This window comes from Staurois parvus, unplaced genomic scaffold (genome assembly GCF_062004578.1).
Source record: "Staurois parvus isolate SC_StPar_1 unplaced genomic scaffold, SC_StPar_1.0 ptg000602l, whole genome shotgun sequence".
In the NCBI taxonomy this organism is placed as follows: domain Eukaryota; kingdom Metazoa; phylum Chordata; class Amphibia; order Anura; family Ranidae; genus Staurois; species Staurois parvus.
This window is the reverse complement of record NW_028318398.1, coordinates 1,815,967-1,960,145: the sequence shown is the minus strand read 5'-3', so window position 1 is coordinate 1,960,145 and position 144,179 is coordinate 1,815,967. Positions and strand designations below refer to the sequence as shown.

The window sequence follows — 144,179 nt, the reverse complement described above, 5'->3', positions numbered from 1 at the left end:
AATTTTTTTTTTTAATTTTAATTTTATTTTTATATTAATTTTATTTTTTTTTAATTTTAATTTAATTTTTATTTTATTTTTATTTTTATCCAGACTGAATAATAATACCATCTCATTTATACAGAAGGAACTGTCATTCCCACTGCAAATATTTTTTATTTATTTTAATTTTAATTTAATTTTTATTTTATTTTATTTTTCATTTTATTTTTATTTTAATTTTAATTTTTAATTTTATTTTTATTTTAATTTTATTTTATTTTTTTATTTTAATTTTCATTTTATTTTATTTTTATCCAGACTGAATAATAACACCATCTCATTTATACAGAAGGAACTGTCATTCCCACTGCAAATATTTTTTATTTTTTATTTATATTTTTCATTCATAGTTTTTGTTTTTTCACATTGATAAATTAATTTATTTTATATATTTACACAAATCATATATTTAAGTATAATTAATTGATGTAATTATTTGATTATCGGTGGTACACTTATGAATTCATTATATCACATAAGGTAGAATATATTGGAGTGCGGTACACTACTGGCATTCGTGAACATTTTTAGTGACAGCAGGGTTAGCTGAACGTTTTGATACAAGATATGTGTAGGTGGGCTTGAAAATGGCAGAGTGATGGCAGTTTACAAATCATGTTCTGATTTTTCTGATTTTTCCTTTGCACACTCTAGCTGTGCTGTGCTGCTCAATGCGTTCCTATGGGAAAATTTCGCCGCAAAAACCGCGATATTTCTTGAACGATTTGGCGAAACGTTCTACAAAGTAATAGCAATCCGATCGGGATCAATGCGCACGTTTTGATATATTACTTGTCTTTGTAGTGTAAAAACTGTGGGAGGAGTTAGCGTGGCAAATATGGCTATAATAAGAATAAGAATTAGATTTCAAATATGGCAGAGAAGAGCGGTTAAAAACAAACTGCTTCAAATTGCTTACTTCACTGGCGTCTTCACAATTTCTGTGGAAATTGTGTGGTGTTCTGGCCTCCACACAACTGGAGTGGGCAGGTTAGCTTTTGTCTCTCTGCTTCCTGCTCACACAGCTGGGTTCCTATGGTAACTCCCTCCACACCAAGGGCAGAGTCATGGTTATAAACAAACTGCTCCAAGTTGCTGACATCACTGGCGATTGCCATCTTCAAACGGTTGTAGTTTTAAAAGTATAAATGCTACCGTGAAAAGGCTTATATTGTGACAATCACAAGAAACAGACCTAAATTTTGATATATAGTATGTCTCTGCAATATTAAAAATGAAGGCACAGTCGCAGTTTAAAAACGTCCCTTAAAATTTCTTGTGTCTAAAGTGGAGTTTCAATGAAAGTCAATGGGAGGAGTGAGGTGCAAACAAATGGTCATATTCTGAAAACTATCAGGAGTATGTCCTAGCCGTGAACATTTTTAGTGACAGCAGGGTTAGCTGAACGTTTTGATATAAGATATGTGTAGGTGGGCTTGAAAATGGCAGAGTGATGGCAGTTTACAAATCATGTTCTGATTTTTCCTTCCACATTGCAGCTTTCTCACTCTAATGTGACTCAGCTGCCCCCTGAGTGACCTTTGCTTGCACCTGTTACCTCAGTCAGTCACAGGTGTGTGAGGAGCTGTGCTCTAAACAGGCTATTTAAACTTGCCAAATTCACTGGCGATTGCCATCTTCAAACGCTTGTAGTTTTAAAAGTATAAATGCTACCGTGAAAAGGTTTATATTGTGACAATCACAAGAAAAAGACCTACAGTTTGATGTATAGTATGTCTCTGAAAGATAACAAATGAAGGCACAGTCGCAGTTTAAAAACGTCCCTTAAAATGTCTGGTGTCTAGAGTGGAGTTTCAATGAAAGTCAATGGGAGGGGTGATGTGCAAACAAATGGTCATATTCTGAAAACTATCAGGAGTATGTCCTAGCCGTGAACATTTTTAGTGACAGCAGGGTTAGCTGAACGTTTTGATATAAGATATGTGTAGGTGGGCTTGAAAATGGCAGAGTGATGGCAGTTTACAAATCATGTTCTGATTTTTCCTTTGCACACTCTAGCTGTGCTCTGCTGCCACTCTAGATGCACCATTCATTCCTATGGGAAAATTTCGCCGCAAAAACCGCGATATTTCTTGAACGATTTGGTGAAACGTTCCACAAAGTAATAGCAATCCGATCGGGAACAATCCGCACGTTTTGATATATTACTTGTCTTTGTAGTGTAAAAACTGTGGGAGGAGTTAGCGTGGCAAATTTGGCTATAATAATAAGAATAAAAATAAGAATAAGAATAAGAATATATTTGTGAGATAACAATAAGTGTTCCTTGCTATGCAAGAACACTTAATAAGAATAAGAATATACTTGTGAGATAACAATAAGTGTTCCTTGCTATGCAAGAACACTTAATAAGAATATACTTGTGAGATAACAATAAGTGTTCCTTGCTATGCAAGAACACTTAATAAGAACTAGACAATCTACAATTTCTGGGGAAATTGTGTAAAGTGTTCTTGCCGCAACCTTTACCAAATGATTGATGAAATGTAAGCAGTGCACATTGCAAGCCTGATAGTGAGAAATGCATTTCAGCTTGTATTTTGAAGCTCACAGTCCAGCCTCGTGAGTCATCTGCCTCTTGAGTGACCTTTGGTTGCTGCACCTGGAGAGGGCGGAGTAGGCTCACTGTGCTGAGACAGCTGGGTTGCTATGACAACTCACTCTGAGAGGAATGTCAGCATGCCTGTTCTAAACAGGCTTTTTAAACTTGCCAAGTTCAATTGCGTGCTAAAATTAGTATTAATTAAATATTAAAGAAAAGAAACATAGTGTCTTATCCGGGATATCAATTATTTATTTTTATTTTAATTTAATTTTAATTCTTATTTTTATTAAGTGTTCTTGCATAGCAAGGAACACTTATTGTTATCTCACATATATATTCTTATTCTTATTAAGTGTTCTTGCATAGCAAGGAACACTTATTGTTATCTCACAAGTATATTCTTATTCTTATTATTATAGCATATTTGCCACGCTAACTCCTCCCACAGTTTTTACACTACAAAGACAAGTAATATATCAAAACGTGCGGATTGTTCCCGATCGGATTGCTATTACTTTGTGGAACGTTTCGCCGAATCGTTCAAGAAATATCACGGTTTTTGCGGCAAAATTTTCCCATAGGAATGCATTGAGCAGCAGAGCACAGCTAGAGTGTGCAAAGGAAAAATCAGAAAAATCAGAACATGATTTGTAAACTGCCATCACTCTGCCATTTTCAAGCCCACCTACACATATCTTATATCAAAACGTTCAGCTAACCCTGCTGTCACTAAAAATGTTCACGGCTAGGACATACTCCTGATAGTTTTCACAATATGACCATTTGTTTGGACCTCACCCCTCCCATTGACTTTCATTGAAACTCCACTTTAGACACAAGAAATTTTAAGGGACGTTTTTAAACTGCGACTGTGCCTTCATTTTTTATGTTTCAGAGACATACTATACATCAAACTGTAGATATTTTTCTTGTGATTGTCACAATATAAACCTTTTCACGGTAGCTTTTATACTTTTAAAACTACAAGCGTTTGAAAATGGCAATCGCCAGTGAACTTGGCAAGTTTAAATAGCCTGTTTAGAGCAGAGCTTGTCACACACCTGTGACTGACTGAGGTAACAGGTGCAACCAAAGGTCACTCAGGGGGCAGCTGAGTCACATTAGAGTGAGAAAGCTGCAGTGTGAAAGGAAAAATCAGAACATGATTTGTAAACTGCCATAACTATGTCATTATCAAGCCCACCTACACATATCTTATATCAAAACGTTCAGCTAACCCTGCTGTCACTAAAAATGTTCACGGCTAGGACATACTCCTGATAGTTTTCAGAATATGACCATGTGTTTGCACCTCACCCCTCCCATTGACTTTCATTGAAACTCCACTCTAGATACCTGACATTTTAAGGGACGTTTTTAAACTGCGACTGTGCCTTCATTTTTAATATTGCAGAGACATACTATATATCAAAATTTAGGTCTTTTTCTTGTGATTGTCACAGTATAAACCTTTTCACGGTAGCATTTATACTTTTAAAACTACAAGCGTTTGAAGATGGCAATCGCCAGTGAACTTGGCAAGTTTAAACAGCCTGTTTAGAGCAGAGCTTCTCACACACCTGTGACTGACTGAGTCACAGGTGCAACCAAAGGTCACTCAGGGGGCAGCTGAGTCACATTAGAGTGAGAAAGCTAGAGTGTGAAAGGAAAAATCAGAACATGATTTGTAAACTGCCATAACTATGTCAATATCAAGCCCACCTACACATATCTTATATCAAAACGTTCAGCTAACCCTGCTGTCACTAAAAATGTTCACGAATGCCAGTAGTGTACCGCGCTCCAATATATTCTACCTTATGTGATATAATGAATTCATAAGTGTACCACCGATAATCAAATAATTACATCAATTAATTATACTTAAATATATGATTTGTGTAAATATATAAAATAAATTAATTTATCAATGTGAAAAAACAAAAACTATGAATGAAAAATATAAATAAAAAATAAAAAATATTTACAGTGGGAATGACAGTTCCTTCTGTATAAATGAGATGGTGTTATTATTCAGTCTGGATAAAAATAAAATAAAATTAAAATTATAATAAAAAAATAAAATAAAATTAAAATAAAAATAAAATTAAAAATTAAAATTAAAATAAAAATAAAATGAAAAATAAAAATTAAATCAAAATTAAAATTAAAATAAAAATAAAATGAAAAATAAAAATTAAATCAAAATTAAAATTAAAATAAAAATAAAATGAAAAATAAAAATTAAATCAAAATTAAAATTAAAATAAATAAAAAATATTTGCAGTGGGAATGACAGTTCCTTCTGTATAAATGAGATGGTATTATTATTCAGTCTGGATAAAAATAAAAATAAAATAAAAATTAAATTAAAATAAAATTAAAAATAAAAATAAAAATAAAAATAAAATAAAATTAAAATAAAAAAAAATTAAATTAAAATTAACATAAAATTAAAATAAAAATAAAATTAAAATAAAAATAAAAATAAAATTAAAAATAAAATAAAATAAAATTAAAATAAAAAAAAATTAAATTAAAATTAACATAAAATTAAAATAAAAATAAAATTAAAATAAAAATAAAATTAAAATAAAAATAAAAATAACATTAAAATTAACATAAAATTTAAATTAAATTAAAATAAAAATAAAATTAAAAATAAAATAAAATAAAAATTAAAATTAAAATAAAAAAAAAATAAAAATAAAAATAAATAATTGATATCCCGGATAAGACACTATGTTTCTTTTCTTTAATATTTAATTAATACTAATTTTAGCACGCAATTGAACTTGGCAAGTTTAAAAAGCCTGTTTAGAACAGGCATGCTGACATTCCTCTCAGAGTGAGTTGTCATAGCAACCCAGCTGTCTCAGCACAGTGAGCCTACTCCGCCCTCTCCAGGTGCAGCAACCAAAGGTCACTCAAGAGGCAGATGACTCACGAGGCTGGACTGTGAGCTTCAAAATACAAGCTGAAATGCATTTCTCACTATCAGGCTTGCAATGTGCACTGCTTACATTTCATCAATCATTTGGTAAAGGTTGCGGCAAGAACACTTTACACAATTTCCCCAGAAATTGTAGATTGTCTAGTTATTATTATTATTATAATAACACTACTACTACTAATAATAATACTACTACTAATAATAATGATAACTAGAAAAGGTACAATTTCTGGGGAAATTGTGTGAAGTGTTCTTGCATCCAACACTAACCAAATGATTGATGAAATGTAAGCAGTGCACATGGCAAGCCTGAAGAAATGCATTTCAACTTTTATTTTGCAGCTCACACTGTAGCTTTGGTCACTCTGCTTCCTGGTGACTCACCTTCGGTTGCTATGGCAACTCACTCAGAGCAAGCTGAGAGGAACTTTTATAAACACACTGCTCCAACTTGCCAACTTCACTGGCAATTGCCATCTTCAAACACATGTAGTTTTAAAAGTATAAATGCTACTGCGAAGAGCTTTATATTGTGAGAATCACAAGAGCCAGACCTAAATTTTGATATATAGTATGTCTCTGAAATATTAAAAATGAAGGCACAGTCGCAGTTTAAAAATGGCCCTTGAAATTTCAGGTGTCTAGAGTGAAGATTCAATGAAAGTCAATGGGCGGCATAAGTTGCAAACAAATGGTCATATTGTGAAAACTATCAGGACTATGGCTTAGCCGTGAACATTTTTAGTGACAGCAGGGTTAGCTGAACGTTTTGATATAAGATATGTGTAGGTGGGCTTGAAAATGACAGAGTGATGGCAGTTTACAAATCATGTTCTGATTTTTCCTTCCACCCTGTAGCTTTGCTCTGCTGCCACTCTAGATGCACCATTCATTCCTATGGGAAAATTTCACCACAAAAACCGCGATATTTTGTGAACGATTCAGTGAAACGTTCCACAAAGTAATAGCAATCCGATCGGGAACAATCCGCACGTTTTGATATATTACTTGTCTTTGTAGTGTAAAAACTGTGGGAGGAGTTAGCGTGGCAAATTTAGCTATAATAATAAGAATATATATGTGAGATAACAATAAGTGTTCCTGCTATGCAAGAACACTTAATAAGAACTAGAAAAGGTACAATTTCTGGGGAAATTGTGTAAAGTGTTCTTGCCGGCAACCTTTACCAAGTGATTGATGAAATGTAAACAGTGCACATGGCAAGCCTGATAGACTGAGAACTTTATTTCAACTTGGTGACTCAGCTGCCTGTGAGTCATGTTTGGTTGCTATAGCAACTCACTCAGTCACAGGAATGTGAGAAGCTCTGTTCTAAACACTCTGCTGTAACTTGCCAACTTCACTGGCGATTGCCATCTTCAAACACTTGTAGTTTGAAAAGTATAAATGCTACTGTGAAAAGGTTTATATTGTTAGAATCACAAGAAACGTTCCACAAAGTAATAGCAATCCTATCGGGAACAATCCGCACGTTTTGATATATTACTTGTCTTTGTAGTGTATAAACTGTGGGAGGAGTTAGCGTGGCAAATTTGGCTATAATAAGAATAAGAATATATATGTGAGATAACAATAAGTGTTCTTGCAAGAACACTTAATAATCATATTAACCTCTTCCCGCCCACAATGTACAGCGGCCAGGCGGCAGCTACAGGCAAAGCACCGTACCCGTACGTCGCTCTGGATGTACTAACACAGGGGACGCAGTGCTCCCCCCTCGCGACTGCTGTGTCTGGCGGACACAGCGGAATGAAGATCCCAGTGAATGGGACCCGTCATATGATCGCTATCCGATCACATGATCACAATGTAATCAAAGCTGTTATGAATCAATCTCATTCATAACAGCTCTGCTCCTCTTCCTAGTGAGCTGTGATTGGCCCACAGCTGTCACATGATACATGGGGCCAATCACAGCACCCTGTACCATGTGACCAGCTCCAGCCAGTCACAGACTATACTGAGCTGTCAAAAACCTAACTCATTGATGACAGTTCATGAATGAGTTATGTTCATGACAGCCAGCTTTACATTGCAGGATCTTTATTTCTCCTGCAAAGCAAAGTATAAAAAAATAAAAAAAACATCCCTGATCACCCCCCCGCCCAGCAGTACAGTGTTACTATGGTAATATTGTACTATTCTGATAAAAGTATTACACAAAAAAAATTTAAAAAAATGTTTAAAAAAATAAAATAAAACATACCATATTGAGAATTTTCTTTAAAAAATTATTTTTAAGGGTTTTTTTTTTAATTATTTGCCAACCGCTCACCCACATTTTGCGGGTGAGCAGCAGCTCTTGGCAAAGTGATGTAATCTTGCATCGCTTCCAATTTTGGGGTGTGAACGTGCCTGCATGTCCCGCTGCCCCCCCCCGGTCAGTTCAGGTTCAGAAGAGATAACACGGCATTGAGTAAAAGCACTACATTTTACACAAACATGTTAGATTAGCACATTTAACCCGTTGATTGCCCCGTCACCAAGCCAGTGCCATTAGTACAGTGTCAATATATATAATTTTTCACTGATCACTGTATTCCTGCCACTAGCAACATCAGATAGCATCAGGGTCAGTTAGTGTCCCTCCCAGCCAGGGTCAGTTAGTGTCCCTCCCAGCCAGGGTCAGTTAGTGTCCCTCCCAGCCAGGGTCAGCTAGCATTGCCCGCACACTATCGCACTCACGCTATAGGTCGCTGATCACCCCCATTACTAGTATAGTGTTTGAATGGATCAAGATATTGATCATGAACAGAACTATACTAGTGCCTGCTTAGTATAGTGTCCCCGAAAATTCAGTGTTAGCAGGATCAGCGATGTTCAAAGTAATTTTATAATGAAAAAAAATGTTTTTCATGTAAACAAAAAGTGTCAGAAAAGGCTTGGTCTTCAAGAGTGGGTGATGTGTGGCTTCTAATGTTGGTCCTGAAATGTCAGGATAGTAAAAGAATCCCCCCAAATGACCCCTTTTTGGAAAGTAGACACTCTAAGGTATTTGCTAAGAGGCATGGTGAGTATTTTGCAGATCTCATTTGTTGTCACATGTTTTTGGAAAACGAAGAAAGAAAACAAAAATGTATTTTTTCTTTTCAAAATGCTGTGACAAAAATTATATCTGTAAAATACTCACCATGCCTCTCATCACATTTCTTCGAAAAGGGGTCATTTGTTGGGGGGTGTTTGTACTATCCTGGCATTTTAGTGCCTTTCAAAACTGTGATAGGTAGTGGGGAAGTGATATGAGGAAATATGCCCTTTGAAAGCCTGGAGGTGGTCATTGGATTTTGGGGACCTGTATGTAGTTAGAATGCCAAATTGTCTCTCACATGTGGTATCCCCATATTTGGGAGAAGTATCAGAATGTGTTTTGGGGTGTTATTCCACATATACCCATGGCTTGTGTGCGAAATATATCATTTAAATGACAACTTTGTGTAAAAAAATAAAATTGGATTTTGGGAGCCTGTGTGTAGCTAGGCTGCCAAAATGTCTCTCACATGTGGTATCCCCATACTCACGAGAAGTAGAAAAATGTGTTTTGGGGTGTTATTCCACATATACCCATGGCATGCATGAGCAATATATCATTAAAGTGACAACTTTAAAAAAAAAAATGGTAATTTTAAGAAAAATTGTGGCAAAAAATAAAATGTTCCATGGACTCAACATGCCTCTCTGCAAAATCCTTGAGATGTCTATTTTCAAAACAGGGGTTATTGGGAGGGGGGGGGGGGGGGTTATACTGACCTGTTTTTTTAGCACCTCAAGAAATGTGATAAGCCGTCAGAAAGTACATGAGTGAAAGAAAAACACATATAGTGTTATGGTGGTGCTAAATTAATAGTAATAAAGTGATATAGTGAGTACAACACAATAAATTGTGAATAAATCACAAAATGACATCCATGAATTAATGTGAATACAAAAATATATATAATGATCCAAAGTCCACAGAAATGATTCCTCCTTCTTTGGAATCCATCACGTGCTGTTTACTGAAAGCAAGTGCTTCAAAATATTCCCCACACGGTGTGGACTCACCAAAAGTTGTTGCCTCCCAATTTCGTGTTTGGCAAACAGGCTTCAAGGAATAATCCTCCAAAATATAAACGGACTATAACCAATGCTTATATATCATACAATCATGATATTCCTCTATCTCACAATTATCATGTAAAACAAATAGCAGAGAGGCACTCCAATGGTGTAGTATTAAAACCAAGATTTTTTAATTGTTCAAATGGACATTACTCACAAGCAAACAGATGTAAAAAGCCCGGTATCATATACATGGATAAACCTGAAGTGACAATAGACCGTAGGTGCTCTCACCACCTCTGGATTGTTGTTTTCTGAAACTTCCGGTTCCGGTCAACGCTATATATGTGTTGTTTTTTCACTCATTTATTATGGTTTGTTTAAAGTGGCAGCTTTTAGAATATATTGGATACACTTAGCACAATTTAATAGGAGTTGAGAAATATCACATATAAGTTTATTTAATACACTCATTTTATGTATATATTAGTCAGAAAGTAAACGCCACGTAAATTCCAATATATATACCATAGATTGTAGACGCTACAACTTTCACACAAATCAATTAATTTATAAGTATTGGGATTTTTTTTTTACAAAACACATGCAGCAGAATACAATTTAGCCTAAATTTATGACTAACTTTGAGTTTTTTGGATATTTTTTATAACCAAAAATAAAAAATATAATTTTGTTCCCCAAAATTTTCAGTCTTTTTTTGTTTATAGCGCAAAAAGTAAAAACTGCAGGGGGCGCTGATGGTGGACGTGCTTTGAAAGCAGCACCGTCCACCCGCCAGTAACCGAGCGGCTCACACCGGCCCTGGGACTCCACACAGGCTCCACTGCACTGCTATAAAGTGCCCGCACCTCCTCAGCTATGCCGCGGAGGAAAAAAACCTCCAATCAGCCCGGGAAACTTACGAAATTCTTCCCGGCCGCCGGGCCGAGAATCCAAGATGGCGCCCGCGGCTGCAAGCAGGGGGACATCAGCAGCGCCCAGCAGGAGGACTACATGGCCCAGCAACATGATTTCAGGCTGCAACACTCCCTCTACCCTGGGGACCCTGGTGAGTTGTCACCCCCACTGTCCCCTACATCACTCAGCCCAGCTAAATCCAGGCCACAGCTAGATCAGGACCCCAGTACAGCATATCAGGCCTCAAACCCTTTATTGCAACCTTCTCATAAAGCCATGCCTGACATAGACGCATTCCCTCTGACATACCCTTGACGGAGATATGCATGAAAAGTATGCTTACATCTCTGCGCCAATCTTTACACAACGATATTTTTACGTCACTCAACCAGCTATCAACTATAGTACAACAACAAGAACACAGAATAAGCCACATTGAAAATAACATGGGAGACATAATCACGGTGCACAACAACTTGATTGACGCACATGCAGATCACTCAACCGATATTGAGCAAATCAACCAAAAACTGGCTGACTTGGAAGACAGAACACGCCGCAACAACATTAAGTTCAGAGGCATCCCTGAATCTATCACCAATGGCGACCTATTACCATACATACAGCACTACATCAAAATTCTCCTTCCATCAATCTCTGACATAGAGATCGCAATTGACCGTGCGCACCGCCTACCGAAACCCTCCTTCCTACCAGCAACCATCCCTAGAGATGTATTAGCCCGCATCCATTTCTACCATGTAAAAGACAAAATTATGTCGGAGGCCCGGAATCCACCGCCACTCCCGCCATCTCATGCAAATCTCCGCCTATATGCTGATTTATCTAAAGCTACCCTCCTCAACAGAAAAAGAATGGTATCCATCACCAAGGCCCTCAGAAACCACGGTATAGCCTACCAATGGGGGTTTCCCACCAAATTAACGGTGCGGCAACATGGTAGGATTTTTTCTATTAAAACACTGGAGGCAGGCCTGGATTTACTAAAAACCTGGAATATCCTCCCTGCGGAATCACAAGAACCCGCACATAGCTCTATGGAAGCAACATAATCTTTACAAGACATATTTTCTACTGAAACATGCTCACACACTCTCCCAGGAGCCACTTCTTAATTCGATATTTCTGGCGTTCGGCCCAGACCCATTGAAGTTTGTACGACGTGTTTATAATAGGCTTGACTCCCTCAGGCGGTCAAGTCCATTCGTATCCCCCAATTTTAAAGTAGAAATGTTGGCTACTCAATATATTTGCATTTTTTGCAAATGTTTTTTTCTGTTCTCTATATCCTTCCATTTCCCTTCCCTTGGCACCACTGGACACCCACTCAAGACCCAAGTGTTAATTACCTCGACTCCTCATGGAACACTCCCCTCAATGCTCCGATTGAGCGACCATCCTACCACCCCCACCTGAATACCCATTTTCTTGGAAAACACAACATCATACGCTTCTCTCAAATACCACACCAGATTACGGAAAAGCTGGAAACCACGTTTACCAATGATTAATCTTACATCTTTAAATGTGCGTGGCCTAAACTCACCATATAAACGATCACTACTATCCAAAGAAGCAAGGAAGTTACGAACGGACATACTCTTCATACAGGAAACACACTTCGCTACCCAAAAGACACCCAAATTATACCTTCATCGTTTTTCTCAGCTGTTCATGGCAACTAACCCCAAAAAGAAAAATGGAGTGGTTACGGCCATTAATGACTCTCTCTCATTCCGTATCCTATCACAGACGGCGGACCCACAAGGCCGCTACCATATATTGGTGTGTAAAATAAACGATAAGACCCATACTTTAGTGAATGTCTATGGCCCGAACTGCTAACAGCTACGTTTCTACCGTAAACTCTACAAAGTCATCTCTCCACTTAAACAAGGGAAACTCATTATCGGTGGAGACTTCAACATTGTAGGTAACTCGGACATAGAATCGTCTTCCACCTCGAAATCCACAAAACCGACCCTTAACCAATTTCTTCATGACAATGACTTATATGACATCTGGAGATGTCAGCACGGCTCTGAAAGAGACTATACCTACTACTCTCCCCCACATCTCTCGTACTCACGAATAGACATGTTTGTGATGGACAAATGGACATGTGACGTCATCTAAAATAGAAACTATAACCTGGTCCGATCATGCCCCAATCCAAATATCATTAGATGATGATCAAAATATGGAGATCCCACCGATTTGGAGACTCAACTCCTCACTCCTAACGTCACCGGAAAATCAGAAACATATTCAAGAAGCTCACAAACTCTTTTTTGATACCAATGTCACCCCTGATATATCCATCACCACACTTTGGCCGGCTTACAAGGCCTACATGAGAGGTATCCTCATACAATAAACTCCCGCACTAAGAGACAACGATCTCAACAAGTCGACCAACTCATGACCTCCATTCGCCTAAATGAACGACTCAATAAACAACATCCAACTCCCTCCACAACCGCGACACTAAACGCGGATAGAAATAAATTACGCACCATTTTACTACACACATACGACGCCAATCTGCAAAGATCAAAAGCCAAATTCTATGCACTCGGTAACAAAGCAAACTCGCTTCTTAGCAAGATCATTAAACAAAAACGACTTAAAACCAAAATACCCATAATTCGACACCCTACTTCGCACGTCCCCTTGACAAACCCCCGAGATATAGCCAATGCCTTCGCGACCTACTACCAGACATTATATAACTTAAAAGATGACACTAATACAACCCAACCAACAACGCAATCAATAGAACAATTTTTACATAACACTAATCTCCCACACATAACTCCCTCTCAACTTGAATCTATATCCGTACTGATTTCTCCTTCCTTTAAATAAATCACCAGGGAATGATGGTTTCACAAATGAATACTACAAAACATTCGCCCCCAATCTTAACTCACACTTATCTGTCCTATATAACCATGTCGCATCCTCCGGGGAATTCCCCCAAGAAATGTTACAGTCAATAATTACTACCATTTCGAAACCTGGTAAAGACCCCCAACTAGTACAAAATTACAGACCAATTTCGCTTCTTAACACGGATATAAAAATATACGCTAAGATAATCGCCCTCAGACTACTCCCCCACCTACCGACCTTAATTCACCCAGACCAAGTGGGATTTATTCCTGGTAGACAGGCGCCTGACGCCACTAGACGTATCATATCCCTACTACACCACCTTGAATCAGATACCCAACCTTCGCTTCTACTATCGCTTGATGCAGAAAAAGCATTTGACCGAATCCATTGGCAGTTCATGTCGTATACGCTCCAAAAATTTGGAATATCTGATTGGATGTTATCAGCTATTCTGTCCCTTTACTCTAAACCTTCAGCCAGAGTTCTAACCAATGGCACACTATCTCAACCCTTCTACATCTCCAACGGAACTAGGCAAGGATGCCTGTTATCCCCTATAATTTTTGCCCTACTCATTGAACCACTAGCAACCAACCTTAGAAATGATCCTAATTTCACGGGAATCAAATTTCTAAATTCCGAACACAAGATCAGCCTATTTGCAGATGACATTATCCTAATGGTCACTAATCCATACAAATCCCTCAAGTCGATACGAATGCATATTCAAAATTACGCATTCATATCTTACTACAAGCTCAATGAGCCCAAATCATCTATATTGAACTTACACACGCCTGAGATCACCCAAAGCCTACTCTCTAAACACTTCCCTTTTACTTGGGAAAAACTTAGCATCCCATATTTGGGAATTAAACTTACTGCAAGGACAAACGAACTCTATAATGCTAATTTTAAACCACTACTTGAATCTATTCCGCAAGAGATTAAAGGATTACGCACCACTACCCTCTCGACATTAGGTAGAATGGCGACAGTTAAAATGTCTATACTACCCAAGATACTCTACATCTTTCGCACTCTCCCTATCCCAGCCCCTCACACTTTCTTCACGAAACTCCAGGCAATATTGAACAAATTCCTTTGGAACTTGAAAAAGCCCAGGTGTGCCACAAACCTTCTAATTCGTCCTCCCTCCAGAGGGGGAGCTGGTCTCCCACATGTGAAATCATACTACCATGCCGCTCTACTTGATCAGCTCTTCTTTTGGAGGCAGCCCACAATAAGTAAAACCTGGACTCTGATGGAAACTTCCCTGTTACTACCGCACACCTTATCAGATTTATTATTTGTACCCCGTGGAGCACACCCTACAAATTTACACAACCACCCTTGCAAACAAGCTTCATTAATAGCTTGGTATGACTTTATTGCCCATAGCCACTTACGCAAAGATAACCTTCAAATTCCCACTCCGCTCTCATCCCTACATTTCCTTTCCCCCCATTTAAACCTAACTCTATGGATAAACCATGGAATACTGAATATACAAGACTTATACACTAACAATACATTAGATTCCTTTCAGACTATTCGAGGGAAATACCAAATCCCGGCTACTGAACATTTCACATATATACGTATAGCCCATATCCTGTATAAGGTACATGTACCACTCAACGTAAAAATTCCAGCAACAGCACAACAATTCTTCCAAAGGACAACTTATCCAAAAAAAGGTATATCAACTTTTTACACAGCTCTAGTTGAAGCACAATTTACCACATACACATCATCCCTAGCGAACTGGGAAAAAGTAATCTCCCAGCCCATATCTCCCAATACGTGGGAGGAAACTTTCACCATCACTTTCAAGGCTTCAAAGTGCAGCTCCCATTGGGAAGCATATTTGAAAATAATTCACCAATGGTACTTAACTCCCGTTAAACTGTCCTTATTCTACCCTCAGCATTCCCAAACTTGCTGGAGACATTGTGGTGAAACAGGCTCACTTCTCCATTTAATGTGGGCGTGTAAATCCCTCACCTCCTACTGGAAACAAGTTTTCCAGATAATCTCCTCCATCGCTAAGACATCAGTTACTCCAAACCCTGCTCTAGCGCTCCTACATATCGGCATAGACAAACTACCACTATCTTCACGCATTATTACCATACACATCTTGTCAGCTGCAAAGCTCAATATCACCAGGTTGTGGCGATCTATCACCACTCCCTCTTTACACCGCTTACTAACTGACCTTAACTTTCTATGCGAGATGGAGAGAAGAACAGCCCTCCATAATTCCTCGTATCACAAATTTGAGACTCACTGGACTCGCTGGCTACAGAACCCCAACTGCATAATAAAATGATCTTATAATATCCAAGTTACACGATTTCGATTATTTAGGTGCCATCACTTCCCCCCCCCTTTTCCCCCCTTTGCCCCTTCCAATTTCCCTATATAAATATCTACCAAAATTTCAACAAGGTTCACAAAATTAGAGCATACCTCTCATGTAACCAAGACGAGACTTTAATATCTACCCCGGCCAGTTGGCGGGGTACCTCCACTCCATCCTTTCCTATCCATAATGTCTATATTTATTGTGAACCTTGTATTCCGTTGATCTCTGTTCTCTGTTATGTTGTATGTTTCAAAATATTTCAATAAAAACTAAGTGAAAATAAAAAGTAAAAACTGCAGAGATGATCAAATACCATCAAAAGAAAGCTCAGTTTGTGTGAAAATTAGGACATAAATAGTTTTTATACAGCATGGCACAACCTTGCAGTTACCAGTTGAATTAGGGCAATGCCAAACAGCAAAAAATGGCCTGGTCATGAAGGGGGGGTAAATCTTCTGGAGGGCAAGAGGTTAATCACAATAATAATAATAATAATAATAATAATAATAATATAATTCCAACATTTAAACACCACATTGTTGGAGACTGAAGAACTGAAGTGGTATAATTGTGGCATAAACAATAGATTTGTACATTTTAAAATATATTTTGGTGATAATGTTAAAACAGTTATATATTTGTATCTTTGCTGAGCTTTCCATAAAATGTTTCTTAGTAAAACTTTTTCATTTTTATCAAAGAAAACAACTGAAAGTAGATACAGAAAAAAATAGCATATGCAGAACAATGATAAATCTATTACACTGAAATGTATAAAAAGAGAGAGGAGAGATGATGACATTGTCAGTAACTTACTGAGGGCATGTCACTGATCAATGTTCAGTATCATCTCCACATCCATGATATTGATACCAGAGAACGCTTTATGTTCTATGAAGATCAGAATCTTAGTTTCATGTAATCTCTATAAAGGTCTTCTTTTCTGCATTGTCCTTTGGATGACATTTTTTATAACCAAGACTCACAATTTACCACCATTCTTTAAAGTCCAGTTGGGGTATGAGGAAGATGAGACTGGATATTATCAAGATGGTGACCTTATTATTGGAGGAATATTAACAATATCTGCAGATGTTGTACCAAAGGTGGAAAACAATACCCTAATCCTTTCTACTATTGGGTAAGTAGCATTTTACAGAATTGCTTACATTGTTCTCTTTTTTTTTGTTGAATTCAGTTGAAGAAATGTCCAGGAATTGCCATAACCAGTGATAAAAAATAAAGGGATTCTGTGAAGATAGAAATATAGGAGTTTCATCTGATGACTTGTTTGAAAACCTGTACTGAAGTGTATGAGACTGTCTGTGGTGACCTTCCTAAAAAAATACTAGTTCTTTGGCCAACATGCTGATCGTTCAGGTTCAGTCCTTCCTTGATCACAGACCTAGGGCAAAATGAGGCTCCAGAATTCTGACTTTCCTAATCTGAAGGCTTGTTTTTGTCTCAGGATGTATTGGTCCAGAGGAATACAGTTTTCCTTTAGGGCAGACATTTTTGCATTGTGATATTGATCCTCTATTCATTGGCTAGACGGTCACTGACTTCAAATAATTATGCAGGATGCACATATTAATATTATGCAGCACTTTCTATATCCACTTCAAATTTGGAAGGTTTTACCCCCTTCATGACCAGGCCATTTTTTGATATTCAGCGCTACTTTTATTGGTAATTGTGTGGTCATGCAACACTGTCAGGGGCGTATTTACTGCTAAGCAAAAAAGGCATTTGCCCCATGGAAGACGAGACTAACATGGCAGGGGACAGATGATGGGCTCCGGGTGAGGCACTGCCTGAGCTCCGCCATGGGATCTGAGAGAGGCTGCGGGCTTCCGGAGGGTGTAGGTAAAGGGCGACTCTCATTCCCGCACAAGGGCGACACTGGGGATGGCTGGCTGCTTTCATTCTGGAGAGGTGCAGGTGAGTGCTGGAAGAATGCTTCTCTCTGTCTGTGGCTCCGGGGATGGCTAGCTGCTTTTTCTCTCTCTTTTTTTTTATTTGGGGGGGCACCCGATTTTTCTGTTGCCTAGAGCAGAACAATCACAAAATAGACCACTGAACAATGTACCCAAACTAAATGTATATACATTTTTTCACACAAACATAGCTTTCTTTTGGTGGCATTTGAGTAACACTGGGTTTTTATTTTTTATCATATGTATTAAAAAAGACTAAAAATTTTGAAAAAAAATATATTTTCTACTTTCTGCTATAAAACATATCCAATAAAAAAATATAATTTCTTCATAAATGTAGGCCAAAATGTATTTGCTACATGTCTTTGGAAAAAATCCCAATACATGTATATTGATTGATTTGCGTGAAAGTCACAGTGTCTACAAACTATGGTATATATACTGGATTTTTTTCTTTTTTTTATACTACTAATGGCAGTGATCAACGACATATAGTGGGACTGTGATAGTGCTGTGGGAAATTTGACACTAACTGACACTGACATCTCCAGTGACACTAATACAGTGATCAGTGATAATACTATACACTGTCACTGTACTAATGACACTGGTTGGGAAGGGGTTGACATTTTGGATAATCAAGAGGTAAAATGTGTGCCTAATACATGTTCATTTGTGTAATGTGTTCTGATTTTTACTAAATATCTCTTTGATTCTTCTCCCTGCTTTGTAGGGAGTAGAAGTATAGAGATCATTCCCTCTGTACAGAGCCCTGTGTTGATTGTCAAGCAGGTCCCATCCATGAATAATTGTCTTGGACCTGCTGACAAACTTCCACTGTGTACAATCGGCGGGCGGGGGTGCGCACATTCACCTTGTAGGTGGAAGAGTCCAGCGGTGTACAGGTACGTTGCATTGCCTGTATGGGCCGCCCGTCCGCAGTACATTGCTGGTGGTCCACAAGTGGATATAAATATAATTTGTACCACCACCCAGTTTTATTTTCAAATAATTTTTATTGAAATTTTTATCATCTTAAAACAAGATAACAGCGTATAGAAACATTCAAGTGAGAGGTTCACAAAGGCAAGGTTACAAAACGTAAGATAAAAGAAGAGGTGATAGATCCCCACCATCCGGCTGGGGACCTGTTAAGTGTAATCAAGTTTACGTGAGAGGTATGCTCGTGGTTCATGAACCATGTTGTAGAACGTAAAACAAAAGAAACTAGGTAGGGGTTGAGAGAAGGGGTAGGAAGAATGGGGGAGGGAGGGAAGAGGGCACCAATGAGCTGTGAAAACAGTATCTGCTAGGATTTAGGACTAGTAATCAGGTGAGTGAACAATTGGGGTGTTTTAACCAACGAGACCAGTGTAGTATGAATTTATGATAGGTGGAGTTTCGGAGGGCCGTTCTTCGTTCCATCTCGCATTGTAGATTGATATCAGCAACGAGACGAGACAATAAGGGGGGTGACGTATTTCGCCATAGTTTAGTTATGTTTATCTTAGCTGCTGCCAGAATGTGTACAATAATAGTGTGTGAGCGTTTGGGGAATTTTTCTATCATTATATGTAGGAGGGCTAGACCAGGATTTGGGGTCATTGGTGTATCTATAATTGAAGAAATCATTTGAAACACTTTGTTCCAATACGACTTGATGGATTTGCATGACCATAGCAAATGAAAGAGCGAGCCAGTTTCGCCGCAATGTCTCCAGCAGGTTTGTGGCTGTTGTGGATAGTACAGAGATAATTTGGCAGGGGTTAGATAGCATTGATGGAGAATTTTCAAATATGAATCCCAGTGGGAACTACATTTTGAGGCTTTGTATGTGATGGCGAACGTTGTTTGCCAGGATTGTGGAGTGGTTGGGAGAAGTAAAATCCTCTCCCAGTTAGTCAGGGACGACGTATGGGTTGTAAATTGCGCTTCAATTAGTAATGTATAGAAGGTGGATATTCCCTTCTTCGGGTAAATAGTCTTCTGGAAGAAATGGTGTGCGGTAGCAGGAAAGTCTATTTCAAGTGGTATGTTCGTTTTATGGAGCAAGTGGGTTACGCGCATAAAAGTGAATTGCTCCTTATCAGGAAGATGGAATCTCCTCTGGAGGGTCTGAAAAGAATCTGGTTTTTGAGTAGTGTAGAGATCTTGAATATGATGTATACCGCACGCTTTCCAAGAAGTTAAGTTTAAATGGGGGGACAAGAAGTGCAGTGATGATATGGGGATAGGGATTCGTAGATTAGTCTTATGTGAATGCGTGTATGTCAGAAAATCATGCCAAACCGTCAGAGAGGCCTGAATACATGGATGTGAATGTAGAGGACCAGTCTGAGCTATGTGGGGGGTAAAAAGTAAATCTATTAATAATCCCGGTGAGTACAAAGAGGATTCCATGATAGTCCAGATTTTGTCTTGGGTGGGGTGCCACCAGTAGAAGAGCTGATCTAATAAGACAGCTTGGTAATAGGATTTTAAATGCGGGAGACCGGCTCCCCCTCTGAAGGGTGGGCGTATCAGGAGGTTTGTGGTACATCTAGGCCGTTTGGAATTCCAAATGAATTTATTCAGAATTTTTTGAAGTGTGGAAAAAAAGGAGGAAGGTATAGAAATAGGCAGCGTGCGGAAGATATATAAAATTTTAGGCAGTATGCACATTTTGATAGTCGCTATTCTGCCTAACATAGATAAGGTAGCTGTACGTAGGCTTCTAAGCTCCTGTGGAATTATGTCAAGTAACGGTTTAAAATTAGCTGCATAGAGTTGATTAGTTTTGGCAGTCAGTTTAATCCCCAAGTAGGGAATATTGTGAGTTTCCCACTGAAAAGGGAAATGTTTTATAAGCCGGTTTTGAAGTGGAGCAGGAGTATATAAGTTTAAAATAGAAGACTTGGGTTCATTAAGTTTATAGTATGAGACATCTGCGTAGGTTTGTATGTGAGAGCGTATTGAAGTAAGTGACTTATAAGGGTTTGTAATCATTAGAATAATGTCATCCGCAAAGAGGCTAATTTTGTGTTCGTGCCTAAGAAATTTAATTCCTGAGAAACTGGGGTCATTTCTGAGGTTAGATGCTAGTGGTTCAATGAGTAAAACGAAGATTATGGGGGAAAGAGGGCAGCCTTGTCTAGTTCCGTTGGAAATTTAGAACGGTTGTGAAAGCGTGCCATTGGTGAGAACTCTAGCAGAGGGTTTGGAATATAGAGATAGAATTGCAGACAACAACCAATCCGTAATTCCAAATTTTTGGAGAGTGAGTGTCATAAACTGCCAGTGAATGCGGTCAAATGCTTTCTCTGCATCCAGAGATAGGAGGAGTGAGGGTTGATTTTCTAAATCAAGGTGGTGTAGTAGTGATATGATTCGTCGAGTCGCATCGGGGGCCTGTCTACCTGGTACGAATCCTACTTGGTCAGGGTGGATTAGGGTGGGAAGATAGGGAAGCAGTCGTAGAGCTAATATCTTGGCATATATTTTTAGGTCTGTGTTGAGCAGTGAGATTGGCCTATAGTTCTGAACTAATTGGTGGTCTTTACCTGGTTTTGGGATAGTAGAGATTATTGATTGTAGCATATCAGAGGGAAATTCCCCTTTAGAAGCAACGTAGTTATAAAGATCCGAAAGGTGTGGAGTGAGGGAGGGAGCAAATATTTTGTAATATTCATTAGTGAAACCGTCGTTACCTGGTGATTTGTTCAAAGGGAGTTTATTTATGGTTTTCTCGATCTCTGTGGGTGAAATCGGTACAGAGAGGGAGGCTAACTGGGAAGGCGTAATGTGGGGGAGACTGGTATGACGCAGGAAATTTTCAATCGATGGGGTTGTTGGTTGAGTCGTGTTGGGGTCGTCCTTTATATTGTAGAGAGATTGATAGTAACACGCAAACGCGTCAGCTATGTCTTGTGGGTTGGTCAACGGGGCACGTGAGATTGGGTGTTGGACCGTGGCAATTTTGTTTTTAAGCCGTTTTTGTTTGATGATTTTAGTAAAAAGAGAATTTGATTTGTTGCCTAGTGCATAGAATTGGGACTTTGTTTTTTGGAGGTTCGTATCATAAGTATGTAATAGAATAGTACGTAGTGTGTTCCTATCTCGGTTTAAGACCGCGGTCGTGGTGCGGTTTGGATTTTGTTTGTTAGTGTCTTCATTCTTGCGTATAGAAGCTAGGAGTTGGTCAATTTGCTGTGACCGTTGTTTTTTAATGCGAGAATTTAGTTGGATGAGGATACCTCTCATGTAAGCTTTATATGTTAACCAAAGTGTGGTAATAGAGATATCCGGAGTGATGTTAGTTTCAAAAAAGAGGTGATGAGCATCTAATACAAATTTTTGGTTGTCTGGGTGTTTCAGAAGTGTAGAATTAAGTCTCCAAATAGGAGGAATCGCTGACCGTCGGTGATCATCCAAAGAGACGCTGATCGGAGCATGATCGGACCAAGTTATAGTACCGATGTTGGATGAGGACACGTGTTGTAAAGTCCATTTGTCAGTGACAAACATGTCAATTCTAGAGTACGAGAGATGTGGGGGTGAAAAATAGGTGTAGTCTCTCTCCGAGCCGTGTTGGCATCTCCAAATGTCATATAAGTCATGGTCATGCAAGAAGCGGTTGAAGTCCAGGTTGGTGTGTTTCTTGTTAGAAGAGGAATCTATAAGTGAATTGCCAAGGACATTAAAGTCTCCTCCAATGATGAGTCTACCTCGTTTGTGTCGGGAGATGAGGTTGTAGAGTTTGCGGTAAAATCTGATTTGTTTACTATTCGGGCCATATACGTTCACCAAGGTATACGTAAGCTCCTTAATTTGGCATATCAAAATGAGGTAGCGCCCTTGTGGGTCGATTATGGTGGAGGTGAGTTGGAAAGAGAGAGCGTCATTAACAGCGATAATAACTCCATTCTTTTTTTTATCATTCGTTGCCATGAATTGTTGAGAGAATCGGTGAAGATACAGTTTAGGGGTCTTTTCTGTGGCGAAGTGAGACTCTTGTATAAAGAATAGGTCTGCTTGAGCTTTTCGAATTTCTCTTAATAGCATCGATCTCTTGAAAGGGGAGTTGAGGCCTCGTACATTAAGAGAGGTGATTGTAATCATTTATAAGTTGATTTTCGGGGTAGAGGCATATTTGGGATGTTCTTTGGTAATATTCTGGGTCAGAATACTTCAATCCAGTGTCAGAGATATATAGCTGGTGGTGCCATGGGAAGGGATAGGTGGAAAGGGAGAAAACAGGAGTAAAAAAACACTTACGTAAAACGCAAGTAACCAATGTAGCCAGGAACGCTACTGCAAAAATGGGGGAGCCAAACAGGTTTTCACCACCGGAGGGGTCATACCTATAGAAAACTTTGCAAACGAAAGTCATTAGGTATAGGCCGATCGCCAGAAATAGGAGTGTTCAGAGAGAACCTCCAGGGAAAAACATAAGCATGCGTAAACACGTTTTTGCCACTGGGCCCTTCAAGTCGCTTCCATATTTTGAACGGAACCAGGGTTGTTCTTCTGTGGGTCTGCAGGTAAAATGCTCCAAGCCTTAAGGAAGTCCAATCCAGCCTCCAAATTTTTAATAGTATAAATCCTGCCTTGGTGTCGCACTATTAATTTTGTTGGGAATCCCCACTGATAGGCCATACCATGATTCCTGAGTGCTTTTGTGATTGAAATCATCTTTTTCCTGTTGGAAAGTTTGGCCTTGGACAAATCAGCATAGAGACGCAGATTCGCATGAGAGGGTGGGAGTGGAGGTGGGTTTCTAGCCGCCATCATAATTCTCTCTTTAACGTGGTAGAAGTGTATACGGACGAGCACATCCCTAGGGATGGATGCTGACAGGAATGAAGGCTTAGGAAGTCGATGTGCTCGATCGATCGTGGCCTCTACTTCAGAGAGCGTTGGGATTAAAAGCTTTAGGAAGTGTTGCAAATATGGCAGTAGTGCGTCTGTAGACACTGTTTCTGGGACCCCTCTGAGTTTGATATTATTACTGCATGATCGGTCCTCCATGTCAGCCAACTTTAGGTTAATTTGTTCGATGTCCGATACATGGTCTGTGTGAGCATCAATCAAATCATTGTGTGCCTCTATAATGTCAGCTATATTGGTCTCAATATGGCGGATTCTGCGTTCCTGTCTTTGCACCAAGGCAGTAATTTGGGTTAATGGCGCAGATATATCATTATGTAAAGTTTGACGCAGTGATGTTAGCATGTTCTTCATGCAGATTTCAGTCAGAGGTTGGTCAGATGCTGGGAATGCGTCTATGTCAGGCAAGGAGGAATGTAATGGCTGAGGTGGGACATTTATGGCTTGGCAGGAGTCGTCAGGGTCACTCTCTAGCTGCGGCCGTGATTTAGCTGGGCTGCAGGTCGTGGGTGACAGTGGGGGTGACAACTCACCAGGGTCCCCTGGGTAAAGCTGGTGCTGCAGCCTGGGATCCGCGCTCTGGGACCTGTAGTCCTCCTCCTGACCTTTGCAGCCTCCCCGCATGTCTGTATGGCGGCCGCCATCTTGGTTTCCCGGCATAACAGTCGGGAAGAAGTTTGTTAGTTTCCCTGGCTGCCCCGGGCTCTTTTTCCTGCGGGGCATGTCTAGTGGGCTGCGGGCACACTACGGGAGCTGCCGTCTGCTCTTAGTTTTCCCTGGGGTCTGAGTGAGCCGCTTCAATGCTGGCGGGTGGACGGAGCGGGAACTATCGCGCGTCCATCCTCGAGCCGGCCGCGCATGCGCCCCCCACCACCCAGTTTTAAACAATAAAATCAATCACTTATAAAATGAATTATAAAGTAAAGAATTATTAATGACAAAACAAGCCTGTATCCTAATCCTTCACATACATAATCTGGGAAATAGAGGAATAAAAGTCCTTCTTTCAAGTGTTTTTTCAGGAGCCTGAGATATATCAATAGAGCAAACCTGGAAGCTCGTCTCTCTCTCTTTTAACCACTTCCAGTCCGGACACTTTCACCCCCTTCCTGTCCAGGCCAATTTTCAGCTTTCAGTGCTGTCACACTTTGAATGACAATTGCGCAGTCATGCAACACTGTACCCATATTAATTTTTTAGCATTTTGTTTGAGACAGATAAAGCTTTATTTTGGTGGTATTTATTCACCGCTGGGATTTTTATTTTTTTTTTGCTATATAAATGAAAACGTCCAAAAAGTTTGAAAAAAGTGTTTTTCTTATACAATTTTGCAAATAAATAAACTTTCTTCATAAATCTTGGCCAAATTTTATTCAGTTATCTTTTTAGTAAAAAAAAATAACCCAAATTAGTTTATAACCAAAATTGTAATTTTTAAAACTTTTTTTACATTTTTATGTTTTTTTATATATTATTATTTATTTATTTATTTATTTATTTATTTTACATACTGTCACCCTAGCAGTGCAGGGTCACCATGGTGACACTGTATTACTTGTGGGGGGTGATGAAGATTTCTTTTTTTTTTTTTACACTGATTTCTTTTACACCCATAAAGGCTGTAAAAGCAATCATTTCTCCTTTTCACTTTGGCTGTATTCTTGCAGCCATTGAGAAATAATGTGTGAGCTGTGATTGGTCACAGCTTGTCACATGGTACAGGGCTGTTGTGAATAGCCTTGTTACCATGTGACCTCGGTGATCAATCATAGATTTCACACGTAGTAAGCAATGATGTCAGAAGTGACATCTTGCTTACTACTCTGCATGTGATCACTAATAATATGTAAATATGCAGCGCTGATATGACTAAAAAACACACAATCATTAATAAAAACATTAAATTAAATAAATATCATAAATAAGTGCTGAATCCCAATGTGATGGGATATTTACAGTGACACGTGCAGTAAAGTCATTCAATTTGTAGTGAAGAATGTCTGTGGCTCCTGTGATAGTGGACATGGATACACATTGCACTAGCCAGATAGCGCAACTTAATGCGCATGGAGTATATAAGACCTACTCCCGGTTCTCTGGATGTGGAGTACTGCAGAGGATTGATGTCATCAGCACTGCAACCACCAGGTGTCATCCATCCGAACTGAGCATCCAGCCTCCAGAAATGCCAATAACAGCCACCAGGGGGGTCATACACAATGCAAAGCCACAGCACTCCAGGTGTCACCTTCAAAAAACGGGCTCCCAGGGAAAAAAGAGCCAAAGAGAAAGCCTCCAATAGTGTAGTATGTCTTTATTAATCCAAAATGACAGCATAAGAAGGATGAATCAGACTTACATCAAATTCCAATATGGCTGCCGGCCGTCCCAAAAATGGCCCTGCGGTGTGTACAAAGTGGTTAAGGGCCCTTTGAAAAAGTGTTTGAACATGAAACGCATATCAGCGCTGTATATTTACATATTTTTATTATGTTTTATGGGTTCTTGAGGTTCACCTGCATATGCTAGCAGCTGATTTATTATCTACCCAGCGCTCGATTATTTACATTTATTTATGCATGTGATCACTGATTGGTCAATCATTGATCACATGATCGGGACCTCGCACAGAGTTCCTGTACAACGACACAGCGGACACAGCGGGCACCGGATCGCGGTGCTGCGCGCTCCCAGGGACCGTGCACAAGCAGGGGGTGGGGAGGCCGTTTATAAATGGCCACCAGACCCTGCACTGCCACCGTCCGTCCATTTATATACAACGGCTGGATGGGAAGTGGTTAAACCACTGATGGCACGACCAGGAGCCTAAGAAGAAGAGCTCACCTGAGATATATCTCAGGCTCCTGTTGTATCATCAGTGGTTTCTAAGAGTCAGAGACGGAGGTTCCGGGTATATTGTATCACAAACTGATACCCAGCAAGCCTGGTGAGGAGCATAGTGGTGGAGGATTCCGCACAGACAAGTGGCACTTTTTGGATTAAGCACTAATATTTTTGAACTGTCACATGAAGGACTTTGACTATATTATTGCACGGGCACCTTAACCGTGGCACATTCACAGCCGCGGCTGTCAATCACTGGGTCCCGGCCAGTGATTACTCGCTGGTACCCGGTGATTGCCGAGGATCTCCGGCGGTGGGGGGAACTGTTTGTAAGCAAAACAGTTCTCCTCCACAGCCATGCACAGCAGTGTGCTTACAGTGAAGCGCTAACACACAACCCCACAGTAGAACAGCATACAGTTAACCCTTTGATCACCCTTCCTGCCAGTGCCATTAGTACAGTGTCAGTGCTTTTTATTAGCATTGATCACTGTGTCACTGCGGATGTCAGCAGGGGCGTATTTACCACAAGGCAAACAAGGCATATGCCTAGGGCGGCATTTTTCAGGGGGGCATCAATGCTCCCCCGGAAGAAGGGATAGAAGAAGAGACACATGTGGCATGGGGACCAGGTGAGATCCAAGAGAGGTTGTGAGCTGCTTGATGGTGTATGGAGAACCCGACTCTTGTTCTGGGGGATGTCCAGAGCTGTGAAGGTGAGTGTTGTTGGTCAATGTTAGGCTTTCTCCGTATGGGGGTGCCCGATTTTTGTGTTGCCTAGGGCAGCACAAAACCTAAATACACCATTGGATGTCAGTGACACCAAGTCAGTTCCCCCCAGTGTCAGAATGGCCGCCGCAGTCCCTCTACAAGTCGCTGACCGCTGCCATTACTAGTAAAAATAGAAAAAAAAATTCCTTTATATATACCGCCATTTGTAAATGCTATAACTTTCACATAAACCAATTAATTTACACGTATTGGGATTTTTGTTTAGCAAAGACGTAGCAGAATACATTTTGGCCTAAATTTATGATGAAATTTGATTTTTACATTTTTTTACTGGACATGTTTAATAGCAAAAAGTAAAAAATATAGTTTTTTTTTCAAAATTGTCAGTCTTTCTATTTTATAGTGCAAAAAATAAAAAACGCGATCAAATACCACAGAAAGAAATCTCCATTCATGGGAAAAATGGATGCAAATTCCATTTTGGGTGCAGCGTTGCATGATCGCGCAATTCTTAGTTAAAGTAATGCAGCGCTGTATCTCAAAAAATGGCCTGGTCAGGAAGGGGGGGGGGGATCCACTGGAGGGCAAGTGGTTTATAAGCACTGTTTTATATATACATTGTATATTGATTTATGATAATTGTACATATGTATTTATTTGGGTAGTCATATATATATATATAGCACTGCACCATCTTGATTTATTTGTTCTCTGGGTTTTGTCACTTACCTTTGTTACAAGCAGCTCCAAGACTCTAGCGCTCGCCATTTTTATTTGATTGCTATCAATGACCACTGATTGATCAGATCTCTGTCTTTAGTGAGCAGACAGTAGGTGATGTGATGTGTGGCATAAGCTTCTAATGTTGGTCCTGAAATGTCAGGATAGTAGAAGAACCCCCCCAAATGACCCCTTTTTGGAAAGTAGACACTCTAAGGTATTTGCTAAGAGGCATGGTGAGTATTTTGCAGATCTCATTTGTTGTCACATGTTTTTGGAAAATGAAGAAAGAAAACAAAAATGTATTATTTCTTTTTCAAAATGCTGTGACAAAAATGATATCTGTAAAATACTCACCATGCCTCTCATCACATTTCTTCGAAAAGGGGTCACTTGTTGGGGGGTGTTCGTACTATCCTGGCATTTTAGTGCCTTCCAAAACTGTGATAGGTAGTGGGGAAGTGATATGAGGAAATATGCCCTTTGAAAGCCTGGAGGTGGTCATTGGATTTTGGGGGCCTGTATGTAGTTAGAATGCCAAATTGTCTCTAACATGTGGTATCCCCATATTTGGGAGAAGTAGCAGAATGTGTTTTGGGGTGTTATTCCACATATACCCATGGCTTGTGTGAGAGATATATCATTTAATGACAACTTTGTGTAAAAAAAAAAATTGGATTTTGGGAGCCTGTATGTAGCTAGGCTGCCAAAATGTCTCTCACATGTGGTATCCCCATACTCAGGAGAAGTAGAAGAATGTGTTTTGGGGTGTTATTCCACATATACCCATGGCATGCATGAGCAATATATCATTAAAGTGACAGTGTCAAAAAAATGGTAATTTAAAAAAATTGGTGGCAAAAAATAAAATGTTCCATGGACTCAACATGCCTCTCTGCAAAATCCTTGAGGTGTCTACTTTCCAAAAAGGGGTGATTGGGGGGGGGGGCTTATACTGCCCTGGTATTTTAGCACCTCAAGAAATGTGATAGGCAGTCAGAAAGTACATGAGTGAAAAAACAACACATACAGTGTTATGGTGGTGCTAAATTAATGAATGAAAAAGTGATATAGTGAGTACAACAATAAAATGTGAATAAATAAAAAAAATGACATTTGTGAATTAATTTGAATACAAAAATACAAAAATATATATAATGATCCAAAGTCCACAGAAATGATTCCTCCTTCTTTGGAATCCACCATGTGCTGTTTACTGAAAGCAAGTGCTTCAAAATATTCCCCACACGGATGTGCACTCACCAAAAGTTGTTGCCTCCCATTTTCATGTTTGGCAAACAGGCTTCAAGGAATAATCCTCCAAAATATAGACGGACTATAACCAATGCTTATATATCATACAAGCATGATATTCCTCTATCTCACGATTATCATGCAAAACAAATAGCAGAGAGGCACTCCAATGGTGTAGTATTAAAACCAAGATCCTTTAATTGTTCAAATGGACATTACTCACAAGCAAACAGATGTAAAAAGCCCGGTATCATATACATGGATAAACCTGAAGTGACAATAGACCGTAGGTGCTCTCACCACCTCTGGATTGTTGTTTTCTGAAACGTCCAGTTCCGGTCAACGCTATATATGTGTTGTTTTTTCACTCATTTATTATGGTTTGTTTAAAGTGGCAGCTTTTAGAATATATTGGATACACTTAGCACAATTTAATAGGAGTTGAGAAATATCACATATAAGTTTATTTAATACACTCATTTTATGTATATATTAGTCAGAAAGTAAACGCCACGTAAATTCCAATATATACCATAGATTGTAGACGCTACAACTTTCACACAGACCAATTAATTTATACGTATTGGGATTTTTTTTTTACAAAACACATGCAGCAGAATACATTTTAGCCTAAATTTATGACTAACTTTGAGTTTTTTGGATATTTTTTATAACCAAAAATAAAAAATATTGTTTTGTTCCCCAAACTTTTCAGTCTTTTTTTGTTTATAGCGCAAAAAGTAAAAACTGCAGAGATGATCAAATACCATCAAAAGAAAGCTCAGTTTGTGTGAAAATTAGAACATAAATAGTTTTTATACAGCATGGCACAACTGCAATTACCAGTTGAATTAGGGCAATGCCAAACAGCAAAAAATTGCCTGGTCATGAAGGGGGGTAAATCTTCTGGAGGGCAAGAGGTTAATCACAATAATAATAATAATAATAATAATATAATTCCAACATTTAAACCCCACATTGTTGGAGACTGAAGAACTGAAGTGATATAATTGTGGCATAAATAATAGAATTGTACATTTTAAAATATATTTTGGTGATAATGTTAAAAAGTAATATATTTGTATCTTTGCTGAGCTTTCCATAAAATGTTTCTTAGTAAAACTTTTTCATTTTTATCAAAGAAAACAACTGAAAGTAGATACAGAAAAAAATAGCATATTCAGAACAATGAGAAATCTATTACACTGAAATGTATAAAGAGAGAGGAGAGAGGAGAGATGATGACATTGTCAGTAACTTACTGAGGGCATGTCACTGATCAATGTTCAGTATCATCTCCACATCCATGATATTGATACCAGAGATCGCTTTATGTTCTATGAAGATCAGAATCTTAGTTTCATGTAATCTCTATAAAGGTCTGCTTTTCTGGATTGTCCTGTGGATGACATTATTTATCACCAAGACTCACAATTTACCACCATTCTTTAAAGTCCAGTGGGGGTATGAGGAAGATGAGACTGGATATTATCAAGATGGTGACCTTATTATTGGAGGAATATTAACAATATCTACAGATGTTGTACCAAAGGTGGAAAACAATACCCTAATCATTTACAATACTGGGTAAGTAGCATTTTACAGAATTGTTTTACATTGCTCTCTTTTTTTTTGTTGAATGCAGTTGAAGAAATTTCCAGGAATTTCCATAACCAGTGATATAAAATAAAGGGATTCTGTGAAGATAGAAATATGGAGTTTCATCTGATGACTTGTTTGAAAACCTGTACTGAAGTGTATGAGACTGTCTGTGGTGACCTTCCTAAAAAATATTAGTTCTTTGGCCAACATGCTGATCCTTCAGGTTCAGTCCTTCCTTGATCACAGACCTGGGACAAAATGAGGCTCCAGAATTCTGACTTTCCTAATCTGAAGGCTTGTTTTTGTCTCAGGATGTATTGGTCCAGAGGAATACAGTTTTCCTTTAGGGCAGAAGTTTTGTCATTGTGATATTGATCTTCTATTCATTGGCTAGACGGTCCCTGACTTCAAATAATTATGCAGGATGAACATATTAATATTATGCAGCACTTTCTATATCCACTTCAACTTTGGAAGGTTTTACCCCCTTCATGACCAGGCCATTTTTTAATATTTAGCGCTACTTTTATTGGTAATTGTGCGGTCATGCAACACTGTCAGGGGCGTATTTACCACTAAGCAAAAAATACATTTGCCCCATGGAAGACGAGACTAACATGGCAGGTGACAGATGATGGGCTCCGGGTGAGGCACTGAATGAGCTCCGCCATGGGATCTGAGAGAGGCTGCTGGCTTCTGGAGGGTGTAGGTAAAGGGCGACTTTCATTTCCGCACAAGGGAGCACTGGGGATGACTGGCTGCTTTCATTCTGGAGAGGTGCAGGTGAGTGCTGGAAGAATGCTTCTCTCTGTCTGTGGCTCAGGGGATGGCTAGCTGCTTTTTCTCTCTCTCTTTTTTTTTTATTTGGGGAGCACCCGATTTTTCTGTTGCCTAGAGCAGCACAATCACAAAATAGACCACTGAACAATGTACCGAAAATAAATGTATATACATTTTATCACACAAACATAGCTTTCTTTTGGTGGCATTTGAGTAACACTGGGTTTTTATTTTTTTTTTGTATTAAAAAAGACAAAAAATTTAGAAAAATATATATTTTCTACTTTCTGCTATAAAACATATCCAATAAAAAAATCTAATTCCTTCATAAATGTAGGCCACAATGTATTTGCTACATGTCTTTGGAAAAAATCCCAATACGTGTATATTGATTGATTTGCGTGAAAGTCACAGTGTCTACAAACTATTGTATATATACTGGATTTTTTCTTTTTTTTATACTACTAATGGCGGTGATCACGACATATAGTGGGACTGTGATAGTGCTGCGGGAAATTTGACACTAACTGACACTGACATCTCCAGTGACACTAATACAGTGATCAGTGATAATACTATACTATACACTGTCACTGTACTAATGACACTGGCTGGGAAGGGGTTAACATCTTGGATAATCAAGAGGTAAAGTGTGTGCCTAATACATGTTAATTTGTGTAATGTGTGCAGCTTTTTACTATAAATCTCTTTGATTCTTCTCTCTGCTTTGTGGGGAGTAGAAGCACAGAGATCGTTCCCTCTGTACAGAGCCCTGTGTTGATTGTCAAGCAGGTCCCACCCATGAATCATTGGCTGGGGCCTGCTGACAAACTTCCACTGTGTACAATCGGCGGGCGGGGGTGCGCACATTCACCTTGTAGGTGGAAGAGTCCAGCGGTGTACAGGTACGTTGCATTGCCTGTATGGGCCGCCCGTCCGCAGTACATTGCTGGTGGTCCACAAGTGGATATAAATATAATTAGTACCATCACCCAGTTTTAAACAATAAAATCAATCACTTATAAAATGAATTATAAAGTAAAGAATCATTAATGACAAAACAAGCCTGTATCCTAATCCTTCACATACATAATCTGGGAAATAGAGGAATAAAAGTCCTTCTTTCAAGTGTTCTTTCAGGAGCCTGAGATATATCAATAGAGCAAACCCAGAAGCTCCGTCTCTCTCTCTTTTAACCACTTCCAGTCCGGACACTTTCACCCCCTTCCTGCCCAGGCCAATTTTCAGCTTTCAGCACTATCACACTTTGAATGACAATTGCGCAGTCATGCAACAGTGTACTCATATTAATTTTTTAGCATTTTGTTTGAGACAGATAAAGCTTTATTTTGGTAGTATTTTTATTTTTTAGCTGGGATTTTTATTTTTTTTGCTATATAAATGAAAACGTCCAAACATTTAAAAAAAAAGTGTTTTTCTTATAAAATTTTGCAAATAAATAATCCTTCTTCATAAATCTTGGCCACATTTTATTCAGTTATCTTTTTAGTAACAAAAAAATAACCCAAATTAGTTTATAACCAAAAATTATAATTTTTTAAAACTTTTTTTACATTTTTATGTTTTTTTTTTATATTATTATTTATTTATTTTTTACATACTGTCACCCTAGCAGTACAGTGTCACCATGGTGACACTGTATTACTTGTGGGGGGTGATGAAGATTTTTTTTTTTTTTTTTACACTGATTGCTTTTACACCCATAAAGGCTGTAAAAGCAATACTTTCTCCTTCTCTCTCTGGCTGCATTCTTGCAGCCATTGAGAAATACTGTGTGAGCTGTGATTGGTCACAGCTTGTCACATGGTACAGGGCTGTTGTGAATAGCCTTGTACCATGTGACCTTGGTGATCAAGCACAGATTTCACACGTAGTAAGCGATGATGTCAGAAGTGACATCTTGCTTACTACTCTGCATGTGATCACTAATAATATGTAAATATGCAGCGCTGATATGACTAAAAAACACACAATCATTAATAAAAACTTTAAATTAAATAAATATCATAAATAAGTGCTGAATCCCAATGTGATGGGATATTTACAGTGATACGTGCAGTAAAGTCATTAAATTCGTAGTGAAGAATGTCTGTGGCTCCTGTGATAGTGGACATGGATACACATTGCACTAGCCAGATAGCACAACTTAATGCGCATGGAGTATATAAGACCTACTCCCGGTTCTCTGGATGTGAAGTACTGCAGAGGATTGATGTCATCAGCGCTGCAACCACCAGGTGTCATCCATCCGAATTGAGCATCCAGCCTCCAGAAATGCCAATAACAGCCACCAGGGGGGTCATACACAATGCCAAGCCACAGCACTCCAGGTGTCACCTTCAAAAAACGGGCTCCCAGGGAAAAAAGAGCCCAAGAGAAAGCCTCCAATAGTGTAGTATGTCTTTATTAATCCAAAATGACAGCATAAGAAGGATGAATCAGACTTACATCGTATTCCAATATGGCCGCCGGCCATCCCAAAAATGGCCCTGCGGTGTGTACAAAGCGGTTAGGGGCACCTCCCTAATGCGTTTCGTGTTCAAACACTTCTTCAAAGGGCCCTTTGAAAAAGTGTTTGAACATGAAACACATATCAGCGCTGCATATTTACATATTTGTATTCTGTTTAATGGGTTCTTGAGGTTCACCTGCATATGCTAGCAGCTGATTTATTATCTACCCAGCGCTCGATTATTTACATTTATTTATGCATGTGATCACTGATTGGTCAATCAGTGATCACATGATCGGGACCTCGCACATAGTTCCTGTACAACGATCCGGAGGACACAGCAGACACAGCGGGCACCGGATCGCGGTGCTGCGCGCTCTCAGGGACAGCACACAAGCAGGGGGTGGGGAGGCCGTTTATAAATGGCCACCAGACCCTGCACTGCCACCGTCCTTCCATTTATATACAACGGCTGGATGGGAAGTGGTTAAACCACTGATGGCACGACCAGGAGCCTAAGAAGAAGAGCTCACCTGAGATATATCTCAGGCTCCTGGTTGTATCATCAGTGGTTTCTAAGAGTCAGAGACGGAGGTTCCGGGTATATTGTATCACAAAGTGATACCCAGCAAGCCTGGTGAGGAGCATAGTGGTGGAGGATTCCACACAGACAAGTGGCACTTTTTGGAACTAAGCACTAATATTTTTGAACTGTCACATGAAGGACTTTGACTATATTATTGCACGGGCACCTTAACCGTGGTACATTCACAGCAGCGGCTGTCAAACACTGGGTCCCGGCTGGTGATTACTCGCTGGTACCCGGTGATTGCCGAGGATCTCCGGCGGTGGGGGGAACTGTTTGTAAGCAAAACAGTTCTCCTCCACAGCCATGCACAGCAGTGTGCTTACAGTGAAGCGCTAACACACAGCCCCACAGTAGAACAGCACACAGTTAACCCTTTGATCACCCTTCCTGCCAGTGCCATTAGTACAGTGTCAGTGCTTTTTATTAGCACTGATCACTGTGTTGGTGTCACTGGGGATGTCAGCAGGGGTGTATTTACCACAAGGCAAACAAGGCATTTGCCTAGGGCGGCATTTTTCAGGGGAGCAGCAGTGCTGCCCCGGAAGAAGGGATAGAAGAAGAGACACATGTGGCATGGGGACCAGGTGAGATCCGAGAGAGGTTGTGAGCTGCCTGATGGTGTATGGAGAACCCGACTCTTGTTCCGGGGGATGTCCAGAGCTGTGAAGGTGAGTGTCTTTCTCTCTCTCAATGTGGGGGGGGGGGTGCTATTGGAAGGCTCTCACAGGGGGGTGGGCAGGGGTGTTGTTGGTCAATGTTAGGCTCTCTCCGTATGGAGGTGCCTGATTTTTGTGTTGCCTAGGGCAGCACAAAACCTAAATACACCACTGGATGTCAGTGACACCAAGTCAGTTCCCCCCCAGTGTCAGAATGGCCGTCGCAGTCCCTCTACAAGTCGCTGATCGCCATTACTAGTAAAAATAACAAAAAAAATTCCTTTATATATACCGCCATTTGTAAATGCTATAACTTTCACATAAACCAATTAATTTACATGTATTGTGATTTTTGTTTAGCAAAGACATGGAGCAGAATACATTTTGGTCTAAATTTATGACAACATTTTATTTTTACATTTTTTTACTGGATATGTTTAATAGCAAAAAGTAAAAAATATAGTTTTTTTTTCAAAATTGTCGGACTTTCTTTTTTATAGTGCAAAAAATAAAAAACGCGATCAAATACCACAGAAAGAAATCTCCATTCATGGGAAAAATGGATGCAAATTCCATTTTGGGTGCAGCGTTGCATGATCGCGCAATTCTTAGTTAAAGTAACGCAGCGCTGTATCTCAAAAAATGGCCTGGTCGGGGGGGGGGGGGGGGGATCCACTGGAGGGCAAGTGGTTAATAAGCACTGTTTTATATATATATTGTATATTGATTTATGATAATTGTACATATGTATTTATTTGGGTAGTCATATATATAGAGCACTGCACCATCTTGATTTATTTGTTCTTTGGGTATTGTCACTTACCTTTGTTGCAAGCAGCTCCAAGACTCTAGCGCTCGCCATTTTTATTTGATTGCTATCAATGACCACTGATTGCTCAGATCTCTGTCTTTATTGAGCACACAGTAGGTGACTGTCAGTCACAGGCTCTCTGCTCTTCTCCTCCAGTGCTCACGGGAATGCCAGGCCATGCAGGGGGCTGGAGTAGTTGGCTCAGGATATCAGCAGCATGCTGAGAGTCTGAGCCAACTGTCAATCCAGGCATCTGGGGGGAATCCAGCACTAAAGTGGGGATCTCTCCAGAGTCTGGATCAGCTGAATGATGCCAGCAGATAGCAGACTTTAGCCCTGGGCACAACAAAGTGAACTCCTGTGATCTGTAGGGAAAGAAAGGCCAAAAGAACTTTGGCCCTACTTCTCCTTTAAAGCAGAACTTGTAAAAAAACTCTTTGCTGTTTACTTACTAAGTACTATATGCCCAATAGTCATTTCCATTGGAGGCGGTATATGAGACCACCTTATTGTTGAAGGAATTTCCAAATTTCAATAAGACCCCTTCCTGCAGACCCAGCTGGTGGGAAGAAAGTGGACAGTTTCTGAGGCTGAGGCTGCTCTTTTTGCTGAGAAGACATCCTGGAGTGTGTTGGGGGACATACAGTTGTCAGTGGCTGTGTGAGCGGTGGGGAGGGAACCCTTCCTTCTGTGAGGGGAGATCTTATAGTGTGCAGCCATGAACTAGAGCTGTCACCACTTCCCTCAAAGCATCTCCATGTTGATGTGTTGAATAACAATAACAAAATGTTGCATTTTTGAGAGAGAGCTTTCCTCCACAACATGGATCACTTATATAAACTATTAAGGCCTTTTTTTATGTTAAGGGATGTAATTTTAAAGCACATATTGAAATTACATTAGAAGCTTGGAACAACTCAAAAGGGGAGATAGCAATCAACCAGTCATATACTGTACAGGTAAAACTCGAAAAATTTGAATATCGTGCAAAAGTTCATTTATTTCAGTAATGCAACTTAAAAGGTGAAACTAATATATGAGATAGACTCATTACATGCAAAGCAAGATAGTTCAAGCTGTGATTTGTCATAATTGTGATGATTATGGCTTACAGCTCATGAAAACCCCAAATCCACAATCTCAGAAAATGAGAATATTGTGAAAAGGTGGAATATTCGCGGCTCAAAGTGTCCCACTCTAATCAGCTCATTAAACCATAACACCTGCAAAGGGTTCCTGAGCCTTTAAATGGTCTCTCAGTCGGGTTCAGTAGGAATCACAATCATGGGAAAGACTGCTGACCTGACAGTTGTGCAGAAAACCATCATTGACACCCTCCATAAGGAGGGAAAGCCTCAAAAGCTAATTGCAAAAGAAGTTGGATGTTCCCAAAGTGCTGTATCAAAGCACATTGATAGAAAGTTATGTGGAAGAAAAAGGTGCGCAAGCAGCAGGGATGACCGCAGCCTGGAGAGGATTGTCAGGAAAAGGCCATTCAAAAGTGTTGGGGACTTTCACAAGGAATGGACTGAGGCTGGTGTCAGTGCATCAAGAGCCACCACACACAGACGGATCCTGGACATGGGCTTCAAATGCCGTATTCCTCTTGTCAAGCCGTTCCTGAACAACAAACAACGTCAGAAGTGTCTTTCCTGGGCTAAAGAAAAACAGACCTGGTCTGCTGCTCAGTGGTCCAAAGTCCTCTTTTCTGATGAGAGCAACTTTTGCATCTCATTTGGAAGCCAAGGACCCCGAGTATGGAGGAAGAATGGAGAGGCCCAAGGACCCAGAGTATGGAGGAAGAATGGAGAGGCATACACTGCAAGATGCTTGAAGTCCAGTGTGAAATTTCCACAGTCTGTGTTGATTTGGGGAGCCATGTCATCTGCTAGTGTTGGTCCACTGTCTACCAGGAGATTTTGGAGCACTTCATGCTTCGTTCCGCAGACGAGCTTTATGGGGATGCTGACTTCATTTTCCAGCAGGACTTGGCACCGCCCACACTGCCAAAAGCACCAAAACCTGGTTCAATGACCGTGGGATTACTGTGCTTGATTGGCCAGCAAACTTGCCTGACCTGAACCCCATAGAGAATCTATGGGGCATTGCCAAGAGAAAGATGAGAGACATGAGACCAAACAATGCAGAAGAGCTGAAGGCCGCTATTGAAGCATCCTAGTCTTCCATGACACCTCAGCATTGCCACAGGCTGATGGCTTCCATGCCACGCCGCATTGAGGCAGTAATTGCTGCAAAAGGGGCCCAAACCAAGTACTGAGTACATATGCATGCTTATACCTTTCAGAGGTCCGATATTGTTCTATGTACAATCCTTGTTTTATTGATTGCATGGAATATTCTCATTTTCTGAGATTGTGAATTTGGGGTTTTCATGAGCTGTAAGCCATAATCATCACAATGATGACAAATCACGGCTTGAACTATCTTGCTTTGCATGTAATGAGTCTATCTCATATATTAGTTATACCTTTTAAGTTGCATTACAGAAATAAATGAACTTTTGAACGATATTCTAATTTTTTCGAGTTTCACTTGTATATATACACAATATATTGCCAAAAGTATTGGGACACCTGCCTTTCCACGCACATGATGTTTAATGGCATCCGAGGTCTTATTCCGCAGAGTTCAGTAATAAGTGGGCCCCGCCCTTTGCAACTATAACAGCTTCAACTCTTCTGGGAAGGCTTTCCACAAGGTTTAGGAGGGCGTCTATGGGAATTTTTGACCATTCTTCCAGAAGCACATTTGTGAGGTCAGACACTGATGACCAGGGGCGGACAGACAACTCATGGGGTCCTCGGGCAATAGGGGATCATAGGGCCCCTGTGTCCTTGCCCAAACTCAAAAAAGCCTATGAAAAAGAAACCGGGGCATCTCATGGGGCCCCCTACTGACCCCGGGCCCTTGGGCAGTGTCCGAGTTTCCAAATGGTCAGTCCGCACCTGCTGATGCCAGCCGAGAAGGCCTGGCTCACAGTCTCCGCTCTAATTCATCGTAAAGGTGTTCTATCGGGTTGAGGTCAGGACTCTGAGCAGACCAGTCAAGTTCCTCCATCCCAAACTCGCTCATCTATGTCTTTATGGACTTTTCTTTGTGCACTGGTGTGCAGTCATGTTTTAACAGGAAGGAACCATCCCCAAACTGTTCCCACAAAGTTGAGAGCATGAAATTGTCCAAAATGTCTTGGTATGATAATACCTTAAGAGTTCCCTTCACTGCAACTGAGGGGTTGGGCTTGGCCGACTAGTACCAGTGAAGGGAACTCTTAAGGTGTCAGCACATCAAGATATTTTGGACAATTTCATGCTCTCAACTTTGTGGGAAGAGTTTGGGGATGGCTCCTTCTTGTTCCAACATCACTGCACACCAGTACACAAAGCAAGGTCCATAAAGACATGGATAAGCGAGTTTGGGGAGGAGGAACTTGACTGTCGTGACCTCAACCCCAGAGAACACCTTTGGGATGAATTAGATTGGAGACTGCGAGCCAGGCCTTCTTGGCCGACATTAGTGCTTGACCTCACAAATGTGCCTTTGGAAGAATGGTCAAACATTCCCATAGACACACTCCTAAACTGTGTGGACAGCCTTCCCAGAAGTTTTGAAGTTGTTATGGCTACAAAGGATAGGCCAACTTAACATTGAACCCTACAGACTAAGACTGGGATGTTAATAAAGTTCATGTGTGTATAAAGTTAGGCATCCCACTACTTTTGGTAGTATACAGTAGTATATATTGTGACAGTGTGGCGATCTGTCACCCTGGATTCTCAACAAGGCAGGTTGAGGGGCTCCAGGGTAAGTGTTTGATATGGAGGAAAGTGGCTTTTCACCTTCCTCCTTTGTTTGTAAGGTCTGTTTTGGGATCTGGAGCCTGGAGATTTCGAAGCGATTTGGGAGGGATGAAATCTCCAATCCTGGGACCAGGTTTTGGGAATGGCCAGGAGACTGATTGCACAGGTGTGTGCAGGCCTTTAGAGAGAGTCAGGACCAGGGTTCTGGGCTCCACCCCGGCAGCTAGGAGTCAGCAGGGCTCCACCCCGGCAGATAGGAGTCAGGTGGGCTTCACCTAGGAGAGGTGGAAGCCAAAAAGCAGCAAGGGGCTGCTAGAGACTAGCTGTGTGCTAGTGGCCAGTGGTGTGCAAGAGCCGTGTCTAGAAGAAGTCTGCAGGAGGCAGACATCAAGCTGAGTATAAGCCAGGAGGCTGAATTTTGTTTTGTGTGATGGTGGATACCCCTGCGTGGGAACCTCTTATGTTATTGTTTCATTTAAATAAAAGTGGGCTAAAAAGGCCCTGAAAAAGAAAGCGAGTAGCTGTGTGCGTTTAAAAGCTCTACCACTTTGAAGCGAGTTCCCACATAATATATATATATATATGATCTGTGGTCTAGGAGGCTTAGCTGGATCAAACCCATCTTGTCAGGAAAATCACTAAAGGTCATTGCAGGGATACACTCATCTCTGTTGACATTGTTATTTGCCATATATGTGATCTCACTGGGAAATACCATTCAATACCATAGTCTTAGCTACCATTGCTCAATATATGGCACACAAATAAAACCAGACACAGGTGACCCTGTGATCATGTAATCGTAGAGGTTAGGCCCATGACCAGGTGAAACATGTTATTGGGGTGTGGCTTGGGAGGAGGCAAAACTGAAGGCTAGTTGGTATACTTGGAACCAGGAGGCTTTCTGGTGAGTGCTTCTATTTCATTTATAGATAGTGACACTACTTAACCACCATCATTGCTGCATCACCTCACTTTTTCACTCTCTAAATCTTGTAAGATAAAATCGTTTTTGAAGTGGTTATTCATTCCTTACTGAAAAAATAATCTGAATTTAAATCCAGTCATGTCTACTTAAAAGTGTTAGACAGCGTTTAGTGAACATGTGTGTAGTGGCCTACAATTTCCTGTCCCCACCTTTGACAAGCCAGACACTTAAGCTAGATATAGACAAATAGAATTTTGTTTGAAAAATGTAATTCTAAGAACATTCTTTGATTTTTTTCATCATTAATGGGGTCAAATTAATGTTTGTTTTTAACCACATTGATGCCTATGTGGATTCGTTCGGTTAAGTCTATTTGTTCCCAAATAGAATGCTAAAAGCAAATTACATTTTGAACTACTTTCGAACAACATTCATCAAGTCATTGAATGTTCTGATAATTTTTGAACACATTTTTGTTTTCAAACATTGCTTGAAAATCTACTAGCGTATAGCTTAATGTGTCTCTGTGCCACCAAGACGAGTGTTTGTTTTGTCAGAGATGTAGGAGAGGCCATCAGAGGCCAGTTGGTGTACGTCCATTTTAAAATGTATGCTAATCCACCACAAATATTTTTTCTTTACAGATTTGATAGACATACACTTATAAATGTTTTTGCTTTTCTTTCTGCTATACGCGATGTTAATAAGAATCCAAAAATTTTGCCGAATCTTACGCTTGGATTTCGTATGCTAGACTCATGTTTGCATCCTAGTTTTGTTGTAAGGAATGTTCTAAGGATTTTATCTGGACCACGGAAGACAGTCCCTAATTATTCATGTTCTAAAGAAGCTGAACTGGTGGGTTTCATTGGAGATCTTTGTTCAGTGACAACAATTCCAATGGCAGAGATACTGGGAATCTATGGATATACACAGGTAGATGCTAACTATTGTAATTCCCTCCCCATTGAACTAGCTAATCGCAGGTTATCCCCTCTTCAGTCTTTCATGAATGCTGCTGCCAGACTCATTCACCTCATCAACCATTCCATATCTTCCACCCCTCTCTGACAATCCCTCCACTGGCTTCCCATTGTCCAACAAATACATTTCAAAACATTGGATCCAAGCCACTGACTCCACCTCCCCTGCTGCCCTCTCCTTTGGAGGCCTCGTCTAGACCCATTCACCCAGACCGAGCGGACGCAGAGGCGGAGGGGTCGGTATGCTCCTACCACTGCTGAGCACCTTCCAGGTCCTCCCTAACCCTTCCTCCCTATCCTTCTCCTCCTTCGAGGCCCACTGCATCCGGCTCTTCTCTCCCACCCCCCTAAGGATTGCGGTAATCTATCGGCCTCTTGGCTCCTCATCCCCCTTCCTAGACGACTTTGCCGCCTGGCTTCCCTTCTTCCTCTCCTCCGAGCTACCGACCATCATCCTAGGTGACTTCAATATCCCGATCAACGCCAACAGCCCTGCTACTTCCAACTCCTCCTTCTAACCTCTTCCTTCGCGCTCACACAGCACACTCAGTCCTCCACCCACTCCAATGGAAACACCCTGGACCTCGTTTTCTCCCACCTCTGCACCCCCCACGACTTCACTAACACCCCCTTCCCCCTCTCTGACCACCACCTCCTCACATTTTCCATCTCCCCTCCCTCAACTCCCCCCCCCCAAGCGTCTAACCATCACCCGCAACCTCCGCAATCTGAACCCGACCCATCTCCACCCAGCAGCTGACCGTCTGTATGACAGTATCCTCCCTCTGTCATGCCCTGACCTGGCCACTACTGCATACAATGACTCACTGTCAGCTGCCCTTGACTCCCTGGCACCCCTAACCACACATAGCATTAGACCCCGACCGCTTCTACCCTGGCAAAATGACCACACAAAATGCCTCAAATGACGCAGTCGCGCGCTGGAGCGCTTATGGCGCAAAACTAGATCCCCTCGCGCGTTCTCCCTCTATAAAGCCGCCTACCTCGCCTACACCACCTCCCTCCACGCCGCCAAGCAAGCCTATTTCATAACCCTTATCAACACCCTCTCCACCTGTCCTCGTTGGCTCTTCTCCACTTTCAAATCTCTGCTCTCTCCCCCTCCACCCCCACCCAGCACCTCACTCACCGCCCACGAGATTGCCAATCACTTCCAAAACAAGATTGACGCAATCCGTAAGGACATTGTCAACTCACAATCCACCTCTCCACCCGGCCTCCCGCCCTCCTTCAACCCCTCAACCGTCCTCTCCCCCGACCTCATAGCCGCACTACCCCCCACTATACCTAATGCCCCGCACATCATCACCTCCCCAACACTCCGCTCCTTCAGCCCAACCACCCCCGAGGAGGTCTCTAAGGTCTTCACTGAAGCCTGCCTCACCACCTGCCCCCTGGACCCTATCCCCTCACAGCTCCTCCAGTCACCCCCCCTCCATCATTCGCTCCCTCACCCACATCTTCAATCTCTCCCTCTCCACTGGCACCTTCCCCTCCCCTCTAAAGCACGCACACATCACCCCCATACTCAGAAAACCCTCCCTTGACCCCACCAACCTTAACAACCTTAGACCCATCTCCTTGCTGCCCTTCACTTCCAAGCTCCTTGAGCGCCTGGCCTACAATCGCCTAAGCGCCCACCTCACTGATAACAACCTCCTTGACCCCCTACAGTCTGGCTTCTGTCCCCTGCACTCCACCGAAACCACCATACTTAAAATCACAAACGACCTCCTAACCGCCAGAGCCAATGGCCACTATTCTATCCTCCTGCTCTTCGACCTCTCCGCGGCCTTCGACACTGTTGACCACCCTCTCCTCCTTGCTAAACTGCACTCCCTGGGCATCAAGGATGCTGCTCTCTCCTGGTTCTCCTCCTACCTTTCCCAACGCTCCTTCAGCATCACCTACAACACTGCCACCTCCCCCTCCCTCCCCTTCTCTGTCAGGGTCCCCCAAGGCTCTGTCCTCGGGCCCCTCCTTTTCTCCATCTATACCTCCTCCCTTGGCAAACGTATTCACTGCCACAGCTTCAATTACCACCTCTATGCCGACGACACCCAAATTTACCTCTCCTTCCTACCCCACATCCAACTGCTAACTAGATCTTGTAGGCTCCAGCTCCCCAACATCTCCAAGATTCGCACATTCCACACCCCAGACACCACCAAACAACTCGTACACTCCCTCATCATCTCACGCCTGGACTATTGCAATTCCCTTCTCACTGGCCTACCCAAACGAATGCTATCCCCACTCCAGTCGATCCTAAACTCAGCGGCTAGATTCATCCACCTCACCAACTGCTCCACATCTGCCTCCCCCCTCTGCCAATCCCTTCATTGGCTCCCGATTGCCCAACGCATCAAATTCAACCTGCTAACTCTGACCTACAAAGCCATTCACAATGCCGCCCCAAACTACATAACTGACCTGATACCCAAATACTACCCTACCCGTGACCTCCGCTCCTCACAGGACCTCCTACTCTCTAGCTCCCTGGTCTCCTCCTCCCACGCTCGATTGCAGGACTTCTCCAGGACTTCCCCCATCCTCTGGAACTCCTTACCCCAATCCATCAGACTGTCACCTACCCTCCTCACCTTCAGGCACACTCTGAAAACCCTCCTCTTCAGGGAAGCCTACCCAAACCTCACCTAACACCTGACCTCACCTAACAACTAACCTCCTCCACTCCTCCCGCCACTCCATCCCCCACAGCCATCTCCTCCTCTGCCACCTTTCCCTCCCTCCTAGATTGTAAGCTCAAAAAAGCAGGACCCTCGAACCCCTTGTGTATTGTATTGTTACTATCTTGTCTCATGTTCTGTCCCCCTTGCTACTGTACAGCGCTGAGCATACCCTTTGGCGCTATATAAATACTGTATAATAATAATAATATAAAGCCATTTATAACTCTGCCCAAAATTACATCACCGATCTTGTCTCCAAATATCACCCAAATCATCCTCTCTGCTCCTCGCACAACCCCCTGCTCTCTAGCTCGCTTGTCTCCTTCTCCCACGCTCATCTCCAAGACTTCTCAAGAGCCTCCCCCATCTTCGGGAACTCTCTACCCCAATTTGTCCATCTATAGCCTACACTTTTAGGCGATCTCTGAAAACCTCTCTCTTCAGGGAAGCCTATCCTGCCCTCAGCTAATAATGGAATCTTCTATTCCTCCTACCAGTCCATCCCCCACAGTTATTACCATTTGTACCACCAGCCCCTCCCTCTTAGATTATAAGCTACCAGGATCAGGGTCCTCCGAACCCTCTCGTATTGAACTGTATTGTTGCTGTATTGTCCCCCTTTATACTGTAAAGCTCTGAGTAAACTGTTGGCACCACAAATCCTGTATAATAATAATGATAATAATAATATTCCTTTTATCTTTCCGTCATGTGCAAAATTCTAATAATATAAAGCCAATGAGAAAAATCATGTTATTCAATGCAACTGAAATGATTGTGAAAATAACTGTTTTGTGCACGGAACTCCTGGTATTAAGTTTTAAAGGACAATTATATTTAGTATGTTGTCTTTAATTAAACCCCCATCCCCTGATTGCATCCTGCTTGATAAAATGCTTAGCCTCCCCCTTTTGTTTTCACTGTGAGCCCCTGCCCAGAATAGCAAAGCTTTTGCAAGTGTAGCACCTTCCTAGTTAGTACAGGCTGTTAGGAAAATGTAGTACAGCTCTTCTGTAATCAGTGGAGCCGGGGGTCATTATTCTGGCTTGCTCAGTGTTTCACCAACTGATGCTCTGATTGCTTTCCTCTGGTGGGGGGAGAAGTAGAGTGGGGATCGGTGGTGATGACAGGGGAGCAATGTTAGAGGGAGGGTAATGATGATGGGCTGGTTTCTTGTTGCAGTGTGGTGAGTGTAGGACAGCCATCAGTGGATGCACATGCCGGGCTCCTGTCTGTGTGATGAGTGACATGTGAGGTCAGACCTCGGCTCTAGCAGTGTGTGTGATCCTCCAGTGCTTTGTAATGATCATTCCTCATCCATGAGATCACATGACAGTGTATGTGCGCTTCAAAGTGAATGTAAAAATCTCACAAATGGTCCAGTGTGAACAGTCTGTGGTGGAGGCTGGATGTCCCACCAGAGGCTCTATGCCCCCTCCTCCAGTACCACTGAATGCAGACTGAAGGGGAATAGTTCAGTTGGTTCTCTTCTTCCTCCATTAGCTGCTTCTTTTTTGGAATGCCCCAAATTCCTCTGTCTGGGGGAGCACTAGGAAGGATGATACAGATTTCCTGGCAGAGGACATTTGATCTGATCCAGTAGTGACCACACTTAGGGGTGGGATGGCTGTGAGCTGTATACCGTGAATAGATCCCATAGACTGGAGGAGCTCAGGGTGACCACTCTATATGCTCTTATGTCCAGAATGCTGTGTACTGGGAGGTAAGGCAGACTTCATACACCCCCAGTGCCATCTAGCTGGACGAGATCTGATCACACACTACTATTTAATTCACTGCTCATCCATAGAATACCTAGACTTCCACCTGTCCAGGATTCACCCTGACAGTCTGGGTTTTAAATCATGTGTCCACATTTCAGTCTGCAAGAAAATTGGCACATTAGTCTGATCCGGCTGTGACTCCCCAAGTAAACAAAATACTCACACACAAATGCCATTCCAAGAGCTGTGGGTGGCTGTAGGCAGGACTGGCATTATTGGGGGAATGGGGTGATGATGTCAGCAAGAGAAATTTGGCCACACCCACTGTTCGCCGTGGCACGCTATGTGCCTCGCTTTAGGTGCCTTCGGGCACCTAAAGGTGTCCCAGGTCTTTTATGATCCTATAGTGTATACTTCAGTAAATAAATTTGCCCTGCACCGCTACAGTGTTCAGGTTTGGCTTAAAGAAACGGTGGCAACCCTAGGCCAGGGGGCCATGGTTGCGGCAGTCAGTGGTGGCAGAGTGTGGTGGTGCGGGGGGGGGGGGGTTGGTCACGTGTTGCATAGGGAAGCACAAGGACTAAATACACCACTGAACGCATCATGGAACTCAGCGTGGCATGACTTCATCACACCAGCGCTGCAGTCCTTGGTGCGTTCCAGCTCTCGCTCCAGATGTTGGATTGGTGACCAGTTATGTAGGGCTACACCAATAGGACCAGACTGAAAAGCAGGAAAAGTAATAAGATTTATTAGGAATGCACACTTTTTTTTTTTAAATACAAACACCAACAAAACACAAAACTCCCTATCTAACCTGACAATTAAAATGACATTAAAGTTTCATTTTTTTTTTCAATAAATAACAAACATGTCATACTTACAGTACATGCTCTGTGTAATGGTTTTGCACAGAGAAACCCCAATCCTCCCATCCTGGGGTCCCGTGCCGGCATTCCAGGCTCCTCTCCCCTCCTTATTGCCCACCATAGGAAGCCGCTTCCTATGGTGGTCACTTGTGTGTGCTTGCTTCAAAGCTGAGCTTCATGTGTCTATTCAGACATACATCCCGGCTTGGCCTGGCCCCCACTGTCTACTCACTGGTCTTGAGCCAATGGCTCCCAATGCTGTGGGAGATGGCAGACATGCGCGGTGATGGACCAAGATCGAGCTCAGGTAAGTATATAGGGGGGCTGTGGGGAGAGTTGCTTCTTAAAAGATTTTTTACAGAGAATGTATTAAGGTAAAACACATTTTACCTTTTCTACCACTTTAATTAAATAATCTACAAACCAATGCAAATTTCCTAAGATATGTACAAGTGTAAACTACCTAAACTAAATGCAAAGCAGCAGGAGGAGTCAGGTAACACAGTGTAAGTTAGGAGGAACAAGGAACAGTGGATATGATGGGTCAGGAACAGGGGCGGAATGACAACTCATGGGGCCCCCCAGGCAATAGGGGATCATAGGGCCCCTGTGTTCTAGCCTACACCCAAAAAAGCCTATGAAAAAGCCAATTAAAGGTACCAGGGGCATCTCATGGGGCCCCCTACTGACCCCGGGTCTTCGGACAGTGCCCGAGTGCTCAAATGGTCAGTCCGCCCCTGGTCAGGAACAGGGCCAGAACAGGAATCACATACACAGGAAGCAGGTACAGGCAGTAGGAACAGGAGGATGGGGATAAAGGTTCATAGGAAGCAGGATCAGGATAACTGGCAAGGAGAAGCAAGTAAGACAGGTAAGGAACTGGACCAGGACAAGGTTCAGGATCACAGAAAGCAGCAACAGGATGAAGGGCAGCAGGGGTGAAGTTTGTGATTGGAGAGAGTACCAAGACAAATGTCACATAATGCATTGAAGTGCCGGGGAAATCTGGTCAGGTACAGAGTTTGCATATCCACATTTTTTTTTTTTTATAAATATTTATTAATTTTCCATTTCATATACAAAACATTTCAACATTTCTATTAAAATAATTATCACAAACGTTTTCTTCTTACATAAATTATCCCTGTATATGACTTTCTTTTCTTACCCTCCCCCCCTCCCCTACTCCCCCCCCCCCCTCCACCCCCCTATCTCCTCCACCCCCTCCCACGCTCAACATTCTCTTTACTCTCGTTACCTCCATATTATTCTGTTGTTTCTAAATCCCAGTTCTAAGCCGGCTTCCAGGAATATTATCTCTTCATATATTTCACCTTTTCTCTGTATTCTTCCCAGCCTTTCCATTTTTTTTATATAACTCCAACTTGTCCTCGTGCGTATAATACAATCTTTCTGTCCCAGCGATCTGATTTACTTTAGCCATCCATTCCTCCTCAGTTGGCACCTCTCTTTTCTTCCAGAACCTGGGTATCAGACTCTTTGCTGCGGTCAAGTAATGCCATATCCCCGAACTCTTGTATGTTTTCACAGAGAGTTCTGAGATATGGAGGAGACATAATTCTGGATCTAATCCTATATTGATTTTAGTGATTTTCCCTATCAAATGAACTATCCTCCGCCAGAACACCTGTATTTCTGGACACTCCCACCAGACATGATACCACGTGCCCTCCTCTCCACAACCTCTCCAACACATCCGTGATATTTCCATGTTCATCTTGTGCTCCACGTTGGGTGTAATATGCCATCTATTCAAACACTTAAAATTTATTTCTACTTCCCTCATACTAATATTTTCGTGAATTAATGTGAACATTTCCCTCTGCTCCTCCTCCTCTATTTTTCTCCCCATATCTCTTTCCCATTTCTCTATGTGCGTTAATTTTGTGTCTGTGTCAAGTTCCATTAATATCTTGTGTATTTTTGCCAATCCGTGTCTACCATTTCCCCGTGACTCAAATATTCTCTCAAATGGATTCCAATCTTTTCTAGTTCTTATAGGCTTTGGAAGGCTTTCAAAAAAGTACTTCAGTTGGTAATATCTTAGTCTATCCATCTTATTAAAGACTTCACCCTTTCTTTCCTCCATATCCCTATATGACCCTATTTCCTCTCCTATCATTATATCTCTCAATTGCGCCTCCTGTTTTATAATCCATTTCCCTGCTATACTATCCTTACCCTGGATGAAAAATTTTGTGTTCCTAAGTGGTATTAAATGTGAGTTAAAAACCCACCCCTTTTGTCTGTGTAGTAAATCCCATTCTTTTAAAACATTAAGAGTGTACGTGCTTGTGCTCTCCTCTAATTCCCTATATTGTGCGGGTACCCAAATATTTTTACTTAAACTTATTCCACTCAGTGCTGTCTCTATTTTAACCCAGCTTTTCTCTGGATTATGAATCCAGTCAAAGATTCTCGCAATTATCCCCGCTTTGTAATATCTCCTAAAGTCTAGTATCCCCAATCCTCCTCTTTCTTTACTTCTAGTCAATGTTTCATAACCTATTCTAGGTTTTTTATTCCTCCATATACATTTTATTATCATTTTCCTGAGTTCTTTAAAGTATGCCTCTGGGAGTTTGATTGGGATCATTTGAAATCTGTATAATACTTTGGGGACAATTACCATCTTTATCAAGTTTATACGACCTATCCATGATGGATTTCCATTTCCTACTCTCCTCAGCTCCTCCTTAATCTCATTTAATAATGTTATATAATTTGCTTTATATAGGTTCTTAATTGAGGCTGATAGTTTTATTCCTAGATATTTTAGTTCTTTATCTCTCCAAAGGAAGGGGAATTCCTCTTGTAATTTTTCTTTTTCGCTGTTTTTGAGGTTTATGTTTAAGATTTTAGTCTTTGTCGGGTTAATTTTCAGATTCGATAGGTCTCTGTACTCCCTCAATGCTTTCATTAAATTTGGAAGTGCTGTTCTAGGGTTTCCAACATAAAACATCAAATCGTCCGCATATGCCACTACCTTATGTTCTCTATCTCCTATCTTTATTCCTTTTATGTCTATGTTCTTCCTAATTATGGACAGTAAGGGCTCCAGTGATAACACGTATAACAATGGAGACAATGGACATCCCTGTCTTGTGCCATTTGACATCTTAAAATACTCTGATCTTCCTCCATTTACCATTATGGTAGTGGTAGGCCCTCTATATAATTCTCCAATCCACCCTCTCATTCTATCTCCTATTCCTAACGCTTCCAGAGTGTCCATCATAAAACCCCAACTTACTCTGTCGAATGCCTTCTCAGCATCTATCAACATCAGTATCATTGGAGTTTTCCCTTTTTTACCCTCCTGTATAAGCAACAATGATCTCAAAGCATTGTCTCTGCCCTCTCTTCCCGAGACAAACCCCACCTGGTCTCTATGTATCCACTCCGGCATCAGCTTTTTCAGTCTATTTGACAAAACCTTTGCGTATATTTTAGTGTCAACATTCAGCAGTGCCATTGGTCGATAACTTGCACATTGCGAGGGGTCTTTATCTTCCTTCTGTATCAATACTATATTAGCCTGTAAAGATTCTCCCCTTATCTCCATCCCATTCCCCAAAGCATTCATATAAATCTTCATTTTAGGTATTAACCTCCTTGGCGGTATTCCCGAGTGTAGCTCGGGGTAACATTTCAGTACCAAAAGCGGTAACCCCGAGCTACACTCGGGAATACCATGCGGCACTGCTCCGGCATGTGTTCTTCACTTACCTTACCCTGCGCTCCCACGATGTGTCCCCTGCAGCGTCCCCGGCCATCTCCTCTGGCCGATGCCGGCATCCGGCTTCTGTGTCCTGTCCCTGTGACGTCGGGACATACGGGCGCCGCCGGCGGCGGGAAATTTAAAAATTTTAAAAAATGTCATTTTTTTTTTTTTACATTTTACATAGTAAAACATTGCTGTCTCAACCAATTTCACATACATTTTGTCCCGAGTGCTTTGTCCGGCGCCCTGCCTGCATTTTGTCTGTTCTTTCTGCCTGGAAACTGAGAAACATCCATGGTGTCCAAAAAGTGTCCCTTTAGGTCAAAAGCGGTTTAGATCAGCTAGAGAACAGCGATAGTAAATCAGAACCACTTGCAGAATTGAGTGATAATGATTCGTGGGGGAAATTCCTCATCAGACACTGAAAACGATTCTGCGACTGAGCTCAGCAATGTGCGAACTTGGCGCTATATTTCAAATTTCAGTGTTTTTGGTTTGATTATATTATTGAATTAAATTTTTTATTATTTTTATATTATTTTTATGATTATTTATTAAATTATAATTTATGATTTTGTGTTTCAAATTTTATCATACCCGGGATGTTTACTAGACTCTTGTTCGGACAGATTTCAGTGAGTTTTTCCTAAAAATTACAGGCCTACAATTAAAAAAATACATATTTCCATGCAAAAAATGGTACCGCTTTCAGCACCAAAAATCTGAAATAATCATACCGCCAGGGAGGTTAAAAGCTCATTATATTTTTTATAGTATTTAGCCGTATATCCATCCGGGCCCGGACTTTTCCCTCCCGCCATGATTTTTAACGCTATTTTTATTTCCTCTGAAGTTATTTCTGCCTCTAAAGAGTTCAGTTGTGTTTCTCTTAATTTTGGTAGGCCTGCATCCTCTAGGTATGTCTTTCTTTTCTCCCTATTTACTATTTCCGTTTACTTAAACGTATCCTGAGGTATGATATTATACAGCTCATTATAATACTCTTTAAATATTCTAGCAATATCCTTGGTTGAGTGTACAAATTCCCCCTTAGGATTTCTTATTTTCTCAATATAATTTCTATTTTTCTTCTTTCTTAAAGTTCTCATTAAATACTTTCCCGGCCTATCTCCCCATCTATACCTTTTACATGTTATTTTATTAAAGACTCTTCTTTTTTCCTCCTCCATTACTTTCTCTAATTCTTCTTTCTTTTTTATTATCAGCTGCATTATCTCCTTAGATCTTTCCCTTTTATGCACCTGTTCGTGATCATATATTTCATTTAATAATCTATTTATCTTTTCTCTCCTTTCTTTTTTCTTTTTTGCCCCCATTGCAATGAGTAGACCTCTAATGTAAGCTTTATGTGCTTCCCACACCGTTGCAACCGACACATCTTCTGTTTCATTCTCTTCAAAAAACCATTCAATTTCCCTCTCTATTCTTTGACCAATCTCTTCATCCATGAGCAGTGCCTCATTCAACCGCCACACATATCCTTCTCTCTCCTCTCTACCCCATCTTAACTTCATTGCAACTGGGGCGTGATCCGACAGGGTGCTTCCTCCTATTTTTACTTCTACCACCAACTCTATCAATCGGTGTTCTACTAATATGTAATCTAGTCTAGAATAAGTCTCATGTACATGCGAAAAGAAAGTATAATCTCTCTCCTTCATGTTCCTGATTCTCCAGATGTCCACTAATTGACACTCATGCAAAAGTTTCTTTAACATTCTCAAGGGCTTGCTTTCTTCCCTCCTCACACAGGAAGTGGTATCCATCCGTGGGTCCATACAGATGTTAAAGTCCCCCCGCTATTATCATACATCCCCTTTTAAAATCCATCAATCTCTTCAACACTTCTCTCATAAACCTCTCCGGCTTTTTATTTGGGCTATATATGTTTGCTATTGTGCACTCTATTTCCTGTAATTTACCTCTCAAAAATAAAAACCTTCCCTCCGGATCCGTTAATCTCTCCTCCACCTCAAACCTTACGTTCTTTGCAAAGCCTATAGCAACTCCCTTTGCTCTTTTAGTTGGTGAGTCCGCATAGAACCATGTTGGAAAATATCTAGTCCTCAATCTAACCTTTGAATCTATCTCTAAGTGTGTTTCCTGCAAAAATACCACTGAGTATTTTCTATGTTGGAGTTCTTTAAATAGCCTAAATCTCTTTCCTGGACAGCTTAACCCTTTTACATTGTAGGTTATATATTGGATTTCTTCCATCTTACTCTTTTCCTGCTAACTCCTTCTTCCTCCTTCCCTTCCTCTTTCTTATTCCTATTGAGCGTTTTTATCCCAATACTCTTTTCTCTCCCCCTCCCTCCCCCCCTCTCTCAGTACTCCCCTCAATCCCCCACCCCCACCACCTCTCCCCTCCCTCCTCCCCCCTCTTTTTAGGCCTTCGTTTTGCCTCAACATCATTTGTGGAGCTAACATCCACCTTTGACTTAATCCTTAGGGCTACGCTCCTCCCATGGACAGCCTCCCTCCCCTCCGAATCCCCCCATTGACCCTCTTTCTACTTATACTTCTAAAGAAAGCAAGGGAAGAAGTTAAGCTGGAGTAGCGGGGGGGGGGGGGAGGCGCTGGATTGGGAGCAAGGAGGTTCAGAAAGAGAGAAAAAAAAACCCCTCTTCTCTCACTTCTCCTCTCCCTCCCCACCCTACCTCCCCCCCGCCACCCGTCTCCACTCCTCCCCTCTTTTCAATCTATTTCCCCTGGATTCTTCTTCCCAACCATTAATTTCAATTCTCTGCATTTCAAATCTATCGCAAAAGTTTCTCAAGTCCTCTGGGAACCTCAAATAGGCTGTTATTCCGTTTTTCCATCCTATTAAGCACTCCGGTACTCCCCATCTATATTGCACCTTCTGTTTTTTCATCAGCTCCAGCAAAGGCCTCAGAGCTCTCCTCCTCCGGAGAGTCTCCGATGACAAGTCCGCATAAATTTGGATATCCATTTCTCCATATTTTATTACTGGTTTTCCCTTAGTTTCCCTCCAAATTCTTTCCCTTTGCTGCAGTTCATAAAATTTAACAAGTATGTCTCTCGACCTTTCCTTCTCATAGTTCCCCTGGAGTCTCCCGACTCTAGAGATTCCTTCTATATTAGTCCTTTCCATATCAGAGTTTCCCATTATAAAGTTCAGAATTTTGTAAACCTCCTCTTCCAATATTTCTCCTTTTAGACTTTCCGGTATCCCTCTTATCCTTATATTTCTCCATCTTTCTCTATTCTCTTGGATTTCCACCTTGTACTGCAATTTTTCCTGAACTTTTTCCATATTAATTATCTTCTTCTCTAATTCGGAAATAATCTGGGTCTGATTTTTAACTTTCTGCTCCGTTTCTTCCACTCTTAGCAACAACTGCCCCAGGTCATTCCGAATATTTACCATTTCTTGCTTTATTGTTCTCTCCAGATCTTTAAACGTTTCTGTCATTTATTTTTTATTTGGGATTTGGAGCTCTTTTCCTGTCTCTGATATTTGTTGACTACTAATATCCAAGTCCATTAATTGTTTAGGGCTAATTTGCATACTTAGATCTAATTCTCCTTTGTCATTTCTACTCTGGGGCCTTTCCGGGGTCACGTTTCCCTGGGATGTGTACTTTTTAATTGTACCCGTTTGGGTCCCTTTTGGCCCCGTTCCTTTTGCACTTTTATTTTTCATTTCTTCTGTATCTTTTCTATTTCTCTAGAGATTTGTGTTAAGAAGAAGCCGTTTATATGATTTGCAAGTCCCAGCCCTGTCCATTCACTTTTCTTTCCTACATACGTTCTTCTCTTTATTTATATTCTCTTCTCTGGGGGTCCCCCCTTTTCTCTCACACTGATTCCCCACTAACTCAATACAGATTTTATGTGTGAAGCCACAGCCAGACTCACTCACCCTCCTTGCACATTTCTTCTCGTGAGACGGCTCCAGGCTCCCTCCTCCAGTTTCTTTTAGCAGGTCAGCTCCTCTCCACCTCCTCTCAGGGGGACCCTCCAGGACTTTCTTCCACTCTCTCCTGCCTTGGACCAGGCTGTTCTTCCCTGCCAGCACCACGACAGGGGTCCGGGATAGCTGGACGTTTTCAGCAGATCAGTGTCTCTCCTGCTCCCTGTCAGCCGCTTGCCGGCCAGCCGGCTTCCTCGCCTCCCAGGGATGCACTGCAACAGGTCACGTGTCCTGGCCGCACCTCCTCGTCTCCCGGCAACCAGGCTCACTATTCCAGCCTCTCACCGCTGCTCTCCAGCTCCAAGGCTCTCCCTCCCGCGGGCCGTCGCTCATCAAAGGGGCCCGCCAGGCCGAGGTGAGTCTCAGCCTTCTGGAGCTCCATGCATCCGGGGGGGATTTGGGGCCAAGGGGGGGGGATCAGACAGAGGAGCCTCGTGCAAGAGCTCCTACCACGAACTCCCCGCCGCCGCCATTGTCAGGCTCCGCCCCCTACTCCCGCGTGGAATGCATATCCACATTTAAACACCCTTGTTCTCATGGGGACAAGGTGCTTTGCCAAGGTTGTCCCTCAAGGCAAGGCCCATATTGTGGACATGTGGCCTGGTATGGTTCAGGAGGAGGAAAAAGTACCCTCCCCCCATTCCCGGCCATCTAGGCTGCATGCTTGGATAAGGGCCTGGTATGGATATTGGAGAGGGGCCCTATGCTTTTTTTTCACTTCTGTGTCGGATTACCCCTTAAACACAATACAAGACTCAAATAGTCAGGTGTAGAATTTGAAGAGAATCCACATTCTTTCTGGCAAGGCCCCTAAAAATGTTGGTGGTGTCTCTCCTATGAATTTTGGGGGGCACCCTATGCTGTTTACTATCCCCACCCCTTTGTTCACATTCACCTTTAAGCTGTGAATTTCCAATGAAATGGGTTCGGTGGGGATGATTCAGTGTTAGCAATACTGTTGCATTTCCCACTCCAGCAGGATGTTTGACTCATTCGCTGAACCTCCAAACAAGCAAAACTCCGTCAGAACATGGGTTGACGCTGAACTAGAAGCTCATCCCTACTGATAGCTACTGGACCAGGCTTGTTATATCTTGAGTTCACACAGGATTGGTGTGGAAAACCTCCCTGCGCTCATCCCATGCTGAGCGGAGGGTGGGCGATTTGAGATGTATACTATGGAAGCAGATGCTTCATATTCTCAGTGGTAGGAGAGGAGAAAAAGTGGTGAGGATTTCAGATCCCCACCACTTTTCCTTCTCTCCTTGCAGGGATGACAGTTTGGGCTAGAGGGCTTTTTATTAATCAGCACCCTCACATGGATGGTGCTGACCAATCAGTTGCCATCTAGCCCGTACTGTCATCCCTGCAAGGAGAGGAGAAAAAAAAAACTTCACAGGTCTAGGGATTTGAAATCCGTACCGCTTTCTCTCCTCTCCTTGCAGCAAAGAAGCTGATTGGCTACCATGCACAGCTCCACCAGATTCTGAGTGAACCAGCTTTAGTATATAAACCCCTATATGTCTAGACCAGGGGTAGGCAACCTTAACCTCTTCCTGACCACCCTATAGCAGAACTTCTGCTACAGGGTGGCAGGGCTATGCAAATTCACATATATAAATGTGATTTTGCATTATCTGGTAGGGGTCGCACACGTGCCTCCCTACATATGCTGCCATCGGTGGCTACAGCTGTCAATCACAGGGTCCTGGCCGAAGATTGACCACCAACACCTGGCAATCGCCAAGAAACACTGACACGGGAGAGGTCTGTATGTAAACAACAGCATGCTGCTTACATAATAAAACACCTTCCTAACCCCTTCCTACCCAGGGCAATTAGTACAGTGTCAGTGCATTTTATTAGCACTGATCACTGTATTAGTGTCACTGTGGATCTCAGTGGCAGTTAGTCAGTTCCCCCCAGTGTCAGAATGCCCGCCGTAGTCCCGCTAAAAGTCGCTGATCACCGCCATTACTACTATATATAAAAAAATACTATACTATTATGCCCAGTGTATTACTTCACACTGACCTGAAGATCTCTTCTTTCCTGCTGCCGGCACCACTCTAGAGGCCACTAGCCGGGATAAGAGGTGGAGTGTAGTGGGTATCATGGGACAGGAGCCGCCACTACAGAGGAGGCATCGGCTTATGTGGCTCTTGCTCCCTACTACAGCTCCAACTTTACAAGTAGCATTGCACTCTGTTTGATGCTCAGAGATGGGGGGTCCGCAAGCCCAGACCACCATCTACCAGTCACCTAGCCACGATCAACTGATAGATAGCAATCTATAGGTTGCTGACCCCCGGTCTAGACTATAGTAGACTGATTTAATTCCTTTTGTCTTGTGGATATATTTCATAAAATCGACTTCAGCATTGAAAATAATGGCTCTTTTTCTGTTCTATAGATCAGTTATGGAGCTACGGACTATTCTCTAACCAACAGGCTTCTCTATCCTCATGTATTCCGGACAGTTCAGAATGACCACGTTCATTATATGGCTGTTATTAAGTTGCTGAAACATTTTAGCTGGACGTGGGTTGGAATAATTGCATCACAAGATGATGCTGGAGAAAAAGATAAAGAGATATTAATAAAGTACATGAAAAGTAACAGTATTTGTGTGGAATATACAATATCAATCGGGTCTTATATGTTTGCTGCTGACATTGATATAGAGCGTGCTATAAAACGTGATATCTCTGTTATTAAAGAGTCTAAAGCTAAAGTAATTGTAATATGTGGATCACTTATCAGTCAGAGTGTATTTTATATGTATTTACATGATGTAAGTACTAGCTTTGAAAAAACATTTATCTTTCCTCCTCTGAGGTATTTGAGCTTTTCTGGATATAATCCACTACCTGCCTTTAATGGTAGCTTGGCTGTGGATTTATATCCTTTATTCATTCCAAATAAACAACATTTTTTTGATGGAATTGACAAGACTTTTAGCTTAACTAATTCATTTGGAGACATCTATATTTTATCAATTGCAAAGTGTATGTCTGCAAACAAAGAAAATGAAAATAGTACCATATCATGTCCACTTAACTTTGCTGATTGTATAATGGAAGAAATGTGTCCAAATTTATTTCCTTTTGTGCATCAAGGACTCTCTCCACGAATTTATTATGCAGTGAAAGCTATGGCTGAAGTACTGCATTATATGAACCTGATCTATAAAGGAACATTGACTACAAAACAACCTTACAGGCACAAGGTAGAGTACTCTCTTTTTTTGGAAAATATAAAATAAAAAAGCGATATGGTCAAATTTCAAATATTCAATCCCTCTACCAAAAAAAAAAAGAAAAGTTGTTCCTGTAATAAAACAGTTTTGTTAGTTATGTTGACATATTTAGAGGAGGATTGGGAATTTATAGCCAGGGGGCAAACAGGACCAATTGGCCCATTCATGGTAGGGACACTTTCAGGGACAAATCACGCTGCAATATGAACGGGGTGAATAAATGTTTTTTTGCATTAATGTTTCCTTGCTCTGTCAGGCTTCCCTCTACTAAGTCACCGGTCACACCGCTGCGATTTAAAATTGTGAGATTTGTGTGCAATTTCAGGTGCAATTTCTGAAGACTTTATTTCTACTTGTGAAGATTTTCAATGATTTCTTGCAATTTGCAGTGCAATTTCCATTATATTCTATGTATGTGAAATTGCATCAAAACTGCAGAAAAAGTAATGCAAGAACTATAGAAATTGCCTTGCAGCAAATCGCATGTGTTAAGACACTGACATTCACATTCATTAGATGAAATTTCAGGTGCGATTTCAATTTGCATTAGGTGCGATTAAAATCGCACCGGTATGATTGGGCACTAACATGTTTTTTCAGCTACACCCTATACATATACACTATATTGCCAAAAGTACTGGGACACCCCTCCAAATCATTGTATTCAGGTGTTCCAATCACCTTCATGGCCACAGGTGTATACAATCAAGCCCCTAGGCATGCAGACTGCATTTACAAACATTGGTGAAAGAATGGGTCGCTCTCAGGAGCTCAGTGAATTCAAGCGTGGTACCGTGATAAGTTGCCCCCTATACATTAAGTCCATCCGTGAAATTGCCTTGCTACTAAATATTCCATGGCCAATGGTTAGTGGTATTATAACAAAGTGGAAGCAACTGGGAACAGCAACTCTCATGTAAAATGAGAGAGCGGGGGGGGGCATGACTTGGGGAGCATGGAGCCACAGGGATACTTACCTTCTCCTCCGCTCCTGTCGCTTTCTCCATGGGCAGGAACCAGCACTGGAACCCCAGGAGGTCAGGTGGGGGACGAGCCAGCTGCGATTTAGGCTTCATGAGGTCTACGGCCGCGGCCTTGCATATTCCAGCAGGCAAGATTGCGCCGACCTCGCCTTCTCCTGCTCCTTGGGACACAGAGCCGCAAGCAGACATGCAGGTGAGCTCCCAGGGCCGCCTCTCCTTTCCTGGGAACTCTGACAAGCTCTCTCAGTGGTCCCGTAGCCCCTCTCAGATGTCTCTTTGCTCCGGGAATGGCTGGGACATGCAGTCTCATATCAGGTCCTTGCATGAATATATTAGATCCCTACCTACTAAGGTGGACTTTGAACATTGTGTGAAGTGCATAGAGAACACATACAAACAAGAGATCTCTAATCTTAAGAAGGATCTTTGTCTACGTATGGAAGACATTGAAAATACCTCTGACGGCCATTGTAACGCATTACAGTCCCATGAAGGGACCCTCAACTCTCATACTACAACAACTCATGTAGCAACAGGATGATATAGGGAACAGGAACAGCCGCAACAATATAGGGATCAGGGGTGTTCCAGAGTCCATAGAATCTAAGGACTTAGTCGGAGCAGTTACTGCCATCTTCAACCAGTTACTGCAACAGCCTAAAGATGCAAATATTGAGCTGGACTGCGTACACCGCTCTCTGGGCCACAGGAATCCTGACCACTCTTTTGTTCATGATATTCTATGCAGGGTTCACTATTTCAAGGTCAAGGATGCCATTATGCGTGCAGCCAGCACACAAGATACCATCTTGTTTAACGAGATACCAGTGATATTCCTCCCTGACATTTCCTGCCAGACACTGAACATGCGCCAAGCCCTGCGCCCACTCACTCAGCTGTTACAGGATTGACACATTAGATACCAATGGCGGTTCCTCTTTCAACTCAGTGCCTCCCAGAATGGTAAATCTGTGCAGTTCCGCACTCTTGGGGACTTGTCCACCTTCCTCGGCACTTTTGAACTGCCTCAAGTAGCTTTTCCGGACTGGCCCTTTCATCTGCCAACTCCAGGTCTTCCTTGTGCCCCACAATGGCAGTGGTCCAGCAGGAAGAAGCTCTCCAGATCCTCTTCTCAGAAGATTCCAGATGGTTGACTTCCCAGCTGCTATGCATTGGGAGGTTTTCCTTTTTCTATTTGTGTTTGCATTTGACTGCATGGCCTCCACCCCTACTAGGTGGTTTCTGAAGTTCTGTTGGTTCCATGCTCTTAAATAACTACATTAATGTTATTTTTCTTGAATTGTCATTGTTACATGTGGTTTTTTTTTTATCCATTCCTTGTGTGTTTTGGTTTGGGGTTAGCTCCTGAGTACTACAACCTGTGTTTTTGGGGGGAATGGTAGGGGGCTCCATCAATCCTTCCTGTGAGGGTTTTGCGCCCCTCCTTTCTTTTTGTGGGGGAAGCTCTCCCACTGCTCGTGGGCTCATGCCTCTCTGGGGAGGAGGATAGCTTGTTTTCCTCCATTTACCTCCTGAGGGTATGTTATACACATTTTTTATGAGGGGGTTGCTCTTTAACTTGAGTAGCTTCCCTCTTGGATCTGTTTCCCTGTGGGAGGGCTGGACCAGGACCTACTCAATGTGCCTTTGACGTTCCCCACCTAGGCCTCTCAGTGTTTTTTTTTTTTTTTTTTACGCACTGTATTATATTTAGACGGTTCTTTGTCTACTAGTTTTTCTTCTCTGGTTTTCTTCTTTTCCTGGTTCCTCTTTTTCTTTTCTATGCCTTCTGTTATTTTGTATTTTCCTTTCTCTTTTGCTTCCCCCATACTCTTTCCTTCTTACTTCTCCCACGAGAATCGTGAGCGACACTGTGGGCCGCCTTTGGTGGCATTTGTCTCCCTCGCCCTTTATTCCCTATGGTGGTTAGGACCCCAATTAATTTCTCCTCTGTCAACTGCAGAGGATTTAATACCCCAGAGAAGCAGAGCCAAATGCTCTATCACTTTCAAAAGACTGGATCCCAAATTTTTCAGGAGACCCATTTCCATACGGACAGTATTCCGGTTCTCCAAAAGTCTCTACTACACCCAATGGTACCACAGTACTAATACACAAGCCAGGTCTAAGGGGGTGTTGGTGGCCTTCCATAATATCTTTAGTCCTGAGGTCTTGGACTCCCTCATAGATCCTACCGGTCATTATATTGTTCTTAAATTGAAACATCAGGACTTTGTCTTTATGGTGGTAAATATTTATGGTCCCAATCAGGACCAGGGTCCCTTTCTCTCTGCTGTTCTGACCAAATTGTCCTCGTTTGGTGGTCCCTGTGTCATCGCGGGAGGTTACTTTCATATAGCTTTTTCACCTACCTTGGATACTTCCTCAGGTAAATCGTCTTTTTCCTTCTGAGTGTTAACTCAAATTAAATCCCGTCTACATGATTTGCATTCAGTGGATGTCTGGCATGTTCTGTACCCTTCAGAGCGGGACTATAGTTATTTCTCAGCGGCTCACGCATCTTACAGCCGCATTGATTACTTTTTAGTTTTGCAGTGCTTACTCGATTCCCCTATTTCAGCCTCACTTGGTCACTTCTTATGGTCGGACCATTATCCCATCCATCTCACCATACACAACCTCTCTATGTCTTCTCATTGTTTTTCCTGGCGTTTAAATGATACTCTGCTTAAAGACTCCCTATGTGTTGCAGAGGTTACAAAAGCTATCCAGAATTTTGTTCTTGACCATGCTTCGGATACTACGGGTCCCCTTACCCAATGGGAAGCCTACAAATGTGTTCTCCAGGGGGGTTTCATTCAGCACGGCTCCCGCTTAAAGAAGGCTCGGGCTTCGGACATTCGTCGGTTGTTTTCGGTTGTCGCGGCCTTAGAGTTCTCTCTTAAGCGCACGTTGGATCCTTTTCTCTCGGTTGATCTGTGTAATGCCCACCAGGTTATACTTCAATTGCTGGACTCCTCTTCCCTCATTGCATGTGATAGAGTGCATAATACTCATTATTCTTTAGCCAATAAATGTGGCCAACGTTTGGCGTGGGTACTCCACTCTCGCCCGTCTCGTCACCCGATCCAATGTATTCAGGTTCCCGATAATACCAAAACTTATCATAATAAGGGAATCTCCTTGGCGTTTGAACGTTTCTATTCTGAACTCTATAATTTATCTCTGTGACCCCTAATGCTTCTGTTGGCCCTTGCCCCTTTCAGTACATCACCTAGATGGCATTGCCGGTTCTTGATGCATAGTACTCCTTAGATCTTGAGGAGTCTTTTTCTGTTCCAAAAGTCCTTGGGGCAATTAAAGATCTCAAATCCGGTAAGTGCATGGGTCCCAATGGGTTTTCTCCATGATTCTATAAACTTTTGCCCCTTTGCTGGCCCGGCTTTTAGCCCAAGCTTTTAATGTCATTGACAACTCTCACCTGTCTTATCCAGCCTTTCAGCCAATATTTTAATTATTCCTAAACTGGATAAGGATTCATCCCTCTACAGTAGTTATCGCTTAATTTCCCTGATTAACCTAGATGTCAAGTTATTTGCTAATATTATGGTGAACCATTTGTCACTGTTCCTCCCTGCTTTGATTCACCAGGATCAGGTGGGTTTCATTTTGGGTTGTGAGGCTAGGAATAACACCACTAAAATTATTCATCTTATTTCCTATATCAAACAGCATCGCCTGAAGGCCTGCCTTCTTTCGTTTGATGCTGAGAAGGCATTTGATTGAGTAGATTGGCGTTTTTTGCGTCTCACTCTGGAGTAGATAGGTTTGGGATCAAGGTATACTGCCAGGATTATGTCCCTTTATTCTTATCCCATGGCGTTGGTTCTTGTGAATGACACATCCTCTTCGTCCTTCTCTATCTCGAACGGCACTAGGCAGGGATGCCCATTTTCTTCTCTACTTTTTGTTTTGGTTATGGAACACCTGGCGCGGGCTATACGGGCTAACGATTCTATTTTGGGTATTCATATCCCTTCCTCCCATCGCAAACTTTCTCTTTATGCAGATGACCTTCTGGTTTGCATGCAACAGCCACTCATCTCACTCCCTAGTCTACTTCATGAGTTTCATAGGCTTGGTTCGTACAGTAACTTTAAACTGAATATCTCAAAAATGGAGGCGCTGAATACTACTCTGCCCAACAACATGTTGTTGCATCTTCACTCCAATTTTTCTTTTCAGTGGCGTCTGAAGGATATTTCCTACCTCGGGGTACTGATACCTTCCAATCTTGCTGAACTGTACTCCCTTAATTGTCTGCCCCTGATTTCTTGTCTGCGTAAAGACTTGGCCTTATGGGGAGCTTCCTCTTTGCCCTGGTTTGGACGCATTAACACCCTTAAGATGGACACTTTACCTAAATTGCTCTACGTTTTCCAGACTATCCTGGTTTCAGTGCCCAGGAGTTTCTTCCTCTCCCCGTGTTCTATATCGATCATGTTCATTGGGCATCGTGGTTTTTCGAGACTGAAGTACAAGTTACTTACTTATCCGAAGCTCTTGGGTGGAGTAGGCTTGCCTGATTTTGAGCTGTATTACAGAGCCGCCTTGCTGGCACATATGCTTGATCGGTTCCCCAGACCCTATCATAAGGCTTCTTCCATGGTGGAACTATGGTGGAACCATCTATACCATGGTGTATGGTATAGATGTGGCCTTAATACCCTACTGTCGTCGATCCTTCCCCACTGTCGTCTCTATTTGACAATCCTTCCTTTCCACAAGGGATAGGTTCTTCTGTTCTTAGTCTCTTCTCCCATGCCTCCTGGCTGGTAGCTCATGACTCAATTCATCCTTAGACGGGCCTCCCTCTCCTGCTGGGTTGTCCTAGGGATTGGCTGACTGCTTTGCACTTATCTTCATTTTGTAAACACTTGCACTCCTCCTCTCATATCCATTGCCTGCTCTCTGAGTTTGAGCAGTTATGTTTCCTTTCTGAACCTACCAGACATCTTTTAGCTTCCCTCTACAGATTTTTACATTCCGCGATTCACTCTGAACTTCCATCCTATACCAGGGCGTGGTCCCAGTATCTGGGTAGGGACATATCTGATGGGGAACGGCTTACGTCATTCCATTTTACCCATACATCTTCTATATCCTGATACTCACAGGAATAAAATTTTAAGCTCCTCTCATGATGGTACAGTATAGGGATCCCTTGTCCATGCATAGGGTATTTCCTTCTACATCTGACCTTTGTTGGCGTAGTAGTGGGGCTGTGGGCACTCATTTCCACATTTGGTGGGATTGCAATAGAATTCTACCCTTTTGGTACGAAGCCTTTGATGTTTATAATAAAATCTATGGCGAGTCCTTGACCTCTTCCCCGGAGATGGCTCTTCTTTCTATATTACCGGGTTCCTTGGCGGCACAAAAGAGATGTCTACTGTGTTTCTTCTTATCTGCGGCTCGCCAACTGATACCCCTTTTTTGGAAAACAGCCACCCCCCCCCCTCCCCTTTCTTTGTGGGTCTCTAGGATTAATGATATTATGCGCATGGAAGAAATGTTGGCATTTGCTAATGACACTTATGACAAACATAAGCTATTGTGGTGGGTCTGGCTCCATTTCTCCTCCACCACCCTTCGGGAATTGTGTGTTCCTGCTGTGCCTCCCCAAACCTCATTCATTTGGACTAGTGGACTCACTGTCATCTGTCTAGGTACCGGTTTCCTTGCTTCAGACATGACTTGTCATGCCCCCCCAATTGGGATTTGTCCAGATGACCACCGGTGTGGCCCTGCCCCCTGTCTCTTCCCGCTTCCTGACTCCCCCTCTGCCTTTTCTCACTTCCTGTGCTTGTTTCTTTTCTTTCCCTTTGTTTTTCCTTCTTGCTACATTTTCTACAGTGAACTATCCAGTGACAGATATTAATGTTCCTTGTGCCTTACCTTAGGGTGAGCACCTGGGTCATATATCATTGTAATGCTTATGTTGTTTACTAATTCTACCGTTGTGGTTAGAGATGAGCGAAGAATTGAAAAATTTGATTCGGCTGATTCGGCGAATTCCAGTATGAAATTCGATTCGATGCGAATTTCTCCGCTACGAAGATGACTTATAAAAAGGGTTTCTAGGCTTCAGAGAGCCTTTAAATTAGTGCAGAACACTGTACCTTTAATTTAAATGCCCTTGGAGATCAGGAAGGAGAAGGAGAAGGATGAGAAGAAGGAGAAGGAGAAGGATGAGAAGAAGGAGAAGGAGAAGGATGAGAAGAAGGAGAAGGATGAGAAGATGGAGAAGGAGAAGGATGAGAAGAAGGAGAAGGAGAAGGATGAGAAGAAGGAGAAGGATGAGAAGAAGGAGAAGGAGAAGGATGAGAAGAAGGAGAAGGATGAGAAGAAGGAGAAGGAGAAGGAGAAGGATGAGAAGAAGGAGAAGGAGAAGGATGAGAAGAAGGAGAAGGAGAAGGATGAGAAGAAGGAGAAGGATGAGAAGAAGGAGAAGGATGAGAAGAAGGATGAGGAGAAGGAGAAGGATGAGGAGAAGGAGAAGGATGAGAAGAAGGAGAAGGATGAGAAGAAGGAGAAGGATGAGAAGAAGGATGAGAAGAAGGATGAGAAGAAGGAGAAGGAGAAGGATGAGAAGAAGGAGAAGGATGAGAAGAAGGAGAAGGATGAGAAGAAGGAGAAGGAGAAGGATGAGAAGAAGGAGAAGGATGAGAAGAAGGAGAAGGAGAAGGATGAGAAGAAGGAGAAGGAGAAGGATGAGAAGAAGGAGAAGGATGAGAAGAAGGAGAAGGAGAAGGAGAAGGATGAGAAGAAGGAGAAGGAGAAGGATGAGAAGAAGGAGAAGGAGAAGGATGAGAAGAAGGAGAAGGATGAGAAGAAGGAGAAGGATGAGAAGAAGGAGAAGGAGAAGGATGAGAAGAAGGAGAAGGAGAAGGATGAGAAGATGGAGAAGGAGAAGGATGAGAAGAAGGAGAAGGATGAGAAGAAGGAGAAGGAGAAGGAGAAGGATGAGAAGAAGGAGAAGGATGAGAAGATGGAGAAGGAGAAGGATGAGAAGAAGGAGAAGGATGAGAAGAAGGAGAAGGAGAAGGATGAGAAGAAGGAGAAGGAGAAGGATGAGGAGAAGAAGAAGGATGAGAAGAAGGAGAAGGATGAGAAGAAGGAGAAGGAGAAGGATGAGAAGAAGGAGAAGGATGAGAAGAAGGAGAAGGATGAGAAGAAGGAGAAGGATGAGAAGAAGGAGAAGGATGAGAAGAAGGAGAAGGAGAAGCAGAAGGAGAAGGATGAGAAGAAGGAAAAGGAGAAGGATGAGAAGATGGAGAAGGAGAAGGATGAGAAGAAGGAGAAGGAGAAGGATGAGAAGAAGGAGAAGGATGAGAAGAAGGAGAAGGAGAAGGATGAGAAGAAGGAGAAGGATGAGAAGAAGGATGAGAAGAAGGATGAGAAGAAGGAGAAGGATGAGAAGAAGGAGAAGGAGAAGGAGAAGGATGAGAAGAAGGAGAAGGATGAGAAGAAGGAGAAGGATGAGAAGAAGGATGAGAAGAAGGAGAAGGATGAGAAGAAGGACAGTTCTGTGACAGTTTCTGTCTATTTCTGACAGTTCTGGGACATTCACTCCATACAGCGGTTTCAACCGCTGTATGGAGGGAATGTCATAGAACTGTCAGAAATAGACTATTTCTGACAGTTCTGGGACATTCACTCCATACAGCGGTTTCAACCGCTGTATGGAGGGAATGTCATAGAACTGTCAGAAATAGACTATTTCTAACAGTTCTGGGACATTCCTTCCATACAGCGGTTGAAACATTGTATCTATTTGTTTCCATAAATGGATCCATTTATGGAAACAAATAGATACAATGTTTCAACCGCTGTATGGAAGGAATGTCCCAGAACTGTCATAAATAGTCTATTTCTGACAGTTCTGGGACATTCCCTCCATACAGCGGTTTCAACCGCTGTATGGAGGGAATGTCATAGAACTGTCAGAAATAGACTATTTCTAACAGTTCTGGGACATTCCTTCCATACAGCGGTTGAAACATTGTATCTATTTGTTTCCATAAATGGATCCATTTATGGAAACAAATAGATACAATCTTTCAACCGCTGTATGGAAGGAATGTCCCAGAACTGTCATAAATAGTCTATTTCTGACAGTTCTATGACATTCCCTCCATACAGCGGTTTCAACCGCTGTATGGAGTGAATGTCCCATAACTGTCAGAAATAGACTATTTCTGACAGTTCTGGGACATTCACTCCATACAGCGGTTTCAACCGCTGTATGGAGGGAATGTCATAGAACTGTCAGAAATAGACTATTTATGACAGTTCTGGGACATTCCTTCCATACAGCGGTTGAAACATTGTATCTATTTGTTTCCATAAATGGATCCATTTATGGAAACAAATAGATACAATCTTTCAACCGCTGTATGGAAGGAATGTCCCAGAACTGTCATAAATAGTCTATTTCTGACAGTTCTGGGACATTCCCTCCATACAGCGGTTGAAACCGCTGTATGGAGTGAATGTCCCAGAACTGTCAGAAATAGTCTATTTCTGACAGTTATGGGACATTCACTCCATACAGCGGTTGAAACATTGTATCTATTTTTTTCCATAAATGACATTCTGCAGATACACTTAGAGGAGCGCTGCAGATACACTTTTTGCCTACTTCTTCTTCTTCTTCATCCTCATCCTCTTCTTCTTCTTATAAGGATGAGGATGAAGAAGAAGAAGAAGAAGTAGGATGAAAATAAGATTAATTCCAAGCCGGCAAAATGTGTATCTGCAGCGCTCCTCTAAGTGTATTTGCAGAATGTCATTTATGGAAACAAATAGATACAATGTTTCAACCGCTGTATGGAGGGAATGTCCCAGAACTGTCATAAATAGTCTATTTCTGACAGTTCTGGGACATTCCCTCCATACAGCGGTTTCCGGCAAAAAGTGTATGTGCAGAGTTCCTCTATTCTGCAGATACACTTAGAGGAGCTCTGCAGATACACTTAGAGGAGCTCTGCACATACACTTTTTGCCGGCTTGGAATTATTCTTATTTTCATCCTACTTCTTCTTCTTCTTCTTCATCCTCATCCTCATCCTCTTCTTCTTCTTCTGAGGATGAGGATGAGGATGAAGAAGAAGAAGAAGAAGAAGTAGGATGAAAATAAGATTAATTCCAAGCCGGCAAAAAGTGTATGTGCAGAGCTCCTCTAAGTGTATGTGCAGAGCTCCTCTAAGTGTATCTGCAGAATAGAGGAACTCTGCACATACACTTTTTGCCGGCTTGGAATTATTCTTATTTTCATCCTACTTCTTCTTCTTCATCCTCATCCTCTTCTTCTTCTTCTGAGGATGAGGATGAGGATGAAGAAGAAGAAGTAGGATGAAAATAAGATTAATTCCAAGCCGGCAAAAAGTGTATGTGCAGAGCTCCTCTAAGTGTATCTGCAGAGCTCCTCTAAGTGTATCTGCAGAATAGAGGAACTCTGCACATACACTTTTTGCCGGCTTGGAATTATTCTTCTTTTCATCCTACTTCTTCTTCTTCTTCTTCTTCATCCTCATCCTCATCCTCAGAAGAAGAGGATGAGGATGAGGATGAAGAAGAAGAAGAAGTAGGATGAAAAGAAGAATAATTCCAAGCCGGCAAAAAGTGTATGTGCAGAGTTCCTCTATTTCTGACAGTTCTCTGACAGCTTCTTCACATGTACAGCGGTTGAAACATCTGTATCCTAAATGTAAACTAATAGATACAATGTTTCAACCGCTAAACATGTGTTCCTTCTGTCAGAGAACTGTCAGAAATAGCGGAGCTCACTGCAGGGACACTTTTGCCGGCTGATCGGGAAATGTTCGATTTGCGCACCCGAAGTAGGCAAAATTTCGGATTCGACGCAAATCGAATATTTCCTGAAATTCGACTCGAATTCCGGTTCGCCTGGTTCGATTCGCTCATCTCTAGTTGTGGTGTTCAGATTGTTTTTCTCTTTTTGGATTGTCTTCATGCTTAGACCAGTGCTCTGGTCCCATATGGCTGCACTCACTGTTTTCCCTTTTCTTTATATATATGTCTTCTTATAAAATGTAATAGTGACAAATTTGCCTTTAAAATGAGAGAGTGGGGTCAGCGCATGCTGAAGAGAACAGTGCGCAGAAGTCACCAAATGTCTGAAGTGTCAATAGCTAAAGACCTTTAAACCTTGTGTGGCCTTCAGATTAGCACAATAACAGTGCATAGAGAGCTTCATGGAATGAGTTTCCATGGCCGAGCAGCTGCATCCAAGCTTTACATCACCAAGTGCAATGCAAAGCGTCAGATGCAGTGGTATAAAGCACGCCGCCAATGGATTCTAAAGCAGTGGAGTAATGAATCACACTTTTCTGTCTAGCAATCCGATGGACATGTCTGGGTTTGGCAGGTGCCAGGAGAATGGTACTTACCTGACAGCATTGTGCCAAGTGTAAAGTTTGGTGGTGAGGGGATTATGGGGTGGGGTTGTTTTTCAGGGGTTGGGCTTGGCCTCTTAGTTCCAGTGAAGGAAACTCTTAAGGCATCAGCATAACAAGACATTTTTACAATTTTATGCTCCCAACTTTGTGGAAACAGTTTGGGGATGGCCCCTTCCTGTTCCATCATGACTGCTCACCAGTGCACAAAGCAAGGTCCAAAAAGACATGGATGAGAAAGTTTGGGGTAGAGGAACTTGACTGGCCTGCACAGAGTCCTGACCTCAACCAGATAGGACACCTTTGGGATGAATTAGAGCAGAGACTGTAGGCCAGGCCTCCTCCCCCGACATCAGTGCCTGACCTGACAAATGTGCTTCTGGAAGAATGGTCCAACCTTCCCATAGACACCCTCCTAAACCTTGTGGACGGCCTTCCCAGAAGAGTTGAAGCTGTTATAGGTGCAAAGGGCGGGACCAACTCAATATTGAACCCTACGGACTAAGACTGGGATGCCATTAAAGCTCATGTGCTTGTAAAGGCCGGCCAACCAATACTTTTGGCAATATAGTGTAGAATATATGTAAAGTGTTGGGAGCGTGTCTTTTGATTCTAAAGGTTGAAGGCCTTTTACCTTTAAGCATTTTATGCATGAAGGTAGAGAAATGCACTGTGCAGCTCCCCCCTCACCCCCCCCAATACTTACCTGAGCCCAATCTTGATCCAGATATGTGCATGAGAGCAGCTGCTCTCCTAGCTATCTCCCTCCTCATTGGCTCAGGCATAGCAGGTGGAGCCATTGGCTCCTGCTGCTGCCAATCACAGCCAGCGAGGAGGGAGCTGGGGGCAGGGCCAAGCTGAACTCTGTGTGTCTTATGGACTAACAGGGCTGGCTCTGTAGTGAGCATGCATGAGTGTCCCAAGAGCAAGTGGCTTGTTCTGGGGGCACTTGGCAGCAAGTGACCCAAGAAAAGGAGGATTGGGGCTGCTCTATGCAATTGTAGGGAGCAGTTAAGTGTAATATGTTTGTTATTTTACAAAAAAGCCATAAGAAACATACTCTGAGTCTGGTATTTTAAGGGGGCTACTAAAAAATAAAGGAAAATCCATAGCAGAGCCTTAAACAGATCATGCAGTCTGGAAGTCCAGAAAAGTGGGGAACAAATGTGTGCCCTCCCCCTCCCCTTCCTGTATCATACCAGGCCATAAGACCTGCTACAGGACTCAACAAATGCCTACTGACACTTTTCCGGACATAGGACCCTTTCAAATAACCTGCGGCTGCTTCAAAAAGCCCTGCCTTCTGTTTTGATAGCGTTGTCAACATGTGCAAAAGATTCAGGAAGTTATTAACCACTTGCCGTCCGGCCGCTGTATGTAAACAGCTGGACAGTGGCAGTCCAGGGGCGGGTTGCCGTTCATAAAGAGTGCCCGCCTTATTGGACTGTGCGCGCTCCCTGGGAATGTAAAATGTAAAAAATTTTTTTAAATTATAATTTTTGGTTATAAACTAATTTGGGTTATTTTTTTTTTTTTTTTACTAAAAAGTTAACAGAATACATTTTGGCCAAGATTTATGATGAAATATTATTTATTTGCAAAATTTTATAAGAAAAACAATTTTTTTCAAAATTTTGGGACTTTTTCATTTATATAGCAAATAAAATATAAATCCCAGTGGTGAATAAATACCACCAAAATAAAGCTTTATCTGTCTCAAACAAATGCTAAAAAATTCATATGGGTACAGTGTTGCAGGACCGTGCAATTGTCATTCAAAGTGTGACAGCGCTGAAAGCTGAAAATTGGCCTGGGCAGGAAGGGGGTTAAAGTGTCCGGACTGGAAGTGGTTAATAATGCCAGTTTTACAAAGTGGTGCCATTAATGTACCAAATTCAAAAATAATTTCCTTCAGTTTGTAGATAATGAAAGTGGAGGTGTATAAGACTTGTGTCTGTCTCTGTCCTCTGCTGTGTAGCCGAGTGGCAGATTTGTTGCATCTACTGCCTCCCCTTCTACCTGTCACTGGTTGTTAATGATGTTGTTGACTTTACAGCCGACTAGACATGTGTGTTTAGTTTTGTAACAAATCGATTTTTGGACAAAAATTGAATTTTCAGAGATTCAGATGTATTTAAATCTCTGAAAAAACATAGTAACAAATGTCAATGAATCTGAAAAATGTAACAAATTAAATTTTCAGATTCAAGTAAAGTTGGGATTTAAATTGAATTTGTAATTGTCACAGTCAGTCAGTTCAGTTCCACAGTCTAATACAATTCTTAGCTTTGAAAAATGTATAGATGAATGACGATTCCAACCGAAAACCAATATGTAACAATCTTTAAAAAAAAACCTGCAAAATTTTTTCGAATCCACCCGGACCAACGCATATATGAAATGAACACCAAAGATATGAAATGATGCCACAGTGGATGGAGCCTGATGGAGACGCTGAGATACTAGTTCCCCCACATGTCCACTTTCTACTTTTGATTGATATCAGAATCGGGCAGTTTCTATAGCCATAAGAAGGCTGTCTGGTGTCATAAACACTCTTTATGAATTCCTTTAGGTGTGTCTTTGACTTACTGTAAATATACAGTATAAGATTTCAGCAATCAACAGCAGCAACTAGCTCTCCCTGCAAACACTGCTTGATCTGTCCCTAATATGTTATACGACTGTCCACCAGTCAGTTTTCTCACTAGTGTTCTGATCGTCTCTGCTAGTGGTCCCTGCTAGTGGTCCTATGGCTTCTTCCTCCTCAGTCTGCTAGTATCTGGGGAAGCAACCTTAGGGAAATAGTCCAAACCTCTGTGAGGGGTCCCTAGTGAATATTGCCCGTTCTTCAGACTCCACTCCTCAGGGAACCCAGACATAGTCAGAGTAGGGTCCAGGTCACTCCACTATGCTCAGTTTGTGACAACTAAGTATATTGATTATTTTCTACAAGATCAGGAGATAATCTGATGGACACTGAGGGCTGGATATAAATATTGATTTCCCTTTGTCCTGTTACTTTTCTTTACTTAACACATTTTATCTTTCTATATTCAAATTGAAGTTGTATCATCTTTTAAAAGAAATTAAATATGAATTTGGATTACTTGAGCCAAGATCATTTTTTAATGAATACGGAGAATTTGTTTATCATTACAAAATTACAAATTGGGTATTTAAGGATAATCACACTATGATTTATAATGATGTGGGAAATTTTACATCCTGGGCACCAGAAGATCAGCAATTACAAATGAATACTAAAGCCATAACATGGAAGCTTGGCAATGAGGTAAGTCCATGATATACACTCACCGGCCACTTTATTAGGTCCACCTTGCTAGTACCTGTTGGACCCCCTTTTGCCTTCAGAACTGCCTTCATTCTTTGTGGCATAGATTCAACAAGGTGTTGGAAACATTCCTCAGAGATTTTGTTCCATATTGACATGATAGCATCACGCAGTTGCTGCAGATTTGTTGGCTGCACATCAATGATGCGAATCTCCCGTTCCACCACATCCCAAAGATCCTCTATTGGATTGAGGTCTGGTGACAGTGGAGGCCATTGGAGTACAGTGATCTCATTGTCATGTTCTAGAAACCAGTTTGAGATGATTTGAGCTTTGTGACATTATCCTGCTGGAAGTAGCCATCAGAAGATGAGGACACTGTAATCAGAAAGGGATTGACACGGTCACCAAAAATAATCAGGGAGGCCATGGCATTTAAATGATGCTCAGTTAGGACTAGGGGGTTCATAGTGTGCCAAGAAAATACCACCATTACCAGCTTGAACCGTTGATACAAGGCAGGATGGATCCATGATTTCATGTTATTTACACCAAATTCTGGCCCTACCATCTGAATGTCGCAGAGTAAATCGAGGCTCATCAGACCAGGCAATATTTTTCCAGTCTCCTATTTTCCCATGTTGGTGAGCCTGTGTGAATTGTAGCCTCTGTTTCCTGTTCTTAGCTGACAGGAATGGCACCTGGTATTGTCTTCTGCTGCTGTCGCCCATCTGCTTCAAGGTTCAATGTGTTGTGCATTCAGAGATGGTATTCTGCATACCTTGGTTGTAATGAGTGGTTGTTTGAGTTACTGTTGCCTTGCTATCATCTCGAACCAGTCTGCCCATTCTCCTCTGACCACTGACATCAGCAAGGCATTTTTGTCCACACAACTGACTCTCACTGGATATTTTCTCTTTTTTGGACCATTCTCTGTAAACACTAGAGATGGTTGTGCGGGGAAAATCCCAGTAGATCAGCAGTTTTTAAAATACTCAGACCAGCCCGCCTGGCACCAACAACCATGTCACATTCAAAGTCATTTAAATTCCCTTTCTTCCCCATTCTGATGCTCAGAACTTCACCAAGTCATCTTCATTATGTCTAGATGCTTAAATGCATTGAGTTGCTGCCATGTGATTGGCTAATTAGCAATTTGTGTTACCGAGCAATTGAACAAATGTACCTAATAAAGAGGCCGGTGAGTGTAAACTTGGAATAACAATAAAGATGAAGAATTTGGGATTAATTAGAAAAATAGGAACTGTGTAGAGATACAGTATAGGGTGGACAGCACCAGCAGGAATCTTAGCTCGCAACCAGGTATGCCCCCAAAACCCCCCAAAACAAACAGAATACAAGGAGATTACAGCACAGAGCGCTTAATGCATTGCTCCTATTAGTTAAAAAAGAATCCAGTCACTTGAGGCATCTCTGCCCTTATAATCACTGACCTGCACAATGCAGTAGAAATAGAGATACACTATATTGCCAAACATATTGTCCCCGCCCTCCAAATCACCAGATTCACTTGTTCCAATCCCCTCCATGCCCACAGGTGTATACAATCAAGCCCCTAGGCATGCAGACTGCTTCTACAAACATTGGTGAAAGAATGGGTCGCTCTCAGGAGCTCAGTGACTCCAAGCGTGGTCCCGTGATAGGTTGTCACCTGTGCAATAAGTCCATCCATGACATTTCCTGGCTACTAAATATTCCACGCTCAACTGTTAGTGGGATTATAACAAAGTGGAAGCAACTGGGAACAACAGCAACTCAGCCACCAAGTGGTAGGCCACGTCACATGACAGAGCGGGGTCAGCGCATGCTGAAGCACACAGTGCGCAGAAGTTGCCAACTGTTTGCAGAGTCAATAGCAAAAGACCTCCAAACTTGGTGTGGCCTTCAGATTAGCACAACAACAGTGTGTAGAGAGCTTCATGGAATGGGTTTCCATGGCCGAGCAGCTGCATCCAAGCCTTACATCACCAAGTGCAATGCAAAGCGTCAGATGAAGTGGTGTAAAGCAAGCCATCACTGAACTCTAGAGCAGTGGACATGTGTTCTCTGGAGTGATAAATCACACTTCTCTGGAAATCCGATGCATATTTTTGCATTTGGTGGTTGCCAGGAGAACGGTACTTGCCTGACTGCATTGTGCCAAGTGTAAAGTTTGGTGGTGGGGGGGGTTTATGGTGTGCGGTTGTTTTTCAGGGGTTTGGCTTGGCCCCTTAGTGCCAGTGAAAGGAACTTTTAAGACATTAGCATACTACGACATTTTGGACAATTTCATGCTCCCAACTTTGTGGGAAGAGTTTGGGGATGGCCCCTTCCTGTTCCAACATGACTGCGCACCAGTGCACAAAGCAAGGTCCATAAAGACATGGATGAGAGAGTTTGGGGTGGAGGAACTCAACTGGCCTGCACAAAGTCCTGACCTCAACCCCATAGAACACCTTGTGAGGTCAGGCACTGATGTCAGACTGCAAGCCAGGCCTTCTCGTCTGACATCAGTGTCTGACCTCACAAATGTGCTTTTAGAAGAATGGTCAAACTTTCCCATAGACACCCTCCTAAACCTTGTGGACGGCCTTCCCAGAAGAGTTGAAGCTGTTATAGCTGCAAGGGGTGGGGCCAACTCAATATTGAACCCTACGGACTAAGACTGGGATGCCATTAAAGTTCATGTGTAAAGGCCGGCGGCCCAATACTTTTGGCAATATAGTGTATCGTCTGAGTTCAGAACTTAATGACTTACAAATATACAACACATGAGATACTAAAAGAAGGAAACCTCAAGAATGAAAAAAAAGAATCACTTTGATGCAGTTGGCTAACTTGAACATGTATTGCAATGTACATGAACCAAGAATTCCTGTATTTTATGCAAAATTTTTCTAGGAATAAATAAGAGTGTATGGTATTGTGGAGAGTTCATTTAAAATTTTAGCGTGAGTGTGTGTACTTGTCAAGCAGGGCCTGATCTAGCCTGTCTGATGTGGGGGTGCAGGGGGGCAGAGGATGTGAGATCAGTGGGGTAGTATACAGGGGGTCAGCAGAGTAGATGATAAGGGGCAACAGAGCATATGGCAAGGATCAGCAGGGTGGAGAAAAGGGGTTATCAGGTCACCAGGATGGAGGACAGGGGTCAGTAGTGCAGGAGACAGGGGTCATCAGTGCAGAGGACAAGGGTCAGTAGTGCAGGAGACAGGGGTCATCAGTGCAGAGGACAGGGGTCATCAGTGCAGAGGGCAGGGGTCATCAGTGCAGAGGGCAGGGGTCAGCAGGGCAGAAGACAATGGTTAGCAGAAAAGAGGACAAGGTCATTGCTGGCAGAGCACTAAGATCTCCTCCTCCCTTCCCCACACTGTAACCAGCCTGGGTACTCATAGCTCCTCCACACCACAGCACATAGCTAAGATTGGATTCCCTTACAGACACAGCATCCATCTGCACAGTGTGTGGCTGGCTACAGATTGAGGCTGTGTCTGTAAGGAAATTCAAGCAAACCCAGCTATGGGCTATGAGGTTCTGTTAAGTGCCCTCATATCATGTCTCACCCCCCCAAAAAAAAATCATCCCTCCCAGCGCACGTTATGTTATCCTCAAATTTCCCATTTTAGAAGAAATCCTCCCTGCCAAACCCCCCTCCCAGCACAAATCCTATCCCCCAAATCCTTCCTCCTAGCACAATCCCCTCTCATTCCCCCTTCTAGCACAACCCCCTCCAAATTACTCTTCCCAGCACAAATCCTCTCAAGCCCTATCCTCTTAACCCAAATTCCCCCATCCCCTTCTAGCACAAACCCCCACCCCCTGCATGAAAAAATCCCACTCTTAGCTCAAATCCCTCCACTCCCAATCCCCCCTCCCAGCACATATCCAACCAAACTCCCTCTTTGCACATATTCCTTCCCAATCCCCCACCTAGCACATATCTCCCTCAATCCTCCCTCCTAATATGTTCCCCCCTCCTAACACATATCCCCCCAATTCCCCTATAAACACATATCTCCCCCAATCCCCCCTTGTCCTAGAATACCCCCCATCCCCCCTCCTAGCACATATCCCCCTCATTCCTTCTAATAGCACATATCCTTCCACCCCAATCCCCCCTTTTAGCAAATGCCCCCCCCAATTACTGTTCCCAGCACAAGTTAACCCTCCAACCCCTCACATTATGTTCCCCACCTGTATGTCCCCCCCCCACCCCCACAGGAGACAGGAGAGAGGCTGTGCTGTGTCCTCCTGTCAGTGCAGAGCTCCTCCACACACAGGATCGTTTGTTCGGGCTGCACACAGTGTAATTACCATGGGATAATAGTCTCATGGGATGTGATAGACCTATACAAAATAATAATAATAATAATATCTGAATTTCAGGTCCCAGTATCTCGATGCTCAGAACCCTGCTTACCTGGCTGCAGAAAAAAGTTTGGATCTTCTGTTCACAAATGCTGCTATGAGTGTGTCCCATGTCCAGAAGAAGAGATATCCAACATTTCCGGTAGAGTTTGTGTTTCTGGATAGAGATTACCACTATTGCCCTCCAGAGGATTCCCCCCCCCCCCTTCCTGACCAGGCTATTTTTTGCATTACGGCGCAGTGTTCCTTTAACTGACAATTGCGCGGTCATGCAATACTGTAAATAAATTACATTTATGTCCTTTTTCCCCCTCAAGAGTAGAGATGAGCGAAGTATTCAAAAATTCGATTTGACTGATTCGGCGAATTCGTGGAAAAAATTTGATTCGAGTCGAATATATTCGCTGTGAATTTAACTTAAAAAAGGGTGTTTCTAGGCTTCAGAGAGACTTTATATTAGTGCAGAACACTGTACCTTTAATTTAAATGCCCTTGGAGTCTGCTGGGGAAGAGAAATAATACTGTCAGTCAGTATGACATGCAGATGAGTGCCGTCGATCTTAGAATCACCGCACACTTCACTCATTTGGCCAGTCACGGGGCCAAAACCAGTGTTTGGAGCCACAGTGTGGCGGTGGAGGCAGCAGCAATGGGAGGCCATACAGCAACCTATGACAAAATGGAAACCAGCAGGAGTGTGAGGAGACCTGAAAGTGGCACATGGCAGAGTGGGAGCAATGGGAGGTGGTACAGGGACCCATGACACACTGTGGACCCAGCAGCAGCTTGACCAGGGGGCCCATGGCAGATTTGGGGCCTGGCAGCACCTATGGGAGGCCTGTAATCTGCCAGCAACCTATAACAAAATGGAAACCAGCAGGAGTGTGAGGAGACCTGAAAGTGGCACATGGCAGAGTGGGAGCAATGGAAACAGCAGCAATGGGAGGCCGTACAGGGACCCATGACACACTGTGGACCCAGCAGCAGCGTGACGAGGCGGTACGGGGGCCCATGGCAGATTTGGGGCCTGGCAGCACCTATGGGAGGCCTGTAATCTGCCAGCAACCTATGACAAAATGGAAACCAGCAGGAGTGTGAGGAGACCTGAAAGTGGCACATGGCAGAGTGGGAGCAATGGGAGGCGGTACAGGGACCCATGTCACACTGTGGACCCAGCAGCAGCGTGACCAGGCGGTACGGGGGCCCATGGCAGATTTGGGGCCTGGCAGCACCTATGGGAGGCCTGTAATCTGCCAGCAACCTATGACAAAATGGAAAACAACAGGAGTGTGAGGAGACCTGAAAGTGGCACATGGCAGAGTGGGAGCAATGGGAGGCGGTACAGGGACCCATGACACACTGTGGACCCAGCAGCAGCGTGACCAGGCGGTACGGGGGCCCATGGCAGATTTGGGGCCTGGCAGCACCTATGGGAGGCCTGTAATCTGCCAGCAACCTATGACAAAATGGAAACCAGCAGGAGTGTGAGGAGACCTGAAAGTGGCACATGGCAGAGTGGGAGCAATGGGAGGCGGTACAGGGACCCATGACACACTGTGGACCCAGCAGCAGCGTGACCAGGCGGTACGGGGGCCCATGGCAGATTTGGGGCCTGGCAGCACCTATGGGAGGCCTGTAATCTGCCAGCAACCTATGACAAAATGGAAAACAACAGGAGTGTGAGGAGACCTCAAAGTGGCACAGGGCAGAGTGGGAGCAATGGGAGGCGGTACAGGGACCCATGACACACGGGGGCCCATGGCAGATTTGGGGCCTGGCAGCACCTATGAGAGGCCTGTAATCTGCCAGCAACCTATGACAAAATGGAAACCAACAGGAGTGTGAGGAGACCTGAAAGTGGCACATGGCAGAGTGGGAGCAATGGGAGGCGGTACAGGGACCCATGACACACTGTGGACCCAGCAGCAGCGTGACCAGGTGGTACGGGGGCCCATGGCAGATTTGGGGCCTGGCAGCACCTATGGGAGGCCTGTAATCTGCCAGCAACCTATGACAAAATGGAAAACAACAGGAGTGTGAGGAGACCTCAAAGTGGCACATGGCAGAGTGGGAGCAATGGGAGGCGGTACAGGGACCCATGACACACTGTGGACCCAGCAGCAGCGTGACCAGGCGGTACGGGGGCCCATGGCAGATTTGGGGCCTGGCAGCACCTATGGGAGGCCTGTAATCTGCCAGCAACCTATGACAAAATGGAAACCAGCAGGAGTGTGAGGAGACCTGAAAGTGGCACATGGCAGAGTGGGAGCAATGGGAGGCGGTACAGGGACCCATGTCACACTGTGGACCCAGCAGCAGCGTGACCAGGCGGTACGGGGGCCCATGGCAGATTTGGGGCCTGGCAGCACCTATGGGAGGCCTGTAATCTGCCAGCAACCTATGACAAAATGGAAAACAACAGGAGTGTGAGGAGACCTGAAAGTGGCACATGGCAGAGTGGGAGCAATGGGAGGCGGTACAGGGACCCATGACACACTGTGGACCCAGCAGCAGCGTGACCAGGCGGTACGGGGGCCCATGGCAGATTTGGGGCCTGGCAGCACCTATGGGAGGCCTGTAATCTGCCAGCAACCTATGACAAAATGGAAACCAGCAGGAGTGTGAGGAGACCTGAAAGTGGCACATGGCAGAGTGGGAGCAATGGGAGGCGGTACAGGGACCCATGACACACTGTGGACCCAGCAGCAGCGTGACCAGGCGGTACGGGGGCCCATGGCAGATTTGGGGCCTGGCAGCACCTATGGGAGGCCTGTAATCTGCCAGCAACCTATGACAAAATGGAAAACAACAGGAGTGTGAGGAGACCTCAAAGTGGCACAGGGCAGAGTGGGAGCAATGGGAGGCGGTACAGGGACCCATGACACACGGGGGCCCATGGCAGATTTGGGGCCTGGCAGCACCTATGGGAGGCCTGTAATCTGCCAGCAACCTATGACAAAATGGAAACCAACAGGAGTGTGAGGAGACCTGAAAGTGGCACATGGCAGAGTGGGAGCAATGGGAGGCGGTACAGGGACCCATGACACACTGTGGACCCAGCAGCAGCGTGACCAGGTGGTACGGGGGCCCATGGCAGATTTGGGGCCTGGCAGCACCTATGGGAGGCCTGTAATCTGCCAGCAACCTATGACAAAATGGAAAACAACAGGAGTGTGAGGAGACCTCAAAGTGGCACATGGCAGAGTGGGAGCAATGGGAGGCGGTACAGGGACCCATGACACACTGTGGACCCAGCAGCAGCGTGACCAGGCGGTACGGGGGCCCATGGCAGATTTGGGGCCTGGCAGCACCTATGGGAGGCCTGTAATCTGCCAGCAACCTATGACAAAATGGAAACCAGCAGGAGTGTGAGGAGACCTGAAAGTGGCACATGGCAGAGTGGGAGCAATGGGAGGCGGTACAGGGACCCATGACACACTGTGGACCCAGCAGCAGCGTGACCAGGCGGTACGGGGGCCCATGGCAGATTTGGGGCCTGGCAGCACCTATGGGAGGCCTGTAATCTGCCAGCAACCTATGACAAAATGGAAAACAACAGGAGTGTGAGGAGACCTCAAAGTGGCACATGGCAGAGTGGGAGCAATGGGAGGCGGTACAGGGACCCATGACACACTGTGGACCCAGCAGCAGCGTGACCATGCGGTACAGGGGCCCATGGCAGATTTGGGGCCTGGCAGCACCTATGGGAGGCCTGTAATCTGCCAGCAACCTATGACAAAATGGAAACCAGCAGGAGTGTGAGGAGACCTGAAAGTGGCACATGGCAGAGTGGGAGCAATGGGAGGCGGTACAGGGACCCATGTCACACTGTGGACCCAGCAGCAGCGTGACCAGGCGGTACGGGGGCCCATGGCAGATTTGGGGCCTGGCAGCACCTATGGGAGGCCTGTAATCTGCCAGCAACCTATGACAAAATGGAAAACAACAGGAGTGTGAGGAGACCTCAAAGTGGCACATGGCAGAGTGGGAGCAATGGGAGGCGGTACAGGGACCCATGACACACTGTGGACCCAGCAGCAGCGTGACCAGGCGGTACGGGGGCCCATGGCAGATTTGGGGCCTGGCAGCACCTATGGGAGGCCTGTAATCTGCCAGCAACCTATGACAAAATGGAAACCAGCAGGAGTGTGAGGAGACCTGAAAGTGGCACATGGCAGAGTGGGAGCAATGGGAGGCGGTACAGGGACCCATGACACACTGTGGACCCAGCAGCAGCGTGACCAGGCGGTACGGGGGCCCATGGCAGATTTGGGGCCTGGCAGCACCTATGGGAGGCCTGTAATCTGCCAGCAACCTATGACAAAATGGAAAACAACAGGAGTGTGAGGAGACCTGAAAGTGGCACATGGCAGAGTGGGAGCAATGGGAGGCGGTACAGGGACCCATGTCACACTGTGGACCCAGCAGCAGTGTGACGAGGCGGTACGGGGGCCCATGGCAGATTTGGGGCCTGGCAGCACCTATGGGAGGCCTGTAATCTGCCAGCAACCTATGACAAAATGGAAACCAGCAGGAGTGTGAGGAGACCTGATAGTGGCACATGGCAGAGTGTGGCGTTGGAAACAGCAGCAATGGGAGGCGGTACAGGGACCCATGACACACTGTGGACCTGGCAGCAGCGTGAGGAGGCGGTACAGGGGCCCATGGCAGATTAGGGGCCTGGCCGCAGCAATGTGAGGCACGTAATCTGCCAGCATCCTATGACAAAATGAAACACACCAGCAGTGTGAGGAGACCTGAAAGTGGCACATGGCATGACACACTGTGGACCTTGCAGCAGCGTGAGGAGGCGGTACAGGGGCCCATGGCAGATTAGGGGCCTGGCCGCAGCAATGTGAGGCCCGTAATCTGCCAGCATCCTATGACAAAATGGAACCCAGCAGCAGTGTGAGGAGACCTGAAAGTGGCACATGGCAGAGTGTGGCGTTGGAGACAGCAGCAATGGGAGGCGGTACAGGGACCCATGAGACACTGTGGACCTGGCAGCAGCGTGAGGAGGCGGTACAGGGGCCCATGGCAGATTAGGGGCCTGGCCGCAGCAATGTGAGGCACGTAATCTGCCAGCATCCTATGACAAAATGAAACACACCAGCAGTGTGAGGAGACCTGAAAGTGGCACATGGCATGACACACTGTGGACCTTGCAGCAGCGTGAGGAGGCGGTACAGGGGCCCATGGCAGATTAGGGGCCTGGCAGCAGCTATGGGAGGCCCGTAATCTGCCAGCACCCTATGACAAAATGAAACACACCAGCAGTGTGAGGAGACCTGAAAGTGGCACATGGCATGACACACTGTGGACCTTGCAGCAGCGTGAGGAGGCGGTACAGGGGCCCATGGCAGATTAGGGGCCTGGCCGCAGCAATGTGAGGCCCGTAATCTGCCAGCATCCTATGACAAAATGGAACCCAGCAGCAGTGTGAGGAGACCTGAAAGTGGCACATGGCATGACACACTGTGGACCTGGCAGCAGCATGAGGAGGCGGTACGGGGGCCCATGGCAGATTAGGGGCCTGGCAGCAGCAATGGGAGGCGGTACAGGGACCCATGAGACACTGTGGACCTTGCAGCAGCGTGAGGAGGCGGTACAGGGGCCCATGGCAGATTAGGGGCCTGGCAGCAGCTATGGGAGGCCCGTAATCTGCCAGCACCCTATGACAAAATGGAACCCAGCAGCAGTGTGCGGAGACCTGAACGTGGCACATGTTTGGGGCATGATTCATGGCGGATTTAGTCAGTTGTGTCAGGAACTGGTGGTTTGAAATCCAGACTAATCCACGCCTGATTCATTTTCACAAACGTGAGTCTCTCCACACTTTGGGTGGACAGTCGTGTCCTCCGCGGAGTTACAATACCTCCTGCCGCACTAAACACGCGCTCCGATGCCACGCTACTGGCCGGGCATGACAGCCTTTCAAGGGCAAATTCAGCTAGTTGGGGCCAAAGGTCAAGTTTCGTTGACCAGTAGTCAAGGGGATTGTCTACCTCGGTTGGCAGGGTGCTGTCCAAGTAAGTCCAAGCCTGTTGTTTGAGCTCCTGCTCCAGGTCCACCTGATGCTGCTGCTGCTGCTGCGGCTGGTTAGTAGTTTCCTCACTGCGCTGGTGAAGAAAGCTACTCATCATCGACTGCAGACTGAGGCAGCCGCTGCTGGTGGAGCTGCCACTGCTCCTACCACCCCACCCCTCCCCTGCTGCCATGGCAGCGGAATGCGAGCGCACAGGGCCCACAGTGTCTGAGGATGGACGTTGGCACAGAAAGGCAGAGACCAACTGACTACATAGGTGGTTTTTATAGTACGTAATTTTGGCCTCCCTCTCAGCAAGTGTGAAAAAGGCCACCATTTTGGAACGGTAGCGAGGGTCCAACAAGGTGGACAGCCAAAAGTCATCCCTCTGTCTGATGGTTATTATTCGGCTGTCGCTACGCAAGCAACCGAGCATGCTAAGGGCCATTTGTGCCAAGAAATGCGAGGGACTCCCTGCCTCCATCTCCACAGCATACTGCCACGGTGCGTCTGGGTCCTCTGTCTCCTCCTCCTCCTCTACCAGATGCTCCTGCTCCTCCACTCCTGTCCGCTGAGTGGAAAAACCACCCATTTCACTCAATAATTCCTGAGCACAAATGTCCTCCTCTACCTCCTCCTCTTCTTCCTGTCCTGCCCCACAGGGGTCATGTGGCGTTGAGATCTGTGCGCCACGTCTACCGCACCCTGACCAGCCATTGTTAACAGCATTTGTTCCAGGACGTGCAACAGAGGAATGACGTCGTTCATCCCATAGTCCTGCCGACTCAGGAATAGCGTGGCCTCCTCAAAGGGCCTGAGCAAGCGGCAGGTGTCACGCATGAGCTACCAATGGCTGACATCTAAGTTACACAGGGGAGTACCTTTATCCGCTTGTAACATCAGGAAATCGGTGATGGCCTTTCGCTGCTCGTAAAGGCGGTCTAACATGTGTAGGGTTGAATTCCACCTTGTTGCAACGTCGCAGATCAGGCGATGCTGTGGAATTCCGTTCTGCCGCTGCAGCTCAAGGAGGGTGTGCTTTGCGCTGTAGGAATGGCTGAAATACATGCAAAGTTTACGTGACATTTTAAGGATGTCTTGCAGTGGGATGGTGGATTTTAGGAACCGCTTGACAACCAGATTGAACACGTGAGCCATGCATGGCGCATGGCACAACCTTCCTTGACGCAGAGCAGACACCATGTTCTTTCCGTTGTCGGTCAACATGGTTCCGATTTTCAGTTTGTGCGGAGACAGCCATCTGTCGATTTCTCTGTTCATTACACTCAGAAGTTCCTCCCCTGTGTGACTACGTTCGCCAAGGCATACCAGGTGCAGCACAGCGTGACACCGTTGCTCCCTGCACATGTGATATGCCGGTCGGGTAATGGGACTTGGCACGGGGGTGGCGGCTGAGGACACGGCGGAAGAAGAGGTGGTAGAGGCGGACATCTTTGCTGGACCAAGGACGTGCAAACGTGGAGGCAAAAGCGTCGTGACCTGTCCAAGTTGCTGGTGCGGCTGTGCCGGCACCACGTTCACCTAGTGGGCCGTAAATGACATGTACTGTCCCTGACCGTAGTTACAGCTCCACACATCGGCACTGCCGTGCACTTTGGCAGAGACCGACATGCTCAAAGACTGGCCCACCATCTCTTCTACATGTGAATGCAGGGCTGGCACTGCCTTTTTGGCGAAGAAATGACGGCTTGGCACTCTCCACCGCGGTGCGGCACAAGCCATCATTTCTCGGAAAGGTGCTGAGTCCACCAGTTGGAAAGGGAGGGACTGCAGCACCAGCAACTTGGACAGGAGGACGTTCAGCTTTTGCACCGTCGGGTGCGTGCTCGCAAACTGTTGTCTCTTGGAAACGAATTCCAAGAAAGACTGCTGATGGAATCCGTGAAGAGGAGTAGCAGGAGAAGGAGCATCTGAACGAGCGGAAGATGCCAACGAGCGACAACTCCCCTCAGCAGAGGTGTTGGAGCCTTGACTGGCTGATAGAGGGCGATTGACGTCGGGTGACGGAGCAAGTAACGGAGCGGGTGATGGAGCGGGGGTTGGGTCAGGCAGAACCGCCGTATCTTTATCACGGTTTTCCCAGGCCACCAAATGGCGACGCTGCATATGCTGACGCAACGCTGTAGTCCCAACATGGGCCCCCTGGCCACGCTTGACTTTCTGGCCACATAGTCGACATACGGCTACGTTTACTTCCTCGGGCGGCTTGAAGAAAAATTGCCACACCGCCGAGTAGGAAACTTTGCCCCCGCTACTCCTCACTGGCTGACTGCTACTTCCTCCGTGCACACCGGCACCACTACTGGCCATGGTGGTAGGCTGCAGTGGAGCTGGTGCTCTACTCCGTGGCCGTTTGGCTCCACTGACACTGCTGCGACCCTGCTGCCTCCTGGGCAACCCACCGACTGTTTCGCTCGCTGCCAAGCTGGCACCCTCTTCTCCTGATGATGCGGAAGAAATTGCCTGATGACGATGAGGCTGCCAAGTGCGATCAACCTCCTCATCATCAAGTAGGGTCTCCGCCTCACTACTAGCCCCCTCGGCTGCGTCTGGGTCAGGAGACAGACCTGTCTCTAGACCGGCTACCGAGCCACTCTCCTCGCCAGTACTTCTTCGCCTGGCTGCTGAAGAGGCGGATGTCTCCCCCCGTTCCTGACCGCCCTCTGTTAGCTCTTCCTCACTGTACAGTGGGGCTGAGCCCACAGCATGCGATACTTCGCTTGGTGAGGGAACACCAAAGGACAGGGGCAGGTAGAGGACACGTGATTTCAGTGGGCTTGCTCCCGGGCCATGCCAACTAACGGTTGTGTCTGACGTACCCACCGACCATTGGCTGTAGGTGTCAGAGGTGTCCTGGGAAGAGGAAGATGACCGAGCCAACCAATCGATGACGGCAGGGTTGTCGGTGGAGACACGACCGCTGGATGACACTGGGAGCACTGGCCTCTGGCTGGGACTAGTGCTGCCTCGACCCCTTCCTCTGCTGCCACGTCTGCTCGCTCCTAAAACATTGCCTCCTCTGCCACTCCTCTGCATGTTGTCTGACATACTCTTTAATTCAACGATTCTGTGTCCCTGAGTAACAATTCTGTGTCCCTGAGTAACAATTCTGTGTCTGTCCCTGAGTAACAATTCTGTGGCCCTGAGTAACAATTCTGTGTCCCTCAGTAACAATTCTGTGTCCGAGTAACGTTTCTGTGGCCCTAAGTAATGGTTCTGTGGCCCTCAGTAACAATTCTGTGGCCCTCAGTAACAATTCTGTGTCTGTCCCTGAGTAACAATTCTGTGGCCCTAAGTAACGTTTCTGTGGCCCTAAGTAATGGTTCTGTGGCCCTCAGTAACAATTCTGTGTCCCTGAGTAACGTTTCTGTGGCCCTAAGTAACGGTTCTGTGGCCCTCAGTAACAATTCTGTGGCCCTCAGTAACAATTCTGTGTCTGTCCCTGAGTAACAATTCTGTGGCCCTAAGTAACGTTTCTGTGGCCCTAAGTAACGGTTCTGTGGCCCTCAGTAACAATTCTGTGTCCCTGAGTAACGTTTCTGTGGCCCTAAGTAACGGTTCTGTTGCCCTCAGTAACAATTCTGTGGCCCTCAGTATCAATTCTGTGTCTGTCCCTGAGTAACAATTCTGTGGCCCTAACTAACGTTTCTGTGGCCCTAAGTAACGATTCTGTGGCCCTCAGTAACAATTCTGTGTCCCTGAGTAACGTTTATGTGGCCCTAAGTAACGGTTCTGTGGCCCTCAGCAACAATTCTGTGGCCCTCAGTAACAATTCTGTGTCTGTCCCTGAGTAACAATTCTGTGGCCCTAACTAACGTTTCTGTGGCCCTAAGTAACGGTTCTGTGGCCCTCAGTAACAATTTTGTGTCCCTGAGTAACGTTTCTGTGGCCCTAAATAATGGTTCTGTGGCCCTCAGTAACAATTCTGTTGCCCTCAGTAACAATTCTGTGTCTGTCCCTGAGTAACAATTCTGTGGCCCTAACTAACGTTTCTGTGGCCCTAAGTAACAATTCTGTTGCCCTCAGTAACAATTCTGTGTCCCTGAGTAACGTTTCTGTGGCCCTAAGTAACGGTTCTGTGGCCCTCAGTAACAATTCTGTGGCCCTCAGTAACAATTCTGTGTCTGTCCCTGAGTAACAATTCTGTGGCCCTAAGTAACATTTCTGTGGCCCTAAGTAACGGTTCTGTGGCCCTCAGTAACAATTCTGTGTCCCTGAGTAACGTTTCTGTGGCCCTAAGTAACGGTTCTGTGGCCCTCAGTAACAATTCTGTGGCCCTCAGTAACAATTCTGTGTCTGTCCCTGAGTAACAATTCTGTGGCCCTAACTAACGTTTCTGTGGCCCTAAGTAACAGTTCTGTGGCCCTCAGTAACAATTCTGTGTCCCTGAGTAACGTTTCTGTGGCCCTAAGTAACGGTTCTGTGGCCCTCAGTAACAATTCTGTGGCCCTCAGTAACAATTCTGTGTCTGTCCCTGAGTAACAATTCTGTGGCCCTAACTAACGTTTCTGTGGCCCTAAGTAACGATTCTGTGGCCCTCAGTAGCAATTCTGTGTCCCTGAGTAACGTTTCTGTGGCCCTAAGTAACGGTTCTGTGGCCCTCAGTAACAATTCTGTGGCCCTCAGTAACAATTCTGTGTCTGTCCCTGAGTAACAATTCTGTGGCCCTAACTAACAATTCTGTGGCCCTAAGTAACGATTCTGTGGCCCTCAGTAACAATTCTATGTCCCTGAGTAATGTTTCTGTGGCCCTAAGTAACGGTTCTGTGGCCCTCAGTAACAATTCTGTGGCCCTCAGTAACAATTCTGTGTCTGTCCCTGAGTAACAATTCTGTGGCCCTAACTAACGTTTCTGTGGCCCTAAGTAACAGTTCTGTGGCCCTCAGTAACAATTCTGTGTCCCTGAGTAACGTTTCTGTGGCCCTCAGTAACAATTCTGTGGCCCTCAGTAACAATTCTGTGTCTGTCCCTGAGCAACAATTCTGTGGCCCTAACTAACGTTTCTGTGGCCCTAAGTAACGGTTCTGTGGCACTCAGTAACAATTCTGTGGCCCTCAGTAACAATTCTGTGTCTGTCCCTGAGTAACAATTCTGTGGCCCTAACTAACGTTTCTGTGGCCCTAAGTAACAGTTCTGTGGCCCTCAGTAACAATTCTGTGTCCCTGAGTAACGTTTCTGTGGCCCTAAGTAATGGTTCTGTGGCCCTCAGTAACAATTCTGTGGCCCTCAGTAACAATTCTGTGTCTGTCCCTGAGTAACAATTCTGTGGCCCTAACTAACGTTTCTGTGGCCCTAAGTAACGATTCTGTGGCCCTCAGTAACAATTCTGTGTCCCTGAGTAACGTTTCTGTGGCCCTAAGTAACGGTTCTGTGGCCCTCAGTAGCAATTCTGTGTCTGTCCCTGAGTAACAATTCTGTAGCCCTAACTAACGTTTCTGTGGCCCTAAGTAACAGTTCTGTGGCCCTCAGTAACAATTCTGTGTCCCTGAGTAACGTTTCTGTGGCCCTCAGTAACAATTCTGTGGCCCTCAGTAACAATTCTGTGTCTGTCCCTGAGTAACAATTCTGTGGCCCTAACTAACGTTTCTGTGGCCCTAAGTAACGGTTCTGTGGCCCTCAGTAACAATTCTGTGGCCCTCAGTTACAATTCTGTGTCTGTCCCTGAGTAACAATTCTGTGGCCCTAACTAACGTTTCTGTGGCCCTAAGTAACAGTTCTGTGGCCCTCAGTAACAATTCTGTGTCCCTGAGTAACGTTTCTGTGGCCCTAAGTAACGGTTCTGTGGCCCTCAGTAACAATTCTGTGGCCCTCAGTAACAATTCTGTGTCTGTCCCTGAGTAACAATTCTGTGGCCCTAACTAACGTTTCTGTGGCCCTAAGTAATGATTCTGTGGCCCTCAGTAACAATTCTGTGTCCCTGAGTAACGTTTCTGTGGCCCTAAGTAACGGTTCTGTGGCCCTCAGTAACAATTCTGTGTCTGTCCCTGAGTAACAATTCTGTGGCCCTAACTAACGTTTCTGTGGCCCTAAGTAACAGTTCTGTGGCCCTCAGTAACAATTCTGTGTCCCTGAGTAACGTTTCTGTGGCCCTCAGTAACAATTCTGTGGCCCTCAGTAACAATTCTGTGTCTGTCCCTGAGTAACAATTCTGTGGCCCTAACTAACGTTTCTGTGGCCCTAAGTAACGATTCTGTGGCCCTCAGTAACAATTCTGTGTCCCTGAGTAACGTTTCTCTGTCCCTAAGTAACGTTTCTCTGTCCCTAAGTAACGTTTCTGTGCCCCTAACTCTGTCCCTAATACAGAGCGGTCTGTCTCTCTTGAATGACTGGAGGCAAATGGAGAATTCTAAAATGGCCGCCATTTATAGCTCGACCATTACACAGTGCTGGCTGGCTGGCTGCTGATTGGCTAATGCGATCACATGTCATTAATGAATGCATTATGGGTCAGCGCGCCTTGTCTGCGCGCCTTCCCAGACATCCCCGCTCCGTCGCCGCACATGTCGCCGCCATTTTAGGAAATTTTTCCAATATTCAAAACGAATTCCACTTCGCCTACTTCGATTCGCTCATCTCTACTCAAGAGCTTTCTTTTTGTGGTATTAATCACCTGTGTGTTTTTTATTTTTTGCGCTATAAACAAAAAAAGACTGACAACTCTGAAGAAAAAAAAATATATATATTTGACTTTTTGCTATAAAACATATGCAGTAAAAAAAATAAAAAAGTCAAATTTTTTTATAAATTTAGGCCAGAATGTATTCTGCTCCATGTCTTTACGTGTCAATCTCAATACGTGTAAATTATTTGGTTTACATGAAAGTTATAGCGTCTACAAATGGCGGTATATATACTGGGATTTAAATTTTTTATACTAGTAATAGCGGTGATCAGAAACTTATAGCGGGACTGTGGTGGGCATTCTGACACTGGGTGGGAACTGACTAACTGCCACTGACATCCCAATGACACTAATACAGTGATCAGTGCTAATAAAAAGCACTGACACTGTACTAATGACACTGGGCAGGAAGGGGTGGGGCGATCAAAGGGTTAACAGTGTGCTGTGTGCTGTTTTACATCATGTGCAATGTGTGTTTTACTAGGAAGACATGCTGCTGTGTATTTCTCCGATGTGCAGAGTAATACACAGCAGCATGTCCTTGCTGAAGGATAGAGATCTGTGTTGCTTACACACAGGTCTCTCCCCTGTCAGTGATACTTGGCAATCGCTAGGTGCTGGCGGGGAATCTCCGGCGGAAACCCGGTGATTGACATCCCTAGCCGGCAATGGTGGCACAGGTAAGGAGCAAGTACGCGCCCCCTGCCTGGAGATGCAAATCACATATACATACGTAATTTTGCGCAGCTCTACCACCTTGTAGCAGTAGTTCTACTATAGGGTGGGGGGAAAGCAATTAAAGGGCATGAAGGTAAAAAAAATACTCATTACATTACTACAAGGTAAGCTCATTTTCTCAGGAGTTTGTACACCACAATAACAATAAATGGTGTCAGCTCTGCCCAATCATCTTTTGCTACTGCTACTGTACTGAACAACCAAATCCCTCCCCATCTTTTAAATATAGAGAGCAATTGTTCTGTAATCTTAGATAAGAACTGGGAGGGTTGAGATAACACTGGGATAGGACAACTCTTTATTTCCTGCGGAATCAAAAGGTATTTTTTGCACTTTTCAAAAACATCATTCTTGGCGAGAAGTCATTGGGAATGGATCATGTCAGTGGACTGCGTGCATTGGATGATGTGATTGGCGATGGATTTATGTGGGTAGGGATGAACGTACCTAGGTTCAGTTGGAAGCAGGATCTAAGAACATGGCTAAAGTTCTGGTGCCGAATCTGAAATTCTGTCACAAATTCTATTAACATTCTCGATTTCTCAAGTAATGATGAGCCATACCCACTTGAGTTCGGTCCATTGTGCACTCTGCAAACTTTACCTAAGTTTGGATGCCAAAATATAATCCTATTGAAATCAATGGGAGCCAAAAATTAGAAGTCTGTCGTGGCCATTTTCTAGGCTAATAGACAAGGGATTGTCAAGTAAGTGGCATGAGGGGGTGCTGCAGGGTACTGTCCTGAGAAACCTACCCAAGCAAAAAAAAAGTTGAAAAATTTCTATTTGCAGGCATGACGCCCTTTAAAAACAATATTAAAAAAATGCAACATTTCCTTAAATACCAAGCCTGGGGTTCCCTAAACTGCCTGTGAACCAATGCCCCTGTACTATGTATGCAAGCTACAGTAGCAAACCTGGCATTTACAAAGAAACATGTAGAACTGCCTACTTAGGAGCTGCTGAAGTTTTTGGGTCTCCCTATAGTCCAGTACAGCCAGGCAACACACATTTCCTCATTCAGACTTTTCATCCAGGAGACATTAACCAGTCCCTGAGCTTTGTTTTGAAGTTGTATTAGGAGATTTTAACTGGGATAGGGTTAGGATGTATGGGATGCCCAATGGAACTGAGGTCAGCTTCCTGGAACTTTACAAGGCTTTACAGCAAAAAAAAAAATCCTCTTCTTGGAGCTAGCCAGCATCCCACTTGTACCACCCCAGACCCTAGATACTCCTTATCCAGCTGTTCTGGGGGAATCCCTGAGCAGGGGATCCAGTGCCTGTCACTTTAAAGTAAGACAGTCTTGGGTAGTTGCTAATCTGGTTTCCCACCAGAGTTCTCCTTCCCCTATCTGGCCCAGAGGGTGAAGGTCTACTCACTCAGCCCTTCTTCGGTGTTGATGATGGGTTGGTGGCTGCTACCTGGCCTCCTAGCTGTGCTGCTCCTTCCCTGCCTAACAGGTGGTCCTCTCTAAGGGAGCCGGTGAAGTCCCAAGCTTTCCTCCTTCCAAGCTTCCTGTGTGGAGTAGAGACCCGGAAATGTAACTCCACATCAATCCATATAGCTAACATGATATCATAAAATATCCCGCACTGCCTATGTAAGCCAACAATACAACTCACATAAAAACACAGATGATAAAGGAAGCTGCTGTTATAAAGTGTTACAACACCTCAATGCATTCAGTGTAACCCCTCCCCCCACCATGGGCAACAATGCTACCTTACCCTCTATTTAGGTGAAAAAAAAAAATGAAATAAAATGAATCAGAATGAATCAAAGTCTTATATCCATAGAATAGTCCACAATAAAAGATTCATCCAATAATGTGTCAGTGCTCTGTGATAGTTTTTACACCAATGAATAGAGCCAAATACACTCACCGGCCACCTTATTAGTTACTCTTTGCTAGAGCCTAAAAATCTCCCCCACACCATTACACCACCAGCCTGAACCATTGATACAAGACAGGATGGATCCATGCTTTCATGATGTTTACGCCAAATTCGGACCCTACCATCTGAATGTTGCTGCAACCGGTCTGCCCATTCTCCTCTGGCCTCTGACATCAACAAGGGATATTCGTCCACACAACTGCCACTCACTGGATATTTTTTATTTTTCAGACCATTCTCTGTAAACCTTAGAGATGGCTGTGTGTAAAAATCCCAGTAGATCAGCCGTTTTTTAAATATTCAGACCAGCCGTGTCTGGCACCAACAACCATGTCATGTTCAAAGTCACATAAATCCCCTTTCTTCCCCATTCTGATGCTTGATTTAAACTTCAGCAAGTTGTCTTCACCACATCTAGATGCCTAAATGCATTGAGTTGCTGCCATGTGATTGGCTGATTACCAGTTTGTGTTACCAAGCAATTGAACAGGTGTACCTAATAAAGAGGCCGGTGAGTGTAGAGTGCTCCAAGGATGTGTTTTCAGGTTGGGGTTCATCCAATGAGAGACCACAGGGATTTCTCACCTCATTCATCAGACAACTCTGACCCCTTGCATTAACAAGTGAGTCAATAAAGTATGGTTTCCCATGGATCCTGAATCATGCGTCTCAGCTCCCCCAATGGTCTTCATCCAGCTCCCCAGTGAACATGTGTCACTGTCGCTTATGGTAGCTTTAGACTTTTCCTTGGCATCTCTCCTCCATTCCAAAGTGCTGCTCAGACATCAGCCTGCAACAGAATCGGGCTGATTCTGGATTTTGTTGCAAGCTGAAGTCTAAGGCTGGCCATACATTATACAATTTTCTTGAGATTTTTGGTTTAGATTTACCAAAAACCATATAATAGGAGGTCCAACCTAACAACACTTTCAGTTGTATCCAATTAGGCAGGCTCTTGCACTACATAGTTGAAGGTAAATCTAAAGGAAATTGGACAGAAAATTGTATAGTGTATGGCCAGTCTGAGTAGCACTTTCAGCATCCGAAAAGTTTACAGAGTGTACAACGAATCGAAATCAGGTACATTCAGCTCATCATTACTTGAGAAATCTATAACTTTAATAATAAAATGATATCACATTTCACACTTGTATAGTGAGGAGAGAAATATGGAAGCAGCCCTTACTGACTTAATTTTTAAACATTCCAGATGCAGAGTTTTTAATTAATTTCTGGTTTCACTTATTTGTAAATCGTTGACCTGGAAAATAATCCAACCAATGAAGATTAAAATGTTACAAAGTGGACCATTCATTAGATATTTTATTTCATGTTATGTGCATGGTTGCTGGTAACGTGTAAAGGGTAACATCTATAGATATTTAACATCTCACTGAGATCATAGCACTCCCTTTGTCAACATCTTAATTGGGGATGAGCTGAATGTATCGGGGTTCAGTTTGAGAAATGTATAGCAAAAAATATTGAAATTTAGATTTGGAATCTGAACCCAATTGAAATTGTTTGGAGCCGAACCGTCATTTTCAGTAATGGCCATTTTCTAAGCTAGAAATCAAGAGATTGCCAAAAAAGGGCATAGTGGCTGGGCACTGACCGGAGGAACATGTACCAAAGGACAAATAATTAAAAGTTGTCATTCAACAGAAAGATGCCACTTTGGAGCATTCCATAGGGCAACATAAACATAAAGCTTATACACTATATTGCCAAAAGTATTGGAACACCTGCTTTTCCATCACATGAACTTTAATGGCATCCCAGTCTTAGTCCGTAGGGTTCAATATTGAGTTGGCCCCGCCCCTTTACAGCCATAACAGCTTCAACTCTTCTAAGAAGGTCGTCCACAAGGTTTAGGAGGGTGTCTATGGGAAAGTTTGACCATTCTTCCAGAAGCACATTTGTAAGGTCAGACACTGATGTCAGACAAGAAGGCCTGGCTTGCAGTCTACACTCTAATTCATCCAACAGGTGTTCTATCGGGTTGAGATAAGGACTCTGTGCAGGCCAGTCAAGTTCCTCCACCCCAAACTCGCTCATCCATTACTTTATGAACCTTTTTTGTGCACTGGTGCACAGTCATGTTGGAACAGGAAGGGGCTACCCCCAAACTGTTACCACAAAGTTGGGAGCATGACATTTTCCAAAATGTCTTGGTATGCTGATGCCTTAAGAGTTCCCTTCACTGGAACTAAGAGGTCAAGCCCAACCACTGAAAGATAACCCCACATAATAATCTCCCTTCCACCAAACTTTATACTTGGCACAATGTAGTCAGGTAATTACCATTCTCCTGGCAACCAAACCAAACACGTCCATTGGATTGCCAGACTGAGAAGCATGATATGTCACTCCAGAGAACACGTGCTCACTGCTCTAGAGTGCAGTGGTGGCATGCTTTACACTACTGCATGCGCCGATTTGCATTGCACTTGGTGTTGTAAGGCTTGGATGCAGCTGCTCGGCCATGAAACCCCATTCCATGAAGCTCTCTACACACTGTCGTTATGCTAATCTGAAGGCCGCAAGAAGTTTGGAGGTCTTTAGCTATTGACTCTGCAGACAGTTGTCAACTGTGTGCTCCAGCCTGCACTGGCCCCACTCTGTCATTTTACGTGGCCTACCGCTTGGTGGCTGAGTTGGTGTTGTTCCCAGTTGCTTCCACTTTGTTATAATACCACCAACAGTTGACCGTGGAATATTTAGTAGCAAGGAGATTTCATGGATGGACTTATTGCACAGGTGGCAACCTATCATGGTACCACACTTGAATTCACTGAGCTCCTGAGAGCGACCCATTGTTCCACAAATGTTTTTAGAAGCAGTCTGAATTCCTAGGTGCCTGATTTTATTTACCTGCGGCCATGGAGGTGATTGGAACACCTGAATTCAATGATTTTGCAGGGGTGTCCCAATACTTATGGCAATATATTGTATGTCTTTGTTGTTTAAATGAAATAAAAGTTATCCACAAAAAAAGCCCAAGGTCAAAGTAGGTGCCATCACACATCACAGACAGTGCAGTAGTACCCATGTCTACAACAATGAAGTCATACCATACTTATCAGAAATTGAATATTGCAGAACTCCATGGTGGGTCCAGGTGGGTGGTGGAGTAGCAGGTGTAGGAGAAAGAGACCAATGTGCCAACATTTCCTCTACATTCTTCGTTTTTCTTTTTTTACAAACTTTGCAATTTCTTAAAAGCATCAATCATGTTGTCATATTTTACTACTGGCCATAGCCAGTCTCTACATACAAGGAAGTCCAGCAACCCTCTTTTTATGTTACATGATGGCTATAGAACCAGAAAAAAAATAATACAAAAGATCAATCTATAATACAACTTAACACTGACATTTAAATACTATTCACTCTCCCACAATGAACTGGAAATCAAATTGCTAGCTGTGAGGCAAAACAGTACATATGTTTTTTTCTTAGAAACTTTGACACAGATGCTCATTGTATTTGTATTTATCTTCCTGCAGACAGTGAAAACTGCATGAAATGTCCTGATGATGAATGGCCAAATGAGAAGAAGGATCGGTGTGTTCCAAAATCGTTGGAATTTCTCTCCTACACCGATGATACAATTGTTGCAGTATTTTCATCTGTCTCCATCTTCTGTTGTCTTCTGACTGGTATAATATTGGGGATATTTCTACATTACCAGGACACCCCCATTGTTAAAGCGAATAACCGGAACCTGAGCTATCTTCTCCTGGTCTCCATCATGCTGAGCTTCCTCTGTGTCTTCTTGTTCCTCGGCCGTCCAGTAGATGTAACCTGCATGCTGCGTGTAACCTCTTTTGGTGTCATCTTCTCAGTTGCCGTCTCTTCTCTACTTGCCAAAAGTATCATGGTGTGTATTGCTTTTAAAGCCACCAAACCTGGAAGTCCCTGGAGGAAATGGATGGGAGCCAAACTACCTAATCTTATAATCTGTGTGTTCTCACTTGTTCAAGTCATAATCTGTGTCACTTGGTTGTCTATTTCTCCTCCCTTCCAGGATCAGGACACTCACTCTTATCAGGGAAAGATCATCCTTCAGTGTAATGAGGGTTCAGTTATCGGCTTCTACTCTGTCCTGGGATATATGGGGCTTCTGGCAGCTGTGAGCTTCATTATAGCTTTTTTAGCCAGGACATTACCGGACAGTTTTAATGAGGCCAAGTACATCACCTTCAGCATGCTGGTGTTCTGCAGTGTCTGGATTGCCATGATCCCGGCCTATCTGAGCACTAAAGGGAAAAACATGGTGGCTGTGGAGATTTTTGCTATAATGGCATCAAGTATTGGACTTCTTGGTTGTATATTTTTCCAAAAATGTTACATAATTCTGTTCAGACCTGACCTGAATACAAAAACAGGTTTGCTTGAAAACAGAGGATAATATATATTTTTAATGTTTTATATAATATAAAGAGAGAGATAGAAAATTACTTTGTTAACATTACAATTTTGCAAATGTTATTTTCTCAGTGTATTGAGAATGACCGCTGTTAAATTTTCATATTTCAGGCTTTTCCAAAGGACCATGCATTTATTTATTGCTCTCTTGAAAAGCTATGGACATCTCTGATATCTGACACTTTGAATTTGTTCAAAACTTTGTTCCCTGTTGAGTTTAAAGGTTCCTCTTACTGGCAGCCACATCACTACAGAACAGCCTTTTTCATCCAGGGTGCCCAACTTTCTAGCCACCAACAACATAAACAACCAATGATGTCATCAGTTGATAAGAAGGACATGGGGCCCCTGCACAGCATTTTGCTTGTCCCTCTTCTTCCCCTCTCTGTCAGCTCTGGAGACATTAGCTAAGTGAGAAAGAGAAACTGAGGAAGAAGAGAAACAATGGAATACTAGTCAGTACCAGTGTGTAAAGGTGTATTTGCTTTGAAAGAATAAATCACCTTTGACGTTGAGTGCCCCACATGTGCAGATGTTGCTGTGTTCTCTGAAATTGTTAATTTAGTTTTTTACATTTTGCAATTTGTGCCTCAAGATTGTGCAAAATTTTAAAGGGTGCCTTGACTAGAAAAGGTTGAAAAACACCGCTACAGAGCACAATAGTTACTTACTGAGGGGAGGAGCCACAGTGACCAGATGGGGGGGGGGGAGTATCCAAAGCATCCTCAAGTATTAGATACCAGTCCCACCCTCAGGTCTTCAAAAGAGAGATTTCACTTATGACTTTCTACACAAGAAAATATTAACATGTTCTTTTATAATCTGTTTGTAATACTGTATATGTTTTAGTGACAGAGTTGTTTTAAATACACTGCTCAAAAAAAATAAAGGAACACTTTTTAATCAGAGTCTAGCATCAAGTCAATGAAACTCCTGGGATATTGATCTGGTCAGGTAAGTAGCAGAGGTGGTTGGTAATCAGTTTCAGCTGTTTTGGTGTTAATGAAATGAACAACAGGTGCACTTGATGGGCACCAATAAGATGACCCCCAAAACAGGAATGGTTTTTAACGGTGGAGGCCACTGACATTTTTTCCCCTATTCTTTTCTGACTGTTTTTCACTAGTTTCCCATTTTGTTAGGGACAGTGTCACTACTGGTAGCATGTGGTGATACCTGGACCCTGCAGAGGTTGCACAGGCAGTCCAACTCCTCCAGGATGGCACATCTTACGTGACATTGCCAGAAGGTTTGCTGTGTCTCCCAGCACAGTCTCAAGAGCATGGAGGAGATTCCAGGAGACAGGCAGTTACTCTAGGAGAGCTGGACAGGGCCATAGAAGGTCCTTAAAGCATCAGCGGGACCGGGATCTGCTCATTTGTACAAGGAGGAACAGGAGGAACAGGATGAGCACTGCCAGAGCCCTACAAAATGACCTCCTGAATGTCTCTGACCAAACAATCAGAAACAGACTTCATGAGGGTGCCCTGAAGGTCTGACAACCTCTAATATGCCCTGTGTTCTCTGCCCGGCATCATAAGCTCGATTGGCATTTGCCATTGAACACCAGAATTGGCAGGTCTGCCACTGGCACCCTGTGCTTTTCACAGATGAGAGCAGGTTCACCCTGAGCACATGTGACAGATGTGAAAAGGTCTGGAGAAGTCGTGAAGAACATTATGCTGCCTGTAACTTTGTTCAACGTGAGTGTTTTGGTGGTGGGTCAGTGATGGTCTGGGGAGGCATATCCATGGAGGAACGCACAGACCTGTACAGGCTAGACAATGGCACCCTGACTGCGATTAGGTATTCAGTCCTCTGTAGGTTGATAATTTTCATTTCCACCAAAAGATGGGGCATCCTTACATTCCCAACACTTTACCCAGTCCATATCAGTACAGATATCCAGCAGGAGATTTTTCCCCATTGAGATCTGATGTGTTGTCAAAGTGTTCCTTTACTTTATTTGAGCCGTGTATATTGTATGTAGATGTATCTGACTATATTAACAAATGCAGTTTGCTATTGTGTATTCTAAAATAATTTTTAATATTAGTTAAAGTTGATGCAATCATGCTCATAATTAGTTCACATTTTAAGAGATATATCACTTCATTTTAACCCTTTTGCTACCACATGGCATACGTCAGCAGCAGTGGTGGGATTTACACTTATTCCTGACTGACAAGGCAATTGTTGGCTGTCAGGTGGAAGTGATCAGGCAGCTGTTCAACTGTTAAATCTCTTCCATGGACCTCCAGTAGTGTGGTCCCCCCACCATGTTTACTGGGCTCTGCCGTCCCACCTGAAAAAAAAAAAAAACAACAACAAAAAGACTTTGCTTAAAACAGAGTTTCTCAATTAGGCTTCCTCCAGAAGTTGCTAGGGGTTCGTTAAGCAATAAGTAATTTCTGCCTTTCAGATAAAGTCCCACTGACACCATTAATCTTTTTAGCTTTTTGTAAGAGGTACAATGACCCAATGACCACAAGTGAAAGGAGCATTCTTCCCACTGAATATAATTCTAATGTATCGTGAGTTGCAGATATAGTAGTTTTTAGTAGGGGTTCCCTGAGCCTGGAAAGTTGTTTCAAGGGTTCTTCTGTGTTGAAAAGGTTGAGAAGGGCTGGGTTAGAAGCTTAGAACAATACAGTACAGCACAAGAAGACACTGAAAGAAGACAAAACCCTAACCAAAAAAATATTGGGACTTTTAAGGTGCCACACCAATAACAATGATAAATATTATGTAAAAATGAGCTTTATTATACAAAATAAAAGACATAATTGTAGTACAAAAGCTAAGCATAAACATATTCTCTGAAAACATATACAACTACGTCTTGTAACAATAGAGACATTAAGCTGGATGTAAATAATTCCACGGTTGTATATTAAGTCAATGAAGAGATTTCATTTTGATGTATAAAACACTGACACGTTTCACTGGGCAAAGCCAGCTTCCTCAGGGAGGTCTAGTATTAATCTCTAGGATCATAAGCAGCACCATAGTAAACAAACAGAAAAATACAGAAAAGATAAAACAGAATACATTGTACATTTTACTAAAGTATATCTATATATCCAAAGACGTAGTACCTATCTGTTCAAAGTTCACAAAGAAATTCACAGCGAACGAGAACCACAATCATCCATTTTGAAGGAGGACCAATTCATTAAATAAATGTAAACATATATAGCATAGAGATGAAGCAAATATACAATAGGTCCTATAGAAAAATACATTGAAATGGTCAAAATAAGCAAAGAAAAAAAAGAAGTACTTAAAAAGGAGGAACAAAGGAAGTAACTTTCTAAACTGAGCTTCTTAAATAAATGTAATAAATACTCCATCAATAGTGTCTTAAAGACCCAAACAGTTCCAAACTACACCCCTACTCCCAATACTGATATCAAACAATTCACATGAGGACCCACAAGTCACTTCTATCTTAAGTACTTTTTTTCTTTGCTTATTTTGATCATTTCAATTTATTTTCAATTTATTTCAGATTTATTTTTCTATAGAACCTATATTTGCTTCCTCTATATGCTATTTAATGAATTGGTCCTCCTTCAAAATGGGTGATTGTTGTTTTCCATCACTGTGAGTTTCTTTGCATTGTATACTTTGAACAAACATTCTATTTCTTTTGACATATAGATATATCATCATACAATGTAGAATGTATCCTGTTTTGTTTTTTCTGTTTATTTATCATGGTTCTGCATATGATCCTAGCAATATATACCAGACCTCCCCGAGGAAGCTGACAATTAAGCATTTTTAATATTGTATAATAAAGCTAATTTTTACATAAGATTTATGATTGGTATTATTATTTCAGGTACTTATATAGCGCCATCAATTTATGCAGCATTTACATATATATTGTGCATTCACATCAGTCCCTAACCCTCAAGGGGCGTACAATCTAAGTTCCCTAACTCACATTCATACATACACATAGTAGGGACAATTTAGACAGGAGCCAATTAACTTACCAGCTTCACAGTGTCTTTGGAGTGTGGGAGGAAACCGGAGTACCCGGAGAAAACTCACACAGTCACAGTGAGAACATGCAAACTCCAGGCAGGTGGTTCAATGGTTGGGATTTGAATTGAAGACCCTGGTACAAGCCAGGCAGAACTGCTAATCATTTGCCCACTGTGATGCCCAGTATGGTACCTTAACCTCCCTGGCGGTATGATTATTTCAGATTTTTGGTGCTGAAAGCGGTACCATTTTTTTGCATGGAAATATGCATTTTTTTTAATTGTAGGCCTGTAATTTAGAAATAACTCACTGAAATCTGTCCGGACAAGAGTCTAGTAAACATCCCGGATATGATAAAACTTGAAATGCAAAATCTTAAATTATAATTTAATAAATAATCATAAAAAATAATAATATAATAATAATAAATTTAATTAAATAATATAATCAAACCAAAAACACTGAAATGTGAAATATAGCGCCAAGTTCGCACATCGCTGAGAAAAGTCGCAGAATCGTTTTCAGTGTCTGATGAGGAATTTCCCCCACAAATCATTATCACTCAATTCTGCAAGTGGTTCTGATTTACTATCGCTGTTCTCTAGCCGGTCTAAAACCGCTTTTGACCTAAAGGGACGCTTTTTGGACGTCATGGACTTTTCTAAGTTTCCAGGCAGAAAGAACGGTCAAAATGCAGGCAGGGCGCCGGACAAAGCACTCGGGACAAAATGTATGTGAAATGTTTTGAAACAACAATGTTTTACTATGTAATAATCATTTTTTAAAAAATAGCATTTTTTAAAAAATTTCAAATTTGCCACCGCTCTGGCGCCCGTACGTCCCGACGTCACAGGGACCGGAACACAGAAGCCAGATGCTGGCATCGGCCGGAGGAGATGGCCGGGGACACCGCAGGGGACACATCGCGGGAGCGAAGGACAAGGTAAGCACTGCAGGGACTCCCTATGCAACGCTGCATGGTAAGCCCGAGTGTAGCTCGGGGGGGGTTACCGCTTGTGGTACTGAAAGTTTACTCCGAGCTACACTCAGGAATACCGCCAGGGGGGTTAAATGTCCCGTTAGTTTTCTTGGTTAGAGTTTTGTCTTCTTTTAGTGTAATAAAGGATGCGGTACCAGTACAACCTATTGACAAGGTAGAGACCGTTGTTTATACGGGTCTCCTTCCCCTTCTTTTCATACCGTACTGTACAATAAGGCCATATTAACCACTTGCCAACCGCAGATAGCCCAATGACAGCTACATTGTAGCCGGCCAGTTCTGTGGCCGGCCATATCGCACCTGGCGATCTCTGTGATCACTGTGTCCTACGGACTCGGCTGATCACGTCATGTGGTAAAAAAGCCAATCACAGAGGCCTTTTAACACGTGATCAGTTGTATCCAATGACACAGCAGATCACCGGTAAATGCAGTTGCTGGTTATTGGCTGCACTTTCCTCTCGCTGTCACAGTGTGCTGATGACCGTCTGCTTAACTGCTTAACTGTGCTGATAACCGTCAATTGTCAGAGGAGGGATCGGCACCAATCAGCAGGGCACTGATGATCAGTGCCCTGATGAAAGGTGCCCAGCAGTGCCACCCACCAGTGCCGCCCATCTGTGCCCAGCAGTGCCTCCCACAATTGCCCAGCAGTGCCACCCACCTGTGCCCATCAGTGCCCAGCAGTGCCACCCACTTGTGCTGAGCAGTGCCACCCACCAGTGCCGCCCATCTGTGTCCAGCAGTGCCTCCCACAATTGCCCAGGAGTGCCACCCACCTGTGCCCATCAGTGCCCAGCAGTGCCACCCACATGTGTTCAGCAGCGCCACCCACCAGTGCTGCACATCAGTGCTGCCCAGCAGTGCCACTCATTAGTGCCCAGCAGTGCCGCCAGTCAGTGCCCAGCAATGCTGCCAGTCAGTGCCCAGCAGTGCCGCCTATTAGTGCCCATCATTGTTGCATATCAGTGCCAGCTTATCAGTGCTACCTCATCAGTGCCATCTTTCAGTGCACATCAGTGAAAATTGGATGAAGATTTACCGGGTGTACACAGGTGTATACATTATGATGTGATGAGCGATTTTTGCCCGTTCATGAGGTCTAAGAGTGGAGTGAGCAGGTTTTTCACCTGGTTGATTGAGGCACATTTGGCACAAGACAAAGATTGACAAGTATACCTACTGTATATACAATATATATCTCAAGATCGACTACACAAATTTACAACTGTCTGGTCTTGCTGATCTCATTTCTCAAGTCCTCATGCCCACTGGGTGTTTTTACAGCGGCTGTTTTTGGCTTTTGACATTTTTTTCTACAGCCAGTAAACCCCCCCAGCATGTTATCCTATGTGTCCATGCACACATAGACTGGAATCAATGTTTTTTTGGCACGGACGTTTTTTGGCTGAAAAAAAAACAGGATTAGTGGGTTTCCAGAGGAGTTTTTTAGCTGTAAAAATGCTCTAACATTGACAAACGCGTCAAAACGAGGTAAATATCGGTAAAACGCCGCAAACCGGTGTTTTTGCATGTTTTTTTTTAAGTAAAAAAATGCTAAAAATGCAAATGCAGAAAAACAGGAAAACACTACTAAAGGCTACTGCAAAAATGCTAAAAAAGCTGAAAAACTCTTGTTTTTAACGTGATTTTATGCGTTACCAGCGTTACCAAAACACCCGGTGTGCATGGAGCCTAACTACTCAGCAATACAGGAAATACATACAATAGACGGCCTTAGTACTATACTGTACTGTGATCATATTTCCCACTCTTGGGTACATTGTATATTTATCCCTTGTATGGGCCATTTAGAGAGGGAGGAGTTGTGGGGACCAGAATATGATGCGGTATACCGGGGTCTTCCCCTTCACTTTCCTTCCCCATCTCCTTTCCCCCTTTTTTTTTCTTCTTTTTTTCTCTTTTTTATTTATATTCTTATTCGCCTCCTGCAGCCGAACAACCCCAGCAGGAAACCTCCCTTTTTGTGGCTATAAGGTTTGCTCCACAGATATTACTTTGCCTTTATTAGGAGATTTTCTGTACGTGGATTGATATAATTTGTTGTAGGGATTGGGGTATTTTATACCATTTTATACCATTTTTTGGCTATTGGCCTACATTTGACTTGTACACCCTTTGTCTTTCTTATATTGAGCATACTTTATATTTCAGTTAACTCTTTGCTCTTTTATTGTCTTCAATTCTTTATAGTAACATGATTGGTACTTGTACTTGTAATTTGTTGTATAACATAAATAAAAAATGTATGGTAAAAAACCCCTCTATGCTCCCATACTATGGAGACTTTTCAGTTTCTCATTCATGACATTTCTTTCGGTAAATGGCAAGAAAAAGGTGTATATTGGTTGGCAGCCATACTAGTCAAATGTGAATTGTTTCCCTTTGAAAAACTTCAACTTATTCAATTCTGCAGATTTCTATGCCCAAAAAGAGCTGGAGGAATTTGAACTGACATTCCCACAAAGGTAAAAGGCATTTCCCTCTTTTTGAGCTTTTACAATGCAAAACAATATTTACAAAATTGCCCACAATGACTAAATTGGAAAGAGCCCATAACATATCCATCACAGATCACCAATGGTGTGAAGCACTTGTTATTAATGCTATTCATTCCCGCTGCATTAACAACTGGGAAGCAGCTCAAAAAATCCAACTTTGGTGACACTTAACACCATATGTAGTAGCTAAATTCTCCCCCGATGCTTCAAATACATGCTGGAGAGGCTGCAGTTGAGTAGGCACAATTTTCCATACAATATGTTATGGTCCTGCTCAAACCTTAAAGAGTTATTGGAACTCAGTGTTCCGAAGCTGGTCCCATATTACAGGGCAACCAAACGGAACCACTCCAGAACTGGCCTTGTTGACTGTGGGGATGGAATCCATTCCATTTATACTTAGGACTGGTGTGATGAATGTACTATTTGCAGTAAGATTGATGGTGACTAGGAACTGGAAAAGCTCAGCAGTCCCTAACATTTCTGATGTTCTTAAGACATGTTGACCTGATCTATGTGTATGAAAAAAATAATAGCATCTAGATATGGACAAAGAGGAGATTTCCATAACCAGTGGGCTATATGAGAATTAGCTCAAAATCACCTCTTAGGCTCCACTGGTATCCACCTTTTGTTTGCTGGTTAAGCATTTGAAACATATATACTTACTACAAGAGGCGTTCAAGTCCAAGTGGGACTTTTCATTTTACAGATATAAAAAGGGATGCTTGTGTGGCGTTACCACATGCAGTAGTAAGTGGCAAGTTTGTCCCATTACTTATAGGTGACGCACATGTAAAGGGCCAGTCAAGAGACTGTTAATCAAGATGGCAGACAATAGTGTTAGTATATGTATGGAACAGCATGTTTTGATGAAGTTTCTTGTGAACCAAGCCGTGAAACCTTTGTATATATACAGAAGACTTCATTCACAGTGCAGTAATGAGACGCTCAGCAGCAGTAATACATTTGAATGGTGTAAACATTTCATAGATGGCTGTACATCCATCAGTGATGATCCTGGCCATGGTGGTTCCCAGCCCACAGCAGTCATTGTTGTGAACATTCAGTGTATGGAACACCTTATCCTGGATAATCAACACATAACCTGTTGTGAAACTGCTTAAAAGACAAATCTTTCTGTGGGAATAGGGAACACAGCTGGCTGTCCGAGGATGGTTCAGGCGTACTGACAAATCTTTCTATGCCAAAGTTTTCCAGGCATTACATTGTGAAAATGTTAAATCCGGGGATAAGTGTATGAATGTAGCAGGGGAGTATGTTGAAAAATAACTCCTTGACCTCATTTTATAAACTCAAAAGTCCTGGTTTGATTTGAACACTTCTTGTGTATTACTTTTATTGGTATGTTACTATCCTGTTACTGCAGAAAACTCTCTGGATTATTGGACGTTTGCAAATCATATTTTTTAATTCCCTTTTTTAGTTCTTTTCTGTTTCTATTTTCTGTTATTCTAAAATTCCAATAAAGAATTATTCAAAGTAGAATTTAAAATACAATTTCTGTCATCGGTGTCCAAAAAAATACCCTTTTTTTTTACAAGTGCTAAATGCCTGCTCAAGATCTAAAACATTGCCACCTTTTTAAAAAGGCTCTCTGGTTTTAGTGCAATCCTGTCTTTCCATTTTAGGTGTCCATATGATACTAATGTTTATTCTGTGGCTTTCTTAAAAAGACTTTATAGCTATAGCACAAACCTAAATACTATTGGCATTGCCGGTGACCAAAGAAAGATACTATATTTTTTTTACAGATGCTAATAGCCTGCTCATATTCTCAGAAATTATGCCTTGATCAAATAGTCTTTTTAGCTGTAATTGTACAGTTGTATGCTATTTCCATCATCAGTGTAAAAAAAAATCCAGTAATATTTTTTTTTACAGATGCTAAATGACTGCTCAGGATTTCAGAAGTTGTGGCGTATTCAGCTGTGCTGCAAACCTGTATGCTATTTGCATCTTCAGTTGACAAAAAAGGAACTTTTTTCTATAGATGCTAAATGCCTGTTCAAAGTCTCAGAAATTGCAGCGTGTTCAAAAAGGCTTTGAAGCTGTGATCCTAGCCTGTCAACTATTTCCATCTTTGATGTCCAAAAAAGATACTTTCAGTTTTTACAGATTCAAAATACATCTTCAATCTCTCAAAAACAATGACCTTTTCAAAAAGAATTATTAGCTGTGGTGCAAACCTGTATGTCACCTGGTAAAATTATAGGGCTAAGAGCACCAAAAAACCATCAAAAAGAACAACATCTGCATCTGAAAGTCCCATAAGGGTACAGGCCACATGGATCCTGTATTCCATGTCTCAAAAAGTGACTGCAGGTAAGTAAATCCACTAGAGATTCATTGCTATTAAATGTAGTTCTTCGTTGCTTGTCTACAAAATGTTTAAGCACTGGATCCTCCGTAAGAATATGACAGAGCTTTCTCATAATACTGTATCTCTGATGATATTAGCCTGGTAATTGAACATAATAATGGGCCAGATCCTGACCTCTTCATGTCTTTACTAAGAGGAGTAATATCAAGAAAGGGTAATGAGAATGATCTTCCTCAGAGGCAAACTCAAAATTACCTCCTGTAACCTGCCCAAAAAAATATACCCATGGACAAAACAAAAGAAAAAGGACAATTCCCAGAAACAAAAAAATTGAAAAAAAAAAGACAGGCCAACAAGCAGCAAAATAAAAGGAAAAAATGTAATAAAAAAAAATCTTAAAAAATAAATATGGTATTTTCAATGCAATCTATAGAGAAAAGATGTGAGAAAACATTAAGATATTCTTAAAACAACTCATGTTAATGTAGATAAATTGTGCTCATTAGGCTAGAATTTCTCCCTTGTATAATGGCACTAAGATTATTTTTGCATAACAAAGAATAGCAAAGTTATTACAAGCAATATACTGTAAAGGCTTTCTTCCTGAAGCTGTGTGGGTGTTTTTTTTAGTCCTTTAGTGAAAAAAAATATGATAATAGTATCATTCAACCTATCTTATCATTAACGTATTTCATGTACTTGCAATCTACTTTTTTTCTGTTTCTTCTCTTTCTTACTATAATATACTTTTCTGAATTGTACTTTTCAAAAGTGCCTTGTTTTTGCTGTAAATATTATTTGAAAATGTGCTGTTGTTTTACTGTCTACTTCTATTCAATAAAATCGTTTGTAAACAAAAAAAAAATATGATAGTAATCAAATATAGAAAAACACAGTTTAATCACTTGCCCTCCAGAGAATTTCCCCCCCTTCCTGCCCAGGACTTTTTTTTGCTATTCTGCGCTGCGCTATGTCAACTGGTAATTGCGTGGTCATGCAACGCTGTACCCAAACAAAATGTATGTCCTTTTTTTCACACAAATAGAGCTTTCTTGCTTTTGGTGGTATTTGATAACCTTTGCGCTTTTTATTTTTTGTGCTATAACCAAAAAAAGACCATCAATTTTAAAAAAAAAACTATATTTGTACTTTTGACTACAAAAAATATGTAGTAAACTCAACGTTAGCTATACATTTTATCCCAAATATATTTTGCTACATGTCTTTGGTAAAACTACATTTTGACCTAAATGTATGACAAAATTTGAGTTTATTGGATATTTGTTATTGGATAACAATATCCAATAAACTCAAATATCGTCATACATTTAGGCCAAAATGTATTTCGTTGCATGTCTTTGGTAAAGAAAAACCCAATAAACTGCAAATTAATTGCTTTGTGTGAAAGTTATGGCATCTAAAAACTATGGTATAGATAATTGAATTTACACAGCTTTTACTTTCTGATTGCCTATCACATTTCTTGAGGTGCTAAAATACCAGGATAGAACAAACACCCCCAAATGACTCCTTTTCCGAAAATAGATAACCCTAAGCTATTTGCTGAGAGGCATGTTGAGTCCATGGGAGATTCATTTTTTATACAAATTTTTGGAAAATGACATTTTTTTTACACAAAGTTGTCATTTAAATTATTTATTTCTGGCACAAGCCATGGATATATGTGGAATTACACCCCAAAATACAATCTGCTACTTCTACCGAGTATGGGGATACCACTTGTGTGAGACTTTTTGGGAGCCTAGCCACATACAGGAGTCTGAAATCCAATGACCACTTTGAAAGCCTGAAGGTGTGCAACTTCCTAATTTTACTTCCTCACTACCTATCACAGTTACGGAGGCCGTAAAATGCCAGGATAGCACCAAACACCCCCCCCTCAAATGACCCTTTCTGGAAAGTAGACACCCCAAGGAATTTAATAAGAGGCACGTTGAGTATTTTGCAGTTCCCTTTTCTTTCGCAAGGTTTTGAAAAATAAAAAAAGATAATAAAAAAATATGTTTTTATTTTCTTTCTTCATTTTCCAAAAACATGTTGCAACAAACAAGATCTGCAAAATACTCACCATGCTTCTTATCAAATTCCTTGGGGTGTCTACTTTCCAAAAAGGGGTCATAATTAGAGATGAGCGAATCGAAGTATCCGAAGTGGAATTCGAGTCGAATATCGGAAAAATTTCGATTCGTGCCGAATCTGAAAAATAGCCTAATTCGGACGCGCGAATTGAAATTTTTCAGAAAATGGCGGCTGACATGTGCGGCGACGGAGCGGGGATGTCTGGGAAGGCGCGCAGACAAGGCGCGCTGACCCATAATGCATTCCTCAAATACTTGTGATCGCATCAGCCAATCAGCAGCCAGCCAGCCAGCACTGTGTAATGGTCGAGCTATAAATAGCGGCCATTTTGGAATTCTTCATTTGCCTGCAGTTATTGAACAGAGGCAGACCGCTCTGTACTAGGGACAGAGACAGAGTTAGGGCCACAGAAACGATAATTGGGGACAGAGAAAAGTTACTTAGGGACAGAGAACCATTACTCAGGGACACAGACTTGTTAATGAGGGCCACAGAATCGTTATTTAGGGACAAAGAAACGCTAGTTAGGGCCACAGAATTCATACTCAGGGACAGACAGAATTGTTACTCAGTGCCAGAGAATTGTTACTTAGGGCCACAGAAACGTTATTAGGGCCACAGAATTTTTACTCAGGGACAGACAGAATTGTTACTGAGTGCCAGAGAATTGTTACTCAGGGACAGACAGAATTGTTACGGAGTGCCAGAGAATTGTTACTCAGGGCCCCAGAAACTTTACTTAGGGCCACAGAATTTTTACTCAGGGACAGACAGAATTGTTACTGAGTGCCAGAGAATTGTTACTCAGGGACAGACAGAATTGTTACTGAGTGCCAGAGAATTGTTACTCAGGGCCACAGAAACTTTACTTAGGGCCACAGAATTGTTACTCGCACAGACACAGAATTGTTACTCGCACAGACACAGAATTGTTACTGAAGGCCACAGAACTGTTACTTAGGGCCACAGAATTGTTACTCGCACAGACACAGAATTGTTACTCGCACAGACACAGAACTATTACTGAGGGCCACAGAACTGTTACTTAGGGCCACAGAATTGTTACTCGCACAGACACAGAATTGTTACTCAGGGCCACAGAACTGTTACTTAGGGACAAAGAAACGCTAGTTAGGGCCACAGAATTCATACTCAGGGACAGACAGAATTGTTACGGAGTGCCAGAGAATTGTTACTCAGGGCCACAGAAACTTTACTTAGGGCCACAGAATTTTTACTCAGGGACAGACAGAATTGTTACTGAGTGCCAGAGAATTGTTACTCAGGGACAGACAGAATTGTTACTGAGTGCCAGAGAATTGTTACTCAGGGCCACAGAAACTTTACTTAGGGCCACAGAATTTTTACTCAGGGACAGACAGAATTGTTACTGAGTGCCAGAGAATTGTTACTCAGGGACAGACAGAATTGTTACTGAGTGCCAGAGAATTGTTACTTAGGGCCACAGAAACTTTACTTAGGGCCACAGAATTGTTACTCGCACAGACACAGAATTGTTACTCGCACAGACACAGAACTGTTACTGAGGGCCACAGAAACTTTACTTAGGGCCACAGAATTGTTACTCGCACAGACACAGAATTGTTACTCGCACAGACACAGAACTGTTACTGAGGGCCACAGAACTGTTACTTAGGGCCACAGAATTGTTACTCGCACAGACACAGAATTGTTACTCAGGGCCACAGAACTGTTACTTAGGGACAAAGAAACGCTAGTTAGGGCCACAGAATTCATACTCAGGGACAGACAGAATTGTTACGGAGTGCCAGAGAATTGTTACTCAGGGCCACAGAAACTTTACTTAGGGCCACAGAATTTTTACTCAGGGACAGACAGAATTGTTACTGAGTGCCAGAGAATTGTTACTCAGGGACAGACAGAATTGTTACTGAGTGCCAGAGAATTGTTACTCAGGGCCACAGAAACTTTACTTAGGGCCACAGAATTTTTACTCAGGGACAGACAGAATTGTTACTGAGTGCCAGAGAATTGTTACTCAGGGACAGACAGAATTGTTACTGAGTGCCAGAGAATTGTTACTTAGGGCCACAGAAACTTTAATTAGGGCCACAGAATTTTTACTCAGGGACAGACAGAATTGTTACTGAGTGCCAGAGAATTGTTACTCAGGGACAGACAGAATTGTTACGGAGTGCCAGAGAATTGTTACTCAGGGCCACAGAAACTTTACTTAGGGCCACAGAATTTTTACTCAGGGACAGACAGAATTGTTACTGAATGCCAGAGAATTTTTACTCAGGGACAGACAGAATTGTTACGGAGTGCCAGAGAATTGTTACTCACGGCCACAGAAACTTTACTTAGGGCCACAGAATTTTTACTCAGGGACAGACAGAATTGTTACTGAGTGCCAGAGAATTGTTACTCAGGGACAGACAGAATTGTTACTGAGTGCCAGATAATTGTTACTTAGGGCCACAGAAACGTTATTAGGGCCACAGAATTGTTACTCAGGGACAGACAGAATTGTTACTGAGTGCCAGAGAATTGTTACTTAGGGCCACAGAAACTTTAGTTAGGGCCACAGAATTGTTACTCAGGGACAGACACAGACTTGTTACTGAGGGCCACAGAACTGTTACTTAGGGCCACAGAATTGTTACTCGCACAGACACAGAATTGTTACTCGCACAGACACAGAATTGTTACTGAGGACCACAGAACTGTTACTTAGGGCCACAGAATTGTTACTCGCACAGACACAGAATTGTTACACAGGGACACAGAACTGTTACTGAGGGCCACAGAACCGTTACTTAGGGCCACAGAATTGTTACTCGCACAGACACAGAATTGTTACTCGCACAGACACAGAATTGTTACTGAGGGCCACAGAACTGTTACTTGGGGCCACAGAAACGTTAATCAGGGACACAGAATTGTTACTGAGGGCCACAGAACTGTTACTTAGGGCCACAGAATTGTTACTCGCACAGACACAGAATTGTTACACAGGGACACAGAACTGTTACTGAGGGCCACAGAACAGTTATTTAGGGCCACAGAATTGTTACTCGCACAGACACAGAATTGTTACTCGCACAGACACAGAATTGTTACTCAGGGACACAGAACTGTTACTGAGGGCCACAAAACTGTTACTTAGGGCCACAGAATTGTTACTCGCACAGACACAGAATTGTTACTCGCACAGACACAGAATTGTTACTCAGGGAAACAGAACTGTTACTGAGGGCCACAGAACTGTTACTTAGGGCCACAGAATTGTTTCTCGCACAGACACAGAATTGTTACTCGCACAGACACAGAATTGTTACTGAGGGCCACAGAACTGTTACTTGGGGCCACAGAAACGTTAATCAGGGACACAGAATTGTTACTGAGGGCCACAGAACTGTTACTTAGGGCCACAGAATTGTTACTCGCACAGACACAGAATTGTTACTCGCACAGACACAGAATTGTTACTGAGGGCCACAGAACTGTTACTTGGGGCCACAGAAACGTTAATCAGGGACACAGAATTGTTACTGAGGGCCACAGAACTGTTACTTAGGGCCACAGAATTGTTACTCGCACAGACACAGAATTGTTACTCGCACAGACACAGAATTGTTACTGAGGGCCACAGAACTGTTACTTGGGGCCACAGAAACGTTAATCAAGGACACAGAATTGTTACTGAGGGCCACAGAACTGTTACTTAGGGCTACAGAATTGTTACTCGCACAGACACAGAATTGTTACTCGCACAGACACAGAATTGTTACTGAGGGCCACAGAACTGTTACTTGGGGCCACAGAAACGTTAATCAGGGACACAGAATTGTTACTGAGGGCCACAGAACTGTTACTTAGGGCCACAGAATTGTTACTCGCACAGACACAGAATTGTTACACAGGGACACAGAACTGTTACTGAGGGCCACAGAACCGTTACTTAGGGCCACAGAATTGTTACTCGCACAGACACAGAATTGTTACTCGCACAGACACAGAATTGTTACTCGCACAGACACAGAATTGTTACTCAGGGACACAGAACTGTTACTGAGGGCCACAGAACTGTTACTTAGGGCCACAGAATTGTTACTCGCACAGACACAGAATTCTTACTCACACAGACACAGAATTGTTACTCAGGGACACTGAACTGTTACTGAGGGCCACAGAACTGTTACTTAGGGCCACAGAATTGTTACTCGCACAGACACAGAATTGTTACTCAGGGACACAGAATTGTTACTCAGGGACACATAATCGTTTAATTAAAGAGTATGTCAGACAACATGCAGAGGAGTGGCAGAGGAGGCAATGTTTTAGGAGCGAGCAGACGTGGCAGCAGAGGAAGGGGTTGAGGCAGCACTATTCGCAGCCAGAGGCCAGTGCTCCCGGTGTCATCCAGCGGTCGTGTCTCCACCGACAACCCTGCCGTCATCGATTGGTTGGCTCGGTCGTCTTCCTCTTCCCAGGTCACCTCTGACACCTACAGCCAACGGTCGGTGGGTACGTCAGACACAACCGTTAGTTGGCATGGCCCGGGACCAAGCCCACTGAAATCACGTGTCCTCTACCTGCCCCTGTCCTTTGGTGTTCCCTCACCAAGCGAAGTATCGCATGCTGTGGGCTCAGCCCCACTGTACAGTGAGGAAGAGCTAACAGAGGGCGGTCAGGAACGGGGGGAGACATCCGCCTTTTCAGCAGCTAGGCGAAGAAGTAGTGGCGAGGAGAGTGGCCCGGTAGCCGGTCTAGAGATAGGTCTGTCTCCTGACCCAGACGCAGCCGAGGGGGCTAGTAGTGAGGCGGAGACCCTACTTGATGATGAGGAGGTTGATCGCACTTGGCAGCCTCGTCGTCATCAGGCAATTTCTTCCGCATCATCAGGAGAAGAGGGTGGCAGCTTGGCAGTGAGCGAAACAGTCGGTGGGTTGCCCAGGAGACAGCAGCAGGGTCGCAGCAGTGTCAGTGGAAGCAGTGTCAGTGGAGCCAAACGGCCACGGAGTAGAGCACCAGCTCCACTGCAGCCTACCACCACGGCCAGTAGTGGTGCCGGTGTGCACGGAGGAAGCAGCAGTCAGCCAGTGAGGAGTATCGGGGGCAAAGTTTCCTATTCGGCGGTGTGGCAATTTTTCGTCAAGCCGCCCGAGGAAGTAAACGTAGCCGTATGTCGACTATGTGGCCAGAAAGTCAAGCGTGGCCAGGGGGCCCATGTTGGGACTACAGCGTTGCGGCAGCATATGCAGCGTCGCCATTTGGTGGCCTGGGAAAACCGTGATAAAGATACGGCGGTTCTGCCCGCCCCAGCCCCCGCTCCATCACCCGCTCTGTTACTTGCTCCGTCACCCGACGTCAATCGCCCTCCATCAGCCAGTCAAGGCTCCAACACCTCTGCTGAGGGGAGTTGTCACTCGTTGGCATCTTCCGCTCGTTCAGATGCTCCTTCTCCTGCTACTCCTCTTCACGGATTCCGTCAGCAGTCTTTCTTGGAATCCGTTTCCAAGAGACAACAGTTTGCGAGCACGCACCCGACGGTGCAAAAGCTGAACGTCCTCCTGTCCAAGTTGCTGGTGCTGCAGTCCCTCCCTTTCCAAGTGGTGGACTCAGCACCTTTCAGAGAAATGATGGCTTGTGCCGTGCCGCGGTGGAGAGTGCCAAGCCATCATTTCTTCGCCAAAAAGGCAGTGCCAGCCCTGCATTCACATGTAGAAGACATGGTGGGCCAGTCTTTGAGCATGTCGGTCTCTGCCAAAGTGCACGGCAGCGCCGACGTGTGGAGCTGTAACTACGGTCAGGGACAGTACATGTCATTTACGGCCCACTGGGTGAACGTGGTGCCGTCACAGCCGCACCAGCAACTTGGACAGGTCACGCCGCTTTTGCCTCCACGTTTGCACGTCCTTGGTCCGGCAAAGATGTCCGCCTCTACCACCTCTTCTTCCGCCGTGTCCTCAGCCGCCACCCCCGTGCCAAGTCCCATTACCCGACCGGCATATCACATGTGCAGGGCGCAACGGTGTCACGCTGTTCTGCACCTGGTATGCCTTGGTGAACGTAGTCACACAGGGGAGGAACTTCTGAGTGTAATGAACAGAGAAATCGACAGATGGCTGTCTCCGCGCAAACTGAAAATCGGAACCATGTTGACCGACAACGGAAAGAACATGGTGTCTGCTCTGCGTCAAGGAAGGTTGTGCCATGCGCCATGCATGGCTCACGTGTTCAATCTGGTTGTCAAGCGGTTCCTAAAATCCACCATCCCACTGCAAGACATCCTTAAAATGTCACGTAAACTTTGCATGCATTTCAGCCATTCCTACACCGCAAAGTACACCCTCCTTGAGCTGCAGCGGCAGAACGGAATTGCACAGCATCGCCTGATCTGCGACGTTGCAACAAGGTGGAATTCAACCCTACACATGCTAGACCGCCTTTACGAGCAGCGAAAGGCCATCACCGATTTCCTGATGTTACAAGCGGATAAAGGTACTCCCCTGTGTAACTTCGATGTCAGCCATTGGCAGCTCATGCGTGACACCTGCCGCTTGCTCAGGCTCTTTGAGGAGGCCACGCTATTCGTGAGTCGGCAGGACTATGGGATGAACAACGTCATTCCTCTGTTGCACGTCCTTGAACAAATGCTGTTAACAATGGCTGGTCAGGGTGCGGTAGACGTGGCGCACAGATCTCAACGCCACATGACCCCTGTGGGGGCAGGACAGGAAGAAGAGGAGGAGGTAGAGGAGGACATTTGTGCTCAGGAATTATTGAGTGAAATGGGTGGTTTTTCCACTCAGCGGACAGGAGTGGAGGAGCAGGAGCATCTGGTAGAGGAGGAGGAGGAGGAGACAGAGGACCCAGACGCACCGTGGCAGTATGCTGTGGAGATGGAGGCAGGGAGTCCCTCGCATTCCTTGGCACAAATGGCCCATAGCATGCTCGGTTGCTTGCGTAGCGACAGCCGAATAATAACCATCAGACAGAGGGATGACTTTTGGCTGTCCACCTTGTTGGACCCTCGCTACCGTTCCAAAATGGTGGCCTTTTTCACACCTGCTGAGAGGGAGGCCAAAATAACGTACTATAAAAACCACCTATGTAGTCAGTTGGTCTCTGCCTTTGTGCGCCAACGTCCATCCTCAGACACTGTGGGCCCTGTGCGCTCGCGTTCCGCTGCCATGGCAGCAGGGGAGGGGTGGGGTGGTAGGAGCAGTGGCAGCTCCACCAGCAGCGGCTGCCTCAGTCTGCAGTCGATGATGAGTAGCTTTCTTCACCAGCGCAGTGAGGAAACTACTAACCAGCCGCAGCAGCAGCAGCATCAGGTGGACCTGGAGCAGGACCTCAAACAACAGGCTTGGGCCTACTTGGACAGCACCCTGCCAACCGAGGTAGACAATCCCCTTGACTACTGGGCAACGAAACTTGACCTTTGGCCCCAACTAGCTGAATTTGCCCTTGAAAGGCTGTCATGCCCGGCCAGTAGCGTGGCATCGGAGCGCGTGTTTAGTGCGGCAGGAGGTATTGTAACTCCGCGGAGGACACGACTGTCCACCCAAAGTGTGGAGAGACTCACGTTTGTGAAAATGAATCAGGCGTGGATTAGTCTGGATTTCAAACCACCAGTTCCTGACACAACTGACTAAATCCGCCATGAATCATGCCTCAAACATGTGCCACTTTCAGGTCTCCTCACACACTGCTGGTGTGTAGAATTTTTTGACATAGGGTGCTGGCAGATTACGGGCCTCCCATAGCTGCTGCCAGGACCCTAATCTGCCATAGGCCCCTATATACCGCCTCCTCATGCTGCTGCCAGGTCCAGAGTCTCTCATGGGTCCCTGTACGGCCTCCCATTGCTGCTGTCTCCATCGCCACACTCTGCCATGTGCCACTTTCAGGTCTCCTCACACACTGCTGGTGTGTAGAATTTTTAGACATAGGGTGCTGGCAGATTATGGGCCTCCTATAGCTGCTGCCAGGCCCCTAATCTGCCATGGGCCCCTATACCGCCTCCTCATGCTGCTGCCAAGTCCAGAGTCTCTCATGGGTCCCTGTACGGCCTCCCATTGCTGCTGTCTCCATCGCCACACTCTGCCATGTGCCACTTTCAGGTCTCCTCACACACTGCTGGTGTGTAGAATTTTTTGACATAGGGTGCTGGCAGATTACGGGCCTCCCATAGCTGCTGCCAGGCCCCTAATCTGCCATAGGCCCCTATATACCGCCTCCTCATGCTGCTGCCAGGTCCAGAGTCTCTCATGGGTCCCTGTACGGCCTCCCATTGCTGCTGTCTCCATCGCCACACTCTGCCATGTGCCACTTTCAGGTCTCCTCACACACTGCTGGTGTGTAGAATTTTTTGACATAGGGTGCTGGCAGATTACGGGCCTCCCATTGCTACTGCCAGGCCCCTAATCTGCCATGGGCCCCTATACCGCCTCCTCATGCTGCTGCCAAGTCCAGAGTCTCTCATGGGTCCCTGTACGGCCTCCCATTGCTGCTGTCTCCATCGCCACACTCTGCCATGTGCCACTTTCAGGTCTCCTCACACACTGCTGGTGTGTAGAATTTTTTGACATAGGGTGCTGGCAGATTACGGGCCTCCCATTGCTGCTGCCAGGCCCCTAATCTGCCATAGGCCCCTATATACCGCCTCCTCATGCTGCTGCCAGGTCCAGAGTCTGTCATGGGTCCCTGTACGGCCTCCCATTGCTGCTGTCTCCATCGCCACACTCTGCCATGTGCCACTTTCAGGTCTCCTCACACTGCTGGTGTGTAGAATTTTTTGACATAGGGTGCTGGCAGATTACGGGCCTCCTATAGCTGCTGCCAGGCCCCTAATCTGCCATAGGCCCCTATATACCGCCTCCTCATGCTGCTGCCAGGTCCAGAGTCTGTCATGGGTCCCTGTACGGCCTCCCATTGCTGCTGTCTCCATCGCCACACTCTGCCATGTGCCACTTTCAGGTCTCCTCACACACTGCTGGTGTGTAGAATTTTTAGACATAGGGTGCTGGCAGATTATGGGCCTCCTATAGCTGCTGCCAGGCCCCTAATCTGCCATGGGCCCCTATACCGCCTCCTCATGCTGCTGCCAAGTCCAGAGTCTCTCATGGGTCCCTGTACGGCCTCCCATTGCTGCTGTCTCCATCGCCACACTCTGCCATGTGCCACTTTCAGGTCTCCTCACACACTGCTGGTGTGTAGAATTTTTTGACATAGGGTGCTGGCAGATTACGGGCCTCCCATAGCTGCTGCCAGGCCCCTAATCTGCCATAGGCCCCTATATACCGCCTCCTCATGCTGCTGCCAGGTCCAGAGTCTGTCATGGGTCCCTGTACGGCCTCCCATTGCTGCTGTCTCCATCGTCACACTCTGCCATGTGCCACTTTCAGGTCTCCTCACACTGCTGGTGTGTAGAATTTTTTGACATAGGGTGCTGGCAGATTACGGGCCTCCTATAGCTGCTGCCAGGCCCCTAATCTGCCATAGGCCCCTATATACCGCCTCCTCATGCTGCTGCCAGGTCCAGAGTCTGTCATGGGTCCCTGTACGGCCTCCCATTGCTGCTGTCTCCATCGCCACACTCTGCCATGTGCCACTTTCAGGTCTCCTCACACTGCTGGTGTGTAGAATTTTTTGACATAGGGTGCTGGCAGATTACGGGCCTCCTATAGCTGCTGCCAGGCCCCTAATCTGCCATAGGCCCCTATATACCGCCTCCTCATGCTGCTGCCAGGTCCAGAGTCTCTCATGGGTCCCTGTACGGCCTCCCATTGCTGCTGTCTCCATCGCCACACTCTGCCATGTGCCACTTTCAGGTCTCCTCACACTGCTGGTGTGTTCAATTTTTTGACATAGGGTGCTGGCAGATTACGGGCCTCCCATAGCTGCTGCCAGGCCCCTAATCTGCCATGGGCCCCTATACCGCCTCTTCATGCTGCTGCCAGGTCCACAGTCTCTCATGCCATGTGCCACTTTCAGGTCTCCTCACACTGCTGGTGTGTTGAATTTTTTGACATAGGGTGCTGGCAGATTACGGGCCTCCCATAGCTGCTGCCAGGCCCCTAATCTGCCATGGGCCCCTATACCGCCTCCTCATGCTGCTGCCAAGTCCAGAGTGTGTCATGGGTCCCTGTACGGCCTCCCATCGCTGCTGTCTCCATAGCCACACTCTGCCATGTGCCACTTTCAGGTCTCCTCACACTGCTGGTGTGTTGAATTTTTTGACATAGGGTGCTGGCAGATTACGGGCCTCCCATTGCTGCTGCCAGGCACGTAATCTGCCATGGGCCCCCGTACCGACTCCTCATGCTGTGACGTTGCAACAAGGTGGAATTCAACCCTACATATGTTAGACCGCCTTTACGAACAGCGAAAGGCCATCACCGATTTCCTGATGTTAAAAGCGGATAAAGGTACTCCCTGTGTAACTTAGATGTCAGCCATTGGCAGCTCATGCGTGACACCTGCGCTTGCTCAGGCCCTTTGAGGAGGCCACGCTATTCGTGAGTCGGCAGGACTATGGGATGAACGACGTCATTCCTCTGTTGCACGTCCTGGAACAAATGCTGTTAACAATGGCTGGTCAGGGTGCGGTAGACGTGGCGCACAGATCTCAACGCCACATGACCCCTGTGGGGGCAGGACAGGAAGAAGAGGAGGAGGTAGAGGAGGACATTGGTGCTCAGGAATTATTGAGTGAAATGGGTGGTTTTTCCACTCAGCGGACAGGAGTGGAGGAGCAGGAGCATCTGGTAGAGGAGGAGGAGGAGGAGACAGAGGACCCAGACGCACCGTGGCAGTATGCTGTGGAGATGGAGGCAGGGAGTCCCTCGCATTCCTTGGCACAAATGGCCCATAGCATGCTCGGTTGCTTGCGTAGCGACAGCCGAATAATAACCATCAGACAGAGGGATGACTTTTGGCTGTCCACCTTGTTGGACCCTCGCTACCGTTCAAAAATGGTGGCCTTTTTCACACCTGCTGAGAGGGAGGCCAAAATAACGTACTATAAAAACCACCTATGTAGTCAGCTGGTCTCTGCCTGTCTGCGCCAACGTCCATCCTCAGACACTGTGGGCCCTGTGCGCTCGCGTTCCGCTGCCATGGCAGCAGGGGAGGGGTGGGGTGGTAGGAGCAGTGGCAGCTCCACCAGCAGCGGCTGCCTCAGTCTGCAGTCGATGATGAGTAGCTTTCTTCACCAGCGCAGTGAGGAAACTACTAACCAGCCGCAGCAGCAGCAGCAGCAGCAGCATCAGGTGGACCTGGAGCAGGACCTCAAACAACAGGCTTAGGCCTACTTGGACAGCACCCTGCCAACCGAGGTAGACAATCCCCTTGACTACTGGGCAACGAAACTTGACCTTTGGCCCCAACTAGCTGAATTTGCCCTTGAAAGGCTGTCATGCCCGGCCAGTAGCGTGGCATCGGAGCGCGTGTTTAGTGCGGCAGGAGGTATTGCAACTCCGCGGAGGACACGACTGTCCACCCAAAGTGTGGAGAGACTGACGTTTGTGAAAATGAATCAGGCGTGGATTAGTCTGGATTTCAAACCACCAGTTCCTGACACAACTGACTAAATCCGCCATGAATCATGCCCCAAACATGTGCCACTTTCAGGTCTCCTCACACTGCTGGTGTGTTACATTTTTTGTCATAGGGTGCTGGCAGATTACGGGCCTCCCATAGCTGCTGCCAGGCCCCTAATCTGCCATGGGCCCCTATACCGCCTCCTCATGCTGCTGCCAAGTCCAGAGTCTCTCATGGGTCCCTGTACGGCCTCCCATTGCTGCTGTCTCCATCGCCACACTCTGCCATGTGCCACTTTCAGGTCTCCTCACACTGCTGGTGTATTCCATTTTTTGTCATAGGGTGCTGGCAGATTACGGGCCTCCCATAGCTGCTGCCAGGCCCCTAATCTGCCATGGGCCCCTATACCGCCTCCTCATGCTGCTGCCAGGTCCAGAGTCTCTCATGGGTCCCTGTACGGCCTCCCATTGCTGCTGTCTCCATCGCCACACTCTGCCATGTGCCACTTTCAGGTCTCCTCACACTGCTGGTGGGTTCCATTTTTTGTCATAGGGTGCTGGCAGATTACGGGCCTCCCATAGCTGCTGCCAGGCCCCTAATCTGCCATGGGCCCCCGTACCGACTCCTCATGCTGCTGCCAGGCCCGTAATCTGTCATGGGCCCCTGTTGTCGCTTGTTGGCATATTCCGCTCGTTCAGATGCTCCTTCTCCTGCTACTCCTCTTCACGGATTCCGTCAGCAGTCTTTCTTGGAATCCGTTTCCAAGAGACAACAGTTTGCGAGCACGCACCAGACGGTGCAGAAACTGAACGTCCTCCTGTCCAAGTTGCTGCTGCCAGGCTCGTAATCTGTCATGCGCCCCTGTACCGCCACCTCATGCTGCTGCCAGGTCCAGAGTGTGTCATGGGCCCCCGTACCGACTCCAAATGCTGCTGCCAGGCCCGTAATCTGTCATGGGCCCCTGTACCGCCTCCCCATGCTGCTGCCAGGTCCAGATTGTGTCATGGGTCCCTGTACGGCCTCCCATTGCTGCTGCCAGGCCCGTAATCTGCCATGGGCCCCCGTACCGACTCCTCATGCTGCTGCCAGGCCCGTAATCTGCCATGGGCCCCTATACCGCCTCCTCATGCTGCTGCCAGGTCCAGAGTGTGTCATGGGTCCCTGTACGGCCTCCCATTGCTGCTGTCTCTATCGCCACACTCTGCCATGTGCCACTTTCAGGTCTCCTCACACTGCTGGTGGTTTCCATTTTTGTCATAGGGTGCTGTATGGCCTCCCATTGCTGCTGCCTCCACCGCCACACTGTGGCTCCACACTCTGGTTTTGGCCCCGTGACTGCCCAAATGAGTGAAGTGTGCGGTGATTCTAAGATCGACGGCACTCATCTGCATGTCATACTGACTGACAGTATTATTTCTCTTCCCCAGCAGACTCCAAGGGCATTTAAATTAAAGGTACAGTGTTCAGCACTAATATTAAGTCTCTCTGAAGCCTAGAAACACCCTTTTTTAAGTTAAATTCACAGCGAATATATTCGACTCGAATCGAAATTTTTCCACGAATTCGCCGAATCAGTCGAATCGAATTTTTGAATACTTCGCTCATCTCTAGTCATAATATTCTGGCATTTCAGGGCCTCCGCAACTGTGATAGGTAGTCAAGAAGTGTAATGAAGAAATACAGCCCTTTAAAAGCTTGAAGGTGCTTATTGGATTTTGGGGTCCTGTGCGCGGCTACACTGCCAAGAATTCTCTCACATGGGGTACCCCCATACTCGGGAGAAGTAGCAGAATGTAATTCCACATATACCCATGGCATGTGTGAGCAATAAATCATTTAAGTGACAATTTTGTGTAAAAAAAAATTATATTGTTGTATTTTTTTTCATTTTCAAAAAACTTGTGGTAAAAAAATAACATTTTCTATTGACTCAACACACCTCTCAGCAAATAGTGTTTTTAATGTTTATAATTTTTTATGTCACATAGTACTCGCGCAGCATTTTTTCAAACACAATTTTTAGAAAAAAAATACACTTTCTTACTTTTAATGCACAAAAACACAATGTATTGGCCAATGATTTGGTAAAATATGAAAGATGATGGTATGCAGAGTAAATGGTTACCTAACATGACATGGTTTAAAATTGCGCATGCCTCGTACAATGGTGGAAAACTACATACATTTTTAATATCCATAGAATACGCTTTAACAGCCTTTACAGGCTACCATTTTAGATTTACAAAGGAGGTCTAGTGCTAGATCTACTGCCCTCTATCTGACGTTCGCGGTGATAACTCACATGCATGGTGGAACTGCTATTTACATATTCTTTTGACATTTTTACACAGAAATGACATTTCTTTTTTTTTTCTTATCACTTTTATTGCTATCACATTGAATGTAAATATCCCCTGTGACTGCAATAGACAGTGGCAGGTATTCTTTTTTTGATAAATCTGGGGTCTGTTAGACTATAGATATCTCCTATGCCCTGACATCATCTGATATTACCAAGATCGGTGTGATCAGATGCTTTCCCAATATACAAATGGCGCTGTTTATATCCTGTGAAACTGAAGTGATGAAATGCTCGTAGCTTCCGATTTCTTAGACTATTCCGGTCTCCAATCTACTCTATGGTCAGTTAGCAGAACCACCGGCTGCTTTAAGGTGATTTAGAAGGGGCCGAATTTTGTGGAGACGATCAAATTCAGGGTCACCCTGAGGACAACAGAGTGTATTGTCATTGAAATGCATAAATCGTATTACATTCTCATATCTATGGCTGGCCATGGCAGCAGAGAACACGGGCATATGATGAATCGGGTCTGCGGACCAATACAACCGCAATTCATTTTTTTTTAGTAATGCCCATGTTAAGGGTTAGGCCCCAAAAAACTTTAAATTCAGAAACCGTAATGAGTTTCCATGCAAGTGGTCTGGCAAGGTTTGAATATGGGTTGGTGGCAATAAACTGTTGTGCATATAAATTACTTTGATCCACAATTAATGCATACCAATCTTTTGTGAAAAACAGCTCAAAAATCAATGGGAGTAGTTAAATTTGCTGTGTTCACCTGAATTCCGGGTTGGGCAGTGAATGGGGGAAGTACGAATGCTGCAGAATTTGTGGGCTGCCAATTAGGATTTGCAAGCACATCAGAAAGGATACTAGGGGCTCTACAGGTCTGTGTGCAAATTCTTGATGGCTGCGGGACATTACTTGTGCTCGCCCCTCACCAGCTTGTACTGCACTTATGGGACTCACCAAGTGATACTGTAGTGCTGATATGTAAAAGACCAGGATGTACTAAGCTGCTGGTGCTCGCCAGTTCACCAAAAGGTAGAGCAGCACTAGTATTGGCACTCTGCTGCATATGAGAGTCATCATGCGTTTGTAACATCTCAGCAACCTGGGAATGGAGTCGGGTACTCTTGACCTTAGCAGGGACCTCTTCTCCATCATCTGAGCTATCTGTCAGGGTGCCGCTGCTGTCTACAGGTTCGTATTCTGAGGCAGATTCTGTCAGAGAGGCTTCCCCTTCGCTCTCCCCTGACATGCTCAGAATCCTGTAGGCCTCTTCACTAGAGTACCTTTCGTGGGACATTTTGGCTATTAAATATATAGTTACCTAGTGCGACTCATGAAAAAGAGCACCTGGCTGTCAGGGACTGCTTGAACACAAAAGTTACCTGCAAGTGCTAACAGAGATCAGGCCTGATTCTGCGAGCACTGCAGCTTTGTGTGCAGTGTATCAAGTGACAGTGACCAACACAGTGACCACAGTGACTGCACTTGCTGGGGGACGGGGTAAGCGTAGATGCTGGCAGGTTCGTGGCTGATCCCACTAATGCTGCATTTTGGGGACGCTATACCAATGTGAACGCTGGTATAGTGCTGATCTGATTAAAGATATTGATCCGTTCAGACACTGTGCTAGCAATGGAGATTTATTGTGTATGTGAGAGTGTTCCTGGCAATCAAGGGGTTAAATGTGATGACTGGTGTAATGACGGGAAATATCTGGGAGGGACACAAACGCTATCTGAAGTCACCAGTGACACTAATACAGTGATCAGTAAAAAATCTGTACACTGTACTAATAACAGTGGTGACAGGGCAGTGAAAGGGATACCTGGGGGGGATCAGGGGGTTAAATGTGACCTAGCTGTGTTTTTATTGTGAAAGTGTGCTATTTTTACTCACATGGATCTGCTGTTTTCTCTTTCTGGGATGGAATGTGCCCAGAGAGAGAAGATTGCATAATTTCCTGTACCTGTGTAAATGGAAACACAGATATAGGATGATGTGTGATAGGGCAGGGATCAATCCGCAGATCCCTGGTGAACATCACTGGCTTGAATCTGTTGATTGATTTGGCACCAGCAGATCGCCCCCAGCCTGTGATCACGGAGGGAGCACGAACATAAATATATGTGATTTTGCACAGGGAGTCCGCCCTGTAGCAGTATTCCTGCTATAGGGCAGAGCTAAAGCAGTTAATTGCTGCTCATTTTTGGTGATTTTCCTTCTATGTCTAATTTCAGTATATACCATTTTTAGACAACGCGCATGATCCAAGTCTATCCCTTGGTCTGTGCACTGTAGAGCCTTTCTTTGGGCCAGGTGGCACACCATAACCCTTTCCCCCATTTTTTTGTGTAGCACCCCCCTAGGTAGGCTGCTGGTATGTACGTAGTCTAGTTTAGTATAGTGTAGTCTCCTGCTTAACAGAAAGCTACAATGGTTAAGTGAGAGAGATCCTTTGGGGCTCACAGTGCTGCTGCTGCTGCTGTGATTGACTCCTCTGAATCCAGGAGACCTTGGAAGGTTCTGGTTGAACAGGAGTGACCCATGCAGATCAGCAGCATGAATATAGATGCCGTTCCAGCCAATTACAGGGAGTGGTACCCATGAGAATGCTAGATACTAGTATTTATATTCAATGAACACATGTGATCTGAGTTTTGTCTTCCTGTTCCTCTGAGAAGGGAGTTCCAGTCAAGGGAGGTGGCTGCCACCCCTGGCTCATGCTGCCAGAAGGCCTTTGGTAGGTGACCCGAGAGCCAGAATGCTGAAACCCAGAGTGCTTCTAGGAGCTTACTGAGGGGAGTGTCTACAGATCCTGTCTGGTATCATGGAGGAAGGTGACCTGCAGCAAGGGCCTTGTGAGCACAGACTGTTCTACATGGATGCTGGGACTTGTGCTCTTTAACCTCCTCAGGACCTATGTAGTCAGCTGCTGGGTGTAAGCTAGAGGGGACAGCAACTGGTGTCCAGAAGAGCAGCTGTCCACTAAAATTCTGCATTTCTACAAAGGGACTTTGCTTCATTCTTTGTACAGTTTGCTACACAGATCTATTTAGAGAAAGCTGTCCTCAAGTGTACATGGTTCAATTCGGAGTATCCCACTATATCCCTTCCCTATCCCACTCATGAAACAAAATAAAAACAACAAAAACTACAACCCCTAGACTGACCATTGGAGCAACAAGTGGAAGTTGTGTGCACCTGGCTATAGGAAATGTTGTGTGCTTGGCTGCGGAAAGAGGTCTAGGGGAAAACCTGAGCAAGATACAAGCAGCTCCTGTGGGGTTAGCACTACATATATTTGTTTGAGTTCTCTGAGTTTAAGGGGTTGCCTTTTCCTAACAGGTGTAAGTCCTCCAACACTGTTATATTATTAGAGTTCATTTTTTCCCCCAAGAATGGAAATTGATTTATATAATATTTGAAAAACCCTTATCTATGATATTTGATGTTAAAATCTTAATATCATTTGAAGTTTTGTTTTGACTATATGTAACCAGAAATATTTGTATCACATCCACGCTTAGATCCTTTAAATGTTAATAGCAGCTTACACAATCTTACACAAATATATACAGAACAGATCAAAATAAAGTGCAGCGCTCAATATATATATATATATACTGTATATAAATAGGGCATTAGTGAATAATCACAATAAAAGTTCTCCAAAAGTCCCAGTAAAGAATCCAGCATTTGTAAATATGCTCGAAAGGCAAACTTCAGTGTAATCATTCCAGCCTTCCACCTCCGGTAAATGTGCAAAGCCTCTTACCAGAATGTATTGACCCTCTATAAAATGAGTGGTCAATTTTTATCAAAGCTTTTGTACACTCTCACAGATTCAACTGGGCCACTTTGGCATACACTCACCGGCCACTTTATCAGGTCCACCTTGCTAGTCCCGGGTTGGACCCCCTTTTGCCTTCAGAACTGCCTTCATTCTTTGTGGCATAGATTCAACAAGGTGTTGGAAACATTTCTCAGAGATTCTGGTCCATATTGACATAAGTTACTGTTGCCTTTCGCAACTACAAACTATGGGAAATGTACTGGATTTTTTTTAAAATAAATTATTATACTAGTAATGGCAGCGATGTGCAACTTATAGCAGGACTGCAACATTTTTGCACTAACTGACACTCTGTGATAACCAGTGACACTAATACAGTGATCTATGCTAAAAATGTGCACTGATCACTGTACTAATGACACTGCTTGGGAAGGGGTTAACATCTAGGGTTAAGTGTGTGCCTAACTTGGTGTACACTAGATGGAGCAGGTACAAGGGGAAGTGATGGATCATGTTCCCAGCTGTAAACCAGGGCACAGCTGTGTTCTTCCTCCAAGCCCGGCAATCTATGAGTACCAGCACAGATGTGTTCACCAGGACCCGCAGATCTGCTTCTACTGCGACAGTTCACAGCAGAAGCAATCCGCCAGCAGCGTGCACTTGCCCCCATGAGGTAGTACATATACAGGTGAAACTCAAAAAATTAGAATATCGTGCAAAAGTTCATTTATTTCAGTAATGCAACTTAAAAGGTGAAACTAATATATGAGATACACTCATTACATGCAAAGCAAGATAGTTCAAGCCGTGATTTGTCATCATTGTGATGATTATGGCTTACAGCTCATGAAAACCCCAAATCCACAATCTCAGAAAATGAGAATATTGTGAAAAGGTGCAATATTCTCGGCTCAAAGTGTCCCACTCTAATCAGCTAATTAAGCCATAACACCTGCAAAGGGTTCCTGAGCCTTTAAATGGTCTCTCAGTCTGGTTCAGTAGGAATCACAATCATGGGAAAGACTGCTGACCTGATAGTTGTCCAGATAACCATCATTGACACCCTCCATAAGGAGGGAAAGCCTCAAAAGGTAATTGCAAAAGAATGTTCCCAAAGTGCTGTATCAAAGCACATTAATAGAAAGTTATGTAGAAGGGAAAAGTGTGGAAGAAAAAGGTGCACAAGCAGCAGGGATGACTGCAGCCTGGAGAGAATTGTCAGGAAAAGGCCATTCAAAAGTGTTGGGGACTTTCACAAGGAGTGGACTGAGGTTGGAGTCAGTGCATCAAGAGCCACCACACACAGACGGATCCTGGACATGGGCTTCAAATGTGAGCTGCTCCTGAACAACAAACAACATCAGAAGCGTCTTACCTGAGCTAAAGAAAAACAGATCTGGTCTGTTGCTCAGTGGTCCAAAGTCCTCTTTTCTGATGAGAGCAACTTTTGCATCTCATTTGGAAACCAAGAACCTCGAGTATGGAGGAAGAATCGAGAGGCACACACTGCAAGATGCTTGAAGTCCAGTGTGACGTTTCCACAGTCTGTGTTGATTTGGGGAGCCATGTCATCTGGTGTTGGTCCACTGTGCTTCATTAAGTCCAGGGTCAACGCAGCCGTCTACCAGGAGATTTTGGAGCACTTCATGCTTCCTTCCACAGTTGAGCTTTATGGGGATGCTGACTTCATTTTCCAGCAGGACTTGGCACCTCCCACACTGCCAAAAGCACCAAAACCTGGTTCAATGACCGTGGGATTACTGTGCTTGATTGGCCAGCAAACTCGCCTGACCTGAACCCCATACAGAATCTATGAGGCATTGCCAAGAGAAAGATGAGAGACATGAGACCGAACAATGCACAAGAGCTGAAGGCCGCTATTGAAGCATCCTGGTCTTCCATAACACCTCAGCAGTGCCACAGGCTGATAGCTTCCATGCCACGCCGCATTGAGGCAGCAATTGCTGCAAAAGGGGCCCAAACCAAGTACTGAGTACATATGCATGCTTATACTTTTCAGAGGTCCGATATTGTTCTATGTACAATCCTTGTTTTATTGATTGCATGTAATATTCTCATTTTCTGAGATTGTGGATTTGGGGTTTTCATGAGCTGTAAGCCATAATCATCACAATGATGACAAATCACGGCTTGAACTATTTTGCTTTGCATGTAATGAGTCTATCTCATATATTAGTTTCACCTTTTAAGTTGCGTTACTGAAATAATAACATGATTTTGCTCAGGAGAGCCACTCTGTAGCAGTAAAACTGCTATAGAGTGGAGGGAAAGTGGTTAAAAATATGTATACACTGACATGGTAGTAGAAGACATATGCATATCATAAAAACCACAACAAGATGTCACGGTCCTCAGCATGTCAAACGTCATTTAGGAGTTACAGGATGTGATGACATCATGCTGAGGATTGCGGCCATCCTGTGGTGGATTTTATCATATGCATATCTCTTCTTTTATCATCTGTGTGTACTGTATGCCTATATTTAATGTTGATTTTTTTTTTAATACTACCCCATGAGGCTGTTATATTTGTTTTGATCATAGGATATTGGGAACTACATGCTGAGAAATGTGTCCTGAGAGAGCAGGGTGATCCGTGAAACGTGTAGATCAACTTAATCCATTCTGGACGTCAACTCCTATCTGGGTTTCAACTTTATATGTACAGTACATGTAATATTGTGATTGAATAAAGTGATGTGTAGAAAAAAAAATAACGTGGTTTTAATTACATTGGTTAAAATATGATATATATATATATGTAGCACTGCCCCTTGGGACAAGCTGGAATATATTATGGGTCCTGCGCTCAATAGATCCAACCCTAAGCAAACCCAATCCCTCTGGCACAACTGGTAATGAATAGCAAATACCCTGCCAAGAAATTTGCTGACACAGGGTTAAATGAAACAAGAACAATTTTATGGAGAATGAAATGCAGTGTAGAGGGGTGGGGTTCCCCTTTCAACTTCAAAACTTACTTTTCTTCTTTTATGCAATGCAGTAAATTTGGTCTGCCACTAGAGGGCTTCACAGCCAAGAGTCTCCGGATGGAAGAGTTGCACTTTAAGCAGAATACAACTGATATCAAACAAATAAACTTACTTATACTCTATCAATGAAATGTATTACCCACACCGGTGTATGATTCTGCTTCTGAGGGGCGTTAGCCAAAAATCACCTCAGAGTCAGAACAGAATGCAATAAAGAGGTACCTCTAATAAGGCTACTAAGCCAGATTCCCCCACTCTAGTCCTTGTAACGGTGGAGCTCTAGTTGGTGCACGTTTAGTCCTTACAATGAAGTAAATAGCAGCTGAAGGCTTCTTTGGAGTTTCAGCTGATGTGGGTTACATCCGATTTCACTAGGTTTCTGGGCTGAGAGGGTCCAACCTCAGTGTCTAAACGCAACACAAAGCACCCCAAGACCAGGGGCAGTCGCAGGATGCAATCTCCCAGTATGTGTCAGTCCCCAGGGCAGACAGTATCAATTACACTGGTGGTGAGGGGCAAAGCAGGCAGAGGGATCTGTGGCTTGCACAGGGCCCCAGGTGGGTGAGATCCCAGCAGTGGGGTGCGGATGTCCCAGTCTATATGCAAAGTGTAAATGGTGTGTCTTACTCTCTCCAGTGGGACAGCTCACCAGACTCTGAACACACAGCAGGGTCCCTCTATCCGCGCTGAGTGCTGTAGTGCCTCCTCCTCTGCTTGGACGGGCTCCACATGTCCCCTTCTTTTCTCCAGCCTCGTGTTTCTCTGTTCTCCCCTTCACTTCCTGCTTCCTCCCCTTCCCAGCGTTCTTTGCTGTGTAGTGGATGAGTCATGAACTTGGCAGAATGCCCAGGTTTTACAAATAGGGGAGAGAGAGGAAGGACTGACTGCTGGACATGTGATTCCTTCTGAATCCTCTTGTACAAGGAGCCTGCTACACACTCCCCCCACCAGAGAAGCTTTGGTCCTCCAAAGACAGCAGTAAAAGCAACCTGTTACATGCTTTTTATATACACGCAGATAAAAAGCAAAGTTAGTACACACAGGAAATTAAATTATTCACACTTGCATAAGAATCTGGCAGAGGAACCTCCCACCATGTAGCAGAGTGAGGGTTGTCCTGCCCATAGGCCACACTAATGGGAATGGCCCAACCAGATGTGCCAGGGGGTGAGTTGGGGCTGTTCTCTACCAAAACTGCTGTAGGAGAACCAGGCGTCACGAGATTCCTTTGAGAAGCATGTATTACTTCCTCAGAGTTTTCACCCAACACATCATATGTCAGTCTCTTTGGGGGTTGAATAACTCTACGCTCTCTCTGTTCTCTGGGCTCTAGCAATGGTTCTGGCGTTGCTTCCGATGTTGGTTCTGACACTACTGACTCGTCAACCCTCGCTTCTTGCTCGACGCTCTCTGTCTCTCCCAGTTCAGCTTCCTCCATATCTTCTCCTTCATCAACAATGGACCACCCGTCTTCCGGTTCTTGCAAGTCTTCTGCAGGTTGTGCCTGAGGCACAAATTCAGGAGCCTCTGGCCTAAGAGGAACTACGTCAGTCACTCCAGTGGAAGAAGGAATGGTGGGTTCGGAAATGTCAGATGGCCACAGCAAATCTGTCCCTACCTCCTCACTCTCACTGTCCTCTTCATCTGCAGGAGGTGGTGTTGGTTGAGACCTGGTCACAGGTCTAGTCCTCTGAGAAGTTGAGGGGGTAGACTGTGGATCAGATTGTGATAGTAGACGGACTGCATCTGACAAAGGCAAAAGGTGGTTGCGGTGCCAGGTTTTGAGTGGGCCAACACTCTTTTCCGCTCGAATCTGGTAAACTGGCAATCCAGGCAATTGTTTGCAGATGTCATAGGGCTCTGATCGCCACCTATCCGCCAACTTGTGTTTTCCAGGGATACCCAGAGTTCTCAGTAAGACTCTGTCTCCAGATTGTAAGTCCTGTACTGCGAGGAAACAAAGAGAACTTTGATCTCAGAGTGCGACTCTGAGATCAAAGTTCTCTTTGTTTCTCTGTCCCCTGGCGTCTGAGGTGGCTTGAGCCTTCTCATAAGCAATCTTCAGGCTTTTCCTTAGGCGGTCCACATATCCTCTATGGGAAGCTGCAGAGGTATGGTCTACAGAGGTTCCAAAAGCCAAGTCTACTGGCAGTCGGGCTTCCCGGCCGAACATCAGCCGGTAAGGAGAGTATCCTGTAGCGTCATTGGCAGTGCTATTGTAGGCATGTAGATGGCTGCTACATGCTTACTCCAGTGTTGCTTTTGCACTGAAGTCAAAGTCCCGAGCATATTCAGGAGGGTACGATTGAATCTCTCTGGCTGAGGATCTCCCTGAGGATGGTATGGAGTAGTCCTCGAATTTTGGATGTCTAGTAGACTCAAGAGTTTCTTGATGAGATTGCTCTCGAAATCTCTCCCTTGGTCTGAGTGGATACGTTGTGATAGTCCGTAATGCACAAAGAACCTTTCTACTAAAATCTTTGCCACAGTTGATGCTAACTGATCTCTAGCAGGAAAAGCCTGGGCATACCTGGTAAAATGGTCAGTCACTACCAGGATATTTCCCTGTCCACTCTGATCCGACTCCAGGCACAGGAAGTCAATGCACACCAACTCCATGGGTCCCTGACTTTGAAGGTGGCCCATTGGGGCAGCTCGTTGAGGCAGAGTCTTCCTCTGAATACATCGGATGCAGGAGTGACAGTAACTTTCAACTTCTGTCCGCATGCAGGGCCAGTAGAAGCGGTCTCTTACCAAGCAAAAGGTTCTTTCTGGTCCCAGATGGCCATGGTCATCATGGAGAGCAGCCAGCACCGTTTCTCTGTGTTTTGCAGGCAAAAATAGCTGCCATTTCTCTTCAGGATTATCAGAGGGGCCCCTTCGGTAGACCACTCCGTGGCGTAACTGTAGCCGATCCCACTCACGATGTAGCCGCCGGGCCTCCCTTGACGATGTAAGAAGCAAATCAGGGCTTTTGCTTTCTAAAGCCTTCAATACTAGGCCGCAGAGGGGGTCTTCCAACTGATCTCTACGCAGATCCTTCCTGGAAAGCTTGGGCAGGCCTTCACCCCCAACCTGGGTGACATTGCAATAACACCTGGGAACGCCAGACACCGAAATCCCAATGTCATCTGCCCTGGACCCACCTCTTGTTCGGTGTTCCACTCCTTGGCATAAGGCTCGTACCCCTTCAGAGGGCACTTGAGTCCACTCTTCTGGGGAATCCTTGGAATAGTGAGGTCTTCAGGATAAGGCATCTGCATCCCTATTCCCAATCCCTGGCCGATAACTGAGGCTGAAAGTGAACTCCGATAAGGCAGCTAACCACCTGTGGCCAGTAGCATCCAGCTTAGCTGTAGTGAGAATGTATGTGAGGGGGTTATTATCTGTTTTTATCATGAATTCTGCTCCATATAGGTAATCTCGAAGTTTGTCCACTACTGCCCACTTCAAGGCCAAGAATTCAAGCTTGTGGGTGGGGAAGTTCTTCTCAGCGGACGCCAAACCCCGGCTCACATAGGTGACAGGTAGCAAGCATCCATTCTGTTCTTGATAGAGGACTCCCCCTAACCCATCTCTACTTGCATCCACATGCAATTCGTACGGCTTGGCTGGGTCTGCATAGGCCAGGATTGGGGCGGTGGTTAGACTCTTTTTCAGCTGTTCAAAGGCCTCTTCACACTGGGTTGTCCATTGTCCTTGAATAGATTCCCTAGGCCTCCTGGGTCCCACTGCTGGCTTCGCAGGTCTAGAAAGATCTGCATCATCATTGTCTTCTTCGTTTCTGAGCAGTTCATTGAGTGGGCGGGCTATCCGAGCAAAGCCCTGGACGAATCTGCGATAATAGGAGCAAAACCCCAGGAAAGATCTGAGCTCTGTGACATTTGTGGGCCTCGGCCATGAGGTGACAGCTTCCAGCTTCTTGGGGTCAGTGGCCACTCCATCGGCAGATACGATATGACCCAGGTAATTGACCGAGGGTTGGTAAAACTGGCACTTCTCCAAAGACAACTTCAGTCCCTCATCATGAAGTCTCTTGAGCACCTTCTCCAATCTCTCCTCATGTTCCTCCAGGGTCTTCCCGAACACAATGATGTCGTCCAAGTATACCAGTACTTCAATTAAATTCATGTCACCCACCGTCTTCTCCATCAGCCTTTGAAAGGTGGCTGGAGAGTTGCACAAACCTTGAGGCATCCGGTCAAATTCAAAGAACCCTATTGGGGTTATGAACGCGGTCTTTTCTCGGTCTTCCGGGTGCATGGGGATCTGGTAATACCCATTCTTCAGGTCCAGCACACTGAACCACTTTTCCCCTGATAGGCTTTGCAAAGCATCCTCTATCCTGGGGGTGGTATACTGATCAGGAACAGTTCTTCGGTTTAGCGTCCGGTAGTCGATGCACAATCTTAAAGATCCGTTCTTCTTCCGGACCACCACTATCGGAGAGGCGTATGGGCTTCGGGACTCTCTGATGATGCCTGTCCTCTTCAACTCTGCCAATTGCTCACGCAGGTCTTCCAAATCTCCCAATGGAGCTCGTCGAACCCTTTCCCTGAATGGGGCGTCTTCTCGAAGCCAGATCCGATGATGGGCACTCTCTGCACACCCCACATCGAACTCACTTCTGGAGAATGCAGCCCGCCATCTTAGGAGTTGATTCTTCTCTCTCTCTCTCCATTCCGGGGAAAGGGGGGTGTTCCTTGGGTAAAACGCATCGACAGGGATTTCTTTCTCTCTTCCATCCCCTAGCTCAGTGGGCAAGATTGGGGTTGCAGGATCCACATGTCCTAACAGCACCCGAGCTGGGATTTTCACTGGGGCAGCAGTTGGATTATGAACACTGACCTAAACCTTTCCGTGGCTCCTCCGTAGCGCTTTTGTTGACACTACCTCCAGGAGGATCTCCACTCCTGTGTTCACTTCACAGCCACCAGCCTCAAGGACAATGAAGGGGCCTGGCTGCTTCCAGGTCAGTTTGACTGATGCCTGTAAACACGCCACCTCTCCAGGTTGTAGCACCTTCTCATGTTGATCCAGGCGCCATATCTTCCCTATTCTTTCCGCTGGGGCTCTCCTCTATTGTACCAGGCGCTGATATGCTTGCCTCAGCATGGGATGTACAGACGTGGGTTGATCATTGGGCTCTTCGACCAATGGCGCCAGCACCCTTCTGACAAGATTGGTGTTGGTCCCTATGATTAGGGGACTCCCATTGGCCCCAGGCGGCCGGGACAGATGACGGCTAAGGCTTCGAAAGTCTCAGCCTTCCCTGTCATGGAAGGATCAAAAGTTAGTCTGACCGATAGGTAACCATCATAGGGAAACTTCTGGGTTCCTATGCCCCATATTTCCAGATCTTCCAGCTTCTGCAAGGGCAAATGTTTCAGATGCTTGTCATAGAAGTCTTGGTACAGAAGGGTTACTTGGGCTCCGGTGTCCAGAAGAGCCCTGGTATAAATCCCTTCTACCTGAATCGGGACGACAGGGGAGGGTCCCACTAAATTCTCAGGGAGTGGTGAACAGGTAGTCGTCTTCTTCTGTTCTGCAGTTCTTATCCTTACTCTCCTCCTGGGGGAGTTTTGGCTCGGCCTAAGCCGTGGTTGACTCCCAGGTTTGAGGTGTGCACTGACTCCCTGAGGTGAAGTGGCATTTTCCCTAGGCTGTTTGTAAGGGATGGTAGGGTCCATCTGGATAGGGCCAGATTTTCTCCTCACCCCCCTTTTACTTGGTTGAGTGGAGCTAGCTGCGGTGGTGGGGTCCCTGGGTTGCTCCTTCACCAGGGCCCTCTGAAGTTTTCCGCCGGTTTTTGGCACTTAGCTTCAGGCTTCCTGGGGCTTGGACAGACTCTCCTGACATGTCCGGTCCCTCCACAATTAAAGCAGGTAATTTGAATGGTGGGACTAGTTGCTTGCGTTGGGGCAACTCCTGACAGGTTTTCAGAAACTGCTCTCGTCTCTCTCGCTAAACCCGACGGTCCCGCCATTAGTAAGGTCACCATCTCCATTAGTTGGGACACCTGAGTCTTAAGGAGTTCAACTTCAGGGGTGTCACCTCCCACATTGACTACCCGGACCCCTACAACAGAGTCTGACTGTCTCTCTTTGTCATCCAACATGGCTTCCTCCTCTCTCACAGTCCGGATCAAGTCTGGATAGTTCAGGAGGCCACCATCTCGCCAAGTTCGTAATAGAATGGCAATGGGGTCTAGGGGCCTGGCTCCCCGTAGGACTTGTTGCGCCCGAACCTCATCTACTCTTTCAGGGCCTATTCCCCTTTTTAGCAGAATTTGGTATATTATCTTGTCTAGGCGTCCCATGTAACTGGAGAGTTTCTCCACTTCATTTTGGTAGGTATGCTCTAGCTGATAGATGAGGTCTGAAGCCTTTTCAGTACGCCCAAATACATCTTGTAAAATATCTAGATAGCCCTGAGCAGTGCAATCCTGTTTGCTAAGTTTTAGGTTGTGAATTGCCTCCAATGCAGGGCCTCTTAGGCTCTCCGTAATCCTCTGTTTCTTGTGGGCCTCAGGAATGTCCCATTCACTTAGTGTTTGCATGGCTTGGTCTAGCCACTCTTCAAAGCCATCCTCCCCGGTAGGTATTGGTTGCCTACCCGAGAAGAATCGGGGCTTCCGATACATCCCTGTGTATGGAGAGGGGTCTTTGCGGCATTTTAACATGAAGTCCCCCAATGCAGTGAGGAATTCCGGGCCTATGGTGGCTAGAGGTGTCTGGGACAGGGGTTCTTCCCTCTCAGGTTTTGCACAACTAGGCCTGGGGGTGTTCAACTGAAGTAACTGGAGCCTTGTCCCATCCTCTATTTGGATATTGGCTCCTTGGAAACTGTCAGGGATCCCCTTCTTCCACTCTAGCAGGGCATATGCCAGGGTGGTGTCTGAGGCGGGTATCACATCTATCACCCACGTTTTCTTTCCCTCTGTGGGTAGTGCATTCACTATCTTGGTAATCTGTTCTTCGGTCCCCATTTCTCTGGGGAACTCGACCACTACCCTCCGTTCTGGGCAAGCATTTTCCCTGCTGCACCACTTGGTCGCGGCTGCGATGTCCATCTTAGGAGTTGGTATAGGGCACTGCTTGAGTGGTTGTTGGGTAATTGAGCAGCAAGAATTCCGGACGAGCCCCCACGTGTAGCACTGCCCCTTGGGACAAGCTGGAATATATTATGGGTCCTGCGCTCAATAGATCCAACCCTAAGCAAACCCAATCCCTCTGGCACAACAGGTAATGAATAGCAAATACCCCGCCAAGAAATTTGCTGACACAGGGTTAAATGAAACAAGAACAATTTTATGGAGAATGAAATGCAGTGTAGAGGGGTGGGGATCCCCTTTCAACTTCAAAACTTACTTTTCTTCTTTTATGCAATGCAGTAAATTTGGTCTGCCACTAGAGGGCTTCACAGCCAAGAGTCTCCGGATGGAAGAGTTGCACTTTAAGCAGAATACAACTGATATCAAACAAATAAACTTACTTATACTCTATCAATGAAATGTATTACCCACACCGGTGTATGATTCTGCTTCTGAGGGGCGTTAGCCAAAAATAACCTCAGAGTCAGAACAGAATGTAATAAAGAGGTACCTCTAATAAAGCTACTAAGCCAGATTCCCCCACTCTAGTCCTTGCAATGGTGGAGCTCTAGTCGGTGCACGTTTAGTCCTTACAATAAAGTAAATAGCAGCTGAAGGCTTCTTTGGAGTTTCAGCTGGTGTGGGTTACATCCGATTTCACTAGGTTTCTGGGCTGAGAGGGTCCAACCTCAGTGTCTAAACGCAACACAAAGCACCCCAAGACCAAGGGCAGTCGCAGGATGCAATCTCCCAGTATGTGTCAGTCCCCGGGGCAGACAGTCTCAATTACACTGGTGGTGAGGGGCAAAGCAGGCAGGGGGATCTGTGGCTTGCACAGGGCCCTGGATGGGTGAGATCCCAGCAGTGGGGTGCGGATGTCCCAGTCTATATGCAAAGTGTAAATGGTGTGTCTTACTCTCTCCAGTGGGACAGCTCACCAGACTCTGAACACACAGCAGGGTCCCTCTATCCGCGCTGGGTGCTGTAGTGCCTCCTCCTCTGCTTGGACGGGCTCCACATGTCCCTGTCTTTTCTCCAGCCTCGTGTCTCTCTGTTCTCCCCTTCACTTCCTGCTTCCTCCCCTTCCCAGCATTCTTTGCTGTGTAGTGGATGAGTCATGAGCTTGGCAGGATGCCCAGGTTTTACAAATAGGGGAGAGAGAGGAAGGACCGACTGCTGAACGTGTGATTCCTTCTAAATCCTCTTGTACAAGGAGCCTGCTACATATATATATGGGTCAAATGGCATATCTATAAGTCTATTTGAAATTCTGTTTTATACTATATTTGGGATGATGTCCCAGCCGAAATAGTATTATTAGATGATGTTGGCTCCATAACCCCTTTTTTTAAGACATGGAATGATGACTTTGCCCTCGTATCTTTCTTTCATGATAGTTCTAACATGTACAATTTCTTCTTGCTATTTGTCTCGGTGACTCTGGTGACCATGCCAATTAGAGGGATTGCTGTCCTCAGTGGGAAAACAAACCGCAATGTAAACATATCAGAAGGATCAACCCTCCTCTACCATTCATGTACATTTTGAGGTCTTGTGGAAAGAGGGAAATCTTGACACAGCAGTTAATTTAGCTGTTATCGTGTGTCTTCAAATAATCTAAACTTCAAATTAACTTGCTTTCTGTGCTGATTATTATTAAAGCAGACCGGTATCACTCATTACTAACATGGGGTAGAGAAGACACAGCTTTAAAATCATAATAAAGGAAATTAGAAAGTAGAAGAAAGGGATGGCAATGGGAAAATGGGGCAAAGGGTAACACCGGCCAAGCATTGTGTAATCATTTCTTTCAATGTTTTGACTAGTTAACTGCTTGCCATCCAGGCACTGTGAAAAAATGGCCACAAGGTGGCACCGCTGGGCAAAATCATGTTTTAAAACGTCATTTTGCAAAACAGGTAGGGGGCACACGTGAGGTGCTCGACCGTCCTACCCACACCGCCGATCGCGGCCGCAGGTGTCAATCACCAGGTCCCGGCCGGTCATTACCCGCCGGCTCCCGGCGGTGCCGTCAAACAGTGACACAGAGCACAGCTGCATTGTTTACAATGCAGCGCTGCTCCCTGTCAGTTCCTAACACACTGTTTCTGAGAGCGGAGTTTAGCTCTCGGGATCAGTGTGTTTCTGTGAAGTACACCCCCCCGCCCACTAGTAAAACACTCCCCTCACACAGTTAACCCCTTGATTGCTTAAAAATATTAACCCCTTCCTCCCCAGTGCCATTAGTACAGTGTCAGTGTTTTCTTTGCACTGATCACTGTATTGGTGTCACTGGGGATGTCAGTGACCCCAAGTCAGTTCCCCCCCAGTGTCAAAATGTCCACCACAGTCCCGCCATAAGCCGCTGATCATTGCCATAAGTCACTGATCGCCGCCATTATTAGTATAAAAAAAATCCCAATATCTTTCCCACCATTTGTAGACGCCACATCTTTCACGTAAACCAATTAGTTTACACGTATTGTGTCTTTTTTTTAGCAAAGACATGTCGCAGAATATATTTTGGCTGAAATTTATGATGAAATTTGATTTTTAATTTTTTTTACTGGACATGTTTTATAGCAAAAAGTCAAAAATATTTTTTGTTCTCAAAATTGTCAGCCTTTTTTTTATAGCACAAAAAATAAAAAACGCACAAGCAGTCAAATACCACCAAAAGAAAGCTCAATTTGTACGAAAAAAGGATGTAAATTTAATTTGGGTGCAGTGTTGCATGACCGCACATTCGTCAGTTAAAGTAACGCAGTGACGTAACACAAACCGCTTCTGTAACCGCTTCCTGACCGTCCTATAGCATAAATACTGCTACAGGGCGGCATGGGTGCACAAAATCACATATATATATATATATACATGATTTGCGCTCTGTGGTTTTCACGCCCCTCCCAGATAGCATCAGAGTGCCTGTCAGTACACCAGTCATCACATTTAACCCCTTGATTGCCAGGAAGACGCTCATACACAATAAACCTCCATTGCTAGTATAGTGTCTGAACGGATCAATATCCTTGATCAGATCAGCACTATACCAGCGTTCACATTAGTATAGGGTCCCCAAAAATGCAGTGTTAGAGGGATCAACCCCGACACCTGCCAACACCTGCGTTTACCCCCTACGCTTACCCCCCCTTCTCCCCCAGCAAGTGCAGTGTCAGTAGATCACTGTCACTTGATACATTGCACACAAAACCGCAGTGTTGGCAGAATCAGGCCTGATCTCTGTTAGCACTTGCCGGTAAATTTTGATGACTCTCATATGCAGCAGAGTGCCAGTAGTAGTGCCGCGCTACCTTTTGGTGAACTGGTGACACCAGCGGTCTAGTACATCCTGGTCTTTCACATACCTTTTAGATTGTAAGCTCCCAGGATCAGGCCCTCCTAACTCTCTTGTATTGAACTGTATTGTTGCTGTATTGTCTCCCGTTATATTGTAAAGTGCTGAGCAAACTGTTGGCGCTATATAAATCCTGTATAATAATAATAATAATAATACCAGCACTGCAGTATGACTTGGGGATGTGGTGACTCCCATAAGTTCAGTACAAGCCAGTGCAGTGGCAAGCACAAGTATTGTCCCACGGCCACCACATTTAACTCCTCTCCTTGATTTTTGGAGCTGTTTTTCACAGAATATCTGTATGCGTTGATTGTAGATCAAAGCAATTTATATGCACAACAATTTATCGCCGCCAACCCAAATTCAAACTTTGCCAGACCAGTCTCATAGAAACTCATTACGGTTTCCGAATTTACATTTTTTTGGGGCCTAACCCTCAACGTAGCATTACTAAAAGAAATGTATTGCAGTTGAATTGGTCCATTGACTCAATTCATCATATGCCATGTTCTCAGCTGCCATGGCCAGGCATAGATATGAGAGTATAATGTGTTTTATGCATTTCAACGACAATAAATACACTCTGTCATCCTCGGGGTGACCCTGAATTTGACCGGCTCCACAAAATTCAGCCCCTCGCAAATCACCTTAACCAAAAATTTGCAGATGTCTATACTCCCCAGCAAAACATCTGTGTTGATGAGTCCCTCATTCATTTTTCTGGCCGCCTTCCATTCAAACAATTTCTCCCCTGCAAGCGTGCCAGATATGGGGTCAAGATGTAGAAGACCTGTGAGAGAGCAACAGGCTATACTTATAAGTTTTGGATTTATGAGGGAAAAGATAGTCACGTGGAGCCCGCCCGGATGCCCAGACTACATGGGGAGCAGTGGCAAGATAGTTTGGGACTTGGTGTCATCCTTTTTCCATATGGGGTTCCACTTATAGGGGCAGAAGAGTCTGATAGACCCCAGATTTCTCAAAAAAGAATATATGATAATGCCTATTGAAGTTATAAGGGATATTTGCATTCCCTGTGATAGCATTAAAAGTGATTAAAAAAAATGAGAGGTACAGTGTAAAAATTAAAAAAATCAAAATAACTTTAAAAAAAACTCGCCCCTGCCATGCACGCACACCTGTGTGCACAAGCATTGACCCTGTGCTGGTATGTAAACAGTGGTTGCACCATGAATGTGAGGTATCGCTGTGAACGTCAGATCAAGGGCAGTAAAAGTTTAAAAGTTTGTCACCATTGCACGGAGCGTGCGCAGTTTTTAAACATGTCATGTTTGGTATCTATTTACTCGGCATACTATCATCTTTTATATGTTACCAAATAATTGGCCAATATATTGTCTATTTGTGCATTAAAAGTAAAAAAGTGTATTTTTTAAAAAAAATTGCTTTTGAAAAATCGCTGCGCGGGTACTGTGCGCCATAAAAAATTGATGTACCCACCATTTTATTCACGCTCCCAAAAAGTCTCACACATGTGGTATCCCTATACTCGGTAGAAGTAGCAGAAGTTTGTATTTTGGGGTGTAATTCCACATATACCCATGGCTTGTGTGAGAAATAAATCATTTAAATGACAACTTTGTGTAAAAAAAAAAAAATGTTTGTCAATTTCCAGAAACTTGTGGAAAAAAAATAAATCTTCCATGGACTCAATATGCCTCTCAGAAGATAGCTTAGGGTGTCTACTTTCCAAAAAGGGGTCATTTGAGGGTGTTTGTACTATCCTGGTACTTTAGCACCTCGAGAAATGTGATGAGCAGTCAGAAAGTAAAAGCTGTGTAAATTCCATTATCTATCCCATAGTTTGTAGACGTTATAACTTTCACACAAAGCAGTAAATATACACCTACTGGGATTTTTTTTAACCAGAAATGTAGCAAAATACATTTTGGCCTAAATTTATGACAACATTTTAGTTTTTTTGGATATTTTTTATGACCGAAATGAGAAAATATTGTTTTTTTTTAAAAAAATGTTTTTTCTTCAAAAAGTTTTTTGTTTTTAGCGCCAAAAATAAAAAGTGCACAGGTGATCAAATACCACCAAAAGAAATCTATATTTGTGTGAAAAAAAGGAAATAAATTTAATTTATGTATCGCATTGCATGACCGCGTAATTGTCCGTTAAACTAGTGGGGCGCTTTATAGCAAAAAAATGGCGTAAATTGCAGAATCTATACCATAGTTTGTAGACGCTATAACTTTCACACAAAGTAATCAATATACACTTATTGGGATTTTTTTTATCAAAATCGTGTAGCAGAATACATTTTGGCCTAAATTTATAACTAACTTTGAGTTTACAATATATTTTCAACTCAAAGTTAGTTATCAATTTAGGCCAAAATGTATTCTGCTCCATGTTTTTGGTAAAAAAAAATCTCAATAAGTGTATATTGATTACTTTGTGTGAAAGTTATAGCGTCAACAAATTATTGTATAGATTCTGCAATTTACATGCAATACGGTACATAAATGACATTTACGTCCTTTTTTTACACAAATAGAGCTTTCTTTTGGTGGTATTTGATCACCTGTGAACTTTTTATTTTTGGTGCTATAAACAAAAAAACATTTTGAAGAAAAATTTTTTTTTTTTTAAAAAAACAATATTTTCTCATTTTGGTCATAAAAAGTATAAAAAAAACCCTAAAATTTTAAAAAGGCCAAAATGTATTCTGTTACATGTTTTTAGTTAAAAAATCCCAGTAAGTGTATATTGATTGCTTTGTGTGAAAGTTATAGCGTCTACAAACAATGGTATAGATAATGGAATTTACACAGCTTTTATTTTCTGACTTCTCATCACATTTCTTGAGCTGCTAAAATACCAGGGTAGTAAAACACCCTCAAATGACCCCTTTTTGGAAAGTAGACACCCTAAGCTATCTTGTGAGAGGCATATTGAGTCCATGTAAGATTTATTTTTTTTTCCACTAGTTTCTAGAAAATGACAAAAACATTTTTTTTTTTTTAAAAAGTTGTCATTTAAATGATTTATTTCTCGCAGAAGCCATGAGTATATGTGAATTACAACTCAAATACATTCTGCTACTTCTACCGAGTATGGGGATACCACATGTGTGAGACTTGTTGGGAGCCTTGGGAGCCTAGCCACATACAGGAGCCTGAAATCCGATGACCACTTTGAAAACCTGAAGGTGCGTAACGTCCTCATTTCACTTCCTCAATACCTTTCACAGTTTTCGAAGGCCCTGGCATGCCAGGAAAGCACCAACCCCCCCCCTCAATGACCCCTTTCTGGAAAGTAGACACCCCAAGGAATTGAAAAAGAGGCATGGTGAGTATTTTGCAGATCTCATTTTTTCTCACAAGGTTTTGAAATGTAAAAATATTTTTTTCTTCATTTTCCAAAAACTTGTGGCAACAAATGAGAGCTGCAAAATACTTACCATGCTTCTTATCAAATTCCTTGGGGTGTCTACTTTCCAAAAAGGGGTCATTTTGAAGGGTTAGGTTCTATCTTGGCATTTGAGGGCTCCCGAAACTGTGATAGGTAGTCTGGAAGTGTAATGAAGAAATAAAGCCCTTTAAAAGCCTGAAGGTACTTATTGGATTTTGGGGTCCTGTACTTGGCTAGACTGCAAAAACGTCTCTCACATGTGGTACCCCCATACTCGGGAGAATGTATTTTGGGGAGTAATTCCACATTTACCCATGGCATGTGTGAGTAGATCAATATTGAATATATTGGCCAATTATTTGGTAAGATATAAAAGATGATGGCATGCCGAGTAAATAGATACCAAACATGACATGCTTTAAAACTGCGCATGCCCCGTGCAATGGCGACAAACTGCATATATTTTTAATATCCATAGGCAACGCTTTAAAAGCTTAAAAGCTACCATTTTAGATTTACAGAGGAGGTCTAGTGCTAGAATTACTGCCCTTGATCTGATGTTCACGGCAATACCTCACATGTATGGTGCAACATAACGTTACAGGGTCAATGCTTGTGCACACAGGTGTGTGTGCATGGGAGGGGCGAGATTTTCTTTTTAGGTATTTTGATTTTTTAAATTATTTTTACACTGTACCATTCATTTTTTTTATCACTTTTAATGCTATCACAGGGAATGCAAATATCCCCTATAACTTCAATGGGCATTGTCATATATTCTTTTCTGAGAAATCTGGGGTCTATCAGACTCTGGATATC

General features: G+C 44.1%; 1 protein-coding gene across 1 annotated transcript; it reads left to right on the top strand.

Moving 5' to 3' along the window:
• The first annotated feature begins 27,144 nt into the window (after positions 1 to 27,144).
• Positions 27,145 to 97,811, top strand: LOC149449834 (vomeronasal type-2 receptor 26-like). The gene is made up of 10 exons (XM_089692728.1): positions 27,145 to 27,190; positions 30,560 to 30,723; positions 37,733 to 37,779; positions 41,491 to 41,773; positions 57,244 to 57,592; positions 57,950 to 58,005; positions 72,537 to 72,809; positions 76,398 to 76,407; positions 77,200 to 77,316; positions 95,987 to 97,811. The coding sequence occupies exons 1-10, from the start codon at positions 27,145 to 27,147 to the stop codon at positions 96,889 to 96,891; spliced, it is 2,250 nt and encodes a 749-aa protein (XP_089548854.1). The 3' UTR covers positions 96,892 to 97,811.
• The last annotated feature ends 46,368 nt before the right edge of the window (positions 97,812 to 144,179 follow it).

Excerpts from the sequence above, each read along its gene's own strand:
- LOC149449834 (XM_089692728.1), top strand. The coding sequence starts at position 27,145 with ATGGAGAACCCGACTCTTGTTCTGGGGGATGTCCAGAGCTGTGAAG. Across the intron at positions 27,191-30,559 it reads GGATGTCCAGAGCTGTGAAG|GTCTGCTTTTCTGGATTGTC; the intron begins GTGAGTGTTGTT and ends ATCTCTATAAAG. Across the intron at positions 30,724-37,732 it reads TAACAATATCTACAGATGTT|AAGTGTCTTTCCTGGGCTAA; the intron begins GTACCAAAGGTG and ends AAACAACGTCAG.